The following is a 110027-nucleotide window of genomic DNA, read 5'->3' as shown; positions in this document are numbered from 1 at the left end:
CCAGAAGTCTGATTGGAAGTGTTGGGGCCCAGGGCAGGCCACCCCAAAATATGACTATTGATTATTTTGATTACTTTGAATTAAAGTTACTTAAAGAATGGCTGATGCAAGAGTGACACTTTGACCCTCCTGTGTCCCTGAAACCAGGAAATAAATCTCCTATGTGAATAGGATGCTCCCTGTACTAGGAAGTAGGAAGATATCCTTACCATCAGAGATAGGCGAAGTCTATATAAGCAGAGCTTGTCATTTGTTTAATTTACTACCCCAAACCCAAATTCTGTTTAGGTTCTTCACTGATTAAGCACCTGAAGCCTGAGTTTCTTTCGCCTGACAATTCCTCACAAGTTTGTTTCTGTGTGTAAAAAGTATAAAAGCTGCCTGGTTTGCTGCTTCTTAGCCCTCATTTCTATGGGACATCCATATACATAAATTAACATTTGTTTCTTTTTCTCTTGCTAATCTGCCTTTTGTCAATTTTATTATTAGTCCAGCCATAAGAACTCGAGTGAGGGTAGAGGGGGAAATTTCCCCAACCTGGACAGAACCCAGACACCTCACTACTTGTGTGATCCTGAGGTTACCTAATCTCTCTAGTGCTCAGTTTCCACATCTTGTAAAATTGGGCTAATAATAGATACAGAAGTTGCCCTACACGGAGTTGTATAAACTGGATTAAATCAAATAACTTTAAATTACTTAGCAAGGTAACTGGCACAGCTCAAGTCCTTAGTGAGGATGAGTGATTATGCTTATGTAGAGAGGCTATATTTGTAATGCCTGTTTTTGTCACTCTGAATTACGTATGACCCAATCAGAATGAACATTTTGTTGAAATACTTGCTGTAGCTATTTGGTGGTTAAAATTAATTTTTTCCATTATATTTGTACTTTGCACTTTATTAGAATAAAATTAGTAAAGCTTATGGTACAAGGCCTTTGGTTACTCGTGTATTAAGTATTCATTCAACATATATTGAAATAGTGGAGGCTATGTGCCAGGAACACATTGATTTCTGCAGATACAAATTCAAATAGAAATTATCCTTATCCTCAAGAAATTTATCAGAATATAACTTGGGAAACCAATAGGGCATTAATAATTATAGAGTGTGTGATAAGCAGATAGGCATCTGAGCTAAAGAAACATAAAAGTGGGACACAGAAATCATTCTGAGGAAATCCAGATGAATGCAATTGAGTTTTAAAAGACAAGTAGAAATTAGCTAGATGAAGCTGTGGGAGAGGAGGTGTTCAGAGTAGGGGTATTTTCAGTCATTCATTCAGTTAAATATTTATATCATGTATCGAGTCAGGTACCTATGTACTTTATTTAATCTTAATGTTATGAGGTAGCTTATTATTCTCATTTCACATAAGGAATCTGAGCTTCAGAAGAGTAAAATATGGTAAGATCTGGAATTGAGCACATATCTGTATATCTCCAAGATCCATATTTTTTCTGTTACCCTGCTGATTCACATAAAATGAAACATTACCAAAACTCTGGATCTGCTTCTTCAGCCAGAGAAAATATTTGTCCAGGGATTATCATGGCATACATGTTTTTGTGTGATTTATGCAACATTTTCAGTTCATACCCATGTCATTCCTCTTGCCAAAAAGTAGGAGGAAAAAAACCACCACTCATAAAACTCTCACTTTGTCCCCATGACCTAGAGCCCTTTAACCACAGGGCTCTGAAAATAACCATGCAGAGCTGCAGCACAGAGTAGGATGGCTTAAAGAGAAGGTGAAATGTCTCAGGGAATTAGAAAGCTGAATTTCCAAGGCAAGGGAATAGAATTGCTAAAATTTTGTAAAGGTTGGTTTGGGGTAGGAGTGGGGTTCAAACCAAAGAAACCAAAGAAAAAAAGAGGATAAGCCCAACCTTGGAATGAAGTGACCACAAAATTTGAGGTATATTAAAATAAGCACAGAGGAAGGAAAGGTTTAGAAAGAAATATAATCCACTCTGAGACAGTTTGAGAGGCTTGTGGGATATGTGTAGTTAGATATATAGGACTGCACTTTGGGAGAAAGGTCAAGACGTAAAGATTTGGGAGTATACATTAAAAAAAAAGTTGAAATCACAAGATTGAAAGACAATGGACAAAGTTTGACATTAGTGGCTGCAAAGAAGACCATCAGGAGAGAAGAGAGGGACTATAAAATAAGATGATTGATTTCTTTTTTTAAATTTGTTTTATTGAGTTATAGTCAGTTTACAATGTTATGTCAATTTCCAGTGTATAGCACAATTTCTAAGTTATACATGAACATACATATATTCTTTGTCACATTCTTTTTCACCGTGAGCTACCACAAGATCTTGTATATATTTCCCTGTGCTATACAGTATAATCTTGTTTATCTATTCTATATAGATACCTGGCAGTATCTACAAATTTTGAACTCCCACTCTGTCCCTTCCCACCCCCCTCCCCCGGCAACCACAAGTTTGTAGTCTATGAGTCTATTTCTGTTTTGTATTTATGTTCATTTGTCTTTTTCTTCTCTTTTCTTTTCTTTTCTTTTTTAGATTCCACATATGAGCAATCTCATATGGTATTTTCTCTTTCTGGCTTTCTTCACTTGGAATGACATTCTCCAGGGACATCCATGTTGCTGCAAATGACGTTATGTTTTTAATGGCTGAATAGTATTCCATTGTATAAATATACAACATCTTCTTTATCCAGTCATCTGCTGATGGACATTTAGGCTGTTTCCATGCCTTGGCTATTGTAATAGTGCTGCTATGAACACTGGGGTACAGGTGTCTTTTTGAAGTAGGGTTCCTTCTGAATATACACCCAGGAGTGGGATTACTGGGTCATACGGTAAGTCTATTCCTAGTTTTTTCAGGAATCTCCATACTGTTTTCCATAGTGGCTGCACCAAACTGCATTCCCACCAGCAGTATAGGAGGGTTCCCTTTTCTAGACAGCCTCTCCAGCATTTAACATTTGTGGACTTTTGAATGATGGCCATTCTGACTGGTGTGAGGTGATACCTCGTTGTAATTTTGATTTGCATATCTCTGATAATTAGTGATATTAAGCATTTTTTCAGGTGTCTATTGATCATTCATATGTCTTCATTGGAGAATTGCTTATTTAGGTTTTCTGCCCATTTTTGGATTGGGTTGTTTGTTTTTTTATTAAGTCATATGAGCTACTTACACATTCTGGAGATCAAGCCTTTATCAGTTTCATAAGATGATTGAGTTCTTACATGGCTTATTGAAATTCATCTCCTTGCTCTATATCACAGATCATAACATGCATGTAAATGTATACAAAGTCCAAATGAATGGGCACATGATGGGTGGAAATTTTAGTATGTCCCAGCATATTCACAGGTATGCGGATTAGGTGACATTGAGTTATGTGGATATTAAAGACAGGGAGTGACCAACTGTTAATTGCAAAGTTTCATATTAAAACTTCCTTTATTATAGAAAAAGTTTCATACTGCATAAACATTCATAAATAGGACTATCATATAATATATAATGTAATCATAGCTTTGCCATTAATTGGTTTTAAGATTTGTTGTAAAACACAATGTATTTTAAATTACAATTCTGAAAATCTTACAGTAATTGCTGATGAGAAGTGTAGGGTGAAAAGGATAGAGTTTTTCAGGTTTTGATTTTGAATTTTCCTGTGTAGCTTTTAAATGTAATTATTCCACATCAATATCTTCATAGATTCGATTTTTAATTTTAGGAGTGTTTCAGTTAATATTATTTTGTAAAGTTACCACCACTGGTACTTATTTTGCATAGTCATTTAGAAATGGAACACAGTTGAATTATTGGTAGACTGAAAATCACTAAATTGGAGTGTTTAAAAGGCTAGAGTTTCATTTTTAAAATTATGTTACATTTTGTAAAAGTTTGTGAATATAACTTCATTGAAAGATCAAATTTTAAGAGTAACCAAACTGTGTACATATCCACAAGCATATTTACAATTTGACTCTTCACAAAGATTAAGTTATATGTAGATTTGAATTAATTACAATTCGCCTTTGTTTTGGTACATATAATTAAGAGTTGACTATGCAGATTTCATAGTTTTTATCCCCAGTGTCCTATATTAAATTTGGGACATCAGTTAACCTCTTCTGTTGACAGTGTTACGAAGAATATTATGTGTTATTATTAGTAATGTTAATCTCTAAAGCTAGAACTGAAGTTAGTAACCTCAAATAGGTGTTCTTTTCCTGGTGGCATTTGCCTGCTAACTTCTTGGTTTGTAAGTGTACCAACTGTTCAGAATCACATGAACATCATCTTCACTTTCCTATAGAATGAATGTAAAAGGAAATGCAATGAACAAATTGCCTGATAAAATTTCTGTTTGAAATTGTAATTAAATAAGAATATGGAGGAGAGTTAGGTGTAATTTGTCTAAAGGTAGAAGGAAGTTTATAATCTAATAATCTCTTCAGACTCATGATTACATCTTGCACTGTGATGCCCTCTTCAGGTTAATATATTTAAAGACATGAAAACTTGAGGTTACTTGAAGATAAATAATTTATGGGAAATGAAACCACATTTAGCAAATAAAATTATCCATAAACTATAAATAACAACAACAGTATCAACAGTAACCAGCTTTGATGGGATGGCAGTTTAGAGGTGCATTTTGAAACTTTGTTTGGCTCTAACAAAATTTAAAATGCAATTCTCTTTGACAGAGAAATTTTATCTCTAGAAATATACCTTACAGATATCTCCTTTTACAGGTATCTCACATAAGTATGCAGCAATAGTTGTACGAAGATGTACTTAGGACATTTGTAATAGCAAAACACAAACATCTTCAATAGGAACAGGTTTAAATAAATCAGGTTTAAAAAGATGTACATCTATATGTACTGCTATGCAAACATGTCTAACTTGCATTAAGTAAAATTTTTTAAAATTTAGATTGTATAGTATGATTTTATGTAAAAACTATTTGTATGCATGAGCGTGCTTTGTTTATACCTATTTTTAAAGGATACCTAAGAAACTATGATATAATTCAACCTCTGAAGAGGCTAACTGGAATTTGATAGGAAGGGGAACTTCTACTTTTTACCTTTATTCTTTTATGCTGGTAATATATTTTAAAAAATCAATATTGCTTTTATAATCTTTAAATAATAAAAAAGCCAACAAACAAAAATAAATTGACAATCGAGCACCCCCTCTACCCCTCCAAAAAAACCTACGAAGCTGCTATACAACCAAAAAAATGGCATAGTGGATTTTTGTTTTTGTAATACTATCTTTATCCAGAAAATAATTTGAAACATATAGTTGCTAGTTTCTGTGAATAAATGATTACCATATTGATGCTTTTGAAGAAAACTACTATGTTATTTTTAGTGTTACATTACAATTAAAAGTTTAATAAAATACTTGATATGCTGGGAAATTTTGAGCTCTGGTAATCAAAGACTGCTTAGAATCTTGACCACTTCAGTGTTATATCAATAGAAATCCTTAAAGATAGTTCATTTTATACTAAATTGAGAGCATTTAATGAATTCTCAAGATTATTAGGATTTCTTTCTAATGTTGGATATAAAATCCTAATTTTAGTATATATTTAAATATACATAGATTAATGTATTCATAAAGATATACGCATAAAATACTTGTGTATATAGAAAGTATATGTTATATATAACATGTATAACAAAATACATGCGAATCCTATTTTATTGAACCAGCAATGACTAAGTATTAATGGAAGAAATTTTCATACGTGGCTTGTCTTTAGAAACATAATGTTAAAGCACAACAATTTTTAATAAAATGTATGAAGTAATAAAAAAGTTTACCAGATCTACTCTTTAGGCTCTTAGTTTAAATGAAAACCAATATACAGAAATGAATATCAGAATGATGATTAATCCTACTGAGTTAAAAAAAAGTCTGTTTAGAAATTTCAAGTCAAATATTGAATTCATATTTTCACATAAAAATGTTCCTCCTAGAAGATTTTGTAATTAGTGGAAAATGTATATACCAGTAAAGAGAAGCATGCAAGAAAGATATATTTACTCATAGAAGTAACAGTTTATTAAGAAACAAACAATGAATCATCTTTATTTGTGGATTTTATATAAACCTAGCCTATGGATTTTTTCCCCTCTGAATTTTTTCCCTTACAACTTTTTCACCTGGCAACAATAATGAATAAAATTTTAGTGGCAAGCTTTCTTTTAAGAGCATATATGCCTTGCCTAACACATATGATAAAACCAAATAAAATACTTATACGGTACTAAGAAAAATCAAATGAAAACATTTTTTTTCTCCAATATGCTAATTAGTGTAGAGGCCATACACTCTGAATTCCACAGTCCAGTATCCCTGGATAACTTGTTCCTGTATCATTCATAAGCTTGAATGTATTCTGGGCTATCACACTGGGCTCTGAAAACCTAAAAGTTACACTTACTCTGTAAAAAGACTTCCTTTGTTCATCTGTCTCCTTTCCCCAAAATGCATTTTCTTTAAAATTATAGTACATCTTAAAAAATACTAACCTGAATGTGATGTGGATTCTTCTGGAAAGAATTTTTATTCCTTTTCTTCCTGATGCACATAGTGAATAATGTTTGCCTTATTAGACAATGAACAATCTTTAAGAACAACAAGGAAGGCCCTGAGCCAATTTTTCCCTTCTTTCGATTATGGCACCAATATCCTATACATTACAGCCTCCTCCCAAAGAAAATGACTCATTCGTTCGGAGACAAAACAGTCTAACCTGACAACATTCTGAAATATTTTGCCCTCTCTTCATAACCTCTATTTACTAGACCAATTTTTTCCTCACTCTGTATCAAAATAGGAACTCAATAACTGATTTCTTCTTCCTTGTTGGATAAATGGATGTGAGAACTTCACTCCAGATTAAAATAGTGAAAATTTAAGAAAACAGTGCTCTTAGTGTGAAGGGCAAAGCCAGTGATTTTCATAGAACTATAGAAAGCATATTTAATCAGAAATAATGAGAGCCAAGATATAATTCACTCTCTGCAAGAATCCTCATAATCTGACATTGAACAAGTCACTTAAACTCTCCAGACTTCACTTTCCTCCTTTAAGTGATGGGGCTACATCTTTAAATTTCCATTTAATTCTTTATTTCTGCTTTTGTATTATTTTTGTGTTAAATGTATCATGGTATGGGTAGAAATAAAGACAGGCTATAACAGTTTTTGTGTGCAAAATTTTTAAGGTGTATCAGTTTTCTAAGTAACAATACTTTAAACATAACAGTGAGCTTTATTTATTGTTAAACAGACCTAAACAAAACATGGTGATCATTGGAAAACTAAATTCTGCTCACTTCAGTATTGACCACTTTTCCTGGGACAGTGATTTCTTTTCATTGTTAACCATTGGGTAATGTGTCACCTTAATCACAATTCACTAAGTGCCAAAAGTTTACTTTCTGAGGGATCTCTCTTTAAGGTCAATTAAATAAAAATGTCAAAGCCAGTACTGCTACGATTGTCGCTACATAATAGTCAAATTATGTTTAGCCTCTTTGATTATAAGCAGTGGTCAAAAGTTGTTGAAACCCTTCAAGGTGATTTTGAAGATGGAGAACTGCTGGAGCTACCCAGGCAGCAATCAGAAACAATTAGGAAAAATGTACCAAATGCTTCATTCTTTCTCTAGACTACATTGCAAATTACATTTAATATTTCAGGCTTGTTGCATTTTAAAATAAAGCCTCCAACTAAGCAATTTTCAAGACACTCAAAAGATATTGCTTAAAATTTTTTTATTGCTATAGAAATGAAAAGAGTGATTGTCTATGTTGATTAGCTTGAAGATTGCTTTGGGAAGAATTTGACAGTTCTAGTAACATTCCCATTATAATTTACAACCTATGAAGAAGAATTGAATACTACGTTGAACATCAGTATAGTTTAAAGCTTCCTTTTTATCTGATAATTTTATTCTACTAGTTTAACATAAAGAGGGGATCCTTGTAATGTGTATTTTAATGCATATATAATTTATCTTTATCATGATTCTTTAAAATTATTCTCAATTAGATCAAACATAAATACATAGTAAAATATATCAAAATATTTACTGATGCCTACTATATGCACATTTTTCTTGTGCTAGTCAGTTTGGTAGATACAAAGATGAAAAGAAACATCATTTAATGTCAAAGGACTCAACAGTTTAGTAGAAAATTCACAAGAAAAAAGAACAAAGAAAACTTAGCGCCAATGACTCTTTCATTATGATAAGTGTGGCTAGTACTATTTCGTTTGCTTGTACATAAGTGCTAACTAGAGGCTCTGTATACCTAATACCGTAAACTACAGCAAGTTAGGAAAGTGGTCCCACACAATATTTTACGTTTAGAAAGGAGGATTGTAATTGAAATTACATTACACTTGGAAATGTATAGGAACACGCTTATATATCAAGAAGAATTCCATATTGGCAAGAAGACTCATTTTTTACGGACCAAAAAAAATTTTTTTTTTGATTTGAAGGCCAAAATTTTAATTACTTTAAAATAAATGGTTTAAATCAGTCTAAAATCCACTGGCTGTCAAATTATCCAACAAAATAAGATTCAGTGGTAGTTAGGATTCAGTTAAAACACATTCTCATTTACTCATTCATGAATTCAGTTAAATATGTATTATGTGTTTACTAGGTGGTAAGCAATTTGTTGAAGTATTAATGATACATAGAAGGATAACTGCACCTCCCACCACAGCTCCTTCTGGTGAGAGTGCTGGGGTAATACAAATCTATATATGACTTCTTTGTGAAAAAAAATCTAGTGTATTTATCAACAACTCTATAAAAAAGTGCATACCTTTTAACTGGTTAATACCTTCCTATGGTATTAATATATTTCCCTTTAGTTGAATATAATTCAAACTTTAAAATGAGAATTGTGTTGAGTTTGTAGTGTGGAAAATGCTTAGATTTATAATGTGGAAAAAACAAAAAAATTAAAGTATAATTCTGTAAAACTATACAAATGAGAAGAACATTCAGATTTTAGAAAATGATAGTTGTATTAGCATGGTGGTGTTTTAGAGGATCATTTCAATGTTTTTGAAGAATTGTATACTATTTAAAAATAATTAATAAAATATCTTAATGTATAAAAGTAGTCCCAAGTTGGAACCCTTGTGCATTGCTGATGGGAATATTAAATGGAGCAGCTGCTGTGAAAAATTATATAGTGGTTCCTCAAAAGTTAAATTTGAAATCACCATATGATCCAGAAATTCTGCTTCTGGATAATACCCAAAATAATTGAAAACAGAGACTTGAGCAGGCATTTTTACACCAGTGTTCATAGCAGCATTATTCATAATAGCCAAAAGGTGGAAACAAAACAAGTGTCCATTGATATAGATGAACAGGTAAACAAAATGTGGTATATACTTACAGTGGAATATTATTCAGCCTTGGAAGGCAATTCTGATAAAGACTACAACATGGATGAACCTTAAAGATATAATGCTAAGTGAAATAAACCAATCACAAAAAGACAATACTGTATGACTCCATTTATATGAGGTACCTAAAGTAGTCAAATTCATAGAGACAGAAAGTGAAATGGTGGTTGCCAGGGTCTTGGAGGAGAGGGAGTGGGGAGTTGTTATTTACTGGGTTCGAGAGTATAAGTTCTCCAAGGTCTAGAGATGGTAGCACAGCAGTGTAAGTGTACTTAATGCCATTCAACTGTGCAGTTCAACATAGTTCAGCTGGTAAATTTTATGTGTAATTCAGCACAATTAAAAAAATTTAAAAGGTTAAAATGGTGCATTTTATGTTCTGTATATTTTATTAAAATAAATGTGTTTTTTAAGTGGTCCCAAAATTATGGATGGATTTCTAGTTATGTATCAGAAGTTCAAAAAAGGGTTAGATTTAAGAGTACAGGACAATGAAAAAATGAAATGCATAAAGCAGTTGGAAAAGTAATTTTTTAAATGGTTATCACGAAATTCTATTTTGTGTTATGCTCAAATTAATGATTTGAAATCTGTTCTACTTATTTTTCATGCTTTTCTTTTCTAAGCGCATGTATGTTGGTTAGGAGCAGAAAATGTAATTGTGAGACCAAAATGAGCTTTTAATGCTTAGTCACAATTTTAGAAGTGAAAGGAGATACTTATTTTAGAGTTGAGAAACCAGAGGTCCAGAGAAGTTAAGATAATCTAAGTAGGTAATGATAGATATAACTAGAACGGACCCCTTGACTTTTTTTATGATGTTGTTTAAGCTTTTTACCATGTAAAGCAGGGCAGAGTCTAATCTTTTTTTAAAAAATGGATCTTATGAAACATTCAATTATTTATTTTCAGTTAGGAAGTTCTTATGTCAAACATGAATTTCCTATGGTATAGCTCAAATCTATCTTTTACTTCTGCTTTTGACGTTTTTAAGCAGTTGTTAACTTCACAACTTTTCTCTTCCAAAGCCATTGTTCCTCTGATGGTAAGAGAAGATGCATTTTCTTTTACTTTTATGAACGTGATGGCCAGATATCCTTTCTACCCCTACTGTAAGAAGTAGGGGAACTGTATTTTTTTAAATTACTCTTTAATTGTAGGACTCAAAATAGAAACAATATAAAATATGTCCTAGATTTTATACACTGCACTTAGTCAGAACACTTTGGTTGCAAGTGACAGAAATTGAAGCCCCCCCAAAGAATTTATTGGCTAATGTAATTGAGAAGTCCAAGGGTAGATCTTAAGGAAATACTGCATCCAAGGACTCAAATACCACTGTCAGGACTTTCTCTATCTTTTGGTTTGCATTATTTTATGTTTCAAATGGATTCTCTCCTAGTGACAGGCAAATACTGTCAGAGGCATTAGACTCATGTCCTCCTGGTTAAGCAATTGCAATGGAGGAAATAAAGAATTCTTTCTCAGTGTCCATATCTCAATTTCTGGTCTTATGTGACTAACCCTATGATTTGCAGCTGCAACAGTAACACATGGAGTCAAGGAGGAGTTTCCCAAAGGAATCTAAGAAAGAGGGCAGGAAAATTATCTGGGCAGACTAAAAGAACTACTCGCATAGTCTACTCTACCCACTTTATAGTATGTGAGGCAACTTTTAAAGACATTTTAGATAAATTAAGTATCAATGTTCCTGTTCAACTCCATTGAAATATTTAAAATTGTTTACTGTATCACACATTTGTTTTCTTTTGGCTGTTCAGCATTTGAATTGCATTCATTTTGGAATTTGCTACTGTTGGAGGCTTAGTGGGAAGGCAGGCCACATCTTCCCCCATGGAAGCTGAAAAATAACAAAAGCTTTTAAAAAATTCTCATGACTAAACTTTTGGCAGGAAACCGAAGATTGGCCATCTTTCTGGAGCTTTCAGTGTAAAACATGGGAAGCAAAGAAGCAAGAGTAGTTAGAGTCCATTTTGATGGCAGCAGGAACATCCAGGGCCCAGCAGCACTCATGTAGCAGCAAAATATTGACACCTTAATTGAGTTGTTCCTGTGTCACGGCACTGCTATGATTCTGACCACTTAGCTTCCCTTGGTAATTACTCATTCTGTGAGCCTGGTTCTCCAGCCTTCTTGTTGATTGTGTGAGCTACTCAATATCCTACAAATTCCTTTTCTTTAGATTAACCAGAATAACTTTCTTTTCCTTGCTACTAAAGCCAATGACTTGTACAATCTGCAAATTTTTAGCCAAATAATTTTGAAGTGGAATTATTTTTTCTTTGGTTATAAATATTGATGAATTTAAGTATGATCCTCTTCTTTCATCTTCTTGATGTGTTTAACAGCTCCAAATTCTAGAGTTTATTTTTCAATGGCTCCTTTTTTTTATACTAATATTAAACAACTTTGCAGTGACCTAATCTGACTCATTTAGAAGTAGTTGCTGCCTTCATTTTAATCCTTCATTTTATACTCTTCCCTAAGATTTACATTTCTTCTTTGCTTTCTTTGTCATTTGTCACTGAGTCATATTTGTCTGCTAAAATTTTAATACAAAAATCCTTTGAATTTCTTTTTTGGTATTGTTCCTATATCAGAATTGGGTTGTGCTTCATGTCATAGAGAAATCACAACAACAATGGTTTAACAAGATATAAATTTATTTCTCTACCATTAATGAGTCTGGATTTAGGTACCAGGGTCAGTATGGCAGTTCCATGGGCTGGTGGATCCATCTGTTTTATTGTGTCATCATCCCTAGGGTCTTTTCCTTCCAGATCCATCTTGTGCTCCTCCATCATATTTTTGTCCCAAGCCACAAGATGAAGGAACGGGGAACTGTTTTCCTTTCCCTTTTAAAGGAGATTCCAGAAAGTGTCTATCCAATGCTACCACATATATATCATTGGCCAAAACAAATGGCCACACTTAGCTGCAAGGGAAGCACTGTACCTAGTGAATAATCAGAGTTCTTTTACTAAAGGAAAATGACAGAAGAGATGCTGGGAGGTAACTAGCTGTCTTTTCTTTAATTTCTACTTCTTTTGCCTATGTCACTAAGTAACTTATCACCTCTTTTAGCTAAGACAGTTTATTTTATGTTCTAGGACTACTTTGTATATTTTTATTCAATTAGGACAGTAAAAACTTGGAACAAAAAATCAAAATAGTGCTCCTTTTGTAATAAAAATCTTATTTTTTGTAATTATAGTTTTTATCATATAATTATTCTTATTCCAAATGCCTGCATAGAGTGGTTTGATTTTCTTACCAATAATTGCTATTAAATCAATTATTTTTAAAATATGATGGCTTCATAATGTGTTAATTTCTTATAAAAAGAATGCATATTTAAAAATAAACTATGTTTATTTTTATTATTTTGTAGATTGTGGTTTTAAAATAAAATACAGAGATCCCTAAGACCTTACTGAATCCACAATCTCATGAATAATGTGTGAAATCCAGTAGTAGTTGGACTTACTACCTATATTAGTTTTGCTCCTACACATAAGCATCAGTAAAATAACAATTTGAATCAGGAACATTGTCAAAAATATACATTTCAAATTCCTTATTCTTTTTTTTAATTCATTTGAACATACATAAAGTTGCAAAAATAGTGCATTTCCCTTCACCCAGCTTCCCCTAATGTTAACATTTTGCATAACATTTTATACAATAGAACAATGATTGAATCCACACTATCAACAGTTATAAATACTGTTAACTGATGTGTAGTCCTTATCAGATTTCACCAGTTTTCCCACCAACGTTCTTTTTCTGGTTCAAGATCCAATCCAGGATCTCACATATTATACTTAGTTGTCATGTCTCCTTAGTTTCCTCCAATCTATGACAGTTCCTCACTTTTCATCATTTAGTACCCTTGGATTTTTTGAAAAGTTATTGGTCAGTTATATGTAGAATGTACTTCAGATTTTTCTGATATTTTCTCAAGATCAGAGTGTGTATTTTTTACCAAGAATATTACAGAACTGATGTTGTGCCCTTATTAGTGCATCATATCAGGGTATTAATATATCTTATTGGTGATGTTAACTTTGATCACTTAAAGTGGTGTTTACCAGGTCTTTCCTCTGTAAAATTACTATTTTTCTATGTGTAATTAAAAAGTATCTTGTGGGAAATTCTTACAGACTACTCAAATATCCTATTTATACAGCCATCTATTGATTTTAGTATTCATAGATGACTCTTACCTGCAACAGTTACTACTGTGTTGTTGGCCATAGTCATCTTCATTTTTCAACATATTTTCTTTTCACACCACCAAGCGGTTCTCCAGTTCTCAGGGAACAATGGAACAAATTTAACTCAATTCTGACACTATCTATCTGGAGATAGTATTAGATCCCACAGGGTAAGGGCTCAGTCTCACAAGAGTGGCCCCACCTCAGACACCAACTGCAAGTTCAGGTTGTTACCTGTGCTTCTGACCAACTAGCTGTAAATTGGAGGTTCCTATGACCTCCTCCTCAGGTTTGATTAAATTGCTAGAGTGGCTAGAGTGGCTCGTAGAACTCAGAGAAATATTTATGTCTACTAGTTTATTATAAAAGATATTATAAAGGATACAAATGAACAGGCACATAGTGTAGGGTTGGGAAGGGTCCCAAGCACAGGAGCTTCTGTCCCCATGGACCAACATTGTGCCACCCTCTCACCACAAGGATGTGTATACTAATCTGGAAGCTCATCAAATTCTCATTGTTCAAGAGTTCTTTAGATCTTTCATCTCCACCCCCACCCTACTTCCCCTTCCCAGAAGACAGATTGGGGCTGAAAGTTCCAATACTCTAATCACTTGGTCTTTCTGGTGACCAGCTCCCAGGCCATCATCCTAAATCATCTCATTAGCATAAACTCACGTGTGCTCTAAAGGGGCTCCTTATGAATGATAAAAGACCCCTGCTATCACTCAGGAAGTTCCAAGGGTTTTAGGTGCTTTATGCTAGGAAGCAGGGACAAAGACCAAATATATTTCTTATACCACACAATCTATTTGAATGTAGGAGAAAGTTATTTACTCTCATTAGAAACAAAGATCTGTTAATGTGAGTCTGATTGGAAATTATTTTCATCAGTAGGTTAAAGCTATGGCTGAGATGTTCTGTGAAAGATACAGGAAAACTGTGTGCAAATGCTGAATTATTTGTGGCATTTTCTACTTCAGCTGAGAAAAGCACAGATATATGATCCAGTTATCTCTATGTGTGGGGTCAGTAGGATTCTTGATGGGAGCAAGGAATTTCTGGGTTGACTCTTAGTTCTAATCCTGCTTTTCTCTTTGTGCAGAATAAACCTTGGCCCATAGCAAAGGATGGGGAAAGCAATGTAAGTAACAAGGAGTTAGGACTCCCTAAATCTCCAACCAGCTCATATATATATATACACACACACACACACACACACACATACACATACACACACGTATACATACTGTAATTAATATATATTTCATATCTTGGCTATTATAAATAATGCATATTGGGGTGCAAGTATCTTTTCAAATTAACGTTTTCATTTTCTTCTGATATATACTCAGCAGTGGAATTGCTTGGTCATATGGTAGTTCTATTTTTAGTTTTTTGAGGAACCTCCAGACTGTTTTCCATACTGGCTACCCCAATTTACAATCCCACCAACAGTGTACTAGGGATCCTTTTCTCCACATCCTCACCAATATTTGTTATTTTGATTATGACTATTTTGCCAGGTGTGCTGTAATATCTCATTGTGGTTGTTATTTGCATTTCTCTGATGATTAGAATGTTGAGGATTTTTTTCATGTGGCTTTTGGCCATTTATATATCTTTGGAAAAATGTCTATCAAGGTCTTCTGTCCATTTTTAAATTATGTTGTTTTTTTGATGTTAAGATGTATGAGCTGTTTATATATTTTGGATATTAACCTTTTATCGGTCATATCATTTGCAAATACTTTCTCTCATTCTATAGGTTGTCTTTTTGTTTTACCGATGGTTTCCTTTGCTGTGCAAAAGCTTTTAAGCTTAATTAGGTCCCATTTGTTTATTTTTGCCTTTGTTTCTTTTGCCTTAGGAGACAGATCCAAAAAAAAAATTGCTCTGATTTATGTCAGAGTGTTCTGCCTATGTTCTCTTCTAGGAGTTTTATGTTTTCAGGTCTTACATTTAGGTCTGTAATCCATTTTGAGTTTATTTTTTTCTAGGGTATGAGGAAATGTTTTAATTTCATTGTTTTACATGTAGCTGTCCACTTTTCTCAGACGGCTTATTGAAAAGACTGTCTTTTCTCCATTGTATATTCTTGCCTCCTCTTTTGTAGATTATATGACCACAGATGTGTGGGTTTTCTGAACTCTAATCTGTTCCATTGATCTATGTGTTTTTGTGCCAGTACCATGCTGTTTTGATTACTGTAGCTTAGAAGCACAGTCTGATCAACTGAAGATTTGATAAGAGAGTCTTTGTAACTGATTTTTTGGTTTTCAAGATGGTGAGGTGTAAATCTTTTATAAATGTGAAAGAACAGTAAAAGTATGATGCATTGAAATAGAAGTGATCTAGTATATAGTAGGATGGCTTTTTGATTTATACCATTCTTTTTGTTAATTGTGTATTCTCTATGCTCTGCTATAACATTTTTTATGTGTTTACTTCTTTAATACACAGACCATTTAGTTGCAATAAGCTCGATCACATATCCAAATGTATAAGTGGATTTATAGCATCAATTTTTTAAACTTATAGTTCATAAGTTTTTAATATTTTTACACAATCTTATACCTTCATTTAAATTAGTGAGTAGATTTTATTTTATTATTTATTAAAAATCATTTTTATTCTTTCCTCCACAAACATTATGGAAAAACTCATAAGCATAATGAATAAAATTTACAAAATTCAGTGGGAAACAAAACAGCATGTAATTATCAATAATTGATCTCAAGGCAAAATAACTTAAACAGTTATGATCCACTAAGGGAATTCAAGCTTCTTTATAGCCAAATATCAAGAAAATTACTCTGGATACCAATAGTCTGCTTTGTTTTCATTTGATTTTTCCCCATCTAGGATCACAATAGTATTCTTTATTGATTTTTGAATATAATTGAAAATAGCTGATAAAAATATGCAGGACCTAATATTAGAAACAAATATCTCACTTTTTAAAGTTATTTTTGAATTACAAGAGAAAAGTGGTTTCTAGCCAAAAACTAATTCCGTTCATTTTTGTTTCTCCCATGAAAATAATACTCTTTAAAAAGTAAGTTTGGTTTTTATTATCTTTAATAGCTGTTTACGATGATTTATCTTCTAAATATTGAAGTGACTGAAATATTCATGTTATAGGTATATATCTCTCCCTACTCTTATTTTCCTACAATGCATTGAAAAAAAAAAACCCTGGACATAGCATTACATTAAAACAGTTCATGACACTAGGAAACTGTCTGAAGTCTATTGTAGCTGTCATTTAAATTCTTGATAATGTCAATAGTATATAGTTAATACTAAATCTTAAAAAGAATAAGTAGGTATAAAACTTTTAATAGCAGAACAATTAAAGGATGACATTATGTGGCTGACATTTTCATAGTTATTCTTTTGGGGAGGTAACAATGGCCCAAATTTTTAACATTAACAAATATTTGGTCGTTAGTTTTATTTCATTTCTATCTATAAAAGTTTTAGATCTGTTTCGATAAATATACTCATGCCTTCACTCAAAATGATATAACAATATAGTAATGCTTCAGTTTACTATACATGAAAATATTATATCTTCACCTAACTTGAAAAATTATTTTAGCATCTTAGTAAGTGAAGGAACAGACACAAAATGCAAGCTGAAAACAAAAGCACAAATCAGGAATTTTGGCCATAAGTAACTTTCAAGGTTATATCCTCAATTCAGGGCATGGTCTACAGAATTTTCTTCAGCTACACTTCTCTAAAATTGTAAATCATGTACAATTATTACCCGAGATACTATAAATCATTGAAAATAAAATTTTAAAAATTTATTCTACTTACTAAAGCAGGAAAGTATGCCAATACATATATTATAGGTTTTCCCAAAATGTAGAAAACAAATCTTCTGATTGAGTTCTAGCTAATTAAAAAAATTAAGCCACTTGATTATTACAAAATACCCTATTCTATGAGTTGCATGTGATTACTAATTAGCTTTCTTTTTCCAAGTTTTTTTGTAATTGTATACTTACACTTTTTCCACTAACCCTAAATTAGGCTTTTTTTTCATTTTTGAAGGATAGAAAGTTTGACATAAATAGTGTACTGATTGCTACAGACCATAATATTAACTTGTTACAATTATATGAGACCTATATGTTGTATTTTTATTTGCATGTGTATGTGTATGTGGTGTTGCGGCCACCCCAAAATATGCCTAATGGCATATTGAACATTTTGAATTAGTTACTTAAAATATGGCCTATGCAAGAGGGGCACATTGACCCCCATCTAATTGTCTCCCTGAAGGCAGGAAATAAATTTCCCATGTGAAAGGTGCCCTCATTGTACCTGGAGGAAGAAAGACACAGGGCATTCAGGGCCCGGAAGCTTGTATAAGCAAACCTTGTTACTTCCTTACTAATTTACTACCCAATCCCAAACTTTTCTTAAGTTCCTTACTAATGAAGCACCCAAACCTGAGTTTCTTTGTCCTGTCAAGTCCTCACAAATTTGTTTATGTAAAAAGATATAAAAGCTGCCTGCTTTTGGTCACTCTATGAGCATCATTTTATGATCTCCCATGTGCACAAAATAATTTGGTTTTTCTATTGTTAATCTGTCTTGTGTAAATTTTATTATTAGTCCAGCCACAAGAACTCAGGACATGTAGGGGGGAAATTTCATCCCCTGTCCTAGACAGTGGTATGTATACAGTGAATTCATGGATGTACACTATGTTGTTGCTTAAAAACTCCAATGATGGCAATTTAAAAACTATTTTGTTGCTAATAATGACTTAATACCTAAAATGGAACAGAGTTGGTCACAAGGCAAATTAACCAGGGAAATATGCCAATTTTGACTTCATTTCCATCCTATTGAATGACTGCATTTATTCTCTTTAGATTTAAAGCTCTTCGTTCTACTGTTCCTCAACACTCTTTATAGAATTCCAGCTTGCTTTTCACCTATCTTTTAACAGTTTAACATAGATGGCTGGATCAAGTCCATTGTTCGAATTGTATGTAGCTTAAAAAGCTCTGCAGTATTTTACTCTTTCCATTGTATCTGGCTTCCCTGAATGCTCTGCTCACTGCATTTTACTTCTATTCTCTCTGTTTTCTAAACCCATTTATGCCTATTCTTTCTGAAGACAGTTGTTCATCTGGGTGCTCAAATTGACTTCTCCTCATTCTATTTTCTTAACTAAAAATGTACCATTAAGGTTGATTGAAATCATTTAAAGAACTTCATAAAAAAAAATGAAAAGCCATAAGAAAGTAGGCTACCAGTGTTTATAAATACTTGTTTTCAGCCAAATGGATAGGAAGAAATAAGAAATAATTGGAAATGTAAAAATGTTATTGATATATTTTTTACAGATTAGTCTTTTTTGGTTGTTCTTTGAGAAACACACATAAAACATCTGGGTGCAGGGAGGGAAGGGGAGTATTATGTTATAATTAACGATGAAACAAATAAGGAAGTAGTAGAGCCAAACTACTAAAATTATCTAAAACATTTTCTAGAAAAATAATGTTTTATAATAAGATGTAAAACATACACATCTGTGATTAAAATCTACAGCTTTTAAACCACATGACCTAAATTTTTTTCTATTTAAAATATAGATAATATTATTTGAAAATAATGGTTTACAAAACCATAAACTACAAGTGATTTATTTAAAATCATCACTGACCTTTTTTATCCTATTTGTAATGTTTAAAAATGGAACTCTACTGGCATGAAATACTTTTAAACATTTGGAAGTTCATTAGATTATAAAGCTAAAAACCAGAAGAAAACCCAGAATACTATTTGTGAAAAATATTTCACATCCATTTTAATTTTATTGTTTGATCACAGTATAATTAAATTTTAAAAGTTACCAAAATATGTTATCCCAGTGGATTTTTATTCAGAGCATATGGAAATACTCTTATTTTAAATGATACAATATAAGGAATAAATTCTAATTTTAAAATTAGTATTTCAGAATTACCAGTATTTTACATGGAAAATGATGTTAATGAATTTACTTTTGGAGTTTCCTAAAAGAGCATATAGTTAAGGTAAGGCCTAATAGATTACACATAAATAATAATTTGATTTCAGGAAATTAACAGTTTCAAAGCTACTTCTAAGTTCCTTTGAATATACTATTCTAATTTTAGGTTACAGCATTTCATGCTTCTGCTATAATTTATTTTATTTTAATTACAAGGAAAAATCATCACCAAAACAAAATTTTAAGATTAAAAAATACACATATTGGGTGTGAGAAATGTCTTTTTTGTAGTTTAAAAACAATTTTACCCATAAATTAAAGAAAAAGTAATAATATAGTTCATATTTGTATAAGATAAAGACAGAAATAAAACATTAGTGATAAAGTAACTGCTTTTTGCTGACTTAGTTCTAAAAGGCAATTGCAAACTAAAATTGCAATTTGGTATAGGTTTTTCTTTTAAAATACTTCAATAATGTGGATGGGTCTAAAGAGTATTATGCTAAATGAAATAAGTCAGACAGAGAAAGACAAATACCACATAATCTCACTTATATGTGGAATCTAAAAAACAAAACAAATGAAACAAAATGGAAACAGATTCCTAATCAAGGAATGGGTGGTTGCCAGAGGGGAGGCTTGTAGGGGTGGGGGATGAAATAGGTGAGGGAGATTAAGAGGTACAAATCTCCAGTTATAAAATAAATAAGCCATGGGGATGTAATACACAGCATAAGGAATATGGTCAATAATATTGTAATAACTGTGTATTGGGACAGCTGGTTATGAGACTTTCTATGGTGATCATTTCATAATGTATGTAAATGTCAAATCACTATGTAGTACACCTGAAACTAATGTAATATTGTACATCAACTATATTTCCATTTAAAAAAAGAAAGCAAAAAAATTTTCAACTTATGGAGGAAAGTACAGAGAGATGAGCAAGAAAAGTAGTCAAGCACTTGGAGGTCGTCCAGAAGCTCTAAGTTTTATAGCAAAGGAATAAAAAAAACCCCAGCCAGTTTCTATCCCAAAACAAACCAATATGATTAAATTCACTGAATAACCAACAGAACTCAGCCATAAGTGTTTGCTTCTACTCTTATAAAACTATAAATAATTTACTTCTTTTTATGTAAGTAACACTTAATTGAAGCTGAGAGCCCACAGCATGATTAACACTAGGAACTAATGTTTTAAAACATTAAACACCTCTCATAATATGATAGCTTATGAATAAACAGTGAAATGACATGTTAAATATAAGGATTATTTTAAAACTAGTTATGAGTGCCTACGAACACACACAGACAGAGCCACACTAAATATTCTAGGCAAAAATATGTTCACAACCATAGTTAATTTTGTGTCAATAGTAGATAAATCAAGTACATAATAAAGAATTAACTCTAGTCAATCTTCATAAATAGAAATCAGAAGATCACTTTGACATCATCTGTATGCGGTTCAGCATTATAGGCACTTTTGTCTATAGCTAAAGTGCCCTAATTTTTAGCTTTCCAGGTTGTTAATGGACATGTCCTTTAATTTAAAACAAGTCATATAATCATGCATATAACTGCACGCGAAATAAATCTTTCAAGACATTTGCTGGGGGCAAAGAACTAATTTTACTGTAGAAATTATATATTTCCTTAAGCGAAGTACACTGAAAGAGAATGAATAAATAGTTTACAGGTTTTACACACATTAGAGCTCTACAGAGGCTGATTAAATAGCACATTAGGAAAAATTAAATGTCAATTCACTTGCAGTAATCAAAAGAACAATGAATTAAAAAATCTAGGATTTGGTGTGTTATCTTTCCCTTCTAAAATCAGTTTCTTTATCTATAATTGGAGACAGTATATGTCATATCTACTTCCTAAGGTTGTAATTAGGATAAACCAGGTAAACTGTGGATTAGTGGTTTATAAATGTAAAGCACTACCTGTTTGTTTTGTTACAATCAATTGTGAAGTATGTTACAAATAATTTAAAATTTCACAGTTTGTGAATTATTTACTTAAAAAATAATTTAGAGCAGATCTGAAGTCACGCCTGTCAAAACATCTCTCATATTCAATTATATTCTCGTTTGTTTTGTTGAATAGGAAAGGGATGAAGTTACAACTATTGTTTTAAGAACTGCGCATAACCAATGGCTTAACCTAGCAAGGCATTCCCAGGGGAGTATGTTGCACATCATGTCAGTATCATCTGCTATCATGGCAGAAAAAACTTGAGAAATACTGTGCCAAATCACCTTAATAATCATCCCCCTCATTGCTTTTATATGAAATTGTTTATTGTATATTTACATTAAAATATTCTTAAGGTTAGATCAGTTGGCTTTTTTCTGTATAGCAACTAGCAAGCTTAAATTCATGTTTACTATTATTCTTAGTGTTACTATGTTTTTTAATATATATATTTGGGGAGGTAATTAGGCTTATTTATTTATTTGTTTTATACAGAGGTACTGGTGATTGAACTCAGGACCTTGTGCATGCTAAGCATGTGCTCTACCACTTGAGCTATGCACTCTACCAATTGAGCTATACCCTCCCCCACTTCATGTTACTGTTAAATTATGAATTATAAATTAACTTACTTTCCAAAAGAAATTCAGATTTAATTAAAATTTATAATAAAAAATCTCAAAATGTAACAACATGTACATAAAAATCAAATGATAGATCTCAAATATATTACAAATGTGTAGGAAAAACTTCTCAAAGAAAGAATGTCAGATGTTAAGTGGATTCTGGATAATAAGTTATGTTTTTCCTGCTTTATAACTACTTTATATTTTTCTATTCTTGTAGATTTTTCTCCAGTGAAAACCTGTTACTTTATTTTTCCTACCTAGTTTATTATTTACAAAGACACTTTATTATAAAAGTAGGATATATTGAGTATTTATTTATTTATACATAATTATAAGATAAAGAAAAAGCAGATGATGCCAAGTTAGTTGCAGATAGTTAAGAGCAGACATCACAACACTGTAATGAAAGCAGTTGTCAAAACTAAAGGGCGATAAAGACATCTTCTGGACATCTTAAGAACTGCATAGTTGCTTTTTAAACAAAGGACCATATTTCTACCTGAGTAATAGTTGTTTAAAAACGACACACTAAGAAGGGTAAAATGAATCTGTATTCTGTTTGAAGTTTTAAATATCACATAATTAAATTACAAACATACAGCATTTAAAGAAGAAAAGATACAAAATTGTTGTATACACGTTGGAATTCATTTCTAAAATATCCTTAACACTATTTCCAGATAGATTATAAAATACAAATATTTTAGTAAAAATAATTTATTTTCATGTAAGGAACACATAAAACATGGAAATTGCATCTGGTGTTGAACCACTACTTGAAAAATTAAAGTGGAATACTTCATGAATCATGGAGCTCAAAATATGATCGCCAATTTAATCATTAATTTAAAGAAATGTACTTAATAAACAAATTCAAAACCATATTTGATTGATTTGTGATATGTCCTAGTACTATGGAGTATAATTGCTTTAGAAAAATTATTTCCAGTGAAATAAAATTTTTGAGTCCAAACTTTAAATGTGTCCACTCAGTTTGAACATGTGTTTATTTAGTTTAAAACCCACTCGTAAAATTATATCACTATGGGCCCATTTAACAAATTTTGTATGTGAAGTAAGTACTCTTTTATTCTTAGAGCATGAAAGGCTGGTTGCACCCATAGTTAGCCACCTTCAGGAAGTACTGTTGATACCTCTGATTCGCATCTCTAAATAATTCTTAGAGTAGACCGTGTTTGAAGGTGTTATTTTCAAAGTACAATCCTAAAAAACTTATCTGTAGTTTAACTAGCAAAACTCAACTTGCTCGAGTAATAGTTGTGTTTTGTAAGAAATATATGCTTTAGCTTTAAGAAAGCTCAGATGAAAAAATATTCTACAAATGAAAATATGCTTATTTCCTAAAATTACTTTTCTTAGTATCTTTATATGACAGGCTAAAAGGAAATTTTGTAACTAAATTCTTCCAGTACCACGACTAATTATTTGATTCTCTGGACTTTGTTTTATATCGCTTGTATCTTTTCAAATTGTTTTATGAGATAATTATTTCATGATTTTTCTAACACAGAAATTCAAATGAATAATTAAGATAACTGAAAAAAAGGTAAGAGGGGTGATTTTAAATAAAATTCACCTAGATTGTTAGAGATTATCTTCATGTGGAACCAAAGTGCTTCAGTTAAATAAGTAATGTGATTATATATTTTTTCACTGGCACTGTCTGCTAGTTTTTTCACAACTTCTAAACAGAAATAGATTACTTGGTGTATATACATTTCCCTTTAGGCAATTACATTTGATTTGATCTTGGAAAGTGGACACCAGGAATTCTGTCAGAAATAAAATATTTATGAGTCAAATAATGATGACAGTTTCTTAATGAATCAACTAACTTAATTCTGCAGTAAATCATTTCTATAATTTATATGTGTATAATTTCAAAAAGATAATACAAAAGAGAAAAATGTCTTGTTTTTGGCTATCTATAAATCAGATCATCATGAAGATAACCCAGTGATGTCAAAATATCATATCAATATATTACACTCAATACATACTTACTCAGTAGGACACAACTGATTATAAGCAGGGAAATCAGTGTGGCAGGAGTCAGGCCTAAGCTAGACCTGCTGGTCACTATAACAGATGCTGCAGAGCTTGGCTACAAAGAAGCTGGAGGACAAGCAATAACTGGAAATGTAGGTGGACAGGTGTTGAGCAGCAGAGTGGATTCTTACTGAGAATTCTTACTTACTAGCACGTTCTTAGGCCATGGGCAGGCCTCTAGAGCTAGGGTCCAAACTGGAGGAAGGGCAAGTGGGATTATAAGGAGAAGTTTGAAGAATTTACATAATTCTCAGCCTTTGTGAATTCAGAGTTGAACTTACCTGTTGTTCAGAATTATGTGAACTGATTTGCATATCCAGTGAGTAGACGTGACTTAAGAGAGAATACAATTAAAAGTAGTTCCCATAATTATTTCAGTGCTCCCTCTCATAAGTGCTAGGTGAGCACTATTGTACCTTGATAGCCATTTCTAAACCTTTTTGAATTATTATGTATAAATACTGGACTTCGAGAAAGGTTTGATGAATGTGAGAAAAGAAGCCTTATGCTACTTGACAGTTTTTTCCCCACCTCTCAGAGTAAATATATTATACTATATAATAATATTTCCTATCTTCATACATGACTAGCAAATTTGGGAGGCTTTTTTAATGATGAGAAATGATATTAAAACAGAATAGCTCTACCTTCCCTCATCTTGGTTGCTCTGGTACATTTGTGCAGTTGGAGATGCCATATCCTGATGTGATAAAAGAGATGGAGAAAGATTTATCCCTCTGAGTTGCCGAAAAGCTATTTCTGCATGGATGCTCCGAGGATTATTTGTCAGAATTCCTGCATTCTTGTTTTTTTGGTCTGAAATTAGGAATTATGAAACAATGAAAACTATTAATAAAGTAATTACATTTGGTTATCCTTCAGCTGAATATATGCTATATATATTTCATAAAATGAATTTAATATTTTAAATAAAAACATAGAATTGGAATATATTTCCAACACTTAATGATGCTTAAATTTCTCTGAGCTACTGAATCAATTTGATACTTTCTTGGTAATTTTAAAAACTATAAATATCCAGAGCTGTGTGCTATAATAAATGTACAGGTAAAGTGACCGTAATTTTCAAAATAGAAACTGGGGCAATAGTCAGAAAATAAGAAAGAAATAGACTTTTCTAGTATCCTGAAAAGTAGTTGCACAATTAATCTTAAAGAAAGATAAAGGAGAAGAAAGTTATGGAGATGAATTTCGGGTTGAACAAATGCCAAAAAAAAAAAAAAGATATTGAAGACATTCCTAAAGATGATAGTGATGACACTGTACTATCAAGGAGGCTAATAACAATTTGGCATGTGCAGCTCTATTGATAGTTATATCTACTGGACAAACCATAAAAATTCTCATTATGATTAAAGCCTTAAAGCCATAAGTATGTAGAAGTATGAAAAATAAATTAAACAAGCAAACAAAAAAATATCTTAACAGAGTAAATTATGCTGGGTTTCCTTTAACTGAGTTTTCTTTAAAACTAATTGCATAGAGAGATCTACTAGTCTTAGCAGGCTCTTAGATCACTTTATCATTATTGTGATGTTCAGTTTTATTGTCTAACTGTGGTTTGAAACAAAGTGGGATGTTAAAAAGAATGGAAGAAGTGAGCTCTCAAAAAAGGAGAAGCTACCCCCAATTTCACCAAAATGATAGGCAGTGAAGATCTGGAGTTAAGAGAAAAGTCTTGCTCTAAGTCTGAATTAAAAAATATATATATAATAGAATGAATCATTTCTATGCCCTTTTTCTTTATTTTTAAAATTAAAAGATTTTTTTTCTTTTTCTTTTTTCCTTTTTATATTTTTTTATTGAAGTATAGTCAGTTACAATGTTTTATCAATTTCTGGTGTACAGCATAATGCTTAAGTCATACAGGAACATACATTTATTTGTTTTCATATGCCTTTTCACCATAAGTTACTACAAGACATTGAATATAGTTCCCTGTGCTATAAAGGATGAACTTGTTGTTATCTGTTTTATATATATTAGTTAGTATATGCAAATCTCGAAATCCCAATTTATCCTTTCCCCTCTGGTAATCATAAGTTTGTTTTCTATGTGAGTCTCTGTTTGTAAATAAGTTCATTTGTCTTTTTTTTTTTTAAGATTCCACATATAAGTGATATCATTTTTCTTTTTATTTCTTGCCTACTTCACTTAGTATGTCAATCTCCAGGTCCATCCATATTGCTGCAAATGTCATTATTTTGTTATTTTTTATGGCCGAGTAGTATTCCATTGTATAAATATACTGCAACTTCTTTATCCAGTCATGTGTCGATTGATATTTAGGTTGTTCCCATGTCTTGGCTAGTGTATATAGTGCTGTTACCATGCCCTGTCTTTTTAATATACTCCCTCCTTTGGAGATCTACCTCTTAAAATTCCTCCCTACTAATAGCTTCATGAATATTTTACTTGTGGTTTCAAGGATAAAGTTTAATCTCTTTGTAAGATACCTTTTGTACCCCAAGAGTCTGTTGTTACCAATATTTTTAAACCTCTGATTTCTACTTTTAGCAGGATGTATTAATGAACTGGTTTTAGAAGTCATTTGCTATTAAGTACACAAAATGAAATAACAGCTTTGAAAAGAAATGTCAAGAAATAATTATGCATATATCACAAAGTTCAAATTGTAAGCAGATGTTTAGTTACAACCTGCTAGTAGTTGATCAGAACCAAAAAATACAGTAGATTATTTGAAATGAGAATGGTCACATGAAACTTGAACAAATATTCACTTTTAGGAAATGTACGTTTAAAATATGCAATTTTAAGTAGCAATAGAAACCAAATAGATTTTTATTTCATATAAAGTGGGTTTTTTGTTTTTGTTTTTGTTTTCATTCACTCAGCAACTGTCAAAATACCTTCAACTTCAGGAGTTAAAGTGCAGTCAGATTCCAAGTAATGGCTAAATCCACCAGGCAGAATTATATTTGTTATCTTTATGGGAGGAGCTTTCACTTGGCCAAATGATCCACCATCCACAGGAGAGTTGGTAGCAGGAATAAACTACATAATAAAATAAAAGTTAAGAACACCTTACATCCAAAACTCAGATCAACAGTTTTAGTCCTTACCACAAGCCCCACTTGATAATCAAATTACATTTTTTTTAGATCAGAAGTTATATGCTTGTCTAAATTCTACAGTTTGTATGGAGCAAAAACTGAAAGTCTTTTGGTCCCCTGAGCTCCCTCAGAACCTTATGTTTTTTTCAGACTGCATTGTACTCATCACTAGAATCTAGTGTGATGGTATCTTCCCCTTTCCAAGGGAATTAACAAGGCTAAGTGTAGAATTAAGAAAATGAGAATTAAGCCTTTCCCCTTTGTAATGCTTCTTCTTTTTTCTGAATAGGACTTTTCTAGATGGTAAGAGTTATATCTTCTGCATCTTGGTTTTCCTCACATTACCTAATCAGGTGCCTTGCAGTTAATTAGTTTTTCAAAAACAAACAAGTAAATAAAATGGGGAGTAAGAAAAGCATCTTGTAAAAATCACTTTTAAGAATGTGCATGGTAAAAAAAAAAGAATGTGCATGCTAACTTTCTAAATAGTGTTTACGTTTTAAGTTAGTTGAGGATTAAGAGGCTTTTAAAAGAATTTCAGGAATCAGCAAATGGAGGAGAGAAGTATTTTAGGCGGGAGATTGTTGGTTTCCCTAGAAATTTATGCCTGCTCTGCTTCAGTAAGACTGACCTTGCTTATACTTTAAAAAACATAAATTCTCAATATATGATTCAGTTTATTTAGAGATACAGGCTTTTGCCATTTGTGTAAAATTACCAATTTTCTTCATATTTCAGTAAGTGTAACCAAAATGCAGCTTTCTATGGGCACTAAGGTATCAGACCTTTTACTAAAGCTGGTCCTAAATTCCCTAATTCCTTTGTGAGAGTTTCTTCCCATCACTAATCTAGAATGTTGTCAAATTTTCTTCTGAAACCAAAGCACCAAAATGTCCTGGTTTAAAAGACAACTTAATTTACTTAATTTATTTATTTGGTGGGGAAGATAATTAAGTTTATTTATTTATTTTTTAATGGAGGTACTGAGGATTGAACCCAGGACCTCATGTATGCTAGGCATGCACTCTACTACTGAGCTATGCTCTTTCCTTTAAAGGACAACTTTAGATTTCATTTATTCTCTTTTTGTCTGCTGTTAAATGAAGAACATTAGCAACTAAAACAAAGAAAAATACACTAGACTGAACTGATAAACTTGTAAAGTATTTTGTTCTTGTGTCTTCAGAACAGCTCAATGAAATAATAGCTCAGTTTTGTTCTAGCGAAGAAAATAAAAATTATTGCTTCTTAAAATAGATTTCTCTGAAATAAAGACTTTAAATACCCCCTTTATTTTACTAACATGTGCAGATGAATAAAAAGCCAATTTTTAAATAAAATGTTTACATATAGAATAAATGGAAAGATAATTAAATTCTTATGTATGGCACTGATTCAAATGGCAAGAATATGTATCTAGAATCACTCAAAGTAATGTCATAGTATAGTAATGCAAAGAACCTTAGTTCACTATATGAGAAATAAAAAACAATAGCCAACAGCAAAACCTTTAGTGAAATACTCATCAGTTACTAAAATTTGAGTTTATGGGGGTTTTTTTGCTATATTAATTAAACCAATTAAAATATATGGAAATTGTGATCTTTAAAGTTGCTCTAAGTGATTTCTTTATATGTAATTTAGTGAATATTTATGAAATTTACATGGAATTTTTCAAATGTAGCCAACATTACCATAAAATAGAATTTATAGATTTTAATGGGACAATTTGTATAGGCCTCTCACTGGAGGCCTCACATATGTGGAACTTTAGACAGAATAATATCCCCTTCAAAGATGTCCACATCCTAATCTCCAAAATCTGTGAATGTTTTACATGGCAGAAGAGACTGTGCAGGCATAATTAAGGATTTTAAGGTGGGGAGATTATCCTGCATTATCTAGAGGGCCCAACACAATAACAAGGGTCCTTGTAAGAGGGAGGTAGGAGGGTCAGAGTGAGAGAAGATGCAGTGATGGAGGCAGAGGTCGAAGTAATGCCTTTGCTGGAAGAGGTTCCAGGAACGAAGGAATGCAGATAGCCTAGAGAGGTTGAAAAGGCAAAGGACAAATTCTCTCCTAGAACTTCCAAAAGGTATGCAGCCCTGCGGGTAATTTTGATTTTAGCCCAAAAAACTGATTTTCAGACTCCTGACCTCCAGAATTATAAGATAGTAAATTTGTGTTGTTTCCGGTCATTAAATTTGAGCTAATTTGTTACAACAACAATAGGAAACTAAAGTTTCCTTCAGTTTTCCACTTCTGGAAGCAATAAGTGACTTGCTCATGGAATACAAAACAGGGAAAAGGAAAGGAAGCTTAGATCATTGAATTAAATTTTATTTATTTGTTCTCTTTTTAAAGGCAAGAGCCTGTGACAGTAATTTTAGTAGATGGCATTAGATGGTGCTCTCAAGTTATGTCATACAGATGAGTAGCTAAGATATTTTTCTACAAAGCATCATTTTTAGAAAAATATTTGTAGCTATAACTCACAAATGAACCAATTTCCTTTGCCTAATCTAGATAATCTTTATTAACATTATAGAACTTTAAGTCCCCAGGTCTCAGTAGCTATTTTGACCTATAATAGAATCCTCTTGGTTAATAAAAAAGTCAAGGTTAATTTTTAAAAGTCAGGGAATAAGAAGAATTACATGTATAATTCTTTTTATAATTCTTAAAAAAATTAAAAACATAAAAGTACCTGCACTCACCTATTTTCTGATGAAGGGCCAAGGCCTTTACTGCAAGGAAGAATCCCTTGACTAGAATTTTATCTGACTGATAAATCCACCCTTCAGGTTTTGCCTACAATTTCCAGTTTTGGTTTCTTTCTTTTTTATTTCAAAATTGTAGAATAGATAAACAAGATTACACTGTATAGCACTGGGAAATATACACAAAAGGTTATGATAAATCACAGAGGAAAAAAATGTGACAATGAGTGTGTATATGTCCATGAATGACTGAAAAATTGTGCTGAACACTGGAATTTGACACAACACTGTAAAATGATTATGAATCAATAAAAAATGTAAAAAAAAAAGACAGAGTGACAGACTGGATAATAAAGCAAGAACCTTCAATACACTGCATACAAGGGACACACTTTAGGGAGAAGGACACATAGATTGAGAGTGAATGGACAGAAAAGGATATTCCATGAAAATGGAAACGCCAAGAAAGCAGGTGCAGCAGTACTTATTTCAGACAAAATAGACTTTAAAATATAGGCCATAAAGAAAGATAAATAAAGACTATTTATAATGATTAAAGGAGCAAGACAAGCTGAGGATATTACAATCATTAATATATATGCACACAACATGAGCACCTAAGTACATAAAACAACTACTAACAGAGATAAAGTAGGAAATTGATGGGAATACAATCATTGTCAGAAATTTTAGCACCACATTAACATCACTAGACACATCTTCCAGAAAAAAAAAATTTCTTTTTTATCCAGATATAGTCAGTTTACAATGTGTCAATTTCTGGTGTACAGCACAACTCTTCAGTCATACATGAATATACATATATTCATTTTCATATTCTTTTTCACTATGAGCCACTACAAGATATTGAATATATTTCCCTGTGCTATACAGTATAATCTTGTTTATCTATTTTATATATATCAGTCAGTTTTGGTTTCTTTAAAGTAGCAAGAATTTAATGATGTGGAGAAAATTTGTATACAAGACTCTCTCTAAATTAAAAAAAATAATTTTCCCATATATTTTATCTGAATTTTTATAATTTTCTCTTTATTCTTCAGGGTTTTTTTCTTCCAGCCTAATTTGACATTATTTGTGTATGTGTGTAATTGATTTTTATCCAGACTTGGCAAAGAATCCCATTTGGCTTTCATAGAAGCCTAGCAATACTAATTTAAAATTTGTACTTCTATATCTGTTTGTTTAAAATAAAAGACTGACATAACACATTTTTGAAAAAACACAGACAACTCTTAATAAATATGTGATGTGAATCTATTGCTGTAGACAAAGTGAGCTAGAGAGGAGAGCCTGTTAGTATCAAGTGTTCAGTGTGCTCTGGGAATCAGTTTGTTTACAGAGGGAATAGAGAGTATTGTAGTCCAGTGAGTTAAGTGAAAGCAACAACAGTAGTCTTGTCTCTTTCCTCTTCAATATAACTTTTAAAAGTAATCTTTGTTCACTGACTAATGCCTTTGCTTTCTGGCTTTCACTTACATCAGAAGTTCATTTACATTCCACCTGTCTAGGTCTTCATGATCTCTCTCTTGGATTCTAAAAGCCTTTTTTAACTAGTTCCCCTGCCTCCAGCCTCTTCTTCCTCAGACATTGCAAAGGCTCGGTTCTAATAATGTTACTTTTTTGTTCAAAAGTCATAGCTTTGGTGTGTTAAATTTAGTCTTTTGAAGATGGTTATGAAGAATCTTGGTGGTCAATGACATAATTTCTTAAAGATATACTTTTATGGCTTCTTCTCTCTCTAACCTCTTCCCTGTAATGGTCAGATACCTTATTAGGGTACTTGGGCAAAAGGCCCAATTATTCTGCCAATGTACAAGAAAAGAGGCGTGCACCTCCCTTGTTAGATGAACTACACAGTCCAGAAAGTTTGAGAGCAGTATTCCTTCCTTCTCTTTCTATCTGCTAAGTGGAAAGAGTTCTATTGTTAGTTTTTGTTTATAAGGGTGATAGTGCTACAGTTTCTTACCTTCTAGCATTATCTGACATACGGAGGAAGAGGTACACAGCCTTAAATAATTTGCTCTATGTCAAAGTATGTTATTCAAATAAGGAGCTTCCCTAGTTTCTGTGTGTTTGTGTGCTCTGATCACCAGATCAAGCTGCCTTTGACGGTAATCATTAAATAAGTACTAAAATAATCTACAAAAACATCATAGCCCAGGTTTAAACATTAACTAAAAATGCACAAGACAAAATATAATGTTAATTTACTAATAACTTATACATTTTAGAAGGAAAAGTGTAAATAATATAATTATTACCGAATTTTTCTTTACTTGTAGTTCAGAAAAGTGAAATTCAGCTTTTGCCCTATCATCTGAATTCACAAGGATTCCATCTAACATCTGTAAGTTAGGCAGTCGAAATATAAGCATGTGGCGATGCAGCATTTTTCTACAAATCTGAATAAAGTTAAAAAATAACAATTCATTTTTTAAAAAAACTTTTTGTTTCTAACATTAACCTTTATAGAGAAGGAAATTTAGCATAGACAGCAAAGATGACAGGTAACTGCTAATTTGTAGTATTATATGAAACAACTATGAACTCCCTTTTTGAAAGATTTCTCAATTTCCTGTTATGGTAAATGAAGGTAAGAATTTTTTTTTTAACCAAGGCTACTATTTGGAGGTTTAGTCTCTTTTTAGAATATATAATATTGTTCATTAATATGAGTTCATCCCAACTCATGAACAGAATTATATTATAAAAGTTCACTTATAAGTAAGTAGTTTGAAACTTATATGGTAATTTCCCATGGCACTATGCAATTTAATTCAATACACATCTATTGAACTGTATGATCCATCACTTCACAGTGTTAACCTACTCTAAAAATATTTGCATTTGTGCATAACAAAGTGTACAGAAAGAGTTTAATAGAGTAGGCCTAAGACTGTTATCTTTAGAAGGATCTGCTTGCAAGGATAGCCCTTGACAAGTATTTGGTACTTGGATTTTGGAAGCTTTCCCACTAATCCTGAACTGATAAGGGTAGTTCACTGTGCCTAGACTACTTATACAAACAATATGATTTATGCTTACCCTGCTTTCCTTCTGGGAGTCTGGAATTTTGGTATTATAGGCATAAGGTACCTATGTGACCAACCTCCAAAACAGTTCTTAAATGCTAATAAGTCTAATGGGGGGATTTCCTGGGTAGAAATATAACACACTTGTTGATGTATTTTTGTTGCTGGGTGGAGGGTACACTGTGTGATCCCTCATATGAGGGAAAGAACATAAGGAAGCCTGCACATGGATCCCTCCAAACTCTGTCTGTGTCTGTTTCCTTCATCACCTGGCTATATATCCTCATTAAGTCACTGCAGTAAATCAGCCATGGGTACAACTATATGCTAAGTCCCACGACTTTTATAAATCTTCCAGCAAATCTCTAAATGTGGGATGATCTGGGAGACGGACCACACAGAAAAAGTATTCAGTACTGTTTGTGATAGCAAAAGAAAGAGAAAAAAAGGAAGAAAGTAAGCTAGAAAGAAAAAGAGAAAGAAAGAGAGAGAGAAAGGAACTACAATTAAAAAGGAATGAATAAACAATCTATTTTTAAGTGTAGTAGATACATAAAAATTAATGGAGAGACATATTAAATTGAGTGAAAAATCAAGTTAAAAAAGTGAGCACATTCTAGGCTTACAAAGAAAGTTTCATATATACCAAAGAATGTATAAATAGATTATCTCTTCTTATTAAAATGTAATAATACTAGAAATAAATAACAAAAAACTAACTAAAAATATCTTTTAAGTTTGAAATTAACACAGACCTCAGTAACTCATGGATTAAAGAAGACATCTTTTGTAAAGTAGATTCTAAGAAATAAATAATAGAAACAACACTACATACAAAACTTTTATGTTGCTAAAGCAGTGTTTTGTCACCTAAAATTTGTTCATTTAGAAGAAATATTAAAAATTAACAAGTTTCAGAATTTTTTAAAGTTAATTCCAAGAAAATAACAAAGTGTAAAAATTAATGAAGTAAAAAATATTACACTTGATAAAACCAAAATATGGTTCTTTGAAGAGAGTGATATGATAGACAAAACTTTAGCAAGGCTCATCAAGAATAAAAGAGAAAAAGCAGAAAAAAAAATCAAATTTAGGTAGAAAAAGGTGACAAAACAGATACAGTAGAGATTTTAAAAATGCATGAAAGTACTGTGGTAGGAGTACATTTAAAAGGTAAATGAAAAGGACAATTTTATTGAAAAATAAAACTTCTCAATATTGAGTTTTGAATAAATAGAAAATGACTAGATTTATATCCATTACAGAATTTGAGTAAGTAGTTTACAATCTAACTTCAAGAAAACTAAGTCCAGATAGTTTGAAAGATAAGATCTAATTATCCTTCAAGGAACACAAGAATCTTCTCTTATATAAATTAATTCATAGACTAGAAAAAGCAGGAGAACTCCCCAATTAAGTTTACCAGGCAAGAGCAGCCTTGATGAACTTGAATAGTATAAGAACATAAAATTGCAGAATAATTTTACTTATTTCCATAGAGACAAATATGCTACATGAGATTTTAGGGAATTAAATCCAATAAAGTATAAAACATGACCAAGTAATATTCATCCCAGGAATTTAAGGATGGTTTAACATCAGAGTCTATTAATGTCATTTGCATATTAACAGATTAAAGAGAAAAAGTGTATTACCAATTAATTAAAATCCAGTGTCCACTCATGATAAAAACAAGTAGTAAACTGGAATTAGAAAGGCACTTTCTTAAAATATTTAAGGTTAGCTACTCATAACCTACAGCGAACATCATATTTAATAGTGACAATTTAGAAGCATTTTGTTGAAGTCAGTAACTACCTACCAGTGCATCTATTCAACACTGTACTAGAGGTTCTAGTCAGCACACTGAGAGAAGTAAAGGAAATAAAAACCACAAGGATTGGAAAGAAAGGATACAGACATTGCAGATATACTATGATAGTCTAGACAGAAAATCCAACAAAATTTACTAACCATTAGAATTAAAAAGAGAGTAGAGCAAAGTTCCTGGATAAAGAATAATATGCACAAATCAGAATTTCTATACTGTAGCTATACTCTACTATAATACTATAGAGTATACTATACTATAGAGTATAGCTATACTATACTCTAGCAACAAACAACCAAAAAAATACAAAAAGACATTCTTTAAAACAGCTATTAAAACAGCAGAATAAATCTAACCAAAGATGATTAAAACCTTTAGGAGAAAATTACAAACCCTTATTGAAGGACATGAAATAAATAAAGGTATATTCATGTTTATGAATGAGAAGACTGAATGTTATAAATATTAGGAGAGACTGCTTACTGTATTTCTTTCTTGGTAGAAATAGCTCTGTGATTTGGCACTAGTGGGCTCTCTCATCCCTTCACTCCTCAACTAGTGGAAGTGGGGTGACTTAACTGATAAATCTGGTAAAATTAAACTGGGCATGTTTGGCTCCTATCTTTCTTTCCTCTTGAGAAGGAGCTTATTGCTGGGAGAATGCCTTCTGCTCTCCTCCCATGTAGAAAGGCCTCAGTCAAGTATTTCCTGTTACCAGGTGATCATGATTACTTCATCTGTTAGCAGGCCCATTTGCCTTTCTCACTAAGCTAAGCAAAATATTCTCACCTCTTCATCTGTCGCTGCCATATTTCTCAACTTATTCTGATGTTAAGTGAATAAGGGTCCTACTTATTTGATTCCTTTAAAGACTCCCAGTAGGAAAGGTGGCCAATTTTCCCCCAAATTAATTTATAAATTCAATGCAATTTCAGTTAAAATATCAACAAGATTCTCATATAATTTGAGAAGCTATTTCCTAAAACTCAGGAAGTGTAAAGCACCAAGAATAGCCAAGACAATGAAGGAAAAAAAAAAGGAGAAGCTGGAAGAGAAGGAAAATTAAAGGTACTTACTCTACCAGTAACTTTAGTAATTAACATGGTGTAATATTGGTATAGGGACTGACAGGCCAATGAATACAAAGTAGAATGCAAAAACAGACCTTCTTCTACATGACAATGGCAGTTTATATTATAATCAGTTGGAAGAAGACACTAGACAATAAATTGTCCTTGCATAGCTGTCTATGTAAATGGAAACAGCTAAAATTAAATCTTTTCTCACATTATATAAAAATAAATATAAATATACAACTGTAATTTAAATTTTATTTGAAGTAAATTAACTAATAAATTAGAAAACTGACGTACTCACCGGATTGCCATAAACTGTAAGCTCTCTGAGGGAAGAGATACCATCAAGTTTTTCCAGTTCTGCCATATCCTATTCAAAAGTTAAGCAATAAGTTATTATTTGGTTAGACCCAATATCTTCAAAGATTTGCTGCTTTGAAGTAATTATACGTAAGTGTTGGACTGGAGTGAGTTCACAATTGAATCTTCTGAAGTGAGCGTGAGTGACAATATTCAGTATTGTTGATTAAAGACAGATCTGTGTATTATTGATTCCAAGTGCATGACTGGCAAAGATGGCATGCTAACACGGGAAACAGGCTATACAGCAGGACTTGCAAGGAAAGACCATATTTGTTTCAGAAGAGTTACGATCTACTAAAACTCAGATTATGTTTAGTTAATTCCCAGGAAGATTGACCCAGAAGTGTGGAAAAGGAGGTGAATCCAGCCTAAACAGTTTCAAAGGTACATGTCAAACACAACCTTAACCATAAAAAGGGATGTCATATTGAGTGGACGGCATCCTGATATATTTGCTGGGTAAGGTATATATATATATAACAATTTGTCTAGAAATAGCTTGCCTTTGCTGCTGGGTGGGATTGCTTATTATCATCTATTTAACATTGGTGAAAGTTTACAAATACATTTTAGTTTCTGCAAGAATATTTCTAAAATACTATTTCTGACAAAATTTAGGCAACAAGCTCAGCTTAGGGTTGTTGCTTGTTCAAGTAATAAAACAAAGTTATTGCTATGCTCTTATTTTTATTTGGAATGACAAGTGGGCTTTGCCAATTCATCTAGTAACTATAAAAAATTTCAGATCATTTGGAAATAGAATTTGGGAACATTCATACCCAGGAATGTCCCAGACCCTGTATATCCTTGAAATTATTAGTAAAGCTTGATACTGGGTAAGGTCTCTGACTCATGTAAGTCTGATTTGACAGATCCTTTGTGTTAGCTCAGCTGCTATAACTGGAAAGAATTCCCATAGCATAGCAGTTTTCCTAATTTAGATGCCTTCTGGCTAAAGCTTTGGAAGCACCATTGCCACTTCTGGCAGCCTTTTTCTCAGATGTTGTTTGAACACTGCTTGCATTAGTTGTATGTCATTTTCTCTACATATGTGTTTCCTAGTTGCTATGTAGAAAGAAGCACTGCTCGTGATTTCCTTGTAGCCTTGAACAGGCTTTTATATCACTCCAGAACAGGCTTCCTGAACTTAAGCAAGTAAAGCCACAAACAAATACTGATTGTATATCTACTCTGTACCAGGCACTTGCTATAAACTGATACAAATGTGGGCAAGAAATACTTGGTCTCTGCCCTTGGGGGTAGTCCACAGTTCAATTTATCTTCAAGGTTGTCTTAGAGGTGTGGGCAGAAATAGCAAAAGTGGTAAAAGGAGGGCTAACAGATCGTCACCAAAAGAGTAAGAGAAACATTAGGGCTATATAAGGTTATTTGTATACCTTTGACCCTCTTATCTGCATACTGTCTCAGGAGAGAGTTTGGGCAGGCTCAGTTGGGGTAGTGGCCTGATGGAAATAGGTTGAATTTCCATTAGTAGCTGAAACAAAGGCAGGTTGCTAGCTAAGAAAGCCTTAAGTGGGAAGAGAGGGAATATTAAAGCCAAGTCAAAGCCCATCATTAGGAGTTGATTCAAATGTCAGGTAGACCAAGTGTGTATGTTAAGTTTAAAGAGCCAGAGGCAGTCTGGGCTTGAGATGCACAGATAGCTTGGACCAAGAACAGTCAGGAATGAAAGAGATTTAGAGGATCTGCAGGTGGATGCATGTGAGTTGGTCAAGTTATATAAGTCTAGAAGCAGGGTGAGCATTTTTGCATCCCAGAGTATTTACATGGCATATAAATGATAAGTAACATACTAGCAAAATTTTCAGTGGTGTGTTTGGAAGCTTTATGCTCAAAGGATTTAAGTCTTATAAATCTCATAACAAAAACAAAATAATGTTACCTGAATTTTATTATATCCTAAGAAGAGTTTCTCTAGTTTTACCAAAGATTGTAATTTGCTTAGCTCTCGTAGTCTGTTTTCCTCCAGGTGAAGTGCCAACAGAGAGCTTGGTTTGGCAAAGGCACTGTCATTAAATGCTCTGATGCGGTTATGGTCCACTACCAATTCCTGAAGGACTTCTAGGTTGTCAAGCCCTTCAACTTGACTGATTTCATTCCCTGAAAAGAGGTAACTTATGATATGTCAAGTGAACCCAAACTTCCTGAATAAAAGTTATCTGTCATCATTTAAATTTTTTATCAAATGATTTTTTAAAAAGTAAAATTTTTAAAAATATATTTCCAGGGAGAAATAGAAATGTAATTTACAGGAAGGTTGCATCATCATCAAATAATATTTAGTAAAATCTCTCCTTTATGTGAAAGATCAAGATGTCATGTCCACAATGTACTGAACTGACCCAACCTGTCTGTTCAGTAATGAAGTGTTAAAATAGTTGATTAGTTGATACTGACCGAAGTAGGTATATAAAAGTGCTGCAAAAGATACGTGTTTTGAGTATATTGGATTATTCTAATAGGTATTCAAATAGGTATATCTAATTAAAATAAACGAATTTGTTGTATTAAGTTAGAAGGATATACCTTGATTATGCTGTTATCTTTCTCCACTTATTTTTACACTGTAACTACATTAAAAAATTAAGACTTCATTACATCATTTAAAACCTCAATTCTTTCATTGTAACATGATTTCTTTCTACTGTAGCAATCTATAGCTTTATAAGTATGAATGATAACTTATATAAGAGGAGGACCCCTGAGTTGACTAAATGCTTTTATATGTGATTTCTATTAGAGTCTCAAAATAGGACAGGGAAAACATTATCATTTTTTAATGATCAGAAAACTGAGGGTCAGAAAAATTGGATGACTTGCTCAAAGATGTAAAAGTACACCACCAGGCTTAACCTAGACCTTTTACAATGCTACTTCTACTATGCCATTCTACGTTTCATTCACTATTTATCCACTTGTTTGTTATGGACTGAATTGTGTCCCCTACAAATCTGTATGTTGAAGTCCTAACCTCCAGTCCTTCAGAATGTGACTGTATTTGGGTCTTTAAATGAGGTCATTGGGTGGGCCCTAATCCAGTATCACTGGTGTCCATACATAAAGAGATTAGGACACAGACAGACACAGAGGGAAGACCATGTGAAGATACAGGTACAATTACACGCCCAGAAGAGAGGCCCTCAGAAATGAACAACCCTGCTCACATCTTGATCTTGGAATTTGGGCCTCCAGCACTGTGAGGAAATAAATTTTTGTTGTTTAAGTCACTAAGTTTGTGGTATTTTCTTACGGTAGTCCTAGAAAACTAGCATGTTTTTGAATATGTAATCCCATTTTCTTATAATTCTTCTCTTCGAAATTTAACATATTTTATTAAATTTAAAACACCAACAATTGTTAAGTTATGTCAATATTTTATGTACACTAAGAAAGAAAAATAACTCATCTAGGTAAACTATGATATGCCATCACTTCAGATACAACCTGATTTCAGACATGTTAAAATATAAAAAGTGAGTGTATCAGAATTAATGAAATCTGGTAAATTTATTTTGTTTTATTCTGTAGAGAAATTGATAACATCATAACTTTCAATAAAATTGCTCACAGAACTAAATCACAAACTTTGAAACATTACAGTGCCTTGCTTATAAATGAAAAAAAAAATTCAGGTCATATTGAGAAAAATGACTCAGTCATGTTAATATATTACTTTCATGAAATTTGAATTTGGACTATCACTTTCAATATTTTAAGTCCAATGGTATAAAAATCACTTGGGTATTAAACAATGTCTGCAGTAGCATATTTTTGATCATTATTCATTTTAGAATGCTCATTAAACATATTTAAGAAAGAAAATTCCAAAACCATGTTAAATGTGATTCCAGGGATCTTACATTTCTGTAACTAGCAGCATTTGCCACTGTTTGAAAACCCCCATTTATTTAACTAGATAGTTACATTTTAGAAAATCTGATCCTTAATCCTTAAGATTCTAAGGATTTACTTCCCTACAGCCCTACCCTGCCCTTCCCCCAAAGACTTCACCTTCCCCACCATCTTGCAAATTTAACACAACAGCTAAAATGCAGGTTCATAACTCTCTTGTGGACAGACCCTGGCATGGCCTCATCTTATCACTGCCTACATTTATGTACTCCCCTAGAGCTTTTGTCCTCTTCCCCCTTTAGACTGATCTCAGAGTTATCTCCTCCAGTTCAGTGTCTTTAACCTAACCCACCTCTTTAAATACTTCCAGATATGCTCATAACTTCACTAGCTACCATCTGATTTCTTACCTTCTTTTCAGGGTCAAGTTCCTTGAGTTTGTAACCCTTGTCTGTTGCCTTTACTGCCTACCCAACCACTTCCCTCTAAATTGTTTTCACTTTGGTTTTTGCTCTTCCCACATTTCCAAATCTGATACTCTGAAGGTTACTAATGGTCTCCTTTTTGTTGAATCCAATTGTCTACATCCAATATTTTTTCCATAGGCCTCATTCTTTTCATCATTTGACTTTAGGCCATTCACCCTCTCTTTCCCTGACATTGAGTCTACATTTCTTGGCTTTCTTTCAAAATTTCTTGTATGACTCCTTTGCTGGTTCTTTTTTTCTCCAGCCTTCTTAATGCTGTGGGTAGGGAGCAGAGGGGGATTTTTGGGAGGTAGTGGCAGGGTGTGTTTCCACATCTCTTTTTGGCTTTTCATTCTTTGTATTTATTTCCTAAGTAAGCACATATACTATAACTTCACCTGTCACTTCCATTGGGATAATTCTAAAATACATACATCTCCAGTTCTGACCTATGGTCCAGTACTACTACTTGAAATAGTTTCCTTTTTTTTTTTCTCAAATTGAAATATAGTCAGTTACAATGTGTCAATTCCTAGGTACAGCATAATGTCCCAGTCATGCATATATATACATATATTCATTTTCATATTCTTTTTCATTAAAGGTTATTATTACAAGATATTGAATATAGTTCCCTGTGGTATAAATAAGAAATTTGTTTTTTATCTATAAAGTTTCCATTTTTATGCCTCAAAGTAGTCACAACACAATCTTGTCCTAGCTTTAGTACCTCCTTTTGCCCAATCTCCTAATGAAAGCATGAAAATACCTTGAACTATTGTTCTCTTCTTGTATATCTAATTGTTCATTAGGTACTAATATTTAAACTGCTTTTGGACTCATCTCTTACACTTCCCACTGATATCACTCCAGTCTAGGCCCTTATTAAGTCATTCATGCTGGATAGAAAATGCATGTGCTTGGGAGTCAGAGCTGTGTTTGACTCTGTGCTATACCACTCACTGGTCCAAACTTAGGCAAATTATTTAGCCCCACTGAGATTCAATTTCTTTTTTAGTAAAATGCACATAAAATTTCTTACCATGTTGTGCTGCTGTGAAGGTTGAATGAGATAATCTATGTACACAAACACCGTGCCCAGTGACTTAATAAATGGCAGCCATTATTGTCAAAGTAAACGGCCTCATTCCTTGCATAAGACTGTCCCACTCTGATTTGTCATGCTAGATATGGTAACAGAACACACTCCCCATTTACATTATTAGATTAAAATAGACCTTCCAGGGTTAGGTTCTCTGCTTTTTGGTATGCAGTGTATCTTTTAAAAAATCTGTCATTGTTGTGCTCAATTTCTTGTTCTTTTAAGGCTAAGGCTCCATGTCATTGAGCCAACTCATATGCATCTTTGATAGGCAAAAAGATGAATTAATACTTTTAAAATATAGCCTAGAAAATCCTGTCTTTCAGAAAGAAGTTATTATATTCAGATCAACTATATGGGTAGCTCCTAACATGTTTCACTGATGGTCTCACAACCTTTCTTCTATGTCATTAAATATGTCTGCTGTTTCAACCTTGTGTTTTTCTCATGCTACTTTTCTAAAAATTTACAATGCCTACCTATTTTCAAATGTGAAATGAGTGTTTTCTATCAAATTGATCATGTTTAGAGGCTTTATAACTCTCTCTCCGAACTGTATACTCTTTGTTTTTAAGTGCTGGCCCATAGACACCACAATTATGCCCTTGTGATCCTTCTCCTCCTCCCGCTACTTGCAAAGTTCTCTGTCATGGTCACCTTCAACTTAAATTCCATCAATCTTTCAAAGAATCCTAGGTATGTAGAGGAGTTAATGTTTCAGTTTCTCTTTTCTCTAAACTTCTACTGCACTTAAGTTAGTAACACATAGAACTTAATTCATCTTTGGTTCAGTATATATCCACAGGTAAATAGGAAACTACTTTAGAGCAAGGATCTCAATTATATGTAATTCCAATAATACAGTGTTTCTCTATCTTTCTTAGTACTTAGCACAGTTCTGGATTTAATAAGTACTTGTGAATTATTGGTCACTATTTATTTTTTTAATTGAATATGATATAAAAGTAAATTATGATATAATACTGTATAAAATCCTACAAGACTGCATTTTCTATAGCTATAGAAAATTGTCCTAGAATACAATATTTTATAGCCTTAGAATATCGCATTTACATTATTGACATAAATAACCCAAGATAAACCTGTCTGTGATTACTAAAATATCTTTGTCAATGGACTTGTTTTAATCCTGATGCTTGTATTTGCTTTCAAAAGAGGATGATAATTTAACTTGCAGTAATAAAGACTTACACACAATAGTGTTTCTACTCACCCTGAAGGAAGAGGAATTTTAAATTTCTTAGTCTGTTCAGTTGTAGCTGAATTAAATTACAAATTCCATTGTAGCCCAAATGAAGAACTTCTAAACTGTGCATTATTGGAGGCAAATTTTCACTGCTCATTGTATCTCTGAAACACACATGTAAGTTTGAGCCCATAAACTTAATTTCAAGCCATCTATTTGAATAAACATAAAGAAGACAATTTGATGTGTACTCACTGTAAATTGAAGTTTAAAAAAAAGAAAAAGAATGAATTTACTAGTAAATCAGAATTAAACTATAATATCCTATCTTTATATTTTAAATAATAATTACATCTTCTTCCTTAAAAACATTTTTATATGGTAAAGAAAAAAGAAGTACAGAAAGAGTTATTACTTGAAATAAAAAGCAAGAGCCAGTTTAATCAGGCAAAAGAAGGAAAAAACCAAATGTATCCTGACTGGAAAGGAATTAGTAAAACCATCTTTATTCTTAGAGTACATGATCTTGTATTTTAAAAATCCTAAGGAACCTACCAAAAAACTATTATTGCATCAATAAATGAGTTTAGCAAGATCACAGGGTAAAAGATTAATGTACAAAAATCAATTGAATTTCTATATATCAGCAATGAAAAGAATTAAATTAAGAATTCTATTGAAAATAGTATAAAAAGGATAAAATATTTCACAAAGAATTAACAAAAGGAGTGCCAAATGTACACACAGAAGACTACAAAACATTACTGAGATAAATTAAAGATCAAAATAAATGGAGAAACATTCCATGTTCACAGAAGAATTCCCTATTACTACTAAGATGGTAGACCTCCCAAAATTAATCAATAGATTTAATGCACTCTCTAACAAAAGTGCAGCAGGCTTTCTTTTTTTTCCCTCCTGGATATAACCATCTCATCCTACCATTTATAAGGAAATGCAAAGAACCCAGAATATCCAAAACAGTCTTTAAAAAGAACAAAGTTGGAGGGCCTACAATTCCTGATTTCAAAACTTATTATAAAGCTGCAGTAATCAAACTAGTCCAAACTGGCAAAAGGAAAGACACATAGATCAATGGAATAGAAGATTCCAGAAAAAAAGCTTTTATATTTATGGTCAATTGATTTTCAACAAAGATACCAAGTCAATTCAACGGAGGAAGGGTAGTATATTATTAAACAAACGGTGCTAGGACAAATGAATATTCACATGCAAAAAGATGAATTCAGTCCTCACATTTTACCTCACAACATTAACTCAAAATGGATCACAATCATAAATGTAAGAGACAAAATTTTTTTGAAAAAAATGAGAAAAATCTTTGTGACCTTAGGTTAGGCAAAGAGTTCTTAGGTACAACAATAATATCACAATCTGTAAGAGAAAAAGTTGATAAATTGGAGTTCATCAAAATTAAAATTCTTTTTAAAAGACACCATTTAAGAAAATAAAAAGACAAACCACACATTGAGAGAAGAAAATACTTGTAAATTATTTGATAAAGGGCTTGTATGCAGAATATTTTAAAAAAACTCAACAAAAAGCCAAATAATATAATTAAAAAATAAAAGATTTAAACAGTTCTTCAAAGAAGATGTAATTATGGCTAATATGATTTGAAAAGCTGCTCAACAACATTAGTCATGAGGAAAATGTAAAATTAAAACCACAATGAGATATTTCTTCAACTCCACTAAAATGGCTATAATCAAAACACAGACAACAAGAAGTGTTGGTGAGGATGTGGGGAAATAAGAACCCTCAAAACTTCTTTTGGTAATGTAAAATGGTGCAACCACTTTGGAAAACGGTATAGCAGTTTCTTAAAAAGTTAAATATTAAATTACCACATGAGTCAGAAATTTCTACCCAAGAGAAATGTGAACATAAGCCCATACAGATACTCATACAAAATATTTATAGCAGCATTATTCATACCAGCCCCAAAGTGGAAACATCCAAATGTCTTTCAACTGATGAATAGATAAACATAGTGTGGCATATATCCATACAATAGAACACCCAACATAGTCAACAATAAAAAGTAATGAACTACTAATAGATGCTATAACATGGATGAATCTCAAAAACATTATGCCAAGTATAAGAAGTCAAATACAAAAGACCATGTGTTTTATGATTCCATTCATGTAAAATGTCTAGAAAATACAACTCTATAGAAAGTGGATTAGTGGTTTCCTGGAGCTAGAAGTGGGAAAGGGAATTAACTGCAAATAGATATGAAGGATCTTTCTGGTGTGTGATGGAAAGTTCTAAAACTATTGCAGTAGGTTGTACAACTCTATAAATTTAGTAAAAAATACACACTTAAAATGAGTCACTATGGTATGTAAACTGTATTTCAATAAAGCTGTTAAAAAACAAATATGAATAGTCCCCAATATAAAGGATGTATATAAATAAAATTTTCATAGCAGCCTTAATCAGAATAGCTTCAAACTAGAAACAACTCAAATGTTCATCAATGACAAATGGATAAACAACTTGTCCTATAATTTATATAGTGGAATACTACTCAGCAATAAAATGAAATGTATTACTGACACTTGCAACAACACAGATGAATCTCAAAAGAATTATGCTTAGTGAAAGAAGCCAGACACAAAAGACTACTTACTACATGATTCTAATCAGATGACGTTCTAGAAAAGGACAAAATGATAGCGATAGAAAGCAGACCAATGCTTGTTACCAGGGTGTGGTAGGAGGGAACTGCAAAGAGATATAAAGGAAGTTTTGGGGATGGGAATAGTTTGTGCCTTGATGTGGTAATGGTTTTATGACTAAATACATTTGTCAAAATTCATTAAATCGTACAGTTAAATTGGTGAGTTTTATTATATGTAAATTATACTTCAATAAAGGTGACAAAAACTCAAGGAATGCTTTTCATTGTGAAAACTGGAATGAAAGTATTTTGACTGGAGTTATATATTTTCCTACCAAAAATATGTAGGAAAGTGGGAGGTTATGTCCTCATCTTTTTTAAAAAGTATCTTTTCTGTTTAAGTTGGGGCATTAAGTAACCATATAAATAATTTAGAAACAAAACCAAAACAAAGGTTGAAAGAAACCTATGTCCATGCTACTGAGTAAGGGGTTCTTTTGTGGGTGATAATGTTTTGGGATTAGATGGTAGGGATAGTTGCCCAACTTTGTAAATATACTAAAATAATCAATGAATTATACATAAAGGGTAAGAGTTATTGCATGTGAATTGTATCTCAATTAAAAAAAACAAGGTCATTAAAATACAATTTTTTTCTTTTTTTCATTTTTTACTATATGGATCTGAGATAGAGGAAGGAGGGCAAAAACAATGACAAAGGAGTATTTTGGTATTTTTTTTTAATCTATGAAGTTCATTTTGGACATGTAGCTATCAAGTAAGTACTGAAATAAGCTAAATGTATGCTACTGCTATCATTAATGTGACTGACTGCCTTTTAAATTCGCAACTAAAATTATTTATAGTTGTAAAAAAGAGAATAATACCTGTTTATTTTTGAAGTTCCTTGCTGCCCATAACCACTTGAAGGCACCTTCTGGTAGAGCAGTTGTCTATTTGTCAAGTGAGTCTGAGGCTTTAGTTGGGGCACAATTGATTCAATATGATTATAGTTGAGGCATAAGACCTGCAAAAAGAATCCTTTATTAATCAAACATTAAAATATGAATGCTACTGTATCTATGTCTTTGGTTTGCGATTATCACCATCCTAAAAACTATTAAAACAGTATGGATAAAACTTGGACTATACAACATCAGTGTTAAAAATGACATAAATTTTTATATCCCAAGTTGTCTGGATTTGGCTTTGAATGTGTTTTTTTATTATCTGACATGCTAGGAAATGACAATATTTCAAACAAAATAATGGAGACCCTAGAAAGTTGCTCAACTTTCTCAATCTGCACTCCTGACTTCTCCAAGCCTTATTTAGATGAAATAACTGGTTGGAGAGATCGTTATTTCCCTAAGTTTGAAAGGCCTGAGTAGATGGCTGAAAGCTATAAGACAGGAGGTAACGAGGCTGCTTTGGGAACTGCTGTGTCCTCCAAATTCACTCCATACCCATTTACTACAGAGGCAGCCCTTCCATCCCATCTCCTACTGCTGTAGAGGAAGATTCACAGCTCATAAGATAATCACATAAAATTGAAGTCAGCCAAAATAACTTTAGGAAGTAATTCCTTTTTTTGCTTGGTGAAAAAAATACTTTAATAATAATTTCTCTTCTTTAATAACATGAATAACATTTCAATCCAAAGTAAAGAAAATTACAACTTGCACTGAAAACCTTGAAAGAAAAAAAGAAAATTTGTGACTCACCTTCACATTAGGCAGATAGATTAATCCACTGAATGAAGTAAGATTATTGTTCTGTAGATTTACATTAGACACATTTCTAAATTGGTCAACTGGAATCAAATCCACGGTTCTGAATTTAGATAGAGTAAAATGCAGTTATAACTTTAATAGGAAAATTATATAGGTAAATCCCTCACATATAACACCAAAGCCATTTTTAAAACATATAACACCAAAGCCATTTTTAAAATCTCATCTAACAAATTCTATTAAAAATAATTGCTTTAATGTAAAATATATGGGTTAAATGATCAGGTAAATTGACTTCCAAAAAAGTCTATTAGCACAGAAACAAAACACTATCATAAAAGAAACTCTAAAAATAAATGTCTACAATTTCTTTATAAATTCACATACATGTTCATGAAATTTTAGTGAAATTGATATGGTATACTATAAGATTTTCAGGTTGTAAGCTGCAGAGGATATATATGAAATAGGTTTTTTTTCTGGGAAAGAAAAGGAGAAAGTAGGTGAGGTCTTTGAAAACAGAGTTTTCTGTGGGATCTCCTGAAAACTTTTATGGCATTCCACCTTGTAAGGATGTCTAGGTAATTAGTCAGAATGCTTGATTCCTAGTCCATAGCTTTAAAACTGTTTTACTTTCCTTTGAGCTGTAAGGCAGAGGAGCATAAAGCTAAATCATCTTGTCCTAACCACTTTATTTTTTTTTAAATGTGCCAATTTATTTCATTAATTTTTTTATTGAGGTTGAGGTGATGAGCAATATTACATAAGTTTCAGGTGTACAACATACTAATTCATAAGTTTTAAAGATTATATTCCATTTATAGTTATAAAATATTGGCTATATTCCCTATGTTGTACAATATATCCTTGTAGCTTATTTATTTCATACATAGTAGTTTGTACCTCTTACTCCCCTACCCATCTCTTGCCCCTCCTCCCTTCCCTCTTCCCCAGTGGTAACCACTAGTTTGTTTTATAACCATAAGTCTGTTTCTTTTTTTGTTATATTCACTAATTTGTTTTATTTTTTAGATTCTACATATAAGAATATCATACAGCATGTGTCTTTCTCTGTATGACTTATTTCACCTGGCATAATACCCTCCAAATCCACCCATTGTTGTTGGCAAATGGCAAATTCTCATTCTTTTTTATGACTGAGTACTATTCTATTTTGTGTATGTATATATATACCACATCTTCTTTATCCATTCATCTGCTGATGGACACTGAGGTTGCTTCCATAGCTTGGCAATTACAAATAATGCTGCTATAAATATTGGGGTGTATGTATCTTTTCAAATTAGTATTTTTTGTTTTTCAGACAAATACCCAGGAGTGGAATTGCTGGGTCATATGGTAGTTCTAGTTTTAGTTTTTTGACATATCTCCATACTGTTTTCCACAGTGGCTGCACCATTTTACATTTCCACTAACAGTGTATGATGGGTCTTTTTTCTCCACATCCTGGCCAACATTTGTTATTTGTTTTTTAATGATATCCATTTGTTTTTAATGATATCATTTTTTAATGCTATCCATTCTGACAGGTGTGAGATGATATCTCATTGTGGTTTTAATTTGTTTTTCTCTGATGATAATGATGTTGAGCATTTTTTCATGTGCCTGTTGGCCATTTGTGTATCTTCTTTGGAAAATGTCTATTTAGATCTTCTTCCCACTTTTTAATCAGGTTGTTTGTTTTTCTGATATTGAGATATATGAGTTTATATATTTTGGGTATTACCACCTTGTCGGTAAACTTGCAGATATTTTCTCCCATTCAGTTGGTTGTCTTTTCATTTTGTTGATGGTTTCCTTTGCTGTGCAAAAGCCTGACCACATCTTTAAATAAATCCTCAACCCTGAAGTTACAATTACAACATACTTTATCCATTAATAAGTCATTCATTCATTCAACATGTTTTAATTAGTATTTCCTAAGTGCAGACAACATGTTTGGAAAGGCTACAACAAATATGAAAGAGACTGTCTCTGTCCTCAAGAAATGGAATCCAGAAAAACTATAATAAAAAAGGAAAATTGCTGTAATACAGTTAGGTGTAATGGCATTTTAGGGAAAGAAAAGCCTATTTGGGGAAGTCAGGAATGACATCACAGGAGAGAAGGAACTTAAACTGAGACTTAGAGACCTTTTGACATTTGTCAGGCAAATTAGAAAAAAAAGAGTTCTAGGCAGTGGAACAACCACAAGCAAAGGCAGAAACATGAAATGGAATTTTGTGATTGAGATTAAGGAACTAGAATATTTTAGAATTTCTGTACTATAAAGAGTTATGGGGCAGTAAAGATAAGCATTGTAAGAGATAATAATAGGTAATTAAAGGGTCTTCTATGTCATAGAGATTTTAAGTTTTATTCTGTAGACAGTGGAAAGCAACTGAACAATGTTGAGAAGGGAAGTGATCTGATAAAGTTTGCATCTTAGAAAGCAGTATGGATAATAGGTAGATTTGCAGGTGAAGTTAAATAAGACAAAAAACAAAAAGAGTTTCTAAAATAGTTAATTCCCCGACCTAGGACAATGGCAATGACTGTGGAAAGAAGAGGGGAATTATGACACATACTTAAGACACAGACTCTGTACAATGTGGTGGTTAATTAAAAATGGAGGACAAAGGAGAGAGAGAAATGGACCCTAGATTTTTGGTTTGGGCAACCACAGGTGAATGTTGTCTCCTAGATAGTATCTAGAGAGAATGCTCAAATGAGGAGACTAGGTTTGGGCGAAATTAGGGAGTCATCATCATAAATTAAAACTATGGCTAAAGATGTCTGCCAGTGAAGAGTGCAAAATAGAAAAAGAGAGGAGAGAAAAGGATTTATTAACCAAGAGGACAACGATTACATTCATGAGAGCAGCATCAGAGGAATGGTGGCAGTGAAAGCAAAGATACCACTGAATTAGAGTGATACAGTGTGAGGAGCAAACCCAGCATGTGCTAATTTTAAAAGTTGGAAGGGAGGGTATAGCTCAGTGGTAGAGTACATGCTTAGCATGCATTAGGTCCTGAGTTCAATCCCCAGTACCTCTAGCCAAAACAAACAAATAAACCTAATTACCCTCCCAAAAGTAAACAAAATTTTAAAAATACATAAAAGCTTGTTTATAAAAGAAGAGAGAAATATAAGGTCTTAGAAATGGGTTGATGACATTTTAACCATAGTGTGTGATAATAAAAATTATTAATGCATTTCAAAGATGATAAAGTTAGCATAAGATTTTGAAGTAAGGTAGATGATTTTCTGAATTATTGGTAATATTTGGATAAGATATATAAATTATAAACCTGAGAAAAATAATAACTAAGTATTTAATTATAATATCAAATAGCATATAATAAAATGTACCTGATGGATGATGAAGTCCAATTTAATTCTTGCATTTGAGTAAAGTCTGAATGTCCTTGTCGTTCTGCAATCATGTCAGAAGTAAGTCTGCCACCAAACAAATCTTTTGCACACTCAGTCTCTGGTCGTTCCTATATATGAAAATATTTAGAAAGTGATGTCTTCTGTTACAGATGACTAAATGACATTAATTCTTTGGTTTCAGGTCAAAATGGAGAAGACTTATTTCTCCCTATTCATCCTCCTAAGTACAGCTAACTCCCCTGGATATTATATATAAAATAAACATAGGAGTCTGAAAAGTGCAGAGAAGAAGGCAGACCAACTAGGGACCTTGGAACCGAGGAATGACACCATGGTGAGTTACTGTGATAATAATAAGAAATATTAATCCACTGTTCATGGCCTGGCCATATGGTCAGGCAGGAGGGCAGTGGAAACCTGACCTATTAAAAGGATGCCCATATGGGCACAGCCCTATGGAAATTTGAGGGGTACATAAAGTAGGACACGTTTGATGCCCATCAGGAGTCCCTTCCAGGTTTGGGAGACGATTGGAATTGACAAGCAGATATCCCCATATGCTCACTTAAGGTGGCCACCTGGGTCTGTAAGATAGGTGGACACTGGGGGTCCACAACAATGCAGAGATGGGCTGAATCTAGACATACTCCTCTTGAACCCTCTGAGGCACAAAATGCCAATTAGAACCATTCTGTCTGCCAGCAAAAGAGACAGAGACTGCAGATGGCTGTGTGGCAGATCTCCCTGTGGGAAGGCCCTGAATATAGCTGGCAAGTCAGACTGAGGCTGGTAGCCCTGGGGGGCTACAAATGGGTCTTGACAGGAATAGATACTGACTCTGGAATGGGTCTTGCTTACTCAGTATAAATGCAAATGTTCAGAATGCTGTAAAAGAACTAGAACTGAAGATACTGCACCAATTTGGACAGCTGACTATTATTTCTTCAGACCAAGGAACACACTTAACAGCCCATAATCTCCAACAATGGGCAAAAAGATATCTTCCTCAGGGTTGTAGTTTGGTAGAGAATTGGAACGGGCAATTAAAACATTTGTTGTCTAAAATGCGGGAGATAAAAGCATGAAGGGCTGGCTCACACGCCTTCGTGAGAGTGCTCACACTCACTGGGAACATGAGTGGGGCTAAAGGACTGTCTCCACTGGATAGATTGCTGTTTTTCTGATGGATCTGGGGGTGAGGGGCAAGGCTGCTGGTATGACTATGCAATTCTTGCTAAGGAAGGATGATGCTGGTGTAACCACTATACCTTTTGTTCCCCTTCCTCCCCATGTCACCTCAACTGTTTTTTCCTACTGATGCAGTGGTTACAGGACCACAACTGCAACTGTAAGTGCTGGAAACAGGGAAAATTCCTAAGCAAGAAACTGTAACTATGTTTTTAAACCTTGCATCAGAATTCCTAAGGGCCTGATGGAGACAGGTTATGCCTTCGCCCTAACTGGCAAATTGGAGTTAACAGCGAATGTAGCTGTATTTCCTGGTGGCAAAAAATAGCCCACAAGTTTTGCACCTGTATAACCTTGCCGTATCTGAACGGAAGTGGACTGAGGGGAAGTATTTGCTAGACTAGCATTACTGTCTGCAACCTAGACCAGCACAGTGGCTGAACCTAATGTCCCTTCCAAAGATGGAAAAGTATAGGTGTAAATGGAGAGAAACGGGAAGAGCAGTTATGGGTAAAGGAATTAATAAATAGGTTATGTAATGAGGAAATTCTAATATTACATTACCTCAGAAGAGGCTCAGAGCAAGAGATGATATTGTCTCAGTTCAATTATATCAGATACCTGAAATGGTGTAGCTGTGTTTTCCAAGACCACTCCTGCTTTTGGAACCTGACAACGTCTCCAATAGAAGGCTACAAATGTGAGTGGCCTCATCCTGGGAGACATTTCCATATCATTATGGACTGGATAATGACTGAATGGGATTATAGTAATATGCCAATATCTTTTGAATTTTATAATCATTTTGCTGTAAAGGATCTGTGTTCAAAGACCAGGGCATGGACTGTGATACTGTGATTTATAATAAGAAATATATATATTTGGTTTTTGTCTACTGATCCTGGCACAAAGATTCTAAAACCCTTGAAATTTTCTACGCAAGAGTCATAGCAGCATCTTTTGTTACAATATTTGGGTTTTTTTGTGTTCAGTTCCTGAAATGGCACCAGAGCCATAAAAGTGAAAGGAGTGTCTTGTTATTCATAACAAGTCCCTTTCAACCACACCTGAGTTTATGTTAACAAGGTGACTTTTGGAAAGTCCCTGAGAATGAGGGCAGGTTGCCAGAGGAATCAACATTGATTAGAGAGTTGTAACTTTCAGTACCACTCCCTTACTTCCCAGGAAGGAGAAAAGGGCTAGAGGTTGAATCAGTTGCCAATGGTCAAAGATTTAATCAATAATGCCTCTGTAGTGGAGCCTCCATAAAATCCTAAAAGGAATGGGTTCAGCGAGCTTCTAGGTTGGTGAGTACATGTAAGTGCTGGGAGAGAGGCGTGCTCAGAGAAAGCGTGGAAGTTCTGTGCCTCTTCCTATAACTTACTCTATGCAGCTCTTCTATCTGGCTGTTCCTGAGTCACATCTTTTTATAATAAACCAGTAATCTGTTAAGTAAATGTTTTCCTGAGTTCTGTGAGCTGCTCTGGCAAATTAATCAACCCAAGCAGGGGGTCATGGAAACCTCCTATATAGGGTTAGTCAGAGGCACAAGTGACATCCTGGACTTATGACAGATATCCAAAGTGGGGGCAAGGGCAGTATTGTGAGACTAAGCCTTTGGTCTGTGGCAATTTGATGGTATCTCCAGGTAAATAATATCAGAACTGAATTGAATTCTCAGACCTCCGACTTTTTCTGGAGAATTACTTGATGTAAAGTTTTGTGAGTATGGTAGTAGTGTGAGAGTTAAGGAACACTTGGAGTGAGTTTTTCCTTTAGATCTGGGTTTTCTTTTTGTCTCATATATGCTGGACTAGGTGCTGGAGAAGCCAGAAGTCTAGAAATGCCAACAAGAGAAAACAAACAAACAAACAAAGTCTCTGAGAAAGCCTGCTCTCTCTAGTCAAGAAAGGAATAGGGGCAGCCTTAGTAAGACAGAAAACTTTTAGGCAATAACAGGTCTACTGCAGCCAAATAGCATGGGATAAATTGCAGCCCCATTTCCACTAGGAATAGCAGAATGGGAGCATAGACTTCCACCCTTGCCTAGCTGTAACAAAGCACTCCTCCATCCCTGCTAAATGGAGAGCCAGGACCTTCTTCCTATCCCAGCAGTAATGTACCCAGACACACAAGTGTTACTAGAGACATATGGAGAGCCTGTCCACTTCCACCCAGTAGTAATGATGTGTCTGAGGGGCATTAATGAAGCACTTATGTCTTACTTAGTCAGGATAAGTCAGTGGAAGTCTGTGGGGAGTGTGAGCTCCTACTCTAGCCTAGCAGTTAATGAGGAACACTCCTCCAGTTTGTCAACAGAGGCCAAGTAAGGCTTCTACCTTACACCTGGCAGCAACAAAGTGCTGTCCCATCTCCTTACTGGTACAGTGTCAAGGGAAGCTTGCTAAAATAGAAGATTTAAATAAGATCCACAGTCTGTGACATAATACCCCAAATGTGCACAATAGAAAAATCTAGCATACCAAAAATCAGGAAAACTTCACTTTCAATGTGACAAGACAATCAACAAACACCAATACTGAAATGACACAGGTTATAATTATCTGACAAAGATTTCAAAGCAGCCATCGTAAAAATGCTTCACTATCCTTTTATGAACATCCTTGAACCAAATGAAAAGATAGAAACTCTTAGCAGAGAAATAAAAAGTATCAACAAAGAAAGAGAAGATACAAAAAAAGAATGGAAACTTTAGAATTGAAAAATACCATAACCAAATAAACATAATGGATAGACTCAATAGCAAAATAGAGAGAACAGAGAAAAGAATCAGTGAACTTGAATATAGAATAGAAATTATCCAATATAAACAAAAGAGATAAAAATAGACTTCAAAAAAAATGAGCCTTACCTTACTGAGACAGACTATATTCTAGACATGTGGGACCACAAAAAAGATTTAACATTACTATCACCATATTTCTAGAATGAGAGGAGAAATAGAGTGGGGCTGAAAAAGTATTGGAAGAAATAATGTATGAAAATTTCCCAAATTTGGTGAAAGACATAAATCTACAGATTCAAGAAGCTGAGCAAACCCCAAAAGAAGAAAACTCCCCCTAAATCCATGTCAACACATAATCATAATCTTAATCAAATTTATGAAAACTAAAGGGAGAAAAAATCTTGAAAGAAGCAAGAGAGAAATGAAATCTTACTTATAAGAGAAAAACAATTTGAATTATAGTAGATTTTCCATCAAAAATTATGGAAACCAGAGAATATTGTGGTTCTTATTCAGAAAATGTGCTACATTCTTCTAGTGTCCATGGTTTCTGATGAAAAATCATGGAAGAAAGTTGTCAACCCAGAAACCTACATCCAGAGAAATTATCATTCAGACATGAAGGGGAAATTAAGACATTCTTAGATGAAGGAAAATCAAATGATTTGTCAATAGCAGCCTTACTCTAAAAGAATGGATAAAGGAAGTTCTTGAAATTAAAAAAAAAAAAAAGGAACCTTGGACTACCAGGAAAGAAAAAAGCACACTGGAAATATATCAACATAGTAACTTTCCTTCTCCTCTTGACTTTTCTAAATTATATTTGATCAACTGAAGTAAAAAGTATGATATTGTTTGATGTGTTTCTCAATATACAGGGAGGAAATATTTAAGACAATTATAAACAGGAGAGGAGAAACAGACTTAAAAGTAAATAAGGCTTCTAATACTTCACCCAAACTAGTAAAAATGTCAACACTAGCATACTATAATATATATATGTAATACATATTAGGCTCAACTTACGTCTTTTGCCTAGAGAAACCACTAAAAAAATCTATATGAGGAGATAAACTAAAAAACACTATAGACAAATCAAAATACAATTCTATAAAATGTTCACGTAGTTCACAGGAAGCTTTCTCTTTTTTGGAAAAGAATAAGGAAGAAAGATTAATAGAGAAAACAGAAAACAAAAAATAAAATGGCAGACTTAAACACTAACATGTCAATAATTACCTTAAATGAGAATGGTCAACAATTATTTAAAATATAGAAATCAGTAGTGGACAAAAAAATATGATGCAACTGTGTGCTGTCAACAAGAAACTCATTTCAAATATAATGATATATGTAGGTTGAAAGTAAACGGATGTCAAAAGGTATACCACACAAACAGTCAAAAGAAAGCAGGAGTGGCTATATTAATATCTGATAAAATAGACTTCAACACAAAGGAAATTACCAGGGATGGAGAGGATATTACATACTGATGAAAGGGTCAATCTACCAAGAAGACATAACAATCCTAAAGGTGTATGCACCAACCAAACAACAGATATGGAAAGTAAGTGAAACTACAGTCTCCAGTTATTCTATCAAACATTAATGTAGGTGTTGCTGTGAAGGTATTTTGCAGATACAACTAAAGCTCCTAATTCATGACTTTCAATAGGCAGATCATCTTGGATAAACTGAGTGGGCTTAATTCAAGTAACTGAAAGACCTTAAAAGTAGAGCTGAGACTTTCCTGAAAGACAGAAGAAATCCACCTACTGATAGCAGTTTTGGTCCGTGACTGTGAGTTCTAGCCTGCCCATTGGATCTGAAACTTAGGCAGCCTTCACAACTGTTAAGCATTCCTTTAATAAATCTCTTAATATACATATACAGGTACAAATATAGATACACACACACACACACAATACATGTATCTCCTACTAGTTATGTTTTTCTGGTTGTACCTTTAATGATGATACAATCTCAAAATAAGTTTAAACAATATATTAATTCAGCTTTAGGAATACCATTGCTTTTGTATTTTTCATAATCATAAAAATAACATTTGATTAATGGCCTTCTAAATCAGGGATTGGCGACCTTTTTCTGTACTTCTTCTGTAAAAATAATGTTTAAAAAACAGAAGTTTGTGGAAAGAGGGGAAAAAAATGAAAATACAATTACCAAGACTGCTCTTTGGTTCTCCACGGTGTATGTCCTCCCTTAGTTTTCACTCCCACTCCAAAGAAGGCAGTGACTATCTATCTATCCATGGAACCCTGGGCACAGAGTGAGGCTCAGCTGTCCATGCTTTACCATTAAAGAGTCATGTCACTTGGAATAAGTCATTTAAATCAGTTCTTTGTGTGCATCCATAAAATAACGGATTTGGACCATGTCATTTCTAAAGTCCATGTCCAATTACATCTCAAACACTCTAGGATTATACTGCTCTTCTGCCTCCCCCCACGTCTACTTCTTGTGTCTTCTTTTCATTTCCTAAATGGAAGTATGAAAGCCTCACTTAGGTTTGTTTATTTTCTCTACTCTCCTTCCTTAGACAATCTTACATATGTTTTTGGTTTTAACTATCAGCTTTCAATACTACAAATAACTTCTAAATCTAAACAAATGTAAATTAAAAGTCTATATCTAAATTTAGGCCTGTGTTTTCAACTGCCTGCTTGCCATCTCCAGTCAGATGATCCACTATCATATAAAATTTAGTGTGTCCAACACTAATCATCTTATTCCTGAAACTGCTTTTCTTGTCAATTTTTCCTAGTATTTCTCATACTTCTCAGCTCTCCATTTTTAAAGTCACTTCCCTGTCATTCATTTCAGTTTCTCATTACCTCACATGTAGACTATTTTAATAGTCTCCTATTGGTCTTTCATCTTTCATCACTGTAAACACTGATGTTAAATTTCCTAATGTATAGTTTTGAATTTATTATCCCCCTACTTAAAAATCTTCAATGCCTTCCTATTACCTCTCAATTAAAGTCTAAACTATTCAGTCTAGTTCATGTCGCATTATTAATTCATACATTTATATTCTACCTCATTCTACCAAGAATTTGTGGCCGTTTACAGAAAGCGCATATAATCAAATAGGAAAATGCAAATAATAAATAGTGAAGATCAAGACCAAGAATGATGTAAGTTATATAGATCAAAACGGGTTAGGGACAGATAGATGAAAAGTCCTGCAGGGTTTCTGATATTAAACCATAAATTTAGCCCTGAGCCTTTAGGCAGTCAAAGTTAAAAGGAAAATAGTTAAATTCTTCTACTCATTGTCAGTAAGGAAAGCATAACTTTTCCTTAGGGGAAAAATGTTTTCCTACAATTACTTCTAAGAGCACTTTCTCACGTAGCCCTTCAAATGAGGGCACAGAGAAATAGGAAGGGTAAGATTCTTAACAACATCCTTAGAGCAAATGCAGTTCTAGTTTCATAAGACTATTTTTAAAACATCCCTCAGTGAAAGCCAACACCTAAATAAAACCTAAATACAAGATTCATGAAGTGAACAGTTCATGTTGGGGGGAGAATTTTTGATTCTTCATTCTGAAGAGGGCCCTGAAAAAGCAGGGCTAGAATTAGTCATTTTCTCAGAGCACCTCAAAATTCCACATAATCATGAACTATCTCTCAATTTTCTAGAAATTTGATGAGTTGTATTGTCTGACAGGGACTAGGCAATGATACACAGGGAACCTTTTTATTCTGCACGCATCTGTCATGCACTTAACCTGTTACATGGAATCAAGAGCCCTGTATGAACCTACCTGTTATAGAATCCAAGTTTCCAAATATTGCTTGCATACTCAGTCCTATATTCTGTATTATTTTTTACACAGTATAAAATGTTATTTTTTACTAGTATAGTTTACTAGTTATGTTGACATATCAATTGTTGGTTCAAATATATTTTTCTTAAATATTAACAACTATAGTTTTTCAGGAATAGGAAGCTGTTTCTAGGCCCAAGAGGATGGTAAGGCTCCAGAGCAGTTTTTCCTATCCTGTCCTATAAAACTGTGCTATTTGTTAGGTATTGAATTCAGTAGGTGCAAATGTAGGCAGCATCTTCTCTCCCCTGTCACCTCAATTTAGACTATTAAAAATTGGCCAGAGGAGAAAACTTTAAAACCCAAAGCTAAAATGTGCTTTGAAGAACTAGATTTTAATAAGCATAGTAAGTTCGGGTAACATACTAGTGATAAAGCAACATTCAAAATGATTATGGCTATGAATGTGTTAATATGAAGCTTGGACAAATGTCATGAGTCCTAAAATGACTTACAATTGAGATTCCATCCAAGGCCTTCAATTCTGGAAGATGAAATATTACAAACAACCGGTAGTTTTCTTGATTCCATACAATAATGTTTCCATTCATGTCTAAAATGACCAGGTTACTTAAACCCTGGGTGATAAAAATACATTTAAGGTGAGATATACATCACTCTAACAAGTTTTTTTTCCCCTTAAGAATTTAATCATCCTTGAATTTTAATATTTAAATTACTCTATCACTTCATAGTGATTTGAGTGCTTTTAAGTGTACTTTTTAGTGCCAGGGTTACCCTTTTAGACCAATAAGATCTAATTTTGTGCAATACTTCAGTAGTCTACATTATATGATTAGAATCCGTTTTCAGATGCTGGTACTAAATGTATTACCACTGATAAAGACTTGTAGAGAACTTAGCAAAGTTTAAGCAATATGCTTTGTTTATGGAATAGTGGCCTATTTCATTGTGTGTATGTACATATTAAATAGTATATATGTGTACAGATATAACAGTGAAATGAAACAATGAAAAACATAGCCTTCTGATGAAGGATAAAGCTGAAGTGCGCCTGCCTTGTAAGAGAAAAGCAGAATTCATCTTAAGGGAAAATGTGCTTCCTTAGTAGGCAAGATATTTTGATGTGCATTTGTTATGAAGGAAGGGCCCTGAGTAGATATGGATGGGAGAGGTTAAGACAAGAGGGAGTAAAACTACTCAGCGTCTGTAATGTAAAATGGTTTATTTTCCTGCTATTGTTGGTTAGGTTGACTGTGAAGCTCTAGAAGTTGTTATATTGGGGAGTACAGTGAGGATAAGGCTACATGTAAGTAAGGACAGGAAATGGACATAATTTTTTGGTAGGGAGATAATGTCCTAGCAATATGTATCAGCGAAAGAAAGAGGCCATTGTGAGAGTCCCAGTGGTAGGAAACAGCCACTGAACTTCAGAAACAGTGAAGTCCTACATTACATTTGAAGAAAATTCTTTATTCTCTGCTGTAGTAAACTTCTGTTTTATTCAAACCTTCAGTAAAGCCTTGCTGTACAGCAGCCTTGAATTCTTGATTTCTTAGGGATAATCAAAGAAAGCAAAGCTGAGCCAGATTGACCAGAAAGAGCTGAAACCACCAGTTAAGAACCAGTACGTAAGGGAAAGATAATCAATTTCTCTGAGAACATGAAACTTTAATTAAAGAATCTTACTTCACAATCAGGTTGGGGAGTCCTTGGAAATACTGAGGAAGGCAGGAGTTAGAAGGGATGGGACTAGGGTTATTTTATTGGAGGACTAAAAACATTTACCCCAGATGGTTATCAAGTTGGGCACATTATGCTTTCACATACGTATGTTTGCTTGTATACATAAACTGAATGCAAATATATTTTAATAAACCTTGTTAGTCTTGATTTTCATTTTCTTCTCTACACTTTTCTGTATTTTTCAAATTATGTATAATGAAGATGCATTACTTTCATAGTAATAAGGAAACAAAAAATATTTAGAAAAATAAAAACATTAGTACCCCAGATAGTCACCTTTAAATTGTAGATCTCCTGATTGAGCGCAATATAGTTATTGCTTATGTATAATTCAACCAGAGTAAAAGCTTTTTGTAAACCACTCAAAGAAGTGATTCTGTTGTTTTCAAGAGAAAGGGAATGAAGATGAAGCATGTTATCAAAAGTATGCTTTTCCATACCAGTGAGAAGATTATTGTTTATGCTGAGGCGGGTTAATTTAGTCAGCTTGGAAATGCCTAGAAAAATAAGCAAATTAAAGAAAACATTTAGATAGCACTGAAAGGTTAATTAAAAAATAACTGGCTGGTCATTTTACTGTTGTTCTTTTTCTAAGTTCAAGAGGCTTTGTGGATTTTATAGTATTAATCATCATTGTTTTTCCTTTTGTTTAAGAAAAATATAATGTTTATTAAGTCCCAGCTAATATATTAAATTCCAATTTTGGATTTATAAGAAGACTTGTTCTTCTTAGGTGATAAGGGAAGGTTAATTCAGTAGGAAATACTGAATTAAGCATTCAAATAACCTTTAAACGATATAATTAAGATTGTCACCATCACAGCAACTCAAAGCTCTACACAAAGCTCAAAATAATCACCAGCCCCCATTTTAAGACATTAAGGGTAACAAACTAGAACGAAACATTCTGGAAAAGTATTCCTTACTGTGGCATCATTTGTATTAAAAAGAAACATTTTGGCTAATTCTACCTTTGTATGTTTAAAAGTACTCTAAGACAGAACTTTAGAAAATGTGACCTTTCACCATGATCTAACCCTTATGTATGTTATATACTGTAGACACTTTATAACTGTAGGTAGGATGATGCAGTTGAAAGAATTTTGGAGTGGGTTTCAAATGTACCACTACTAGATCTGGGACTATAGGTAAATTCTATAAAATTACGTAACCTCTGAGCCTCATTTTCCTCATCCATGAAACAGATATACTGAAATCTAAGGGGTTATGGAATTAAATGGAATGGCATTTGAAAAGTATCAATGATAACTTTTGGCAAATACATAATTGGTCCTCCATAAATTTTATCCATGCTCCCCTTCTACACCAGCCACTATTATGGGACTATGCAATGCTGAAAGTAAATAGATCTAGGGCAGGTTAGATGTACCATCAAAGTAAAAATCCTTAAATGGATATTAAACATACCTATGTCCGGAAAAAAAGAAGTATCTGTTAAAGTTTAGTGGGATAGCTATCTTTGAAAAGTGGGTATAGAGAAGGTATAGGTTGAAGAATTCTTCTTTTCAATGGTCTTATGGGGGGAATAAAAAGGAAATAGGGTACCCAATTGCATACACAACACAAAACTAATACCCTGTTGTATGAGAATGGAAGACTAGTGATGAGAGTGATGAGGTTCTAAACACAGATGCCTGAGCTACCCCGAGGTTTACTCAGCTGAAATCTACAGAGGAGAGGCCCATGAATCTATATATTCAATAAACATCCTAAGTGCTTCTTATGACCAAGCAAGTTTTAGAAACTGTTGTTAACAGCCATTAAAATAAAGTATAACAAATGTTATACATGCTGTTTCTTAAAAGATGTTTAATACTTGCTTTTGCATATGTAATTTTTTAAATAAAATTTTCTATTTATGAAAAAGGTAGTACACACACATGCCAATAATAATACAATTCAAAAGTGAATTAAGTATAAATTAAGTCTCTTTCCCAGGCACAATTTTGAATTCTTACCTTCTCTCCTTAACAAGGACAACCCTGTTACCAAAATATTCTATACCTAGATGAGTATGCATGTGTGTGTGTGTGTGTGTGTGTGTGTGTGTGTGTGTGTGTGTGTGCACCTACCCAGACATTAGTAAAGCTGCTTAATTATACTTGTATGTGCATCCAAAAAAAAAGGCTATCTAGTAGTTATATAGTACATTTGATTGTCAACTTCTATAGAATAAAATGTTCATTTTGTTAAAAGTCCTCAAATGTAACCTTAATTCTATATTCTGACAAATGAACTGGGCTGCTTTATCTTTTTCAAAAGCACACCTCATTCATTCATGTATTTACTCAACTCTACAGATACTGATTTCTGCCTAGTTTGTAATGTGCTAGGTTTGGTAACAGATGGTAACACTGGTGCAGACAGGAGAGGGAAGGCAGAGGAGGTGAGAGTCAGCTAGTTTGGCTCATTCTATATAGCAGCCAGTCACAGATCCCACTAATAGGTGTTTAGAATACTCCAAACCTTCTTGAAACTTCTCTGGAGATCTTCCTCTTCAGAAATTCCACCCTAAGTGTTACTCATTTTTTGCTCTTGTTAAATTAGATATTCATATTTTAAGACTTTCAAATTCTCGAATACCTTACCTTCTATTTTTGAGATGCAGTTTCCATCTAATGTGAGCTCTTCCAAGTTAACACAGGATTCCAAGCCTTCCATTTTAGTGAGATTATTGTTGCTGAATGATGCCCATTTCAAATTTTCCAATTTCTCTAAATTTGTGATTTCAAAGAGATGTTGCCCATCTAAATTTAAGGCAGTTATCTATAGAATAATTCACATTATTTGTTACTTCTTAAACCACATCAATATATTAAATGTTATAAGATAAAAAGGCTAATGAAATAACTCATATGTGGTAAGTAACATCAAAAAATTCCTTTAGGAACTAAAGATACTGTGAGGCTCTAGTTTACAGGAAAGTAAGATTTGACAAGATTAAAATCCAAAGAGGGGCTTATGTGGTGTTACAGACACTGATCTGTGCCAATCAGATTCCCAGCAGTGAGGGACTTGTCCCAGCTGCTGGGAGTGCTGTTGGCAGAAAGCCTTCCACTGTCAGTTCCTTCAGGGACAGCATCAGCTGCAGAGAGCTGCCTTGCTCAAGGTCATGCTCCTTCCCAGATTGGCCCATGTCCAATGACAGAGGGAAAGAAAGGCCTGCCATCTTAGCCCAACCCGGGACAGATTTAAAAGGTCATTCTAATTCCAGAAGTCCCTGTGGAGCCAGCCAGGTCTGCTACTGGGCCTGTATCACAGCTAAATATCTATGTCTAGTCTGTAATAAGAATAACGCCACTAATATCTTCCATTTTCAGGGGGCAGATTCTCTTAACGCGGTTTTGATACCTGGCAGGAGGTGTAAGGGTGCTTATGAAGCAAGGAGCTGCTGGTGCTCCATTACCTTTCCCTTATTCTTGGCTGAATTCTGACCAGTGCCTCTACTCCCTTGCCAGGATTCTTGACTCCTTTCACCTTGCCACCCAAACTTTTGGCTTGATCCCTGGCTCTGAGGTTTAAAGTTTCCTTGCTTAATTTGACATATCATCAGAATGTATCCTTTGGCTTTGTAGTGTATCTTTACCCTAAATTTCCAACTCTGTGGTGACCACTGTCGAGGCCTAGCCCTTGTGACATAACTACTCACAACCTCACTTCCCTTTTAATTTTAATTTAGCTCTTCCAATTTTCTGCCCATGACCTATTTGTGCCCTCTTTATGATACACAGACAAAAGCTGACAGAAAATCAATTGAAATTAAGCTTTTATATTAGATTTAATAGAATTAACCTTTACCTTTAAGAACCAGTTTCCACTCAGATGTGAATGTGGTCCTAACTTTGAAATCTGTGTCAGAATTTTGGCAGAAGGCCATACACTAAGTATCCGTGGTCTCTCCTCTTTACTACTAGAATGCCGTAAAAGAGATAACTAATAAAATAAAAAACACATGATGAATTAAGGAAATAGCATAAGAGGTCCAATTATATATATAGTTAAAAGTATTGTTTCCTAGATGAGTGGTCCAATGAATAAGTTTTTAAAATGACATTTTCTTTGCCTTAAAATGTTTTCAGTATCTAAATATAACATTTCACTAATTTTTAAGCAGGTTACAAAATAATATTTGTAAAACTGAAAGGATTATTGTAATACAAACACCATATAACCCACCCATAAAACCAGTTTAAGAGCTAGAATATTCCTTCTACACCAAAAGCTCCCTGTGTGCCCCATCCTAATCTTTTTCCTCTTTTCCTCAGAAGCTATCACTTGTCTCAAGTGAATCAATCAATCCCTAAGAAGCAATCAAATGATCTCAAATTTTTTATCTACCATTTACTTGCTGCTTTATATATTTATGTTTGTATCCATATATAAGATATTATTTAGTCTTGCACATATTTTGACTTTATGTAAACTGAATAATATGTATGTATACTTCTGTGAGTAGTGTTTTTTGCTCAACTATATTCATAAGATTCATCTATGCTGCTACCTGTAGCTGTAGTTCATTCATATGTCATTGCTATATAGCATTTCCTTATCAGTTCTCCTCTTAATGAACATTGGGGCTGATTTCAGTTTTTTTGCTATTATAAACATTGCTGTTGTGAATATTCTTGTATATGACTCCTGGTGCACACATCCAAAAGTTTCTTTAGAGTATATAACTTTCTGGGTTTGAGGCATGTACATAATCAGCTTTATTAGATAATGACAATTTGTTTTCCAAAACGGTTGTACCACTTGTAACGTTTACTTCAAATTTTTGATAAAACTTGATATTTAAAAAAATATATTTTTCTGATTGGTGGCTGTAAATTGGTAGATCATTGCAGTTTAATGTTTATTTTCTTGAATACTAATGTGGTGGACTTATTTTCCTAAGTTGTTTGGCTGTTCTGATTTCCTCTCCAGTGAAGTGTCTGTGTAAATCTTTTGCTCATTTTTCTGTTTGATTGACTCTTTTTCCTAATATACTTTGAATATATAAAAAATATTTTTGTTATTTAGATTTGTTGCAGATTTCTTTTCCCAGTATGTAGCTTGTCATTTCACTTTCTTTATGGCGTGCCCTTTGAGGAATAGATGCATTAATTTTAACAGAGACAAATCTAATATTTTATAATTTATGCTCTTTGTTTCTTGCATAATAAATTCTTCCCTAATTCAAGGTCAAATGATAATCTCTGATCTTTTCTTCTAAAAACATTTTTGGTTTTGCCTTTTGTAAGGAAGTCCTCAGTGCACTTGTTCCAGGGCCTTTTATTGACTAGCCTCCTGATTTGTGCAGACAGCTCTGTTATTTATCGAGCTACCATGTATTGTGGGTCTTTATATTATGTTCTATTGGTCTATCTGTTTAACTCCGCCAATTCTGTATTGTTTTACAGAATCTTAGTAAGTTTTGATTTCTGGTATGGTAAATCCCCATCTCTCCTTCAGGAGTTAATTTTCTATTTTGACCAATAAAAATTTTCTTTTCTTCATTTTGAATAGATCCAAAATTAAATATTACATTGTTTAAAGAATTAATATTTAAATACTCCACAAAAAGTAAATAGGTAGATAACTAGAGTGGAGATTTTTGGATGTTGAAGCTACCTTGGCTAAAGTAGCATTCTTAATCTAGATAATTTACCCTCCCTCAAGTTAACAGGTTTGGTTTTGTTTTTTTTTTCAGCCAGACACATATAATATCATCATTAGGTAAACAATTCATTAAATGCTTTCTCAAGGCCTCTAAGCTTACCTTATCCATGGAAAATTGCTTATTTTCATGTAGGCTCTAGAAAGGACTCTGGTGAGTTCAGGTTGACTAGGAAAAAAGCAGTTACTCTACCCGTATTTTTGGAGTAGTGTGCAAGGATGAGAATCCATATAACCAGTTGGTATTTAAATGGGATACATTTAAACAGAAAAAAAATTCAAGTGATATGACTTATGGATTGATTTTATGATTACCATGCTAAAAAGAGAATACAAAATCTCAAAACAAAACAAGAGTATAGGAAATACTATTTGTATATTCTGAATAGAACAAGAAATATTAAATAGTAAAATCCAACCTGAGTGATCTTTGTTCCAGTAATAAATTTCACAGCTGCTGTTGCTTCTTCTTCAGTAATGAGGACTCCATCTAAATGAGTAAGAGCCTTTAATCTGCCAATAACACTCAGCCTTAATGTGGCTGGCTTGGGAAAAATAACAAAAGTTAATTTTTACAAAATATTACATACGTTGTGGCATGGAAAGAAGTGCTTCTTCATCCCTTTCCATCTATGCATCTCCTGCTTCATCATATATGTCTAAAAAGAGGCTTACATAAGAGTTAAAATTAAATTATATTCAAGAATTAATCTGTTTTATTTGAAGGTGGCTGGTGCTACTCTGGTGAAGGGAGGAAATGTGGTAAGCTGTTAAAAAGTGACTGTGGTGAAAAGTATTCAAAGAACAACTGCAGTGCCTCCTGTTTATCTGGATCAGCACTCAGCTAGTCAGCTCCAAGCAGGATTCCATACAGATTTTTAGCCCTTGACATTTAATTTGGCAAGAAGGCTATAGCTGTACTGTGATCATTCAGGAAGCCTGATTTGGCAAAAGAAAAAAATCCCTCAATTTTACTGAGTGAAAAAGGAGAAATACAACAATATAAACATAGTAATATGGCCAGTTTAATAGAACCAATCATGCTCTAGTCCCTTTTAAAAATGTTGAACACAGTCTTATATATATTTTGAAAGTAGGGAAAGGAGGATTCTTGACATAAATTTGGGGCTTATTTTAAATACTTGGAGATAGTCTTGAATATAATCATTGAATACTGAAATTTCTTAGCATGAGTCTACCTATTTTTGTGATAAAAAATAGTGTTCAATCAAATTATCTTTTATAACAGAACATAAGACTTTATAATTCAGGTTTATAAGGGGAGGTGACAAGTTAGGTCCCCCTTTAATAGTATGTTTCTCTCACTGTATTCTATTACCCTTGATTCCTGTGCCTCATTACCGTAGGGTTTCAGTGCACTAAGCAATAAAAATTCTCTGCAGGTTTGCAATTGGCAATGACATCTAACACTAGTAAAGCCATAATAGTCTCAAACTATTAGTGGTTGCAAAAAAATCTGATATGAAATTATAGACTTTTCTTAAAGTAACATTCAATTTCATTTGATCACTACAATAAATTCAACTTATGAAATACCCAAAGGAATTGTAGTGAAACAAAAATAGTTTGCCTGTTTCTGGCTACTATTGAATAGTAGTGAGAAATGGCTTTGAAAATAAATGATTGTTTGCTTTTTAATAAACACATCTGTGCCATACCTTTTGCCATGGATTATGTCGAATATCAAGAGTGAGAAGGCTTGTGGTGTGTTTGTATAACGTATTTATTTCATCGCCAGATTTTTTCAGTTGATTCCAGCTCAAGTCTAAGTGCTTAAGTTTCATCAGACCTCTAAATCCCTCAAGGGTTATCACATGGTTATGGCTTGCATCCAAATATTCAAGGTTATACTGCAACACATACAAATGAAAGTGATGCAAGAAAGATCATCTCTCTGATTCTCTTAGTGCTTTATATGCTTTCTGATAATCCTCACAGAAAACCTAGACAGTAGTTATGCTGCAATAATAGTATCAATGTACGTATTCTCCTAAAGAGCTATAGGTATGTTATTCTAGTCATTCTCTCTTAATTCCTACTTCACCCTTGATACATGGAGTGCCGATGTTTGTTTTCATGAAAGAAAAGGCAAAGAAAAACTGGCATGATAATCTGTCCCCAACAGACAAGGAATTAGGCTTCTGGTTTATACCACTGAACCCACAGCCTGGTTAAAAAGGGTTTCTCTTCAGAGATAGACACTAAACCTATTCCATTCTATAATTTCCTTTTTTAAAAGTACACAGTTTTTAATAACATTTTAAAAAATCATTAAAGTAACACATGTTCTTTCTGGAGATCTGGAAAATAAATAAAAAGAAAAATAGAAAGCATATATAATTCTGTTGCTCAGAAGGAACCACTGAAAACATTGTTTTTTAAATTATATGCTCATGTATTTGTCTTATATAAAATAGATGATATTATATAGAATTTTGTATCCTTCTAACATGGTCACACATTATTCAATATTCTCCAAATGATTTTTCATTATTCTAGTATTCTAATATGTGAATTGTTAGGATTGTTTAAAACATTTTACTATGGACATTTATGTGGCTTCTAATTGTTGGCAACACTGCAACAAATGTTCACACACACATACTACTCAGTGTATGGAATACTACTCAGCCATAAAAAGATGAAATCTTGCCATTTGTAACAACATGGATAGACTTGGAGGGTACTGTGCTAAGTGGAATAAGTCAGACAGAGAAAGACAAATTCTGTATAATATCACTTGTATGTAGAATAAAAAACCCAAAATAAATGGACAAACCAAACCAAACAAAAACAAACACACAGATACAAGGATCAGAGTAGTGGTTTTCAGAGGGGAAGCAGGGTAGATGGAGGGCAAAATGGGTAAAGAGGATCAACTGTGTGGTGATGGATGGAAACTAAACTTTAGTGGTGAGCACACTGTAGTGTATACAAAAGTCAAAATATAATATTGTACACATGAAATTTATATAATATTATAAGCCAATGTTACCTCAGTTTGAAAAAAAAAAAGGACTTTGGCTTACCAAAAGAAACACAGAAAGGGGTTTAATACTAAAGCCAATAAGCAAAGTAACAACTCCCACCCCAGTGGTAGAAGCAGCAATGCAAGGGCCTTGACATGGTTGCAAAGAGGTAGAGTAGAGAATGAGCAAGAGCTGAGAATGATGATATATTCTGGAAAGGTATGTCAGTGACCTGGGACCTGTGGAAATGGGATACTGGGTTGGAGTTCTGAAACCCATATGTAGTTATTTTTGTTGTATTATATATAACAAGGAAAACAAAAGCCAGATAAGAGCCATACCTATGTGTACATGTGTATTACTGTATTTGTCCTGTGATTTATAAGGCAAACACAAGTCAAAAAAGACCTAAGTGTGTAATGTTCAGGTAGAAAGGACAAAGCCAAGAGAAAGAAGTAATCATACAGATGATGAACAGATGGGAAGGACTGACGACATTAGCTGTCAAGTGGTGAGCTAGAAAGTGAAGAGGAAATAAGGACTCACAAGAAGGAGAAAAACAAAGAGTGGGAAAACGAGCAGAAGAAATTGGAAATGGTATTTCATAAATGACATTTTAAAAACAATCTGGAGTAGTTCTACATTTATTTTGAAGTAGATAGAAAACAGATATGACCACAGGTATATACTTGGTTTGTAAACAGAATCTAAATCTAAGATCTATTTTAGGGAAAGTAACATACGATAGTGTATGTTTTGCTCCTAATTTGGGCTGTGTAATATTGAATATGATATATATGAGGTCATAATTACAAAAATAACTTATTCATTAAATTAATAATTTTATTTTACTTAATTTCAAAAGGACAGTTCTTACCAGGTGGTATACATCATCTAGACAAGTAAATTCATTAAAGCTGATACTAAGTTTTCGAAGTCCTGTTAACTTGGAGAGATCTCTCAATTTACTCAAGCTGTTTCCATGTAGATTCAGACTCTGAAGTAAAATAAAATATACATTTAAAAAAGACAGATTATATTCTAATCCTAGTTATTTAAATAAGATTAAGAGAGAGCCAATGAGAAAAAAATCTAATTTTAAAAGCATAGTCTTGTTTTATAATCTGATTTTAAAAGGTATAGTTTATAATAGCAACTGTATTAGTACAGTTGACCACAGTATTCCCAACAAACAGGTATTAATGATAAAATCAGGTGTCTACCTTCCAACCCCCTTCACTCACCACACTGTCTCACACCCTGTTATACTGTGGACATATAAAATTATATGTCACTCTGGGTTTTTTTAATTTACATATATTTTATTTATTTTTATGGATGTCCTTGTAAAACTCAATCTAGTGGGGAAGACTGAAAGTAAAATAAGAGGTCTGTACCTTGAATTTCTCTTACAGTAATGGCACAAAGAAAGGAAAACAAAGGGTGTGATGTCTAAACATTCTTCTTCTAATATCTAGTAAAAGTTTGCTGGCTTTTAAGCAATACAGGCAAATTTAAGATGAAAAAGCCTTTCATCTTTATGTTATGGGTGTTGACCAAATTAATAGTCCAGTGGAGGTCACAAGCTGGCCAAGATATTCTTAAGTCTTATGCTCCTCTCTGGTTTTTATCTTACAAAACAAAGATAATAAAAAAGACCTACCTTCCAGTGATGGGGTATTTTTTTTAAGTTTTTTTTTTATTTAATTCCTTTACGTTGTATACATGTTGTGGAAGCTCAGTCCAATCAGAACATTCATTTATTAAACTTTTCATTACTGAGACTTTATTACCAAAACCTTATTACTCAAAAGAAATCTTGACATTATAGTTCAGAAACAATTTCTTCAAGCTGTCAGCTGGAAGATTGCTCCTGCGATAACTACACTGCACTTTTATGATAAAGATAGTGATAAGCCATCATGTTATGAAGCGTTCCTTCTCTAAGGTGAAGATAGTATCCTAGACCTAAAGATTTGGTGGATGGTGCTAACACAGTTTTACCAAAGCAATCCCATAAAATTCCTGAAAAAAATGATTTTTGAATATTTTCAGAAGCAGACTTAAAACTACTGATGTCACTTACTATCTTAAAAGCTATTCTTGCATTCTCTTTCTGTTTCACATAACCACCTGAGAAAAAACTGTCATCATAAACAATGCATTTAGAACTGCCACAATGGAGCCATGTAATTGACTTTCAAGATAAAAATCATCTCTGAATTTTTATCTGTATCTCAGCTTTCAGTGCATACATAGAAAGATACTGTCATGCAAGAATAACTTGCCTTCTCAAGTATTCTTATCAATTTATCAATTAAATATCAATTTGTCTACTACTGCAGGTTCAAGCAAACAACCCAGTTTTTCTGTAAGAACCACTCGCTGTTTGAAAAGATATTGTAACTAATGAGTATCTCACATGTGTTAGGCATTGTGCTAGATAATGGCAGAGTTGATGCTAGTCACATAGTGTTTATGAGTAAATTAGAAAAAAAGCATCATTTCCTCAAGATTCCTTTATTTCCAGCTTTTAGAAAATTGTAACAATAGGTTGATTTTGTTTATAAGAAATTTTAACAGTTGTCAGAAAATTATTGTAGTAAATATCTTACTCTCTATATAAAAGTTGTCCCTTAGATGTGGCCTTTAGTTGCCTAGTGCTAGGGATATACATGACTAAGAACAGCCATAGCCTCTGCCCTGTAGAATTTACAGTCTAGGAGGGATACAGGCATATGACAAAGGAATCTTACCTAGACTCAGAGGTAAGAGAAGGCTTTAATGCTTAAGTATAGATCTAAAATATATATGGGTTAACTAAGGGGAACAGGGTCAGGGGAGAACATTCCATGCAGAAGGAGTAGCAAGTGCAGAGACTCTGTGTGGCTGCAAACAGGGTAAACAGAAACAGAAAAGAAACTGAACACAGAGAAACAGGAAAGAGGCTGAACACAGAGAGCTACAGGGAAGGTACTACAAGAAGAGTCCGGAAAGGTAGGCCAGGGACCAGATATTAAATCTTATAGGCCATATTAAGGACTCTGGTTTTATTTTTAAAACAATGGAAAATCATTTGAGGATTTTAAGTAGGAATGGTAAAGAGTGTCACATCAGATTTGCATTTTGAAACGACTATTCTATCTTCAACATGGAGAATGGGTTGGGGGTTCAAAGTGGAAGCAGGACAGGACCTCTGTTGCATAGTTCTAGGAAGCACGCACCCTCCCTCCTTCCAGCCCAACGCACACACATTTGCATCAGTTATACAGTGAATGGTGTCCAAAGAGCACATAAACAGTACATAACGTGCATGGTGCCTCCTGGAGTTGTGCAATGTTGTGATTGAGGAGGGAGACCTCTGGAAGTAGTCTAGGTCAGAGATAGAGAGAGTTTGGATAGAATGGTAGCAGATTTGAAATGGACAGATTGGGAGTCAAGATACAGAAGTAGGCTTAATATCTTAATAGAATTTCTTCAGTGTAAAGTTAAGTTGCTTCAATAAGTCACCCAAATTCTATTGATTAATTTTGTAAAGATAAAGCTCCTATAGTTTGTGTTGCTTAATCCTGGAAACTGTTTTGAAACCTATCTGTCTTCATCTTAATCAGCTGAAGAGAGTTTGTTTTTCAGGAATAAAGTTCCTTGCAAATTAGACAGCTACCTCTAGAGCTACCTGGTAGCCAGTAGCCACACGTGGCCCTTGAGCACTTGAACTGTGGCTCTGAATTGAGATGTGCTGTAAGTGTAAAATATACTCCAGATTTCAAAGATTTAGCATGAAACCATCTGATTAGTGAATCTTCATATTGACTGCATGTTGATATGATAATATTTGGATATACTGAGTTAACTATATTATTAAAATTAATCTTAACTTTTATTTTTTAAAAAAACTTTAAAAATGTGCCTAATAGAAAATGAAAAATTATATATGTAGTTCATATCATATATTACTGGACAACACTGATCTGTAGAAGAAAAGGGCTAGACACTTTTAAGCATGCCCAGCATGGATGGCATGATGCCCGGCATCATTAGATAGGTGCTTTAGTATCTTTAGATTTCATGTGATAGATTCTGACCAAATTTTATTCTTCATAATACTCACCACAATATGACTGTAAATGCTAGTCTTGGTAAGGGAAAGTATTGTTTTGTCATTCAAACTATTAAGTTTTGGTCTGGGCTTGATCCTGGGATCCATTTTTATAACTTCATCGTCAAATTTCAAATCCTGGGACAACATTGATCCTTCTGAATTTTTTTTGCTTTCTTCTAGAATAACATTGTTGAATGAAGAAAATAAAGAGTGAGCCTTGACCTAAAAAATTTATTAAAAACATTGAAAATGTGGTTGCTGTATTTATCATTTTGATAAAGAAGTAGGCTATGTAGGAAAGATGAATTAACTTTTTTCAGTTATATAGTAGTATCTATGGTGACCAGTATCACATTAGGAAATCTATGAGAGTAGATTAAATTGTGAGCTAAGAATGGGTGTGTTCATCCCCTCCCACTGAAATTCCTTAAAACTGGCAGAAGATAATTTAAAAATATTTTGTAACAATGAAGAGGGCACTGACAGAAGACTAGAAGTTATGAGACATAAATCAGAAGGAGCTGAATTGACAGACAAATATGAACAGAAATATAACCTGCAATCAAAACATATGCAGGAGATAACCATTTCAAAGAGAAGATCCTGAGAAACTTGATATTCAACGTGAATAACTAGGTAATTGTCAGGTAATTAAGTAATACGGTAAGAGTTGTGGATGAATGAACATTTTTCTAGAAGTGGCTCTAGGAAAAATCAAAATGGTTCAGAAGAGAATTTTTTTAATTGTAGGAGAACAAAGTATCTATAAAATAGACTGCTGTAGAAAAGAATAGGGTAAATGCTTCAAAGTCAAAATAAAAACAATAAAATAGAAAAAAAATTCAATAAATGCTCTGAGAAACCAAATGGATATTGGCAGCAGGTCAAATTAGCATTGTGGAAGCCAATATTGAGGAAATCTTTCAGAACACAGAATTGAAAAATGGAAATATAAAATATGAGGGGAAAAAATTAAAAGACATAGAGGATCAATTCAGAATGTGCAATGTTTAACAAAAAGAAGTTCGAGAGAGCTTAACAGAGAATGGGAGAGAAGAAATGATCAAGGAATTAAGAGAAGAAAACTTGCCAGAAGTGAAGAACTGAACTTTCAGATCAAAAGAGCTTATGAAGTGGCAGCAGCAGGATGATAGAGCTGTTGTCTTTGCTGACATCATGGAACAGTCAGTCACAACAGCCAGGGACTTGGCCTCTCCTCTTATGATTTGAGTTATTCTGTTTTCTGTTTGTCTAGGTTTCTTTGTCTTTTGTTGAAAGCATACTTGACTGACACAACCCCATTCATAACAATGTAAAATATAAATGCTCAGAACTATACTTAACAAGAAATGTTTAGGACCTATTTAAAGAAAAATGTGGGATAGGACTTGAGTAAATGGAATGACTTAATGTTCCTGGATAAGAAGCCCAATACTGCAGAATAGAATAGAAGAATCTATAAATAGACACCTTACATATGAAATTAATTTTAATGATAAAGATAATAATTCAAAACAGAGTTAAAAAGATGGTGCTTGGTCAAGTAGCTATCCATTTTTTAAGAAAAAAATTATTTGATCATCCCACTTTACACAATATGAAACAATTACTAGATGGAATTAAAAAGCTAAAAGTTTTAAAACAACCTATATAAGTATTAGAAGAAATATTTATATAAGCCTTCTGAAATGAGATGTAAAATTCAGAATCCATAATGGAAAAGATAAAGAGATCTGACCTCTTAAAAATTAAATTATAAATTACAAATTAAAATGAAAAATACTTTTTTTGCTACAAATAAGTTAAAATAAATGTGACAGAAAACATTTGGAACATGTATAAAAGATAAAGGATTAGTATCTAGAATGCATATAAGGATTTTTACAAACAATATGAAAAAGATAGAGTCCAACAGAAAATGGTCAAAGGATATAACAGGTGATTCATGAAACTATAAATAATACATATAAGCACATAAAAGAATAAAATATCCTTTTTTGCCCATAAGAGTGAAAACAAAAAGACTGATAATACCTTGTGTTAGTAAAGACGTATAAGAAACAAGTACTATTATATACTGTTGGCAATTTGTAAAATGGTCCAACATTTGTAAAGAGTCCTGGCAAAATCTATCAAAATTAAAACACATATCCATATATCCTTTGACTAGCCAATTCTTCTACAAATCTATGCTGCAGAAAAGCTTCCATACTTGTATAAAGGTGCACCTGCAGTGATGATCACTGAAATATTATTTTAAATAGAAATAAAAATGGAAACATGTTTCATCAGTAGTCAGATAACTATTGAATAGTATGTAGCCACTAAAAGGATGAAGTATAGACCTATATGTGCTGAAGTAGAAATATGTCCAAAACATATTGTTAAAGGCAGAAAAATTCACAGAATACTTAGAACTTGATTCTACATGTAAAAGGGTATGTATTGTTATATATGTAAATGCACACACATACACACACACACACAAACAATTGAAAGCAAACCCACAAAGCTGTTAACAGTGGATGACTTTATGATAGGGGGTGGTGGTGGGATTGGAGTGAAAGCAGATTTTCATGTTTATCCTACATTCTTCAATACAATTTGAATCTTTTCCAGCGAGACTATAGCCATATATTACTCATGTAATATATTTGCATAATAAAAATGTTTAGGTGTCATAATGATTTGTTTTGAAAATTAGGTCCTTAACAGAATAACCATTTTATATTTATATATAGGCAAACCTTGTTTTATTGCACTTTGCTTAATTGCATGTTTTACGAATTGAAGGCATCAAGCAAGTCTAGTGGTGCTATTTTCCCAACACCATTTGCTCATTTCGTGGCTCTGTATCACATTTGGTAATCCTCAGAATATTTCAGACTTCTTTGTTATTATTATATTTGCAATGGTGATCTGCGATCAGTGATCTCTGACGTTACTAATGTAATTATTTTGGGGTGACAAAACTGTGCTATTATAAGCTGATAAACTTAATAAATGTTGTGTGTGTTCTGACTACTCCACTAACCAGCCATTCCCCTGTCTCTCTCACTCTGCTCGGGCCTCCCTATTCCCTGAGACGCGACAGTTTTAAAATTAGGCCAGTTAATAATCTTACAACAGCCTCTGAGTGTTAAAGTGAAAGAAAGAGTCACACCTCTCACTTTCAATCAAAAGTAAGAAATGATTAAGCTTAGTGAAGAAGGCATGTCAAAAACTGAGACAGGCTGAAAGCTAGGCCTCTTGCTCGAAATAATTTGCCAAGTTATGAATGCAAAGGAAAAGTTCTTGAAGAAAACTAAAAGTGCTATTCCAGTGAACACAAGAATGATAAGGAGCAAAACAATCTTATTATTGATATGGAGAAAGATTTAGTGATTTGGATAGAAGATCAAGCAACCCACAACATTCCCTTAAGACAAAGCCTAATCCAGAGTAAGATCCTAACTCTCTTCAATTCTGTGATGGCTGAGAGAGGTGAGGAAGCTGCACAAGAAAAGTCTGAAGCTAAAAGAGGTTGGTTCATGAGGTTTAAGGAAAGAAGCCTTCTCCAAAACATAGAAGTGCGAGGTGAAGCAGCAAGTGGTGGTGCTTCAAGAAGCTGCAGCAAGTTATTCAGAAGACCTAAGATCATTTATAAGGTGATGACGCTAAACGATAGATTTTTCAATGTAGACAAAACAGCCTTATACTAGAAGATGCCAACTAGGACTTTCATAGCTAGAGAGGAGAAGTCAATGTCTGGCTTTAGAGCTTTAAAGGACAGGCTTACTGTCTTGTTAGAGGCTCTTTTAGTTGATGCCAATGTTCAATTACCATTTTGAAAATCCTAGGGTCCTTAAGAATTATGCCAAATTTACTCTTCATGTGCTCTACAAATGGAAAAATAAAGCCTGGATGATAGCACATCTGTTCACAGCATGGCTTACTGAATATTTTAAGCCCACTGTTGAAACCCACTGCTCAGAAAAAAGGATTCCTTTCAAAATAGTACTGCTCATTGACAGTGCACCTGGTCACCCAGAGCTCTGATGGATGCACAATGAGATAAATGTTGTTTTCATGCTTGCTAATGTAACATCTACTCTGCACCCCTTGAATCAAGGAGTAGTTTTGACTTTCAAGTCTTATTATTTAAGAAATACATTTTGTAAGGCTATAGCTGCCATAGTTAGTGATTATTCTGAGGGATCTGGACAAAGGAAATTGAAAACTTTTTGGAAAGGATTCTCCATTCTAGATGCTGTTAAGAACATTCATGATTCATGGAAAGAGGTCAAAATATCAGTGTTAACAGGAGTTTGGAAGAAGTTGATTACAACCTTCATGGATGACTCTTCGGGGTTTAAAATTTCAGTGAAGGAAGTATGTGCAGATATGATGGAAAGAGAGAGAATTAGAATTAGAAATGGATCCTGAAGATGTAACTGAACTGCTGCAATCTCATGATAAAACTTTAATGGGTGAGGAGTTACATCTTATGGGTGAGTGAAGAAGTGTCTTCTTGAGATGGAAACTACTCCTGGTGAAGATGCTGTGAAGATTGCTGAAATGACTGCAAAGGATTTAGGATATTACATAAACGTAGCTGATAAAGCAGTGGCAGGGTTTGAGAGGACCGATTCCAATTCTGAAAGAAGTTCTGTGGGTAAAATGCTATCAAACAGCACTGCATGCTACACAGAAATGGCTCATGAAAGGAAGAGTCAACTGATGCAGCGACTTCATTGTTGTCTTATTTTAAGACATTGACACAGCCACCCCAACCTTCAGCAACCACCACCCTGATCAGTTAGCAGCCATCAACCTGGAGGCCAAACTTTCTACCAGCGAAAAGATTATGACTTACTGAAGGCTCAGATGATGATTAGCATTTTTTAGCAATAAAGTATTTTAAAAATTGATATGTGTATTATTTTTAGACATAATGCTATTTCACCCATAATAGACTACAGTATAGTGTAAAAATAACTTATAAATGCACTGGGATACCCAAATATTTGTGTGACTAACTTTATAGTAATATTCACTTTATTGCAGTGGTCTGGAACTAAACCTGCAATATCTCTGAAGTATGTCTCTCTCTATATTATAAATTTGACATAACATTATTAGACTTCAAATTATTGTTCTGTTCTCATTTAACGAATCTCAGTTTTAAAAATGCATTCATACCGCTGTAATATACTCAAATTCTATGATGTATTCAGGCAAAACAAGGTCATGATCAAAGACAAACCACTTGCACTGCCGACTGCTGCAATCACAGTCTCGTCGTCCCATGATAGAATCTAGGGTAAAATCAAAAACAAAAACAAGCAAAACAAACACTCTTGAAAATGAAATATCTTAATATGTTGTTTTCATTCTTATATAGATTAAGAAACAACAAACTCAGTAAGTTTCAAATCTTATGTTATTGAGGTTTTTTTCTCATATCTTCCCACCACCATAGACAATTTTTTAAATTCTGTAAGTACTTATTAGTCACCCTTTCACTACACAGACTAGTAAGGTTTAATTCCGTTAATATCCTTTTCCTTTTTGTACTTTTTTATTCAGTGTTTTGCCATATAGTTTTGACAAATGTATTACTCTAAAACCTTTGTTGTTAAAAGTTGGGTGGGTTCTATCTTTTGAAATATATATTATATATGCATAATATATGTATCACATACGATATATATATCTGTATGTAAACATAAAATTTTACAAAATAAAATACCTATACACATGTATATAAATGTCATTGAAATGGGGGAAAAATAGAAGCTCATTAGTAGCTAGGAACAATTTTTTGTAGAAAAGTTCATAAGCATTGTTAGATAGAGGTTAAACTGTAAGCATCTGTGTTAAATTTTAAAAATTTGTATTCAGAAAGATGAAAACAGATTTCTCTTCATAGAAGACATACTTAGTAAATATTTTCGAGGAATGAACACTGAATTAACCATTGGATAGTTGGCTTGACTGACGGAGTCCTGATCATGAGCCTGAACACTCTGGCCAAGGAAAACCTTTGTAATGAGGAGGATGCCTAGTACAAAAAACAAAACATTTTAAACACTAATTCATTTTATTAATTTTCCAATATCACCTTCTTTATTGGCCCCAGACTTGACTGTGTGTTCTGTAAAGGTAGAGATCCTGGCTATCTTGCTTGCCACTGATAGCATATAGCACACTGATCCAAAATAGGAGCTCAACAAATATTTGTTGAATAAATAAAATAGTTATAAAAGATAATTCCTGTGATTTCATCAAACAAAGCTTTACAGAAAAGGAAGAAGGAAATAACACAATAATTTAGTAACATTTTAATTAAGTAATTTAAGATAAGAATTTTGTTGTTCTTATTAACTGGGTAAAAATTCATCTCTGTACTATCAGCATCCAGTACATAGCTTAGATCATAAGAGGCACTTAATATATGCCTACTGAATGGATGGACATCTGTTTTTTAGATCTTAAAGAAACTTGAAATTAACTAAATCCCAAGGATCTCTAGGAGTCACTGAATCCTATGAAGCAACTTCTAATTACTATGCATACAGTATTCAGATGACTTTAAAACTATGTACAAGTTATGAAATGTAAATTGGGAGAACAGAAGTATTTTGGAAAGGACATTCCAGCAGGATCAGGAAAAATATCATGAGGTATTTCTTAAGTGGAATGGAGAAGAATGAGAAAAAAAGAAGCAATTTTTTTTCAAATAGGGAGTTCTTTCCAGATTCAATACTCTGCTTAATTTTCTGATTATTATTAAATGAATGAAAGACTGCAAAACACACATAGTTTAGTTCAGCACAGATCATCTTAGCAGAGCCATAGTCTGGAATCTAGAATATTGCTCTTATAGAATTAAGTTAACCAAATTTTTGATTACCCAATCTTCAGAAGGTTGGATAGTTGAGACCAAAGAAAAGGTGTCCTCACTCCCTGACCGGATCAGTTCTCTTTATTTTACATTCTTTGGTACTATGCATTAATACTTCATCTTTGTGGCTCTTACTATAATTATAATTTTACATTTATTTGGATGATTAGTAATGTTTGTAAGCACCATAAAGGAAAAACTATGTCTAGTCTGTGTTGACTATATCTCTATCACCTACCAAGTGCCTAATACACAGTAAGCATTCAATAAATACTGGTAGAACTGAAGAATGAACAGTGGAAGAGGGTGAGGCAAGAGAAGACATGATGCACTGGTCTCTGCCCCCAATCTGTGGGTACCAGGGAACCTCTCCCAGACGTGTCCTACAAACTGGCTCATGTACTTTTATTTACACATATTCAGGATGCAAGTAGAGTGCTAAAGTACTAATAACTGTACACAAATTAAAATACCAAAAGTTTATTCTTTAAGGAAATTTAAAGCAATCCATACACTTCACAGTTTGTCTTTAGCCAATTTTAGATTTATAACCAGGTTTTCTTATCATCTTATACTTTGATGATTGAGGATAAATAAGGGCTCCCTTCCTGAGTGCTTTATACGATGATTATCACATGAGTGAACTGAGTTCTCTTTTCTCTTCCCTATGAATTTGGGGTTTGTGTGGGGTGTATGTTTGTATAACATACATATGTTAAGTCTGTTTTTAGGACACAACTTAATAAACAAAAGCAGACTATGAAAAATGTCTATTTCATGTAAGTTGGATTAGCTATGAGTAACAAATGAGTGTCATTAATGCTGCTGATAATAACCGCTCAGTAAATATATTTGTTGACAACTGGACCAAAGTAATAGATTAGGAAGTCATGTATCACCACGCTGGTAACTACTAAGTAAAATGGGTTTCAGAAAACCTCTCAGGTGGATAAAACCAAGTATCAAAAATGTTATAAAAATAATTTATGAATTTTAAGACTTAAAATTAAACTTAAAAGTTTAGAAGTACTGTATATTTGTGTTACCATGCCTGAAGAACTCATTCTCAAGAGAGTTTTTCTTCTCATCCTTGTACTTTTGCTGTAGAAATTCAATTCTGGGACACTCACACATACTTAGGCTGTTAGCAAGAATAACAGCATCTTTTCTGAGAGAAAGCTATAAAGACAAAACAAGAGCCTGAATATTTTTACAAAATTGACCATACTTCAGCTTTAATGTGGCTGGTTTATTATTTTGTTTCTGGGCAAAGAAAATGCAGGTCAGACTCACTGAAAGGCAGAAGATAACTTTCAGGTGCAACTTCATTCTGTAAAACTATTTATATAATACATTTTACATTTATATGTAAATAGATTTATGAAAAGTAATAAAGAACAGTTTTTGCTCCTGTAAAATCAGCCAAAGTTGAAACTGACAACTCTGTGTGGTGCAGGAGCTACAGTTTTGCACATTTTCAATGATATTCCACCAGCAATTGTGCAGATTCCAAAAAGAAAATTCTGCGGGAATTACATATTACATTGAAGATTCTTGTTTAAATAAATAAACAGTCTAATAATATATTGGGCCTAATAATATACATTATTTTCCTGATAAATCTGATTGTGCTAATGAATGGAAATCTTAAGTTTGCATTGTGACAATTTATTTCTTTAAAACTGTTTTATTAGAAATATTCATATTACTTGCTCTGAAAGCAGCTCAAAACAACAAAGAAAAGTCTCTGTTTTTAGCAGTAAAAAAAAAACTAGAACTAAGAGAGATTATATGATCTACCCAAGGACTCATGTAGAAATTGGCAAAGTCATGATTTGAACTCAGGTCTACTCCTCCTTGTCAGTAACTCAGAGTTTTGAAATTATTACCAGTTAAATGTTAGTAGCCAAATTATCTAGAAATACATCTTTTCTACAAATGCTGAGTTGCCTATTTTCTTATTGAAACCAGTTATGCAAAGAGATTTTAAAAAATACTAAAATGTGGCTCATCTGACCACAAATTCCACATCCCAGTAAGTATAATCTCAGATTTTTAATGAATATCACTAACTATCCTTTAGACAGAAACACTGTGCATGACCCTCTGCCTCAGCCAGCTACTGCCAAACTAAGCCAAATCCTTCTTCTAAACTGCTTACATACCTCATCCTTTTAATCAGATCCCAACTCTTAAATAATGCAGAACATGAATATCAATCTTTACTCATTGTGTGCACATCACAGCATAGAAATTTAGCTTTTGTGATCTATGTGCTACACAGAGATAAAGCAGTGTCAGTATGAGGGTGGGGAAAATGAAGTAGAGAATAAAGAAATGGTGGCAAGTAGAGAGAAAAATAGGATGATAGCTAGAAAGCACAGCAGTGTCAAGTGAATGAATTTTTTACAGGATAGAGACGACTTTAGAGAGTTAAAAATAGATTAAAGAAGTAGATTTCAAGAGTATCTACAAAAGGAACAGAATATAAAAAATAAGATGCCTAGAAATATTAAATAGATAATCATGAAGATAAAGTAATTCAGGATTCAACCAACCATGGATTGAAAATACTTGAAAAAAAATTGTAGGAAGTTACAAAAAAGCAAAACTTGAATTTGCCCTGCTCCTGCATCTATTTACACAGACTTTACATTGCATTTACAACTATTTACATAGCATTTACATTGTATTAGGTATTATAAGTAATCTAGAGATGATTTAAAGTATACAGGAAGATGTGCATAGGTTATACGCCAGTAGTATGCTATTTCATGTAAGGGACTTGCGCATCCTTGGATCTGGGTATTTGTGGGGGGTTCTGAACCAATATCCTTTGGATATCAAAGGATTGTGCTTTCCATGATAGCTCTAAGCTTTCTGTGAAACAGAAGTTTGCTATAATTTGAATGAAAGGATTGAGAATCAAACCACGCTTAATCAGTAGCAGAGCCTTATTCATTAGGAAGAAAGCATTATTCTGAATGACATTTTATGCTACCTTGTTTGTTTCACTGTCTTTGAATCCTTTTTCAAGTATTTGTAGCAAATGCTTTTTCTTCACTGTAACTTCAGGATCAAAAACATAAAAAAGGCATTCCAGCATCTTTCGATAGCTCCTTAAGAATAATTGAGACAAAAAAGTTTTAGAATTGATTTTAAAAAAGCTTAGCCATAGGTAAGACGACCGTATGCCCTGTCCAGGATGTTTCCCATTTACATTGGATGTGCCAGAGTCACTATTAAACTTCCACTCTCCCTAAGGCTCAAAAAGAGTTCCAGTGTGGTTAAACTATGAGGTCATCCTTGTCAAGGAAGATGCATGAAAAGGAACTATTTACTAACAAGGATATTTTCAATATTGTAAACTTCAAAAACAGAAAGACTTTTTTAAAAACTAAAATCAGACTGTTGTAAAAATGTTCTTTATCGAAGTTAACTTCTTACTCTGAATCATGCATATCTTCATTGTCCAAAAACTTTTGTAATTTCTCTTCAAATTTTAGTCTCAGAATACGGTTGTTAACTTTGATGACACGTTTTACTTTTACTCCTGTAATGCCGTATGTTCTGAAGTCCCATGTACAAAAACGTGATAGAATTAATTCATAGCAGGAGTTAAACCTATGTGGGAACACAGAATATATACAAAGAAAATAAGATTTTCCTTAAAATGCTGAGAACACAAAGTTACATATGAAAAAAGTAATAGCTCGTATTTTATGTTTTTCACTAAAGATACACTGTCATACAGTATAACTCTACTTTGGTTTTTATTCAGTCAATGAAAGAAGCTAAACTTTGAAATATAAAAATAATAGTTCATTTATTAATGATTATGTATTTATTCTGACTAAAAGACATGGGGCAATCCTCCTTTATTGAAACACTTTCTTTTTTTGGCTTCCACAAAACTATATGCTTCTGGCTTTTATCTTATTGGCTGCTCCTTCATGGTTTTCTTTGCTGCTTCTTTTTCCTCTGACAGACTTCTAAATGTTGGACTGCCCCAAGAATTAGTCTTTGCCTGTCTCTCCTCTTGTTTTCATAAACTCTATCCCTAGGTGATTACACTAATAAATTCCAACATTTTATTTTCAGGCTTTATCTTTACCCTACTTAGCTGGATATACACACACTTGAATAGCCAACTACCTGCTTGATACGTTCACTTGCATATGTAATAGGCCTCTCAAACTTAATTCATCCAACACACCTGCCCCTAAACCTGCTCCTCCTGAGTGTCTTCCACCTCAGTATACGGTACCACCATCTAAGTGGTAGCTTAGGTTAAACTCCCAGGAATAAAACTTGCCTTCTCTCTTCCTCACCAATATCCAGTTCTTTAGCAAGAATGTTTGGCTCTACATCTAAAATACATCCTGAATATGACCCTATTTAATTAATCACCACTGCTATTACTCCAGGCAAAATCACCATCATCTCTCAGTTGGTCTGTTGCAATAACGTCACAACTAGGGATACAGAAGTGAAAGAGGCAGGGTCCCTGCGCCTATGGACCCTATATTCCAAGGGAGTTGGATAAAAAATAAACAAGACGTAAATAAAATCTAAACTGATAAGTGCTCTGAAGAAAGAGAGGCTTGGGGTAAGGAATGGACTGGGGACTGCTTAAGATAAGTCTTGGTAAGACCTTTCAGAGAAGGTATTTGAGCTAATAACTGAAGTAGGCATCTACTACGTGAAGAGCTCAAGAGAATGTTTTTAAGTGATTATTTGCTCTCTGCTGCCCTCACCTGGCCATGTTCACAATAACTCAGGTCCTGTCTTACAGTAGCACAGAATTTAGATTAATGTGAGATTTAAGGGTGGTGGGGTCGACTGTATGGTGGCAGATGGAAAGTAAATGGTGAGCAAGCTGTGGTGTATACAAAAGTAGAAATAAAATGTACACATGAAACATACAGTGTTATAAACCAATGTTACCTCAATGAAAAAAGAAGTAAAAAAATAAAAATAAATTTGAAAAAAAATGGATCAATTTGAAAAGGAAGTAAAGCGCTCCTATATGGGATACATCTGCCTTTAAATGAGATGACTGGTCCTAACTGGGATAATCTACCAGGGCCTGAGCATAGGTGTGGGCTAAGATCACAGAGGTGAGCTTCCTGATGAAGACTAACATCTGCGCTCCTAATGCAGAGCATTTGTCTTTCTCACTAGCAAAGACTCAACCAGGGTACTAAAAGCTGCCCAGTTACTACTCCTCCCCTAGAACTGAAAAGTGAACTGCCAAAACCAAACTAAGCCCAGGAGCTCACAGTCGGTAGAAGAGACAGATAGAGACAGTGTTGCAATGCAGGATAGTGTTGCTAACTAGTTGAGGTCTTGCTGAACAACCAGATCATCACATGGAGTGGGAAACCTACAGTCTCACATATAGAGGGACCATCCTCTGAGCCTAAATCAGTCCAGGTCACCCCTAAATAACATCCTGGAACCACTGAAGCTCTCATTATTACTTGCACTCTAATTATTGTTGTTATTCTTGCACTCTGATAGAAACTAGTTCCGTAGGCATTTTATGTAGATAAGGTTCTGCTATATAGTAACAAAGAAGTATCAAGAACTGCCCTTGAGGGTAATCAAGAATACACCTGGTAATCAAGAACAGATGCAAGAGATGAAATGGACAATTCCTAGCTTCTCGCCTGGTCTCCCAGGAGGGGCACAGGAAACTCCAAGTAGTGTGATCCTTCATAGACCTCTTCTTTGTCTGGGATTTGCTTTGTCTTTCCTTCTCTGCTCTAGGTTCAGAATCTAGGGCTATATCCAGCCCAGAAACAAACAGTATAAACACACACAAAATTAATACTTGACCATAAACTTCTAAATTATATTCTGCTCTTGGGCTAAGGGCAATATGGTAAAGAGCAAAGAAATATTATCAGGATGTTTTCAAGGTTAGCTTATGGCAATGGTGTAAACAGAAATGTACAGGTGGCAAAAGTAGGTAACTGCCAGTTTTCAGTGGGTGAATATTCTATATGGAAAGTGTTTTGAAAATAAGACATTTTAAGATTTTTTAAGTTGATATTTGGTTGATAACCCCAAGCACTTAAAATTAGTTTAAACTAATTTTAACTATAACTAAATTTCAAACAGATTTACCAGTCATCAGATCGAGTGCCTTCTTCAAAGTGGATATTTCCCACAGTCTCCAACTCAATTAACAAAAGTGGGATCAATAAACCATGACTTTTCTTTTTTTGCTTGGCTTCAGTACGATAAGTTGCTTCAATTCTATTTCAGGAAAAGAAATAAAGCTATTAAAATGATCTAAAAACCACTAACATTAAAATTTATGATAATTTTCTTAAGCTGATGTTAAAAAATAAGGTTTTTGTCACTGGATAAAGAAAGCTTGGTGCTAACAGTTAAACCAGGTGAAAGACATTCTAATTTTGGCAATTAAAATCACCTCAAATTTTGTTAACCTCAGAGTAAGTGAAGGTTAGAAGACTTTCCTGGCTTCATGGCTCCACCATTTATGGCTCTCAGATCGTAGACGTCATAACATTTTTATGCTGTAGTTTCTCAGTAAAATGGCAATATTGATAGTACCTATACCTGAATAGGCTTTTCTGAGGATCATATGCAAAATATTTGTAAAGCTCTTAGCATAGAGTTTGGCACAGAGTAAGAATTCAATAAATGTTAGTTATTATTTAGCTAGTATTATTATAGGACAAACTAACTTATCCACTTAATGCCCTAGTATACATACATGAAAATTCACAGTACTTACTAAGTCTTCTTGCTTTATATTTCTAGTTGATACTCAGCCTGAGTTTGTTTCTACATGTTTCCAGACAACTGTCGTATGTGCTTTGTCCAGTCTCATCTATATCATGAGTGTCTGCACCAGTAGCAGTTAATGTTAAAAAAAACTAATGGTTTTAGTTTGCAGACACTAGAGTAATGATGTGACACTGCCACTCAAGGGAAATTCATTGTTCCTAGTTAAGTACTGCCTCTGAAAAAAACTGTATACTATCTTTGAACCAATAATGCTAATCTCTACAAAAAACTAGACTGGAAACACATTTCATGTTTTACTTCATACTATAATTCTTTCCATTCCTGAAGAAGGGAACTGAGCCAATTAAAAGCCCAGAACATTCTATTCCCTCGTGTTTCAAATTTGAACAACTAGATAGATAATTCATTAAACATACTCATCTAGTTTTTTGTTCCAGAATGTTATCCTTTCGTTCAAGGCATTTAATTTGGTTGCTATCTTCTGTTGAAGGCTTGGTTCTTCCGTGGCAGTTTCATAGTTCCTTGATTTTTCAAGCTCAGTTACTTTATTGTTATTGGATCTATCATTCTGCCCTTTGCCGGAGCCTTTGAGTTCAGTTAGTTCCCGTTCCAACTGTTGAAATCAGTATTCCAGAGAACAAAATCTTTTAGTGAAGTCTATTAAATATTTAGTTAATTTTAATTAACAAAGTAGAAATACAAATAATAAATAAGCCAAACTTCATAAAAAACATTGCAAGCATGTTATTATAATTTAGGTACAAGTTCGGTCAGCCAATTTCTCTTGATCAAGTGAAAGACAATATTAAATACTTCAAACATGGCAGTTCTCTTAACTGAAAATGAGAAAAGCAAAGAAAGAAATTTTTAAATATTATTGATGAGTTTGCTTCTACTAAAGTCAAAGTAAAATGATTAGAATGCTGGTTTTGGTATAGAGAAAATATTTAAACTTGAAACAATCTGAATTCTATTCCTCCTACTTTTCAATTTTCCAGTATTTTTTCAGCTACTTTGGTATTCTGGAAGAAAGTTAACATAAAAATACACAAAAACATGGGTACGGGTCTGCACATTTTTCCTTTTGCCTCAGTCTTCTATATACCTCAGCACAGCAATGGCTTTATTTAAAATTTTAGTATTTTGGGGGGTGAGTTTGGACTCTTTTTTGCATTCAGTTGTATTTTTAAGAAGTACTTTTTAAATATACGATTTATCTTGATTATGGAGGTTTGGGGCCCTCTCTTAGATTTTGGGCCCAGGTGAGTCCCTCATTTGCCCCACCCTAGTCCCAGCCTTGTAGGATTTCAAGATAAATTGTACTGTACACAGAAGTGTATATAAATAGAAATTTGCTAGGTATCTGTACTCCCTTCTCTATAATGGCTAATTCTAGCTGTTAAAAAACTAAGTAAGCATATTTTATAAAATGTCTATAGTTTGTATAATCTATAGCTATTACTTTTCACATCAACCTATAGCTATTATTTTTCATACATTAATATATCCATTTGCCAGTGAAAATGGCAGATACAAGATGATTTCACATACTGGCTCTCCTGTGATTTTAATTCAAATACATAATTTAAATTGGGTTAATATTTTAATTTTAATGTATTTCTGATTATGATATGAATTTAAACTCTGTTCATTTTAGAAAGAGTATTAAATATATTTAAAAGGTGAGTTTTAATGGTTACATGCTACTTTACCTTCAGAATGAATAATTCTTCCTCTCTTCTTAAACATTTAGGTAGTTTCCAACTTTTTGTTGTTGTTAAAGTGCAGTGATGAATATCCTTATAAATATTTATCCAAATCTTTAGAATAGAGTGCTAGAAGTAGATTTACTGGGTCAGAGGCTTTGAGCATTTTTTGACCGTTGATAATACACATCACCCAAACTACACCTCCATCCCTGGTGCAATAGTGACACACCCATCTTCACCAGGCAGAGGACCATCATGTGTCGTGCTTGACAAATTTGTAGGTGAAAATGGTTGCTTGTTGTCTTATTTCATATTCTGAAATTAATAATGAGATTGAGGTCTTCTTTCAAATGTTTATTAGTCAGTTTTTATTTTTCTTTTGTAAAATGACAGTTTATTTTTTCCTCAGTTTTTCTATTTGGATATTTTTCTTTTGTCTTGTTTTATTTATGAGTACCTTTATACTAAAGATATCGTGGTTGTCCATCATGTTTGTTGAAAACAATTTTTTAGATTGTCACTTATTGTTTAATTAATAATACTTTTTAGTACAGAAGCATTTTACTTTTTTTCAATCAAATCTAAATTCTGTTCTTTGTTATTTCTAGTATTTATTTTTATTTGGCAGACTGAGACCAGTTAAATATATTAACCTATATATTCTTCAACTTTTTTATGTTTTCATTTTTGCATTTAATTCTTTTTTCCCTGCTGTATTTACTTTGGTAAAGTTTAAACTAAGGATCCAATCCCCTACTACCAAGTAGTTTCACAATTTTTGGAACATCATTTTTTGAATAACCCATTATTTTCTCATAACTTTTTTTAATACAGTAAGTTCTTATCTTTGCAAAGTTCTGTTTTGAGGTAATTAATCCTTCATTTTTCAGAGTCTACTTTTAGTAAGGGAAATCCACTTTATTCTAAATAAAAAAGGATATATAATATAACTACTAAAGTATAGCTTGTTATAAAGTTCCCACTTTTTTTATACCTTAATAGTATTAGTAAAGGAATTTTTAGCACTTTAGACAAGAAAATGAATTTTGAGCACAGCCTGCTGGTATCTAATTGAAATGCAGTGAAATAAGTCTAACAGATCTCTGTAACTCTCCGAACCATTTTGAAATACACAGCATTTTAAATATTTTACAAATTAAAATCCTATACCTTTTTTAAACTGCAGATTTCTTAGCACAGAATGAAGCTTAGTTAAGCACTTAGAATCAAAACATCTTCAGGGCAAATTTACTTGAAACTTAGTGTTAATAAAAATGTACATATATTATGTATGTGTAAATACATATATAAAATGTAAAAGATAATGGTATTTTATCTGCCAGTTTTCTTAAGATATGGCCATTGAAACTTTACAGTATTAAATCTTACATTTTTTTTCAAAAAGCTGAATAATTTTATTCGTTCTTCTGGCAACTTCTGTAATTTACGTTTTCTCTCATTCAGTTTTTCAAGGTCTTCATTAAGATGCCTCTGAACAGTTTTTATACGCATATTGTAATACATTATTTTCTTCATTGCTGTGGTCTAAAAGTGAGGAAAAAACCAAAAGATTAGCTGAAACAAAAAAAATTATAAGTGATTATTAGTGGTTCTATATGAGTGTGATATGTTTTATGTAACAATTTAAAATTTTGCATGCTTGGTTACTAATAATGATCGTAGTTGAAATGATAATAGCGACACAGAATTCTCTATTTAAATTTAATAAGCAAAATATAAAGTTTCAAAGGTTTTCTTGGTGGATAATATTTTAAGTGTGAAGCATATTTACGTTTACTTTCACGATGCCAATATCGAGAGACTATAGACAGAATTCAATTTACAGAATAGAATCATTTAGCTAATGCAGCAGTACTACTAAGACAAATATATTATTCTTATTTGATTAATTTCGGGGAAAATAAATTTAAGAGAATTAAAAGCAAATGTAACATTATTCAATTCATTTTCTTAAAAGCATGGCTAAGAAATAGGATTTCACGGTTTGTTTTTTTTCAAATCTATGAAAGGATGCTCTAAATGAACTTCTTGTAAATTGAGCAAATTACTAAACTGTCAATCTAATTGAGTTATCTTGAATTCCTTAATATCAAGGGATCATGCAGTTATTAATGTTTATCATGATAAATTGATTAAATCCATCATCAAGAAATACCCCAGGTAAATGGTGCCCAGGAACTACATTAGTCAAAAAGAACTAGCTGAGAAGATAATAAACAAATCAGATGCATATTAAAATGTGACCTAGTTTTAACTGTTTACCTGAAATAATGAAGGCATTTCTTTTTACCAGGAAATTTGTACCTCAAATAAGCTGGAAGGCTTGTACATTCTTATGTGATATATTTAGTAGAGAGTGGATAAGTCATGATCCCAACAGAATTATTTGGCATAAAAGATGGAGTGGAAACAAATATATGGCATGATGAACAGGCAAAAGAAATTTCCTTTCCCACACATATTATGAAATTCTGAAACTGAAATCGCTAAACTCTTCTGCAAAAAATAAGGCATTCATAACATAGAACAGTTAGGGGAAAAAAGCTGTTTTAGGGTGATGATTAATGGATAAAAACTACTGATCAGGAAGAGATTATTTCTGAGGTGTAACTGAGAAGAAAAAACTGTAAAAAGGAAATGGCAAATGGTGTTTCTTGATTTTTTTCTTTTTTTTTGCCTAAAGTAGCAAGTAAAATCGGGGCCTACCTACTCAAGGGACATACTTCCACATCCACACCATTCCCCTGGTGATTCATCCAGTCCTTGGCTTGGTATCATTCTTCTGCTTTCAATTCCCATATTTACATTTCCAACCCAGGCAACTCTCTTAAATAGCAGACTCATATATCCAACTTAAATGTTCAAAAGACTGTTCAAACTTTATATGCTTAAATTAAACTGTGATTCTTCCTTCTAAACGTACTCCCATTCTATTCCTCATCTCATCAAATAGCAACTCCTTCCCTTGTTTAGTTGCTTGGGCCAATAACTTGGAATTAATCTTTACTTTTTCCCTCTGCACTTCAAATCCAATCTATCAACAAATCCAGATGGGTTCCACCTTTTAACTACTACCAGAATCTGATTACTTTTTACTTCCTTTATAAAATCCTGTATCAAACATCAACATCTCTCATCCAAGTTATTGGGATCTAACTGGTCTCTTTGCTTTCACCTTTTCCCTCTAATCCTCTATTCCTAATCCACTATCCAAAAGGATCTCTTTAAAACATGTCATCTTATCCTTCCTCCACTCAGAATTTTCCAGTGGCCTCATATCACTCAACATAAAAGACAAAATTCTTACAACATTCTGCAGTCTCACACGACCTGCCCCACCACCACCCCCGGTCTTCATCTCTACTTTCTCTCCCCTTCACTTACTCAGCTTGCTCAGCTCTGGCCACACTAGCCTCCTCGTTGTTCTTCACATATGAGAGGCATGCTCCTGCTCAAGGTCTTTGTACTTGCAGATCCCTGAAAAGCTTGCTCCCTTAACTCCTTCAGGTCCCTGCTCAAACATTGCCTTAGTAAATCCTTTCCCAACAATTCTATATAGAAGAGCCAACAGCCCTTCCTCTGCCCCTACCAACAATCTTGTTTCCTTCACCTTTGTTTTATTTGTCTCCATTGCATTTATCACTGACATACTAGTTGTTTACATAATTTAGTTGCTCATTATCTGTCTTCTCCCACTAGAAAGTAAACTCCAAGGAAGCAGGGGTTTTATCTGTTTTGGTCACTCTATTTTCAGTGCCTTGAACTGTGTACCTGGAATGTAACAAGCATTAAGTATTCGTTAGGTAAATTAATCAACCAAGTAATTTAGGGAAGCACATTCACCCTGCTCACCTTTTCAGAAAGTGCCTGATGAAAAACTACAGAGATGATAATGGAAATTTCAAAACTATGGTTGTCACAGAGAAGTTTTGCTGTTGTTTTTGACTTACATTGTTAGGAAAGACATCCCTCCCTGACCCTCAGTGACTCTGAACATCTGCTAGTAGATACGAACTCTAGCCCTTTGCTCAATACTGCAAGACAGTTCACTTCTTAGATTGGGGTGGGAGAGGGGATAATCTCAGTTTGAAAAGAAGAGAGAGAATGGAACTTGAGAATAAATCTTCAGGCTAGCAAGAAAAAAGAAATAAGATAGATAAATGAAGACATCCTTTATCTTGGTTGAAATGATGAATGAGCCACAAGGAAAGGACACTTACTGAATGGAGAGTTAGAAATACAATGTGGAAAGAATAGTAATAAACATAGTGAATTCCTATGCATTCTATTCTCAAATTGTAAAGCCTTTGATACCATGTCAAAGTAGGCCCCTTACTGGGAGGTTTGCCATCAGTGGCAGCCCAGAAATAGCTCTCTTTAAAATTTCGAAGATCTTCAAGATCTTGGCAGTGTGGTACCACTTATACTTACAGAAAACCCCAAACCATCTTTAGTTAGATTAAAATCTACTGTATCCTGGCATACTACCATCAACCATGCATTTTTTCTAATTTTGATAAATAATATTCTAAATGAGAGGAGGTTACTTGTTTCACTTCTGCTCTACTTAGGCTTTTTAAATTTTTTGTATATATAGCACTAATTCATTCTTAACAGTGATGATAGTTTTTCAGATTTCCTTCTTTAAGTTTTATGTAAATTATAAGTAATGTTTCTCCATGATTTCCCCTTCCAGTAGTCATCAAAACTGAGATTCTAGCACCAATGTTATTATTTTGTTTGTATTTATATGAAATATCCAGCTCACTGGGGCAAAAGGAGAATTGGTGACAAGACTGACAAGATAATACTACCTACCATATGTTGACATAGCCAGAAAGAAGCAGTTAATTAAACTTAAGTCACAGATAATTGATTATAGATGCACTTACATCTGCCAGTTCCTTGATTTGCTTTGCTGACACATCAAACGTGTCAAGTCTTTGAAGGCAAGGCAAATGATATAATACATGTGTGGAATAATTACACAGCAGGCAAACTGGATTGGTTTTATACTGAGGATCATTGAGACATAAATCCTTTAAGTGACGCAGCCTGGTTAAGTTAGTGAGGTCCTAAAACAACAGCAACAATAACGGTCAATTAACTAAATGTAACTGTCCATTTCTAAAGGAGGCATTTGCACTCTTAAGATCACCCATAATTTAATGCAGTGCTTTTGAATTATGTGCTTTAATACGTTAAAGTGATTTAGATGCATAAAATATTATTCCCTAGTGAAAAAAGATGCTAAGTACATAAAAAAATGGATCAACAATAATTTAACAGCAGACTCTATGTAACTATGCATTTTAAATATAAAAGGCCAAAGAATATTTACTAAGTCAGGTATTCCACATGAAACCTTGGAGCCCATTTACTCGTTAAGACACTATTTCCTCCCTGCCCAGAGCCTTTGCCAACACGTGCCCCTCTAGGCCTCCCACATCCTTCACCACCATACCCACTATTCCCCACGCTGACCACCTAGGAACTCTGCTCGCTGTTTACCTCAGCCTCCAGACCTGGTCTTCTCACCAAACACTATGAGACCTCTGTTCTATTATAATTACCACTGAACTCCTGATTTTTAAGTTTTTTGCTTGAGTTTGCTTTTTTCTGTAAATGCCCTTTCTTCCTATTAAGGGCACCTGAAACCTAGCTTTCTCCTGAGAGCCTTATTTTCCTCACAGCCTCTGGAGGGGTAGGGGTTGATAATGTACTTCCAGGCCAATGTTCCTCCTTAACATCTTCTATCTTGAAGTTTAAGTCACTGTCTCTACCTTCCTTTATTTGGCATCTTGCCCTTACTTAACTCTTCAGTCTTGTCTCTTCTATTTAAACCCTGACATTTTATGTTTTAGCCATACTGAACAACTTGAAGTTTCCGAATGTGCCCTATTTATCTTTAGACCTTCACTCATGCTGCTGCCTTTGAGTGTATTGAACTTCAACCCAATTTTACGTCTTAATTTGTCAAGGCTGAACCTACTTATCATCTTCTCTTGAGAGCCTTGTTTTATCCCCCAAACTTGGGGTAGATGCTCCTCCTATGAACACTCTTAGCCAATAGGCTTAACTTTGTTACAGACTTTATCACATCCTATTGTCAGTTATCCACAAGTCTATAAGCCAAGGGTCTATAAAGGCTTTGGCCCTGAGTCCACAAGCTAAGAATGGTGGTTGCATTTTTAAAGTGTTGGAAAAAATAAATACATTAGAAGGTACAACAAAGGCCATACATAGCCCACAAAGCCTAAAATATTTTCTATTGGACCTTTTATAGAAAACATCTGCCAATTCCTGAGATAAACTCTTTGAGAGCAGGGTGTGTGTCCTATTTAACATTGTATTCCCAGCACTCAGCATTTAGAACATAGCAGGCACTAAATAAATAATGTAAATTGAATTGAATGTTTATTATTTTCTACCAACCTTAAAGACATGCTCACATCTTTCTCAATAATAGTATTACTAGGGTGGTACATGGGGTAAGAGGGTTTTACGGTGGAGTTGGACCTAAATGAATGAAATGCCAGTTAGGAGACTCAAAATTAGAATTAAGGGAAATCCAAAGCAAGAACCAGGAGGCATTAATTCGGAAGATGAAGTATAAACAGAATGGGGAAGCAAGTAGCAAAGTCAGGCTGCTAGAGTCAAGAGTAGGACAAGGTCAGGTGGATAATGTGTGTCCAAACTCTCTCTGGACAAGTGAGAACTTAGCTCACTGGCTGGACCTGAGGTGAGGGCTGGGCCCATGGCGGAAATGGAACTCAAGCAGAGTTGCTCTAAAAAGGAGATTTCCGGATAGAGTTGTGCGGAGAATTATTTGGTCCAATTCTGCAGAGCAAGAAAGATAATCCTGTTCTGAAGAGTAAAGATACTGTTTGATTTCTGGGTGACCGTGTTACATTGGACCATCAGTCTAGGCTATGGTGGGAGTGAACTTTGAAGTCTTACATAGGAATCCTTCACCTGTACTCAAAAGTCAGGTGATGTTGGAATCTATGAAAGTACAACATCTCACTGAAAGTTAGTTGGTGGTACCTAGGTTGGAAAGAAAGTGGCATAGAGGGTTTTTTGGGTTTTTTTTTAATCACCACCAGGATAGTATCTTTTTAGGATGACTATACAGGTTAGATATAAAAATTCAGAATAATAATGTTTCAGGAACATTCCTATATGAGAATAGTAAAAGCTGCTGTAAACCATGTTCAAGGTTTTTATGATAAGTAAGCATCATTATTAGAGCCTTTGTAATTTTATGCTGTACAATGAATCTTCACAATAGTCCTATTTTTAAACCTATTTTTTAAAATAAGAGGACTGAAATAGTTTAACATAATTAAAGTGACAGTTAAAATAGCATATCTACTGAGTACTTACTGTGTGTTAGTCATTAATCTAAGAGATTTATATTATACTTTCACTTCAACTTCACGTTACCATTGTATTATGCTGCCTCTGGTTTGTGGCAGGGCTAGAAGTGACAGGTCTTCCTGCCTGTGCAGCCTCTGCTCTTGACCACCACAAGGCTGCCATGGCTGGCCAGGACGACATAAACTTCTGTAAGGCTTCTAGGAAGGCTGATACCTTATCCTCCCAGCACTCGGCACTTATCCTCTTCAGCCTCAGCTCATGATCCTTTTCCTCACTCTGTTCCAGCGACAGAGGATTTCTAGTTTTGTTTTTTAACTTGCCATGCTCTTTCCACCACTTAGGTCCTTCACACCTTTGGTGGGATTTTCTTTCCCTAGGCAATGCCTGCTCATATCTCACATGTTACCTTAAATATTACTTCCCACAACATTTTGAATTTATCTTTCATAGCTCCCTATGAGCTCTTCTGCTGATTTATTCAGATAAACCCCTTGATTTCTTACCTCCATGCCTTTGTGCATATTGTTCTTCTCAAGTTGGAATGCGTACTTCCCACTGCATTGCAGAAGATCCTCCCTACAATGCCTGTTGAAATTCTGTCAACCCTTCATTATTCACATCAAATATTTCCTTTTGAACTTGACCAATAAAATTAAATTTTCTTTAAATTTCTTTTTAAGGTGCTTATAACAACATTCTGCCTTATTCTGTAGCTTTTTAATGTCATATTCCTCTCTGAGTAAAAGAATGCCTATTTTAATATTGATCAATTCAAAATTATTTCTATAGTAAATTTACTCACCTTTCTTCAGTATTGTCTAGAGCAAGTGTTTGAATAGGCACCTTCAGTCTGATACCTTTAAAATTATGACTGTCTATGTTTCCACTCACATTATATGCCATAAACATTAAGTCTTCTTATTTGCTTTTTCCTCTCTCATTTATGTGCTTGACAAATGTTTATTGAGATTTATTACAAGTCAAGTACTGCTTTAAGCATTGTGGATATAGCAGAGAACAAAACAGGCCAAAAAATTCCTATCCTCATGGAGCTTGTACTCCAGTAAGAGTTGCGGATAAGTGCCAAGAGTAAACATACAACAGGGGAAGAGTGATGGGAATGCTTCAGGTTGGGGAGGGTAGTAGGGGTTGTTGCTGTTTTAGCTAAGTCAGGCAGAAAAGCATCACTAAGAACATATAATTTGAATAAATTCCTTAAAGAAATGAGATGACCGATGAAGATAAATGGAGGAGGAATATTCCAGAAAGGGCCCTAAGGTGAGTGTGCTAGATATATTCAAGGAACAGTGAGGAGACCAGAGAGCTGGAATGAAGCAAACAAAGGGAAGGGTGGTAGGAGCTGTGGCCAGAGAGACAGCAGGGAGACTAGATTATATAGAGTCTGGTGGGCCATTGTAAGAATTGGCTTTTACTCTGAAGGAGATGAGAAGCCAAGGTAGGGTTTTGAACAGAAAAGTGATTTTGGACATATTTTTAAAGGAGTGGGCTGCTATGTGGAGAACAGACTGAGGGTAGTAAGAGGGTAAACACAGGGAGAACTGTTAGGAGGCATTTCCGCACCCCCCCTCCCAGTAATGCAGATAAGAGACGATGGTGTCTTGAACCGCTGGTAGTGATGCAGGTGGCAAAAACTGGTCAGACTGGACATATTCTGAAGGTAGAACCAATAGAATTTGATGACAGATTGTATATGGAGTATGAATAAATAAGGGGAGTTGAAAATGACTAAGGATTTTGGCTTAAGTTATTAGAACGGATATGCCATTTAGAGGGGTGGAGAAGGATATAGGAGGTGAAGGTTCAGTGGAGGGGAAAGTCTGAGTTAGGACAGGAGATGTCTATGGTTCTGGGTATTTGTTAGGGAAAGCAGAGAACCTTTAGGAGTAATAGTGGGTAAAAGGTAATTAAAGTTATAAGACAATGAGATTAGAGAATGAATGCAGATAGAAATGAGAAGAGATCTCAGACTAACTTGGGGCAATCCATGTTTTAGATGCTAGGAGAGGGTGAAAAAAACAGAAAACTAAAGAGGTGCAGCAGAAGGATTGGAGAAAAACTAAGAGACAGTGGTGTCCTAAAAGCCAAGTAAATAGTTACTTGTTTGTTTAATTAATTGAAGTATTGTCAGTTAATTGTGTCTATTTCTGGTATACAGGATAATGTCCCAGTCATGCATGTACATACATATATTCATTTTCATTAAAAGTTATTAAAAGATATGGAATATAGTTCCCTGTGCTATGCAGAAGAAACTCATTTTTTAAATCTATTTTTGTATATAGTGGTTAACATTTTGCAAATCTCATTGGTTTTAATAGTGTCAGATCATTAGAGCCAATCTAGTCAGCTGACTCTAAAATTTCCAGGAGTACTGAGTAGCCAAAACAATTAAATTATTCTTTAAATGGGAACTGTTTAGTTCAATTTGGTAGTAAGATGATTCATGATCCAGGTAGGTAAATAAAAATGAATTATTCCACTTAAACATACCTTGAAAGAACATATTTGGTTACCAGAAAGGTTTAATCTTTCCAGTTGTTCATTGGGATCAAGACATCGACCTTTAATTTAAAAAAACAAGATGAGAAAAAAATTAAATTTCTTGTTTTACCTCCTGTTCATATCCTGTCATATTCCTGAGTTGTATACGGCCATCTTTTCTTGCACATAAAGAAGACTAACAGTAACATTGTATAGTTAGTAACTACTGAGTAATTGATAATATTTTATATACTATAATTAGAAATGCTTTGAAAGATATCATACAAAAAGTCTTAAAGAAATCTAAGGCTGTACTTTTCAAACTGGCAAAGAATTACCGTAGCATTATCTCCTATCCCAAATGAAATTGTACATACCAATGCTGTTTATTTGATTTCCAGCAAGGTTGAGATCACGTAGATTCTTCAAAGTTTGCAAGCCCTAAAAATTTAGACAATATAATTTAGAAGAAATCATCAAAATCTATATTTATAAATAATATGAGGAATCTGGTTAGTTTTCTGGGTGTTCCGAGCACAGGGTGCTGTGCACTTCACAAGCATAGTAGTAAGGGGTTGCCTCAATGAAGCTGTTTTTGTTTCTCTGGAACCTGGAGAGAATTACTGAAGGAGGAGAGAACAGAGAGGAGAGCATAGAGGAAAAGAGGAGGAGGAGTAAGAGTACATCACACAGAGTGTGTTTATAATCTTAGGCAAGGTACATACAAAACTTCCCCAAACCTCTTTTTTTTTTTTTTTAAACTTCAAGGAAGAAATAACACCTTACCTCTCAGACTGGGTGGGAAGAGAAAAGCAAATGATGTTACAAAGTTTTCTACACATTAAAATATGCTACATCCATGTTAGTTCTTCTTAACAATAATTAAACTAGTCATGAATATTTCTTAGCCATTGTGGTCAAACTCCACAGGAGTAACTGACTTTACATATAAATCATTGAAATTATCTCACCTTAATATTTTTAAATTATTATTTTAAAAATATTTTATTGAGATACAGTTGATTTACAATATTATATTAGTTTCAGGTATACAACATAGTGATTCAAAAATTTTATAGATTACTGTGCATTTATAGTTATAATAAAGTATTGGCTATATTCCCTGTGCTGTAAAATATGTCCTTACAGCTTATTTTATACATAGTAGTTTGCACCTCTTGTTTATTTTTAATTGAAATATAACCGAATTACAATACTGTTAGCAAAATGTTTCCTTACCTCAATATTTTCAATTGTATTATGGTTCAGCCAAAGAACCTCCAATCTGAATAATTTCTCTAAATTTTCTATTTTGGAAATTTTATTGTAATATAAATACAATTTTTCTAAATTTCTGCATTCTTGAAGACCTCCAATTTTCTGCAAAAAAAAAAGAGGAGACTAAATAGTATTAACTTATGTTCTGCCATTAATTTTTTCAATAAAGTGGATTTTAAGTACATTTTATTTTAAAAATCATATTTTCGGAGTAGATTGCAAAATCAAGACCCAGTATAATGAACTAAAATTCTTTAAAGAAAAAAAAATATAATCCCTCCACCTGAGTACAAAAATTTTCAATTTTCATATTTTCTTTAAATTTTAATCAATTCTATACTTATTTTTATATGGTTATAATACTAATACTTGTATAATTTTGTGAGATTTTTTAAACATAAGGCCATCTAAAATGTTTTCATAATCTTTCAAATTGTGATATTAAATAATCACAAAATATTTCATGAAATTTATAATAATTTTCTTCAAAATAACCCTATGTGTAACATATTTACATTTCAAATTTTTGACTACTATAAGTAATACTGCAACAAATAACTTTTTGCATACAGTTGTTTTCTGCTATTGAATTACCTCTCTAGGATAAAATCTTAGACTAGAGATTTCTGAGTCAAAAGGGATGTACCTTTTTTTGGCTCTTGATACATTTTGCAATATTTCTTTTCAATACAGATGTTATAATTTTCACATAACCGATACTGTCAAAGTGAAGCAATTTCACTACTAAGTAATACTGGGTATTATTTGATCTGATTTGATTACTAAATAGTAGAATGTGTCTATGTTTTGGTTTCTTATTTCTATTTTATCCTTTGTATAAATCTGTTTTTATATTTTGTCCATTTGTCTGTTTTGCTTTTCTTTTACTGGGTAAAAGTGTTTTTGCAGTTCATCATGTATGAATTCATCTGTTTTGATCCATGTCTCATGCATATATTTCAATGAATTATTTTTCCAAAGCCAAAGAACTCAGTGTAAATACTTCATGTAAAGTTATGTTTAGACTTACCTCTATACAGCATTCAGCAATCCAGAGTTCTTTAAGCCATAAACAAGTTTCTAGTCCTGAAATTTCTTTTATGTCTTGAGCAACAATTGTGAGACTTGTTAAATTAGGAAATAGTGATAATCCAACTATACGAGGATACCCTGAGAAAAACATTTCCAGTTTTGAAGTATCTGATCCTTCTTGTCCAACCATCTCATAAGATAAACCATTGCATAAACACTGTTTTCAAAAAAGAAACTGGGTTATTATCTATTTAAAGTAATCAGAAGTTATTTTTGCCATTAGAAATTACAAACTCTCAGTTGCACTGAAGCCATTTTTGACTCTCACAAGAAGAAAAGTTGTACCATATATAAGATTATTCTCTATTTCCAAAGGTCATGGGTAGAAAAAAATCTAGGAAAGCTCCAGAAAGAAGTGTAAAAATGTTCCATTTAATATTCGTACAAATGTAGTTGAAAGAAATTTGGCTTTGACTCACCAGTTCTTTAACTATTTCTTCTTGGTTTAGGTTTTCACATTCAATCATCTTTCATTAAAAATAAAGGTTACAATAATATATCTGTTAAGGAAAATGAAAAGTTGAAATAAAGTAAATACTAGAATTATGCCTTGTCATTGAAAGGGACCTAAAAGCTACTTAGGTGGAACCACTCACTTATGGCTTAAAATTTTCCAACAGTACATTACCAAGTATATTTGGACCTGAAGACAGACATACTATTCCATCTCTGAAGGTTTCTGTTGGAAAGTTATTTTTCTTCTGAATTTAATTCTGTCTCTCCATAACTCCTCCCTCTTCATTGTCATTCTACTTCTTGGGTTCAAATAAAACAAGTATAATTTTTCTTCTACACTATAAGCTTTTAATACTTGAAGAATATAATCATCTCTTGTCTACCCCTTTACCTTGCTCCTAGTTCATGTCTTTTAATTCTCTCACTAGAGATCCCTGTTTCCATCCCTTGAACCAGCTCCAGGTTATTCTTCCTGTTATACTGTGGTGTCCAAAACTGAACACAGTTCTCTGAATGTAGTTAGTAGAGAAAAGAATTCTCAGGGCTTACAGACATACAGGCATGGTAATAAATGTTTATTAAAATGAATTAGCCAAATTATTCATTTTAGATATGAACTATTTAATACTTAAATTACTTCAATAAAATTTAACCTGATTTTTCATAATTTTTAATGTATCAATATATTATTCCATACACACACTATTTAAAAAATACAGGAATCTTGCTTTAATATGAGGACATGACAAAGCAAGATGGAGAAATCATGTATGTTTGTTTATTGTGATCCCACTTTTTAGAATAACAACTCCCTCACAGATATGTGTGTGCATATGTGTGTGTATAGATATAGATAAAGATATGGATATGTGAATGTGTGTATGACTATGTACATATAAGGAGAAAATATGTTAGGATACATACTAAGTTGTTAACATGAGTTACCTTGGATATAGGTGAAAACTTATGATTATGATAGGCACGAGAGATTGGATGGGGATGGATCTGGGAAAAATGGGGAAAACAAACCCTATACTTAAAAAATGCTTAGTATTGTAAAATATGAATATATAACCATTTACTTATTCATTCTACTGCTCTAGTAGACATTTGGACTGTCTCCAGTTTGGAGCCAAACAGTGGTCCCCTGGTTATTTTTATCATGCAGGACATAAGTACACATTTCTTTTGGGTTTATACCTACGAGCGGAATAAGAAAGAAATGATTGTTGTATACAATGTGGATGATTCTCACAAACACAAGGTTGTTCAAAGGAAAACACACAGACAATGAATACATACTGCATGACTCCATTCATATAAAGTTCGAAAACTAATCTATGGTATTAAAAGTCAGGATAGTGATTACCTTTCAGGGCTAAGTGACTAGGAGGAGGCAAAAGAGGGATTCGGGAGTGCTGATGAAGATATATTTTTTGATCTAGTTGCTTGTTAAAGAAATGCATTCACCTTGCAAGATAAAATTAGATATCTAAGATTTGTGTGATTTCTATAAATATGTTATACTTAAATGAAAATTTACTTAATGTTTTAAAAATACTTACATGCTCACTTTTATTCATTTATGCAAAATCATATACATATGCAGGTGTACATATTAATTAACATTTTAAGGAAAAAAGATGGCGACTTGAGTCCATGTATTTATCTACCTTCTCTCCCCAAACATCACTAGAATGACTAGGGAACTAGGAAAATAAGAAAGGGATGTGTGGCTGTGCTAGGGAAGGAGTGCAGATGGCCAGAGATGTTGAGAGAAGTCTTTTGAATGAAGATGAAGCAGGTGGCATCAGACAGAGAAAAGCCCATCACTAGTACAAACCAGCCCAAAATTCAACGTACCAGAGGAAGAAGTTTTACAAAAGTCTCCTTAAAAAACTCCCAACCTCAGAGCAGCAGTGATTGGGAAGAAAGTGGCTGTGGGCCATCCACAGGGACCAAGTGAAAGGATTTTGAGATTTATATCTGGGTACTGCACACAGCCTGTACTTATACTCAGGCTTTGTAAACTGGGGACATTGCCCACTCTGCTGAGGAAGGACCTCCGGCTAGCATCACAAAGAAAAATACAGCCAGAAAATTATCGAAATACACTGGAATCTCTGTTCATTACAGTCATTCATTCATTTATGTATTGAGGGCCTAACATCCCCAGTTAAAGAATGACCGGTAGGGGAGAAAAGAGAAGACCTCTCTGATAAAGTGGCCTCTGGGCAAAGAACTGCAGGAAATGATGGAGTATGAGCTACGAGGAATCTGAGAGGAAAGCATCCAAGCAGGGGGGAGAGCAAATGCAAAAAAAAAAATGTGTGAAAGTATACTTGGCATGTTTGTAGAATACCAAGGAAAATGATGTAGCTGGAGCACAGTGGAGGAAATGGAGAATAATAGGATGTGAGGTCAGAGAGGTACTGTGGGGTCGGATCACGTGCTAGCTTGTAGGCTCTTAGGAGGATTCTGGATTTCATCATAAGATGGAAAGCCATATGAGGATTTTTGAATGGGAGAGTAACAAGAGCTGTCTTAAGTTTTGAAAAGGATTGCCCTACCTACTCTGTTGAAATAAACTGTAGGGGTTGGGAGCAGAAGCAAGGAGATCAGTCAAGCGGCAGTTGTAATAACGTGAGAGAGGGTGGTGGCTGGAGTGAGGATGGTGGGAAGTGGTTAGATGAGGGATCTATACTGAAGGTAGTACTGATTATTCCTTCCCTGCTTCCAATTGGCAACTGTCTCTTTACCCCATTCTTGGACAACTCCCAGATATTACAGCATAGGAGTGGCCAGGAAAGGGAGCATTTAGTAAAGAACAACCTGAAGGAATTTAGGTACTCCATTGGGGGCCTGTACAGAGAAGCAGGTTTCCCTCCTTTGGTTTACTCAGATGGCACCCCAGGTAAAGGAGGGCTGTGTAGCACCTCTTCTCATGAGAAGAGAAGCCCTTACATTCTGGTTTAATGTCTGTGAGCATCAAAGGAAAGCCTGCCCACCATCTCACAAGGGACCAAGCCTGACTTCAGCACCCTCAAAGTCACCAAAAGGCTATCCCAAGTTTTCTAGTCTATGTCCAAGATATCTATTCCAGAAGAAATTAACTGCTTCCTTCATCATTCACTAAATTACCATATATACTTGAGACTAATTTCAATTTTCTAATCTGTGCTTTCTTTTAGCTCTATCTTTCCCTACGGTATTATCTTGTATTAATTTACTGTGATTTATATTGTAAATTCCCACCTCATTTTCCTTTTTGGAAATTTCCTGGTATTCTTTCACATTTATTTTCTAAATAAGATGTAATTATTTTGCATTTGGTTTTTTAAATTAATTTGGGATTTTGACTGAGATTTGATTGTAAAGATTAATTTGGGGAGAATTTCATCTTTACAGTATTGAGTCTTCCTCAAGAACAAGCTATAGCTGTCCATTTATTCAAGAAGACTACTTTTTCTTGATAGAGAAATATGCATATTTGGGATGCTAACCTTTCTCTCACTTCACCTTATCTTCCCTTCACCAATGCCCTCAGTTAGGAAAAAACTTGTAATTCAGGAGTTTATTAGCAAAACAAAGTATAACTTAAAACTCCTAAATTCTATAATTTGCATAACTATACCTGAATTATGAGGTTGTGCATAACTGCATCTGAATTATGGACCTTCCTGGTACTTGCAAGCCTTGGTATGCTTTCTCTACTCATAAGTGGACCCTCCCAGCATAAGCTCCTGATTCCATCAAGAGATGAGAGTCCTGATGCCCAGCTTGTACCCACTCCTGTGCACTTTGGGAAAGCTCTTTTCAGGGCCTTCTCATCTAAGAGAGTGCAGGTCTTCTCTAGTTCCTCCAGGAAACCAGTACAGGATACAAGTCTGGGAGTCACAGCATCAGGACTATTCTAAACTTCCACCAATCTTTTCAAGTTTTCTTTCTCTCTCTCCCTCTCTCTCCTCTCTCTCCCCCCTTCCCTGTCTCTTTCTCAGCAGATGATCTTGCCCCCATCTTCACAGAGAACAGTGATGCCATCAGATATACACTCCTTAAATTCCCTTACCTTTTAAAATATACAGTTGACCCTTGAACAACATGGGTTTAAACTGCACAGTTTCACTTATATGCGGATATTTTTCAATAGTAAATACTACAGTACTGCAGGGTCTGTGGCTGGTTGAATCTGAAGATGCAGAAGAACCAAGGGTAGGAGGACTGACTATAAGTTTTAGCTCCTTGTTGCTCAAGGGTTAACTGTATTTCTTTTCCCTTCCTGACTCCTGTCATAGTAAAAGTATTCTTTCTCTTGTCCAAAATGAAGCCTCTTCAGTGTCTGTTAGAACATGGGTCTGTCAAATTTTTCTCCTTTTCATTTATTCGAATCTTTCCTTCTCTAGGGTCTCTTTTCTCTCCATTATATGAATGCTAGGGTGCTACTATCTTAAAAAAAAAAAGTTACCCTATCCTCCTGTATTCTATAAATAGCTGATTTTAGATCCCTTTACAGAAGAACTTCTAGACAGAATTCATTAGCACCATATTAGCAGTAGTAAACATTAGCAAAGATAGGCAGTCATCAGCAACACTTCAATACCTCTACTCTATTCTCAACTCACTGCAATCTCAGCGGGGACACCTTAGGCCAATGCAGCTTCTTTTTTCAGGTCAACAATAATCTAATTGCCAAAGACACTGGTCACATTTCAGCTCTCAACTTAATTTGACCTTGACATGGAATTTGACAATGCTGGTGACTTTTTTAAGTTTTCTTCTTTGGTTTGACTTTTTCTCCTTGGCTTCTCTCTACTTGTTATTTCAAACCTACTTTTCTGATCAATAGTTTCCTTCTTGGTGAAGAATTACTAGTTTTATCTTCCTCTTTTCTGTGCAACAATACAACTACCCACATGGAAAGCTCCATCTGAAGTGCTTCAAAGTCAGTATGTTAAAAACTGAACTCATTATATCTTCCAGCCAGCCTGCTTCTCCTAATGCATGTTTTCTCTTGGTAAATGACACCATCCTTGATCATCCAAGTAAGAAACTTAGGACTTAAGCTCAACCACTCTTCTACACTTTCTCTCACTTTCACTCACTTATTGATCTTTCTGTGTATAACTCTTATATGTCTATCAACTTTTTCCCCTCCCCTCCATTCCAGTCACCTCTGCCTTGGTTCAGGCTCTCATGACTTCAACTTAACAGATACCTCCCCCTATAGTTCCATTTCCTGCCAATTGATCCTCTACAGTACTGTGACAGCCATCTCCTGAAAAGTAAATCCACACTCACTACTCCCCATGGAAGGTATTCATGGTCTCCAGACTCTAACTCTGGCCTACCTCTCAAGCTCATCAACCACAAACTTCCAAAAGCACCCCTGGCCCTGGCCAAACTATAGTTCTCTGAATGGCATAGGATGTTTCTGTACTTTGGCGTATGCTGTTTCCCCTCCCTAGCTTCCCCTGGACTTTATGTCATACTCCATACACCCTTAAAATCTTAAATCAAAGGTCTTCTGTGTGAAGACTTTTACTTTCTCTGGTAGTAGTATAATTATTCTTTTCCTTATGACTCTAATTAAGGCCTGCATATGCCCTATGTACAGCACCTGTCCCACTGCATTGTGATGCTTCTAGTTCTTTCTCCCTTACCAGGTTACATGTTCACTGAAGGGAGGGACAACGAATCCATTACAGCACCTGGCATGTGCTTGTTATTGGGTAAAAGTTTATTGAATGGTTTGAATTAATTGTTATGCCACATGGTCCCATATGGTATAACTGGAAATACTTTCTGTAGATGACCAATTAGTCAGAGTATAACAACAATTAGCATATAAATGACCATGTTTCTGTCTGCCATGAGAGCTGGGGAAGATGTCATTGTGCGAAAATTAAATTTGTTCTCCACAAACTAGAAGCCTTGTATGGTTAAATCACTTCCTCCCTCGGGTTATAAAGAGATCAGAATCCATCGATTATTACTGATGGGCCAAAAAAAAACGCCCTTCCAGCTCTAGGTGAGTAGTATCAAGGTTTTCCAAGGAGCACTTGGTCTCAGTAAAGATTGCGCAGGCGGCTGTGAGCCACCCTCCCTCTCCTCCTCCTCAGCTTTGCACTGGTAGCCCTGACAGCCTCACATAAAGCCACGTCACTGCCTCTCATTTTTATCATCATCTCCACTGCACAATTACGGGGGTCTTCGGACCTCAACGTGCTTCTCTCTTGTCTTCCTCCCATAAAGGGAGGAGAGGGAAGCAAAGGCTCGCAGGCCTGCCTACAAGTACGCCCGAAGGCCGCCAGGTGACACTCACCTTATCCCAGAGAGAGGGTGGATTCCAGGGCAGTCCGAGGCAGAGCGGAGTCCACTCCCACCTCTCAATTCCCGTCTTGCAGCAGCAGGCACAACACCCTCTCTATGCCGGGGCTTGGTGTGTACACACTACGCGCTGCGGTTGCCTAGGAAACCGCTCTCCGCCTCCCACGACCTCCGGGTGGGGAGGGGGTGAAGGGAGCGGGGAAAAGGATGATCGACCCGTTTCTGGATCACGTGGCGGCAACCTCCGACCAATCAGCAGAGGTGGGGGGGTCCACCCGGAAGACCTCGCTGGTGCTCCTGGGAAATGGTGGGGAGCGTAACGCTCGCGAGTCTCTCGGTCCCTAAGCGCATCTTTTCACCTGTCTTCGCCGGATCAGAGGACGAGATGGAACCTACTCGTTGCCTCTTCCAGTCCCGGCTCTTTCCCAATGAAAATCTTTGACCTTCGGGGTCTGGAACCCCGGAGACTAGCTGGTCTTGAACCCCAAAGGCACGGCGCTGTGATGTCACAAGGCGGCCAGACCGCAGGGCAAGCCCTTATCCTCCGGAGTGCTCTCCCTCTGGTGGCCCACGACCTCCACCCTCCAGACATGTAGCTCACCGCCGCCCGAGCCTCAGCGCCAAGCGAGCCAAATGGAAGGACCGCACAGGCAAACGTAACGCCCTGGTGCCCTCTAGAGGAGGCATGGACCCTCCAAAGGTCTTCGTGTTGATCACGGACAGAGCTTTGAGAACCGTTTAAGTATTCCAAAATGTACAGGAGGGGGAAAAAAAAAACCAACAAACTTTACAAAGTAAAGTAGCATTTAAAGAGGGAAAGGGAGAAACTTTTTAAAAAGTGGGCAGAGGGGCTGAGAAATGAATGAACTTAGGCTAATCAAAGTAACTGTAGCTGTCACTTCTTTGGATCTGCGCTGTCCAACATGGAAGACACTAGACACAGCCACGTGTGGTGATTGAACCCTTGAAATGTAGTTAGTCATAATGAGATGTGCTATGAAATACACATCGTATTTTGAAGACCTTGTATGGAAAAAATAAACTATTTTTGTATTGATTACATGTTGAAATGATGTTTTTGATATAATGGGTTAAATAAAAATGTACTATAAAAACGATTGTTTCCCTTTACTTTGTAAAAGCGGAGATTAGAAAATTTTAAATTACATGTGTGACTTCTATCATGTTTATGTTGGACAGAGCTACTACAGTTTTTGAGTTTTCAGTTGATTTGCATAGAACATGTATGATATTCACTTCGTGCAAAACAGGGTCTGTAGTGTCCTTTTCTGTCACTAGATGGCCGCCTCATTCAGTAGTCTATAGTTTAAAACTGTTTTCTCAGGAAAAATACAGCTGAAGATTTTTAAATATATTTTCATTTCAAATAGTTTTTCAGTAATACCGACTGTTTGTAAACATACATAAATATACAGAAAAATATAATTTTCCCTCTACAATTTTTATTTCACAAAGATTTCAGTTTCTGTCATTAATTAATTAAAAATTAATTAAAATATTTATGGTTTAGGGTTTTAAAAATAATACCAGAGAAATCTGGTTCATATTTGTACTTTTGTTATTATTTTCTCTGATAATCTAGTTGAACAAGATGACCTGTCTGGGTAAATTTTCATCTTACACCAGATAATGATAGTTTAGAAATCAAAACTTTTAGATTAAGAAAATGGATCAGAAATTAATTAGGTGAATTATCTACATTAAGCTCCTCATTTTGGAGGATGCAGCTCTTTTGGATAAAAGATCTACTTTGATATTGTTAGAAATCTGTTGACTTTCCTAGTCAGTAAGACTGGGTGAGAGCTAATACATAGTTTTCTTTGTATTATATAAACAAATCATTTTAAGAATGTTATTTCTAGGTAAAGCTCAAGGCCTTGGTCAGTAACTGAGTCAGAGTTCTTGTATAGCTCTTGACTGATAACCATTGGTGAGTTACTAAACTAAAACCTTTGTCCTGAGTCATTCTTAAAGGAAGAATTGCCTGTTGTTAGCATATTCCAGGTGTTATTTGGAGCAGAAGCTGATTATAGTTAAAACCAAAGGAAAAATACAGAATCAGTGACCATTCTTGTTAATCTCCTTTTCTCATTTTAAAGCTTCTTTGTGATATGGTTTTATGTGTCTATACAAGAAACAATAGAAATTAAAGCCACTAAAAGTCAAGCAAAGTAAATAAACATTCTAAGTGAATGAGACCTTATTTCATTCATGTCTCTTTTCATACTCCTAGACAAAGGCATGTGCAGTGCAGACTGGTGCCTGCGAGGCCCTGCAGCCTCCAAACTTCCAGCCCTCAGGCATCTGCCTGCTCCTTTTTGGAAGATGAACTCCTGATGGGTGTTT

At 34.0% G+C, this 110027-nt stretch overlaps 1 protein-coding gene across 3 annotated transcripts; it reads right to left on the bottom strand.

Annotated features, from left to right (window-relative positions):
* Positions 1–3532: 3532 nt before the first annotated feature.
* On the bottom strand, positions 3533–108137 carry LRRC9 (leucine rich repeat containing 9). Of its 3 annotated transcripts, XM_072963151.1 has the most exons (33): positions 107656–108137; positions 101297–101377; positions 100816–101034; positions 99747–99887; positions 98885–98948; positions 98517–98587; positions 93518–93700; positions 89994–90149; positions 87312–87508; positions 86245–86376; positions 83560–83736; positions 83114–83231; positions 81159–81291; positions 79147–79269; positions 78408–78523; positions 73236–73448; positions 70002–70121; positions 67814–68005; positions 66554–66679; positions 64278–64412; positions 63068–63245; positions 60735–60955; positions 59207–59329; positions 50937–51067; positions 47556–47664; positions 46719–46858; positions 43209–43345; positions 38436–38653; positions 36471–36539; positions 32492–32632; positions 27283–27427; positions 25039–25207; positions 3533–4313 (listed from the first exon to the last, which is right to left on the bottom strand). In XM_072963151.1, exons 2-33 carry the CDS (start codon positions 101342–101344, stop codon positions 4289–4291), a joined length of 4470 nt encoding a protein of 1489 aa, XP_072819252.1. In that variant the 5' UTR covers positions 101345–101377; positions 107656–108137; the 3' UTR covers positions 3533–4288. The 3 variants fall into 3 exon arrangements, with proteins under 3 accessions (XP_072819252.1, XP_072819253.1, XP_031534965.1); XM_072963152.1 differs by lacking the exon at positions 93518–93700; XM_031679105.2 differs by lacking the exon at positions 3533–4313 and having other exon boundaries at positions 24986–25207.
* Between the last annotated feature and the right edge of the window lie 1890 nt (positions 108138–110027).

The sequence above is a fragment of the Vicugna pacos genome, chromosome 6 (genome assembly GCF_048564905.1).
Source record: "Vicugna pacos chromosome 6, VicPac4, whole genome shotgun sequence".
NCBI classification, from domain to species: Eukaryota; Metazoa; Chordata; class Mammalia; order Artiodactyla; family Camelidae; genus Vicugna; species Vicugna pacos.
The sequence above is the reverse complement of the archived record's forward strand: the minus strand, read 5'-3'. Positions and strand labels throughout refer to the sequence as shown.

Bases quoted from the DNA above. Each gene is read 5' to 3' on its own strand.
- LRRC9 (XM_072963151.1), bottom strand. From the start codon at position 101,344: ATGATTGAATGTGAAAACCTAAACCAAGAAGAAATAGTTAAAGAACTG. The intron at 98,949-99,746 runs GTAAGGAAACAT...CTAAATTTTTAG, and splicing joins ATACAATTGAAAATATTGAG to GGCTTGCAAACTTTGAAGAA. The intron at 38,654-43,208 runs GTGAGTAGAAAC...ACCTCTTTTCAG, and splicing joins AAAATTCCTCTTCCTTCAGG to GGAATGAAATCAGTCAAGTT.